This window comes from Trichosurus vulpecula, chromosome 6 (genome assembly GCF_011100635.1).
Source record: "Trichosurus vulpecula isolate mTriVul1 chromosome 6, mTriVul1.pri, whole genome shotgun sequence".
Taxonomy (NCBI): domain Eukaryota; kingdom Metazoa; phylum Chordata; class Mammalia; order Diprotodontia; family Phalangeridae; genus Trichosurus; species Trichosurus vulpecula.
Window position 1 is genome coordinate 161659823 of NC_050578.1, and position 144179 is coordinate 161804001.

At 35.3% G+C, this 144179-nt stretch overlaps 1 protein-coding gene across 1 annotated transcript; it reads left to right on the forward strand.

Annotated features, from left to right (window-relative positions):
- The first annotated feature begins 6535 nt into the window (after nt 1-6535).
- On the forward strand, nt 6536-107322 carry GABRG1 (gamma-aminobutyric acid type A receptor subunit gamma1). Its single transcript, XM_036765050.1, has 10 exons — nt 6536-6672; nt 7633-7764; nt 39083-39231; nt 59744-59811; nt 80492-80712; nt 88640-88722; nt 92569-92706; nt 92959-93111; nt 98766-98977; nt 106958-107322. Exons 1-10 carry the CDS (start codon nt 6536-6538, stop codon nt 107234-107236), a joined length of 1572 nt encoding a protein of 523 aa, XP_036620945.1. The 3' UTR covers nt 107237-107322.
- Nucleotides 107323-144179: the final 36857 nt, after the last annotated feature.

The following is a 144179-nucleotide window of genomic DNA, read 5'->3' on the forward strand; positions in this document are numbered from 1 at the left end:
CTAATCTGTTTACATCTGTACACAGGAAGATGATACTTGTAACTCTTAAAACACTAACATTACAGATAGAAGGAATAAACATAGAGGGTATGGGTATAAGGTGTATTTGAGGGAATGACATAAAAAAGTAAGGGATGAAAAAGAGTACAATGGGTGTAGAAGGAAAGGAGAGGTAGAATGGGGTAAATTATCTGATATGAAGAGGCAAGAAAGATGCATTACAGTGGAGAGAAAGATGGGAGGGGGGAACAATGGTCATTGCTTGAACCTTACTCTCATCAATGTTGGAAATAATATACACAATCAGACGAATATAGAAATCTATCTTACGTGAGAGGGAAGTAGGAGAAGAGGAGATTAAATAAATGTGAGATGGTGGGGACTAACAGAAGGTGGGGCAGATCAGGGGAAGTTGTAGAAAGAAACAAAACTTGAGGGTTGTGGGAAAGGGTGAAAGGAGAGAGAGGAGAAACAGTAAGAAGAATAGGATGGAGAGAAATACATAGGTAGTAATCATAGCTGCAAATGTAAATGGGAGGAATTCTCCAATAAAAAGCAGAGTGGATCAAAAACCAGTATCCTGCAATATGTTGCTTACCAGAAACACACTTGAAATAGAGAGACACATACAGAGAAAAGGAAAACTTGGAACGACTTGTATGAACTGATGCAAAGTGAAATGAGCAGAACCAGGTAAACACAGTACACACTATCAGCAATATCATGTGATGATCAACTATGAATGATTCAGCTTTTCTTAGCCTTGCAATGATCTAAGACAAGTACAAAGGACTCACAAAGGAAAATGCTATCCATATCCCAATAAAGAACTGATGGACTCTGAATGAAGATAGAAGCAATTTTTTACATACTTTATTCTTGTGTTTTGTTTTGTTTTTTTTACATTTACTGTTTCTTCTTCGAAGACCATGATGAATGTGGAAATACATTTTACGTGAAAACGTATGTATGAACTATATCAAATTATCTAACATTTTTAGAAGAGGGAAGGTGAGGGAGGAAGGGAGGAAAATTTTGAACTCAAAATCTTGTAAAAATGAACGATAAAAATGTTCTTGATTTGCAATTGTGGGGAAAATAAAATACTATTTAAGGAAAAAATAATAAAACAGAATATAAAGAATGAAAAAAATAGCAGAGAATGTGAAACATTTTGTAAGAAAAACAACTGACCTGATCAAGAAGAGAAAACATAAGAATAACTGGACTACCCAAAAGCTACAATTAAAAAAAAATCGTGATACAATAATACAAGAAAGAATTAAAGCAAATTGTCTTGAAGTTTTAGAATGAGGGGGAAAGTAGAAATAGAAAAAATCCACCAATCGCCACCCGAAAGAGATCCTCAGAAGAAAACCTACAGGAATATCTGTATCAGTAAGGCAAAATTCATGACCTGGAAGATGACCATGAACATGCCTGTATAGTTTGTAATCCCCAAGTATAAGAGATTCTTTATGTAGAAGGCAGGAGAAGTATAACATGTATTTAGAAACCAGAGGATTATAATGGTAATCAGGGTGGGATTTTTTGCTGTTCTCCTCTTTTGGGAGGCTAAGACTCTCAAATGCCTTTGATGAGTCTGGCCTTTGTTTGAATGGGGCAGGTAAAGTGGGATCTTTTGTCTTGGAATGCTTCTCAGCACCAGGGTGGCTGAGAGTCCTTGATTCCTATATGTGGTGCAGGTGGTTGAGGAACTTTCCCACATACCACACCCTGGTGTTAGTGATTTCCCCACACCCTAAATGCTAAGTTGAGCCTCAAGGCCTCAGGGTCCTGAACAGGGAACAGGGTATATGTACTGGAAGGTTAGCATTTGACTTTTGGGGGTGCACTCAGTGAGTGACAAGACTCTGGGCAAGCCATCGAAAAAGCCCCCCCCCCCACCCCGAACCCTGGCTTTGATAACCCAGACAGATGTTGGTGCTTCTCTGGTAACTATGCATTGCTATGGATAGACTGGTTTGTGTTACTAGCTCTATTTTAATGTATGCTTGTAATTTCTGTTTATGTTTGCCCTGAAGTTCAGGGGGCTGATGTTTTCACCCTGAACTAAGTAAATGATATATGTATGTTTAATTAAGCTGAGATTGTTAACCCGTTAAATTTGTTTTCCTTAGAAAAGCAGATCAAAGAACCTTTATTAGCCGCCTTCCTATGCGCTGGTGCAATTGGTCTTACACAGCCGCAGTAGCTACTAGAAACGTTGTTGTTACAAGGATCAAATTCCAAAACCAATAACCCCAACTTGACAGCAGTAATTGTATTCCAAAACCAGTAAGTTCATCTCAATGTAACAACAAGGAAATTATAACATGGTATTACAGCAAAGAACCAAGTCATCCTGCAACCTTCCCCCTTTCTGGGACCTTCCCATAAACACTCACAAATCCCAACCATCTGCTTGCCTGCATTCTCTCCCCCCTCAGTTCTCTGGTCTCCACTCTCTGCTCTGCACTCTCTCATGCCTCTCTGCAGCATTCTGAATTCTGTAGCTTGCTAGTCTGCAGATCCTCACCTCTGTCATCTTACTTCTCCTGGGGCTGAATTCTAACCTTAATGTTTAAACCTTCTGGGTATATACGCTCTTCTTAGGGCCTGAGGGCCTCACATCCATTCAGCAAAATGGTGTAGGCCTAGGGCTTAGCATTTAGTAAGTAATATAGGCCTGCCTCTACTCCCTTAGGCCCACCTGAGGCCTATTGAATGGGCAGGAAAGATCTTTAATCACTGATTTGCATCACAATATCATAGCCAAATTCTGAAACCTCCATATCTATCTATCTATCTATCTATCTCATTAATGCAACCTCCTTGGGGGTGGGGGAAGAAGAAGGAGAAAAAGATAAAATAAAAAGCACCCAGCAGAGTAAAAAAAAACAAAGAAAGCAAAGAAAAGATGGACAGTTTTGAAAATAATGTGTAGTATTCGTTATATAGATTTTCTCGAAATAGAAATTTGTTGCTTTATATTGAATCCTCTCTTATACTCCGATGTGTATATGGCAATTTTTTCCTTTTCTTGTTTTGTATTTGTTTAAAATAAATTTAAAAACAGACAAAAACAACAACAAAGAGGTAGAAAGTGTTGCAGGATGTAAAATGGATAATTCTGATTACATCAAACTAAAAATGGGCTGCACAAACAAAACCAATACAGCCAAGATTAGAAAGAAAGCAGAAAACTGTGAAAGAAAACATAGCAAATGTATCTGATAAAGGCCTCATTTCTCCAATACATAAAGAACTGAGTCAAATTTATAAGAATATAAGAAATTCCCCAAATGATAAATAGTTAAATGATATGAACAGGCAGTTTTCAGATGAAGAAATCAAAGATATGTATAGTCTTATGAAAAATGCTCTAAATTACTATTGTTAGAGAAATAAAAATTAAAACAATACTGATGTGCCATCTCATACCTATCAGATTGTTTAATATGACAGAAAAGGAAAATGATAAATGTTGGAGAAGATGTGGGAAAATTGGGACACTAATATACCATTGGTGGAGTTGTGAACTGATCCAATCATTCTGGAGAGAAATTTGGAACTATGCACAAAAGGCTATAAAACCTTTGCATACCCTTTGACCCAGAAATATCACTACTAAATCTGTATTCCAAATTGATTCAAGAAAAAAAAAAGGAAAAGGAACTGCATGTACAAAAATATTTATAGCAGCTACTTTTATGTGGTGGAAAAGAATTTGGAAATTGAGGTGATGCTCATCAATTGAAGAATGGCTAAATAATTTGTGGTATATTATTGTGATAGAATACTATTATGCTATAAGAAATGATGATCAGAATGCTTTAAAAAAAACTGGAAAAACTTACATGAACTGAACAAGGAGAAGTGAACAGAACCAGGAGAACATTGTACATAGTGACAGCAATATTGTAAGATGATCAACTGTATGTCTTAGGTATTTATTGATGTAAGAGAATTCTGAAGGACTAATGATGAAAAATGCTATCCACCTCCAGAGAAAGAACTAGTGAAGTATGAATGCAGATTGAAGCATGCTATTTTTTATTTTTATTTTTTTGGTTGTTTTTTTTTTTGTCTGTGTTTTCTTTCACAACATGACTAATGTAAAGATTTGTTTTGCATGACTCAATTACTTGCTTTCTCAATGAGGGGAGGGATGGATAGAGAGAGAAAATCTGGAAATCATTTTTTTTAAATCAAATGTTAAAAATTATTTTATATGTAATTTGGAAAAAAAAACTAAAGTCTCAAAAAAGAAATTAGGATACAGATGATTTCAAAGAGACCTGAAAAGACTTATAAGTAATGCCAATGAAATTACAAATGGCTGCACTCACTTCTTCAGAAGTTTGGTCTTTCAGATATATGGCAATTAAGTTATGATGGTGTAAGGTTGGACTGCTAAATTGTGAGTATGAGATACTGCATGTGAAGAGCAGGCATCATTGGGGTCTTGGAGTGACATATTCTAGGTTGACCTTGGTCAGCATGAGGCCACTGAATTGTCAAAACTCATAATCAGAGATTATAATTGTAACGTGGATAAGCTTAAAACATTATCTACAACATCATTTTGTTAAAGTTTGGTCCTCTCTGGGTGAATCTTCTAACAAATTTTATTGGGTAGATGCTAAAAAAGAAATAATGACATTGCTTAATTCTGATTTAACCCATTTTCAACTCAACAATTCAATTTCACAAATATTATTTATTAAAAACTTACATGTTCAAGATACTGTGTTAGACACTGGCCCAGAAGGAATGTTTCCACTAAGAATGAACATCAGGTAAATAGCTACTTGTGTTGTGGCCAAGAACATTTGGAAAGGTAAAAGCCTAGAGAAGCCAAACATGCACCAAGGCCATGGCTCAAACCTACTGCAAAGCTGTCATCTGAGCCATGCTGAAGATATATTGTCCAAAGCACAACTTGGTGTATTATATGTCAGGGAAAAATATCTAATCGTAGTTGTCAAAATTTTGGCCCTTGTTCTTACTGATGTTGAAGCCTCTGCCATTGTTGTGGCCTGGCCAGAAAAAGGAGACTGAGAAGAGTTGTTTACATGGCAGCAGAAGGCAGTCAGTATCTAGGGAATCAGAGCACTTCACCACTTTATGCAGAGCAGAAGGTGAAGGAGCTTTCTCCTAGCTTCTTCGGCACAGTATGGCCTTCCACCTATATTAAAGGAACAAACCTCTTAGTTTCTCAATTAAGGGAGTACTTTGATTCCCTTAGTGAGAACCAGAAGGGCTCTGGGACCCATGAAAAATATACACTATGGTTAATTATCCTTTAGCAAGTTGATAGATCAAAAGAGAAAGGCAGTCAAGATGTCAAGATCCAACTGGTATTGAAAAATACCATTCCTTTGGTCCCCCAGTGTTGACACTGCCATCACATACTTTTCAGGGAAGTCTTTAGTAACATGATAGTGGGAGGGGATCTGCTTCCCAGAAGTTATGTTTTATGGGAAGACTTGAAGGAAGAGATGTAGTTTAAAAGGTCCAAACAAAAAGGCATTGTGTAAAAGGAAGGGACTATGGAGCAAGAAATTGACATTGTCATCTGAACTATAAATCCAGGGGCAATAGTCTGTGAAGAGGATGAGACATCTTCTTATTGGAAATCTTGCTTCTGATACTTAAAGAGACATATAATTTGTAACCATGGGGATATAAATCCTGCACTTTTTCTTGTTCTCCCATTTTCTTTAAGTCCATATCTTAAAAGACTTAAGAGATGAGTGGTCAAATAATGTCCAAGGAATTAATGATAATAAAATCATGACTCACTGATTATAAGATTATATTCATATTAACATGAAAATACCCTTATCTTGATTTGACAAAACATGCTAGTGAAAACTGGTATGAGTATTTTCTAGTCACAATGCTGCATTTCTACTGAATTGTGTCAGAAAGAACTAATAAGATCAGTACATTAGTTATATGCTTCCGATAAATATCTCAAATATTTGTGCAAAATACATTTTCAATTGCATCAGTCTTTCTCCTTAGCTAACTAATCAGTCTTAATTACCTCAGATCCCTCAGAATCTATTAGAATGAAAATTTATTTTTATTTAAACTCTTTACTACAGATGATGTTTTAACATATCTTACAGAATGGAATAATAAAAGGTAGCAAGAAGAAAGCATATTTTAGAAGACCTGAATTGAATGGAGAATCAATGATCAGGAAAACATACACGCACACACATAGACACAGCAATGCAGCACCAATTATTAAGAGCAAGAATCTGAGACTTGAAATTGGTCAATTTTGGTAGAAGATGTAGATCTGTAACCTAATCACTACACCGACCCCCTTCGTTTGGGGTACTTCCGACGGTGGGAAGGAAACAGTCACCTTATCTCTTCCACACAACCACTGAGACTCCTGACTTCCATAGTCTAGGTGAGCCCAGTTAATTAATGCGATTCAGCCAGGGACAGGGCCAATTCCAGGTGGTTGTGGCATAATTAATGAGACAGCCAGCCAACCCAGCCCCGTGCAGAGATGCTTGGATATGGGGATTTAATAAAAAGCATAGGGGCAGAGAGAACGCCAGTAAACGCGAGCACCAACCACAGTCAGTCTCAACCCATACAGTTGTTCCAGCTGCTGCCACAAGGCTTTCTCGTTCTCATGGCAACGTAGGGCTCGGCTGCAAACAAAACTCAGGCTGTGCTTCTGAAGTTAGCTATCAGCCACCTCAGTTAAAAATGCAAAAGAGAAGAAGCTTGAGGGGTTGAGAGAGAGAGGGCACTATTACTGTTTGTGCGTAGGGAAGCAGACCACGAGCTAAGAGGGTGGGTGGGAGGGACGGGATGAGCAGCGGCGTTTGGCTGCTGTGTTTCAGGGGAAGAGAGAATTTTTACCATTTTAGGGTGTTTTTTTTTTAAACCCTTTCATGCCTGGCGCCTGGTGTCATTGAGATCCTTCTGTGGAGGATGGTGCCTGCAGGTCTTCTTCCTCTATAGGCAGTAGCGTGACAGCTACAAAAGCTAATCAACACAGGCTGCATACCAACCTCCCCAAGGTTCTCTCAGGTGTCCCAGTTATTCATTTGTGCCTGGGGAAGGTTAAGACCGGCTCGGCCTTCCTCTGCCCAGCTAGATCACATGGGTTTCATCCTGAGGAGAAATTCTGAATCCAAGATGAGTTGGGGAAGAAAATCAGTCAGCCGTGAAGTCAAGCTTGGCTGTCTGGGGATGCGGAGCCAGTGTAAGCGTTGAGAAGACGGAGTGGGGGGAGTGTCTCTCTCTCCGGGATAGGGATATTGATCGAACCCCAACCAACTTGGCTCTCTAGCTCTGAACCAGAAGAGGCTTTGTTTTTCTTTTCCTTTAGACCCAATCTATTGCAGACACCCAGACCGGTCTCCCTTTCTAGTAAATGAAGCCCCACCCCTCGGAGCCCCTGATTCGCCCAACACTTTTTAAGCTAATTTATGCCAAGATTTTGCTGATCTTATTGGCCACGCTGCCTCCAGTCCTCTCAAGCATCGGATGCTACCTGTTTGGGGGGCGTTTTTCCGTCCTCACATTCTCCCTTTCTCACCAGGGTACTGCTGAGATAGCAGAATAAGTATTCTGTTTGGAGATTTAAACTAGCCCCCTCAGAACGAGAAGAACAAACTCAATGGATTCTTGGAAAAGTCCTTTTCTTTTTCCTTTATTCCTATGGAGTCATTGCGGCGGGGTGAGGCTGCTGCTCCTGTTGCTGATTCTGCGTTTGGGGACTTGGTGAGTACAAGTGGGAGAAACCTTAGCCTATCCCCCGTTTTTTCATGGCTTTGATTGACCATTCTGGGTTCGGTGATGAGCATTTTATAGGCAAACGTGTTACACGTTTCCATCTTTGGATGTTCTAATTAGATCAGATTTCTTAGGAGTAGTCCATCCCTCAGCCTAATCATTTTACTTTTTAAAGTGCTACCCAATTGTCTTTTAATGTGTCAACAACTACCTTCGAAAGTAAGTATCTGTTGGTATAGTTGCCAAATACACATTGATAATATCAAAATTTCCTTAATGAGTCTTCATTATAAAAAGTTTTTTTTTTTTTTTTTGCAGAGACCTGTTACACATTTATTATTCATTTGAGTACTGCTCTTCTACCTACCTCCTCTCCCTTTCTCTTTTCTCTCCTTTCTGTTATTCTTATAACTTAATCTTACTTGTCTGTGATGAAAGCATTGTAGGGGGTTGTTTAGTCTAGTTTATTTAAACTCCAGGAGGAAAAAACATTTCCTGTTTGGGCAGAAAGCAAGGAACATTTAAGGTTGGCCACTAGTTGTATGTGCCTTATTGAATCAGTTGCAAGGAGAATTTTTCAAATCAATTCATTGAGTACATTTTAAAATTAATTTTATAATAATATGATCATCTTGTAATTAACAAAGTATTTTAATTATTGTCCATGTTGTACTAGAGTGTATAATCAATAAACAGAGGGATAAATACACACATACATATATACATATATACATACATACATAGATACATAAATGCCACTTCCTACTCTTCTTTTCCCATGATGAAAACAGTTGGTCTTTCAGTGAAACTCTCATGTCATTTTGGAAGCACAGTAAAATGAACCGAGATTTCTATTGGATGACTTAAGAAAAAAAATAGCTGTGAATAAAGTGAATGTTTACTGTCAAGATTTTAAAGCTATTTTTATATCATACAATTTTGGCTTTTAATAAGTGTCCATTTTACCCAAGAGTATGACCATTCTGCAGTGGAAAGCATACTTTTACACACTGCACTTTCATTACTGATAAAATGAAATGTTGTTCAATGATTTGGGCATCTTAACAGGACAAATTGTTGTCTTTCAAAACATATACTGCACCTGCAATTCTTTTTCCTCCTAAGAAATCAAATATGTCAAAATGATTTTCTGTCTCTGTGTTTATTAGAGTATTCTGGTCTGAGCTTATTATCTAGATTAAGCATGCTGCTACCTAAACTGAGAAATAATATAGATTAAACATTTTTCAAATAAAAAATCTCATCTCTTAGAGCTCACTTAAAGAAATGTTTGATGAGTTATAGAGATATTTAGGAGGAATTGAAGAGCAATTATACCAGCCCAGGTATTTAACTTTATACTATTCATTAGGTACCAATAATATCGGAAGTATGGAGAAAAATTATCCTTAATGGCTCCTGAAAGAACAATCTGAAAGCTCAGTAGTCCAAAGTATTGGATTTCCTTTCTATGTATTATGCATCATGTCAAGCAAATAAAACTTTTAATTCATAGCAAAGGCAAGATGTATAGTTTATCCTTAAATAAATACCTCTTTTCTGATAAAAATTGTTCTGACTTTGCCATTATTTTTTTTTACTTCCCAGTCTATGCAGTTGAGTCCAATGTCATGCAAGTATTTTAGAGGCAAAGGACTTGATTTGTGAAACACTGAACAAATTAAACTGTTGACTCAGTGGATATGTGCACTTATTTTTCTGGTGAGAAATTTTTAATTAGTTAATTGGAGTTATAAATAAATCTCTAAAGAGAGAACACACTGAGGTTAGGTCTAAACACAGGGAAAGTAGACTGGAGATGTTATTAGTACATTGAGAAAATGTTGACAGTCTTGATATGTAATTCCATCCAAAAAGATACTTATTCCCCCATTACAGTTCTTTTGACCCCAATTTCATGGATAATAGCCTGACTTGTCCACTTCACTTTGCTCAGGCTGATTTAGTCTTGGTGTTCCTTAAATGTTTTCCTTTTCACTGTAGTCAAAATTCTGTGCTGAACATAAATATATGCATGTGGGCACTCCTCCCAACCACCCCCCCACCTTAGTTTTGCTTTGGGGAAACTTTCCCAAAGCATCCTCAAACAGGCCTGTTCATCAAAGTTCTATTCATTGACACTGATTTCACTTTAAAAGGGAACTATTTTTGGATTTAAGGATTAGAAAGCCATTGTTCCCTGAATCTGATAAGAACTATTGCTTCCTTCATTGCTATCCATTAAGAAGATAGAAGAGGAGGACTGTATTGATTTTAATATTGTCGAATTATGAAACATTGCCCTGCTTTTTTCTTCTCTAATAGTTGGAATTAAGATGAATCAACTGTTTTCTGTGTTCTAGTTTCACCATCTATATCAAAGATCTATTATTTCTTGGCAATGACATATTAGTTTGTTTCTCTAAAGTTTAAATTTATCAGTTTTTAATGTGGGTTCAACAACTTTTTGTTAATGCCAGGTCTTTAATATGGGAGGAGCCTTTAGGGAACCTATTGCAGGAGACATTAAAGGAGTTATTTAAAAAAAAATCATGCCCATTTCTAGCAGTCCATAGTAACACTTATTTTGACATTACCCTAGGGTAAGGAAAGGTCCAAAAGGGAGGAGGGAAGGAACTTAAATCTTCATAAAATTGGATGAAAGAAAACTTTGTATCTGTTATCCTAAAGCTAGAATGAAAATATTAAAATATGCTCCTTTATTTTCATGTTTAGTATTGAATAGATTTTATCATCATTATTATTATTGGGAGAGGGGCAGGAATAAATTAATGTTCTCTAGTTGCTGTCAAGTTGAATTGATAAAAACCAAGATCTTTACTTTACTGATGATATTTTATGGGAAAAAATAACCATATGATATTTATTGAATGAACATGTTTCTTTACTCAAGTCTACATGTTTTTATGCTATAACAGAAATAAAATAAATCTCAGAAGAAACTGGATTTGTCTCTTTAGGTTAAGAAGAAACAAATAGAATAGATAACATATACTGATAACTTCCTGTGTGAACAACTGCACATTTAGGTTGATCAAACCAATGGTCATTAACTTGCCTTTCTAGACCTTACCTTCTGAATGACAGTCACTCAAAGTCTATAAAAGGAAATAGGAAAGACCAGCAACAAATAATAATGATGATAAAATTTTGCCAAGCATGAAAGAAAGCTAATGCTTTAACAGACTTTGGAAAAGGAGTGTGGGTAAGAATTTAAACAGCTAGACGTGAGTGTAGGACTGACCAGAGGAGCAAAACATGGAAACAGGGGATAAGGTGGAAAACAAAACTATAACATATATATATATATAATATACAGATATAATATATATATATATATATATATATATATATATATATGAAGAAGTAGGGAAGATAAAAAAAAACATAGTAGTTAATTATTATCATTTAATGTGATAGGCTTAAGATAATAAATGGAAGTTTTTCATATTCACTAGTTACAACTATAGCCAACTGTGTATAAGCAGTTCTAAAAGTAGTATTTGAGACAAAAAAGATAAGTAAAATGTTGTTTTCATAACTACAAATGGTTCTCATTATTTTAAAACATAGTTAAAGTGGTTTTAAGTCTCAGGTAGGATACATGGGAAACACTGATTCTTGAATTTTGAACTATAGATAGAGTACAAGGGATTTGCCTTGGATATTAAGAAAAGCAAGAATATATTAGAATGACAGAGAAGCTGGTAAAAGATAACCCTTTCTGTCTCTCCACTATGCCTCTGTTCTCTAATACAACTTTACCTCACTGAGTCCTCTGGATGAGAGGTAAGCTTTTTTGCTTATGTGATCAAGGCCTGGCCCTCTGTACCATTTCCTGTAGGCTGCCTGCTATTTCTCTTACTCAGATACAGTCCTCCTTTACCCACCTTCCCACCTTCTCCTACTTGTTATCTTTTATCCCATTAGAATATAAGCTCCTTGAGAGTAGGGAAAGTCTTGATTGTTTGTATTTGTGTCTCTAGCGCTTAGCACAATTACTCACAGAATAACTGCTCAGTGGATGTTGTGTTTCTGTCTAGATATCTATTTCTATGTCTGCCTCTAGGATAGGGAAAAGGAATAACTGATTGTGACCCCTCAAAAGAGAGAAGTGAGTTGATTTTAAAAAAAGTACATTTATGGTAGATTTCTCTGATATGATCATTTATAATTGCTGATATTTCTCCATGTGCAATTGCCTATGAATCCTTTCAGTCTTTTTTCTTGCTTTGCTAGAGGCCTGGACCAGGAGTCCTTCCACAACTACTCACTTGGTACAGAGGGGGATAGAGGTCCAAAGAAAACAGATGGATGGGATAATGGGCCAAACGTTAAAGTCTGTAAAGGGGATGTGGGGACAGTTTTTTTTTCAGAGCTAAAAGGAGGGAAAGAAATTCCAAACTCCACAGGAAGATGCCATTATCACAGACTAAGCCAGAGCTGCTGAAAATGTCCCATGCTACATCATAAAAGGGACCTCCTCCATACTGTGCTTCTTGATATAAGAAAAGAATTACTGGCAGGGGCATTGACTTGTGGTGTTGTTATCACTATTAGTGGTAATTGTTGTCTTTCCTATATCTAGGATATGCATATAAGATGCTTTCAGACCAGGATTTAATTTTCTGCCTGAGATAAATGGAATGTCTTAGGCATATGGTCATGTGCTTAAAAACATCAGCTTATCACTCCCAGACCAATACCACTGGACTGATAGGAATATATAAACACATTTTCAAAGAACATGATTAAAACAGTTGTAACAGGGTGCTGGCCATTGGCAGTCTAGCCCTCAAGCCAGTCAGATATGGTATAGACATTAGTTCCTTTTCAGCAGCCAATAATAAGGCGTTTCTACACCATGCAGTGAATGGATAGGAAACAGCATGCTTATTAATGCTCCAAATTATAAATTTACACTTTATACATCATCATGTCCTTCCAGAAACAATATCACAACATCCGTGTTGATTGGTAGCAGGTAGAGATTTCCGCATGTGCTCTGAAGGTTGCCTCCTATTTGTCAATCATTCCTAAAAACCTAATTTGGCAATATTTTATAGGGAAGTGTAAAAATTTTGATTTTTTCTTTACTTTTGAAGTTATGTCTGGCCTAATGTCATGAGATAGTTACCAGAAACCATTGGAAGTCAATTCTTAAAAAGACTGAAACTTTTATAGTTGATTGTATTGTAGGCATGAGGAAAGTAGGCAGAAGCAATGAAGCTTATATTCTTAAAAATAGTCTCAGCAGATTAGCAAAAACAAGCCAAAGAAATCCAGCACTATTAAATATCTCTATATTGTAATACTAAGTATTATAGTTAGACCATTCCTTCTTCTAAGGATATATATGCTTAAACTTGTGGAAACATCTCTATGGAACAGTGTTTTACTCGGTATTCCCCATATCTGGTACTCTCTCCTTTCTCATTCCCATCTCCTAGCTTCCCTGGTTTTCTTCAGGTCTCAGATAAAGTGGCATCTTCTCCATGAAGTTTTTCCTCATTCTCCTTCATCTAGTGCCTTCCCTCTGTTGAACTCAGTTGGTGGAGAAAAGAGAATGAATGTGAGAAATATTGTGGCGGAAAATTCCTCTAGATACGGCAACTGATTGAATGTGTGGGATGAAGAGTTGAGGATGACCCTGAGATTGTATACCTGAGTAACTAGAGGATGGTGGTATTATGATTAAAAATAGTGCTGTTCCAAATCATGGACAGTAAGTAGGGTACAAGGATAGAGAAGAATAAAGATAATGAGATTTCTTTTGAACTGAATTTGACATGTCATTGGGACAAACAATTTAAAATGTGCAATATTTAGTTGATTCATGACAGGAGCTCAGAAGAGAAATAAAGGCTGGATATAGACATCTGGGAGTCATCATTATGGAGATTGTAACCCAGTCCATGATAGCTGGTGAGCTCACTGAGAGACTGTATAGTGATAACAGGACCCAAGGATAGGTCCTGTGGGATATACTCACAATAAGGGTTTGACCATAAGCAAGGAATAAGTAAAGGAGAGTAAATAGTCAGACAGATACCAAGAGAACCCAGAGTATTAGAGTACCCTTGGTGTCAGAAAGATCTTATTTCAAGTCTTACCACCATATGCACAAACTGTGTGACCATGGTCCTTCCCTGTAGGCTATCTAACCTCTCCCAAGCAGTTGTCTTCATGCTCAATATTACAGTGCATTGGGGAAATCACAGGACTATCATCATCATCGAAAAACTACCAATTGTGTTCATGTATTTTGCTTAAGGTCCCCTCTTTTAGCTCTGAGAACTTTCTCCTTGGTCCTGTCTTTTCTTGCTCCCAATCCCAAATAGATAGGGATGTGCTAGTAAAAAATTTCTTCATATAGTCTGGTGGCTTGAGTTAATATCAATGGAAATATATAATAAAGTCCTGCTGTTTCTTGATGCCAAGAAGGATATTATACAGTATGGAACTCAGGCTATGCTATTGTTGGAAAATTCTGTATGAAATTTGTCCTTATTTATCTAAAATCTGCTTATGATTAACTTAGGTAGCACATTAGATAGAGAGCTAGACTTTGATTCAGGAAGCCCCAAGTTTAAATCCTTTATCAGATTCTATCTGTATGACCCTGCTCACATAAGTGTTCTCTGTTTTAGTTTCCTCAACTATAAAATGGGGAGGGGCTTTAAAATTGTAATTTACTTCTATCTACTACTCCTAACTTCGATTTCTGGAGAAAATTAGGCCTGAGACCCAGCCTGCAAATCAATCAATTAATAAAAAAGCACTTATTAAGCATCTACTATGTGTCAGGCACTGTGCTAAGTACCAGGGATCCAAAAAGAGACAGAAGATAGTCTCTATCCTAAAGGAACTAACAATTAAATATCTGTTGATAATTGCACATCTATTCCATGTCTGCTCTTATTAGACAGACACAATCAGTTTTCACAATCGTTACTGTCTCACATTCTTCTTATTTCTATAGCAATTTGCCATTTCCAGAATGCTTTCACATTTAAAGAAATACTCTGCTAAGAACTTAACTCAAAGTAAAATGTTCCTACTTTCCCTTTTTTAGGTGTTATGTTTCTGTTACTGCATCAGATAGTTAGATCCCAATGAGTGTGAACAAAATCCCATGAAGTTGTTGCACTTATTCAAATTTGTACCATTCAGAAGTTATAATTATAAAAAGTATGGTAACTGGATCCAGCTCAATGGAAATACACAATGTGAATTTATTCTCATTAATGGAAACCTCACTAGTAATTGCACCGGCTTCTTTAATGTTTGCAGCATATTGTTATTTCATATTGTACTTAAACCACTAGATCTTTTGTTAAATACTAATAAATAAGCTTTCTATCCTTTCCATACTTGTGCAAGAAATTATATTTATTCCTGTTAAATTTTAGTTTAATAGTTTCACCCTGATGAGATATTTTCAAATCCTGATTTGTCACCCAATCTATTTACTATACTTCCCAGATTTGTATTGTTCAAAAATATAATAAACACCCAAGTTACTGATTAAAATTTTCATTGGATAAAACCAATATAGAGATCTGAGCATTAATCAGTTCATTAATCAAACCACTCTAGGTATAGCTGTTCAACCATCTATAAATCTGCTTAACTGTGCAATCATCTAATCCGTGTTTCTTTACCCATTCCTCAAAGACATTGTGAGAAACTTTTCCTAAATATATTGGGGCAGCCTAGAAATATTTGGCTTATGGTATTCAACTGATATACTAGTCTAAGAATCCTGTGAGGGAAGAAAGGAAATTAGATTATTTTCATATAACTTGCTCTTATTAAATCCATGATGTATCCTAATGATCACTGTTTTCCTTTCTAAATGTTCAGAATTACCTGCTTAATTATCTCTTTTGGAATTTTGCCTGGGAACAATTAATATGATGTTTCTAAAATCAGTTCTCCACTCTGCTTCTAGCTTTAGAAATCGAGACATAATCTCCTCTTTTCCCATCATCATCTTCCTGTTCTCTTCTCCATTATTCCTCTAATGTCATCAGTGGTGTTTTTGCAACTACATTAGCACATTCTTACAATCATGACTAAAGATGTAATTTCCATGACCTTGAGATGTGAATGCATTCAAAGGACTAGGTACTCTTTCCCTATCTCCTCATTTGTTATGAGCTTTAATTTCTGCTTTATAGTTGTGTCACAGACCTTAAAGAGAAATTAAAAGAAAAATAGACCTTTAGATAGTCTGCAGTCACTCTTTCATATTTCTACACAATACCGTCTGCCCCCAATGGGCAAATACCTTTTGAGGTTCTTATTTCCAACATAGATTCAAAAACATCCATTTTTTTATCCTTAGCATTTTTTTCCTTAGCTTCAGTTTCATTCTATTCATTTTGTGTATTCCTGATTGTATTCCTAATATTTGTGTAATCCATTCTATGTGTCCTTGGTTAATGACCTATCAATTCATCTGCTACGTATGTCCTTTAAAAATGTGAAAGCATTAGAAATGAAGGTAAAATAGCTCGAGATAACTTGTCATTTCCTTTCTCATAAAGATCTGTTATAATCTATTGTAAGAACTATATTTTATTTACCCCCATCTCTCTTTGAACATTTTTCATTTTAGAGTATCAGGCATAGGTATTATGTGTAATGTTTTTTTCTATTAAAATGCAAAGCAAAACAATAGAAACCTTCTTTTCAAAATCTAACTTGTGTATCAGATTCTACTCAGTGTTACCTTGGCTATTACAAAATGTCAAACACTCCTCAAAATTACTTTTTCATAAAATTCCTTAGTTCACTACTTCATGGATTCTTGGCTTAGATAAGAATGAATAATCCCTCCACTGATTGGATATATAAACCCAAATAACCAGTGTCACAGCAGAGGTAAATCTCTGCCACAGTGGTGTCTCAGAGGTCTTGACCTGACTCTGTTACATTTAAAATGTTTGTTAATGACTTAGATGAAAAGACAAATGGCATTCTTCTGGAACTTACTGAAGATCGAAAACTGGAAAAGGATAGTTAGCATGTTGTGTGACAGAATCAGGATCCAAAAAGTCTTGAGCAGTTTCCAACATTGGATCACATCTTAAAACATGAAATATAGTAGGGACAAATATACAGTTCTGTACCTGGATTGAAATACAGAATTGGGGAGGTGTGGCTAGGCAATATTTTATTCATTAAGAGTGTGGGGACTTCCTTGGACTATAAAGCTGATATGAGCCAATAATGCAACATAGACGATAGAGGTAGGGAATGCTCTGTGTTTTCACTGAGATTGGGAATTCTCAATGGACAAATCTCTGTATACCAATGCAGATCGGCCCTTTCTCTGAACCTTGAGTATTCAGAGGTTGAAATACCTGCCCAATACGTACCAGAGGAATAACTTAAACAGGTTTTCTCAGTTTCACAGATGGATCTATGTCCATAACACTGAGTCATATAAACTGGAAGGAAAAAATAATGCTACCCTTATCTAGATTGATGGGTATAAAGTCTAGAATAAGTGAGAGAACAGAAAAATATCTAGAGTACTGAGGGGATAATAGGTTTAAAGGAGGGCGACAAGAATAATTAGGAACTGAACACAGAGTGATAGTAGAATCAATTTAAGAAGTTGGTAAAATTTAGTCTGGAGAAGAAAAGACCTGGAGGGATGTGATATTTGTTTTCCTAGAAGTAGCTAGGTGGTACAGAGGAGAGTGATGTGTGACTTCTGAGCAAATCACATAATCACTTTTTGCCTCAGTATCCTCAACTGTAAAATGTGGATAATAACAGGATCTGCCGTGCAGGGTGGTTATGAGGTTCAAAGGAGATAGTATTTGCAAAACATGTAGCACATTGACTGGCACATGAAACTTGTTATATCAATGAATATTCCCTTCCCTCAGCCCTTCCCCTTTTCTAATATCTCAAAAGATTTAATATGGAATGGGGATAAAACTTGTTCCGCTTAGCGTGGGGGCATAACTAGAAGTATATGCTTCTGAGGCAAAATGAAGCTTTAGGAAAGGAAAAAAATCTCAGTGGTTCAAATCCTTCTATGAGAAGTAGCAGACTTATTTTCAACTGACATCTTCTTTTGATAGCATCACCTATTTGTCCCCTATGAGGAAATGTACTCATGTTGGCTAGGTTCTGGAATTCATTTTTTCAATTTGACTTGACTTGGAGAGTAATTATTTACCTCATTAATTGTGAAAATGGGATTCCAATGGAGCTATTGTTTCTTCAATGTGGGCATTACCTCCAATAATTCAGGTTGCAACCCATTCATGCTTTTTCATTCTGGATGACTTTCATCTGTAATCGGCCATAAGTTCATTCTGAGAATACAACAGACCATACCAAAGATAGCAATAGATGCTTGGTAGATCTGTTGCTACACTTGGATATTTACTTTGGAAAAAAAATTAGTATTTTATTTTCCCAAATGACATGTAAAAACAATTTTGAATGTTCATTTTTAAAACTTTGAGTTACAAATTCTCTCCCTTTCTCCCTTCCTTTCTATCCCCATTGAGAAGGCAAGTGATTCCATATAGGATATACATGTGTGGTCATGTAAAACATTATATTAGTCATGTTATGAAAGAAAACATAGACAAAAAAACCTGAAGAAAAAGAAAAGTAAAAAAAAAAAGAAAATAAAAAAATCTATGCTTCATTCTGTATTCAGACACTATCAATTCTTTCTCTGGGGATGGATAGCATTTTTCATCATAAGTTTGGGTATCCACTTTTGATAAGCACCAAATGTTTTAAATATTGTCTTAAAAAGGCATTTTTAAAGATTTTACTGTGAACAGCAACATCTCATTTCTAACTTTAATCATTATTAGTTGTACCTTGGTCTTGATCATGAAAAATGGTGTGGGGTGGAAACACTATAAACAAAGCACAAACTCACTTGCATTGATTGGCCATAAACCATGTGGAATTTTATTGACATCCAAATGGACTATATTTTCAGTTTCAAGATTCTTCTTACAGATTCCTTCTCCAAAATTGCTAAAGGTCACAAACCACATACTTCTGAGAAGTTTAACAATGACATTAAAAACCACAATGAAATAAAAACCTTCATAAAAGGAAAGGTGCTTTTAAAGAGGTTCCAAATTAGTAAAGGCACTTCTAAAGGATATTACTTGATATGTTATCATACATCTATATACATCTATATGTCTATGTACACACACACACACACACACACACACACGCACACACATATGCTTAAATACACTGTTACCTGATATGTCTAGGCCCTATGCTTCAGCTGTCCTACATGAGAGAGTAGAGCAAAGGACAATATGGGAATAAACAGCCTCACTGTGTGTGGGGGTGAAGGGTAAGAGGAAAGGGAGAAACATTGTGACTGTTTTTTAGACAGAAGAAATAGAGTACTAAAGGCATCCGTAAACTATGTCAAAGTCTTATCTATGGCTTGACATTCATTGATATAGAATCAAATGTCAGTCCACAATGAATTCCTCCACCTCTGTTCTGGTGGTGGTGTTGTTTTATTTTTCCTAGTTCCTTGGTAAAAGGTCATTTTGCAAACTACAGCCTCTCTCCCATGAAATAAAAAGGAAAATGACTCTTTTACACTATTGTTTTTAGTATCGGTGTTCCTAACATAGCTTCAACTGAAGTAAAAGTTTCCCTTTCCTGAAAGCACTAAAATGTTGTCCTACTTTGAATTCTGTTTGTAAAGCCCATCTCTTTTTTTTATCTCATATTCTCTTTATTTTTTAGCCCTGTAGATATTTGTTTTTTTTATTAAAAAAATCTAATATCCCATGAAACTAAAAAAGACTACTTTCAAGGCTTTTCTCCAGCTTACCCCTGACTTACTAACATTAGAGCTATTATCTGATAGCAGTGAACTGCAGAGGCCTGGAATCAGTACCAGGAGTCAGGGTTATATTGCCAATATTTCTTACACTTGGATTCTTTTACATGCAGCTTAAGTTTGATCAGGTTCTGTGTATGTCGACCTATAGTGACATGAGTAAAGAGCCTTTTGGGATTTTCTGTGCTCATTTGTATTCCATTTAACTTAAAATGGATGCCACTAGATCATCGAGAGGTGCTACAAAGGAAGAGCCTCAACAGTATTCAATGGGCTTCTAAGTTTTTGACTTTGTGTTGTTTTACAGATATGTCTGTTTTTTTCCACATTTATTTTGCTCTCCACAGCTCCCAAAAGAATTATCCTTTCATCTGCCTGTTATACGTAAAGTCCTCTCTGTCTGTCTCTGTCTCTCTGATCCTGTCTGTTTTTCTATCTGTCTCTGTCTCTGTCTCTCTCTCTCTGTCTCTCTCTCCCTTCCCCTTTCCATCTCCATCTCATCTCCCTCTCTACGTATCGTTCTTCCCTCTCTATCTCCCAGGAATTTTGTCCTTTTCAGTTTAGATGAAGCTATTTTCTAGCTCAGATTTAGGAAATGTATGTTGTCCAGTGGATAGAGCACTGGTCTTGGAGTCAGGAATACCTGAGTTAAAACCCTACTAAAATATGTACTGGTTATATGACCCTGGACCAATAATTTAAGCTTTCTCATCCTAAGTTTCCTCATATAGAAAATGTGAAAGTTGGTCTAAATGGCCTCTAAGATCCCTTCTAGATTTAAATCCATTATCTTTCTTATGTCACTAATGGGGCAGCACTTGTATTTAAAGAATTTTTTTATCATTTTTCATGATGGCAGTGTCAAATTTTGCTTTCCTCCAGTTCTCCTACATGTTGCCTTATTAAAGGATGTACAAGAATATTGACATAGATATTTTAAAAATATATTATTTTTCCAGTTACATGCAAAACTGATTTTAGCATTTAAAAAAATTGAGTTCCAAATTATATCCCTTTCTCCCTACCTCCCCCCCTCATTGAGAAGAAAAGCAATTTGACATAGTTTATACATGTGCAGTCATATAAAACATATTTACATAATAGTCATGTTGTGAAAGAAAACACAGACCAAAAAAAATCTAAGAAGAGTAAATGAAGTTTAAAAAAAACCAGTATGTTTCAATCTGCATTCAGATTCCATCAGTTCTTTCTACAGAGGTGGATAGCACTTTTCAGTATGAGTCCTTTGGGATTGTCTTGGATCCTTGTGTTGCTGAGTATAGTTAAGTCGTTCATACTTGATCACTTTTACGGTATTGCTGTTACTCTATACAATGTTCTCCTGGTTCTGCTCACCTTACTTTGTGTAAGTTCATATAAGTCTTTCCTGGTTATGCTGAAAACATTTTACTCATCATTTCTTATAGCACAGTAGTATTCCATCACAATCATATACCACAATTTGTTCAGCCATTCCCTAGTTGATGAGCATCCCCTTGATTTCCAGTACTTTGTCACCACTAAAAGAGCTGCTATAAATACTTTTGTACACATAGGTCCTTTTCCTTTTATTATCTCTTAAGGATACAGACTTAGTAGAGATATTACTGGATCAAAGTGTATGTACAGTTTTCTAATCCTTCTCCAAATTTCCAAATTTCTCTCCAGAATTGTTATATCAGTTCACAACTCCACCAACAGTGCAGTTTTTCCAATTTTCCCACATCCCCTCCAACATTTGTCAGTTTTCTTTTCTGTCATATAAGCCAATCTGATGGGTATGAGGTGGTACATCACTATTGGTTTAATTTACATTTCTCTAATTAATAGTAATTTAGAGCATTTTTTATTTGACTACAGATAGCTCTGATTTCTTCACCTGAAAACTGCCTGTTTGCCTCCTTTGGCCATTTATCATTTGGGGAATGATTTGTATTCTTATACATTTGACTCAAATCTCTATATATTTGAGGCCTTTATCAGACAAACTTGCTGTAATTTTTCCCCCAGTGTTCTGCTTTCCTTCTAATCTTGGCTGTATTGGTTTTCTTTGTGCAAAACCTTTTTAATTTGATGTAATGAAAATAATCCATTTTACATCCTGTAATGCTCTCTATCTCTTCTTTGGTCTTAAAGTTTTTCCCTTATCCACAGATCTGACAGGTAAACTATTCTATGCTCCCCTCACTTTTGTTCTGCTATACCTTAATAACTCAAATTCCTATAGATTTTTATTGTTTACAACTAATTTATTCCCATAATTCTTTGATGTATTCAGTGCAAATATATTTACTTTCTCTTAGTAGATGAAGGAATTGAGATTCAGAGAGATTATTATTTATATAAATACTTGATGTTATAATATGCTTCCTACTGATGCTTTTGGCATCTTCTTTATCCTTCGATGCCACTCTACCAAAGAGAAAATAATCTCCCTGTAACATTTCCACTTTTAAGAATAAAGAAAATGTTCACCAATCTTAATGCTACTAGCTATAAATGTTTAAATATTTAATAGTATTTTAGATGTGCTAGGAGTCTTATCGATTCACCTTCCCATTAATATTTTAGAATTGTCTCTTCTAATAGTTACTTATCTTCCAAAAACAGCTGAAATAAATTGATCTACTTTAATTATTACTATGATTGAGTCTGCAAAGAGGAAGTTACTATATACTACTCTAAGCACAGAATTGTGAGGAGTAGCCCACAGGAAAGGTTTTAGGACATAAGTGGCTATTATAAGTAAACATCAAAATTTAAACATTCCATTATGTAGGAAGCTGGAACACATTTTGATTCAAATATTTGTAACTTAGAGAAATTCTCTTAGACCAAAATCAGTAAATACTTTTTTTGAGTACCAAACATTCCTTAGATTGCACATTTAAAATAGGGGCTATGTTTATAAGAGTGTTAGGAGGTTGTTTTTTATTTAATATTATGGATCTATAAGTTTTGGGGAGAGTTGATATATCCCAGGGTCACTGTTGTGATTATGTTCCTCTGTTGTACCGATGCAATATTTCCGTGTGGAAAGAGAATAGCAGTGGTGGGATTTAGCCAGTTTGCACTTGTTCAGGACAATTGGCACCTAATTTTAGGTTGAGTTCACAAACCAGTTGTTAGCAGGAGTGAGGGCTGTGCTGGCCATGTCAGCAGTGCTGACAGCACCTCAGCTAGGTTCGTGGAGGACCAATTGTTAATTTATTTGAATCCCACCAATGGATAATAGTGATTATCATAATGAAATTTAAAGACATGTTAAATGATGATAATGAATAAATACACTCAGCCCATTTGTTCAGGATGATTCCTTCAACTGATTCAAAGAACTTCAGTAAATCCATGATGTAATAGATTTACATACCATTTCCACCAGTGCAGACACAACTTATTCATACTTTTTTCATGCTCTTCATTCATGTTCTCCTTCTCTCCTAAATTCATCTTAGAGTATTTATCCAGTATTCAAGAAGCATTCTTTATGTCCTTTACTATTTCGCAGGTATCAGTTCGAGACTTAGAATCTCTGTCTATTGTGCCTTCCTGTCATAACAAGATATCCCACTTCCTTCTCTGACTGTACATTTCCCTGATGATGGATGTCTTTTATGACATTTATTCAAATATTCTTCAGAACTTAAAATAATTCAAGATTGGGAAAGATCCTAAGTAGAAATCTGGTTCAACGTATTGGTCAAAGAAATCCTCTTAAATAGTCATCCGGGTTCTACTTTTGGAGCACTGAAAGAAAGGGAGCCCATCTCCTTTGTAAGCAACTAATTCCAATTTTGAACAGTTTAAATTCTTAGGAATTTTGTTTTCCTTTTCCTGACATCAAATCTACATTTCTTCATTGCAACTTCTACTCCTTAGTCCTGGTTCTTCTGGTTGGGACTCTCAGTCCAGACAGACCAAATCTAATTCTTCTTTTCAGACACTTAAGGCAGCTATCATGTAGAGCGTACATCTTTTATTTTTCAGACTAAATATGTCCAACTCTTTCATGGACTCAAGGCCTTTCACCATCCTGGTTGCCCTCTTTTGTATATAGTCTCCAGATTATCAATGTCCTCCTTAAAACACGATGCCCAGAGCTTCTTGTAATGCTCCAGATGAGTTCTGCTGAGGTCAAAGTGCAATGGAACTTTCTCCTCCCTGTTTTTGGAAGCTCTGACTTCCTTAACATTGTACAAGTTCTAACTAGCTTTCTAAATTTCTGCATGATACTTCTGACTAATATTGATCTTGGTGTCCACTAAAACCTTAAAATTTTTATAGAACAACCATTATCTACCCACACTTCCCATATTTTATAATTGTGACATAGATTTTCCTACTGAAGTGTAAGATTTTACAACTATCCCTATTAACTTTCACTTTATTAGATTCAGCACTGATGCACCACTGTTTAAAAACCCTTTTAGATTCTTACTGTCACTCAATTTATAAGCTATCCTTCCAAGTTTTGTGTTATAACAACTAGGCCTGTATATAAGTTGTTGATTTTAAAAAATGTTCAACAATTCAGGGCCAAGCTCTGGGAATGCTGCACTGGAATACTTTTGAAAAGAATAAAATTGAATACATTAATAGTTACTCTGAGTTCAACCATCCATTCAGTTAGAAGCCCATCTTATTGTTTTATTGTTTAATCAATTATTTTTTCACAAGAATAATATGAAATATTTTATTAAAAAGTTTTGTTCCCACCTAAGTAAACTTTCTTGACATTACCCTTCTACTGGTTTAATAATTTTCTCAGAAAACAAACGAGGTCAATCTGTTCTTCATGTATCTATAATATATCTTTGTAATTACTGCCTCATTTTCTAGATTTTTCTTCACAGCATCAGTTTTTGTTTCAGCCTAGAACTGTCTGAGGAAGTTTGCAGGCTCCATTTTGTTCCTTTTAAAAAATGGGATGTTTGCCCTTTTCCAAACTCTCCATCTTCCATGATCTTTCAAATATCACTTAAAATCTCTCAGTTTTCTCAGGACCAAGAATTTAGCTCCTCTAGGCCAGGTGACTTTAATTCATCTAAGTACTTTCATAATTTATTTGCATATCAGTATCCATAGTCATTAATGTTCTGTTATTTCCAGGGCAAAGGTAATGCTACTTTTTAATGGAAAAAAATAAACAAAAGAATCTGACAGTTCTTTCTTCTTTCTATTGTCACTTATTCTTCTATGAAACCCAGAGAAAGTTCCTACTCTATCTCTGATACTTCTCCTTCTCCCATTATAATTAAAAACAACCCTTTTACTCTCCTTAGCTTCTTTTGCCAAATTCATATCCTTTGGAGCTTTAGCATTCAAGACATTATTTTTACAGGATTTTTTCACAATCCTTTACTTTGGTCCTTGGAATTGCTTCTATGATTTGTGTACACACACACACACACACACACACACACACACACACAGAGGCTTAAGGAAGGATAAGTGACAACAAAAAGAAGATAGACATATTCTCCTTGTCTTGTTTTTTTCCCCAACTATAAAGGAGACTGATTTTGCCCTGTAAATGAAAGAATAAAAATTACTATGGTTGAATATATGTAGATGTATCTACCTACATATAGATATAGGTGTAAATCGCTGATAGATACAAACAATGAACACATATAAAATACATGATCACATAAAGATATATACATGTACATATGTACAATATATGTATATACATACTTTCTTTATGTGTGTATGTGTAACATACATATATATATATAGAGAGAGAGATAGAGATATATGTACCCATGTCTACCTCCATTTCAATTTAAATTCTTTGTTTAGTTTTGTTTGCTTCAACAATACCCTGGCAAATGGTAAAAATCTTGTTTTCCCCCTCACTGATTGTGTTTCCCTTTTTGTCAACAAAATTTCGTTTTTGAATATCTCTCATCACTCCTGGGGTCAGTTCACCTAAATCATTTTACTCTGTTGGATCCTGAACCCCTTGAAATATACTTTCTGAATGACTAGGCACATATCGGGCTACAGGCAGACTTTTCTCCTCTATCACAAACTCAAAGGGTGTAGTCACTTCCCTCAATATTCTTATCATTTCTACTCCTGCACAAGGTTTGTTCCTATTTGTTAGTGAAACTCAAATGACAATATCTGTATCTTTCTTTCACCCTTTGAAGAGTGCAATTATTACTAAGGTGACCCAAGAAGTTGTTAGCTGCTCTGCTTATTGTGGCATGTCCAATAAATATATGGATATTTGAATTCCCCCATCAGTACTATAACATGCCTGAATGCCAGAATTGCTATCTCTTCCTCCAACTCTTTATCTATTTTCTATTTTTTGAAGAATTAGAGCATTAAGCACATAAATTAGACCATGCTGAAGAATAGAGATTAACTGGTCTTTAGCATACTTCAAGGACAAAAACTGTTTCTTTGCCTTTGACCTTTAACCAAATACTCTCTGTTAAATTTCTACCTCTGCCTCCTGGATTTCCTCACATGAGTATTCCTTCTTCACATCTGATGTTATCCCCCTCTTTTGTTTTCTAACCTATCCTTTTGTTTGTTTGAATAAACTATAACCATCCGTTTCCATAGTCCTAGTCATGACTTTTGCCCCATTAAGTCTCAGTGATAATGATGAGGTCAATTTTGCTTCCTTGTATTAGAACCTCTTGCTTAAACTCTGGATATTTGTGTAAAACACTTAAGATTATGGGTTTTACTACTGACTCACTTCTAAGATCATGCTTCCTATGGATTTCTGGTCCTTCATTTGCTATCCTTCCTTCTTTGTGATTGCTCTCTATATATATATAACTTGGGGAATATATTTAGGTAATCTCCCTGCCCCAACCATTTTAGTTTGAAGTCTTTTAAATTAGATAAAGAAAAAAGCAGCTGGAAAATATGACCTTACTAGTCTTCCTTAAGTCAACTATGGAGAGGAATCTGAATTGTAAACCATGATCCAGAGATCCAAATCCCATCCTCAGAATCAAACTTCTTAGGCAAATATTCACTTCCCCAAATGTTCAAATGTTCCAACAATTCCATAGCCGTAGCCACTTCCTCTTTCTGGCATGCATTAATTTCCTGTCTGTTTAACCAGTTTGCCCCTCCTACCAATCCAGAATACCAACTTTACTTAATGTTCTATTTCTCTACTTACCATTTCTTACTTATCTTACTTTGTCATGCCAACTATCTCTTTATATTTCTTGAATCTACCTCTTCATGTTCTACTCCTAATTCTCTTGTTCCTCTATAATTTTCCTTGAATGTCCTTGCTTCTTCCATAATTTAGAAGTAGAATGTGGGCCTGTATCTTAATCTGGAGTTTCTTTTCCAAGTTTTGCTCAATTTCTTCCTTATTTTATCAAGTTTACTCTTCCCACATTCAAATTCTGATCTATTTAACTAGTTCAAAATCCTCCAACTTTCTTAAATGTTTTTCTTTACATTTTTTGTGAAGCTTAAGATCTTATATCTGTTCTCCTGTGTTATTTTTCCATAATATTCTTCCATGAAACCCAAAATACCCTCTTATTAACTATTCCCAACCCTCAACCATCTCAGCATTTATTACTGGGGAAAAATAAACTAAACAAATTGAACCTATTTAAGTATAGCTTCCCAAAAAGTACAATTAAAAATTTGCTGAAAGACTACAAAAGAAAAGTATGAGATCAGGACTTACACAAGTTGGGAAAAGTACTTATGGAGTATGAAAGGAATCAATACTATACAATGGAACATTATTCAATTTGACAACCATGTATTAGGCAAATATTATATGTAAATTGCCATATTAGTTACTGGGGATGCAATAATAATTATAATTGACATTGTAAATAGTACTGTAAGATTTGACTATATATTTATGCATGTGTATATGTGTGTAACACCAGCGCTACTTGCAGCTACTGTGGCTGTGTAAGGCCAATAACACCAGCACACAGGAGGGCTGCTAACGTAGGTTCTTTGATCTGCTTTCCTAAGGAAAGCAACCTTAAAGAGTTTACAATCTCAATTAAATATACATATATCATTCACTTAGTTCAGGGGAAAAAAGTCAGCACCCTGAACTTCAGAGAAAACACAAACAGAAATTACAAGAGAAATTATATAAACAGAGCAAATAACACAAATCAACAGATAGCTTCTAACCTTCTGTCCATAGCAATACATGCACACATAGTTACCAGAGAGAGAAGCACCGACATATGGGTTTTCAAAGCTGGGGTGCTCCTTAATGGCTATCCAGAGTCTCATCTGGCCAAATCCCAGGAGCACTCTTCCAATGAGTGAGGTCTCAAAGCAAAATGCTAGCCTCCAAGTATATGTATACTTCTTCAGGGTCAGAGGGAGTCACAACCATGCCATTCAAACCCATGTGACCTAGGCCTTCCCATGACTTAAGCAGGTCATCAAAGACTCCTGATTCAACTATTCAATCAAAGACTCTTGATTGAAACAGAGGCAAGACTCAAAGGTACTTTGATTGCCTTAGTGCTGAGAAGTACTCCAAAACAAAAGACAACAAAAAGTCACACTTTGCTTGCCATTACAATGTGGACATAAAAGACATAACCCTCATGAGGTCATCAGTCCTCTTCAAGAAAAACAGATGAACCAAACATGTGTGCACATATCATATATATGTGTGTATATATGTGTATATATATATATATATATATATATATATATATATATATATATATATATATATGTGGGTGTGTGTATGTGTAGATACATGTACACAGATGTGTATACAATGTAAAATTTTACTTTGTATATTTGTACACGTGTGTACACATCTACACATATAAAATAAAATATTGCAGAATGATTTATGTCAGCTATAATTATTATACATGTGCACATATTTATATTATATGTATATAACTATAATTATTATACATGTGCATATATGACCACATATACAGGTAAAGTCAAATCTTCCATGTATGTATGTACATATGTGTCTATACACACATATATCTCACCTTATTTAATAAATTAGTGCATAGTTCCTACCCTGAAAGACTTTAAAAAGATTTGACCATGAGTTTATTAACATGGAAATAGGTTAAATAATCCTTCAAGATATTTCCATTTTTATTTTTCTAAGCTACATCTAGAACCATAATTTAGAATTATGTGAGCTTAGAATAAATGCTGCAAGTGAATACTCCAGTGGCTATAAATGGTGACTATCTGCCTCTCTTACAGTCTAGAATAGATCACAAGGGGAGGGATTAACTAAAGAAAAGCATCTGAGGGGCAATGGAACTAGCAATTACTGAACTTAAAATGTTAGCTTTCTCTGAGCTTAATGTGGTTGAACCCTTATACATATGAATGTCCCCTTATGTTTAAGTAGTAAGACCTTCTGGAAACTGGAAGACACAAACAGGAGGATTATATAACATAAAGTACTAGGGCTTCAGTGTAATTTTCAGGTAAACTCAACTGTCTGTTTACACCATTTTCTTATAGGTTAAAAATGTTGTCTGTCCTTACTGTGGGAAAGTGTGTATCATGGAAGCAGCAAATTAATACACCAGCCCCTATGTTCAGACATCTAAATTGGTATGGTTGTAGTGTTGCTTCTCTCTCATGTGACTGTGTCCTTCTGCTAACCTTCTGTAAAAAGAAATAAACAGTAGAAAGATTTGTTTTTCCCTCCTCTTTTTGTGGCAAGGTCTAACAGACATTTTAGCAGGAAAGGATGAGAGGTAAGAGGGTCTGCCTAACTGTTTGTTTTTGTTGTGATGGCCTTGGTGGTTGTATTCAAAATATTGCTCTTTATAAGACTCCTGGTTCATGATATGGAGGGCAAAAACACTATAGATTCATAGATGTGGATCTAGAAAGGATCTTAGTGGTTATATAATTCAAGTCTCCCATTTTAGAGGTAAGAAAAAGAAGGCTCAGAGTGGTCCATCAGTTTGCTTAATGTTACACTGATTGAAAATGGCCACCTTTTGCTGTGGTTGTATGTAGTCGTTGTGGTTTGTCATTTGTTCTCAAATAGGACCATGACATCAGGAAGATGATGCCATGACTTGCAAGTCAATTGGATTTAAGTGAGGGATAGCTGCGCAGGAGTGTGACAGTGGAATCAAGGAGAATGAAGATGAAAAATGATCTGAGGATGTGGCAGGGTCTGATCACAATGGGATTTGTTTACTTCTCTTTTCAGGGTTAAGTGAAAATTGGACATGCTTTAGTATGAGGAGAGAGGATCTGATATTAAAAGACTGAAATTGAAATGACATTCAAATGAACCCAGTGCTGGAGTTAAGAAAGAATTTGAATCCAGGTCTTCTGACTATAGGTCCAAATGACTTTTCATTGTGCATACTATAGAGCCAGGGGTGGGGAAAATTCGGCCTCCAGGCCGCATGTGGCCCTCGAGGTCCTCAAATGCAGCCCTTTGACTGAATCCAAACTTCACAGAACAAATCCCCTTAATAAAAGGTTTTATTCTGTAAAACTTGGACTCAGTCAAAAAGTGTACCCAAGGACCTAGAAGGCCACATGTGGCCTCCAGGCTGTAGATTCCCCACTCCTGTACTACACTGTTATAGAAATCCCTGTTTGTGCCATAAGTGATTTATAAATGAATTTTAATAATTTTACATTAAAATTGATATTTATCTAATTTAATTATTTAGACAATTATTTGATTATTATAGATGAATTTGTTAATTGTTAGAGAAAGTAAAGGTAAACAGCTTATAGTAGCTAATTAGTTAGAGGAATCATGCGTAAATGATTAGCTTTGTAGTCAGGAAGATTTAAGGGATATAGGAGATAGGATTTAAGTCCTATCTCTAACATGTTTTAGCTGTGCTCCATGGGCAAATCTTTTGATCTTTCAATGTGAGTTTTCAATTTTCTCAGCAAACTGTCCATGATTGAAATTACAGATGAGTTACAAATCTATATTAGCAGAAGAGAGTTACCACATTGGGAGGCTCACACACCAATGGAATCACAAGTCTCAAATAAACAAAACAAATGTTACTAGAAAGATAATTATATCATCCTTTTAAGTATCCTATTGGGGAGAAAAAAAGCATATTTTAAAAATAAAAAAAATTGTTTTAAAGAATTCTTACATTAAAAAGAATGAGAGTTTGTCAGTGTAGCTATAACATTAACATTCTTTTGCTTCAGGTTTGATTTTGGCATGAAATGAGGCACTCATAAATCATTGAGGATTGACAAAGGGAACTTAATTTTTCCCTAACACCGTAACAACACACAACAGTAATTCAGAGGCTTTTCTTTTACTAAGCTTCTCTGGGTACAGTCTACCTCATCTCCATATAGGTTATCACAGTATGGTGACATAAGTAGTGCCAGCTACCCCAGAAAGTCTGACAAGCCCAGACTTCATGTGACTGTAATTTTTTATTCCCTCAGATGACTAGGAAGGTGGAGTAAATCAGCTTCCAGAGGCAGATTTTTCTTCTTATAGGTAAAATATTCTAATGTTATGGGTGTGAGGAATGAAGCTACATCCTGGATATTCTGGTACTATAATAGGATTAATAGGACCTCCTTTCAATTTTTTCTTTTTAGCCTCCATTAGAGTGTAAGCTCCTTAAGGGTAGGGATTGTCTTTTTATTAATTGTACCTCCAGGGCTTAGCATACCCTGGCATATAGTTGGTGCTTAATAAATGTTTATTGGATTAGATCAGACTGAAATGAATTCAGATAAAAACAACCTATGTCCTAAAAGTATTTTCATTTTATTTGTTTAGTTAAGTTTAATTTGGCTTGCTTTGGCTTCAAAATGTCTGGGTTCTAGGCATACCGGTAAAAATAAAACTAAATTGCAATGTATGTCTTGTAGTGATTCTTCAGAGTATATCATTGTTTCCAAAGGGTTGTTAGGTCATTTTCTTTTTTTTAATTTTTTTTTTAATTTTTAGTTTACAGCACATGGTTCTACATAATTTTGAGTTCCAGATTTTCTCCCCTCCCTCCCCAAGATGGCATGGAATCTCATATAACTACCATGTATAACTTCACATTGAATTTGTTAGGTCATTTTCAAGCTATAGATACTGCATAGCTGTTTTTTAAAAAGCCAAAGAAAGCTTTTAGTATTGGCTCAAAGGTAATAAAGTATTAGCAGAATTCTTTCATTTGTATGAACCTTGGGGGAGTTCTAATGTCTGAGGAAGAAAAGAAATCTGATTTAATCTGATTTAAAAACATTGCTCGCTATCACCTGACTTGGCATTTGGGTGTGGGCAAAGATAGGAAGATAAATAGCTTTCCTATTTTACACTTATGTGAATGGGGATGAACTGCTAACTTCTTCCAGAAATATTGGAATACACAAACCTATTGATTTGTAGCAAAAATATTTACTTATCACTTTGAGAAGACCAATTGGTAGTATACTACTTTCCAAAGGAGGGGTTCCTAACTTTTTGGGAGGGGGGCAGGGTTAGCGGTCTGATGAAGCCTATAGCCTCCTTCTTAGGATAAGGTTTTTAAATAAATAAAGTAAAATTGATTATATTACAAAAGAAACCAAATATAATAACATAATTATAAAACTTAAAAAATCAAAACTTCGAGGATGTCAGGTTAAAGACCTCTATCCTAGAGTGTTTTTTCCCTCTGTCTCTCATTTCCTTCTACAGCTTATTAATCTAAATTTCCTTGTTTTATGACCCATCCTCAAAGGAGCTTATTAACGAACTTCTTGCTAATATTTGATAAATAACCACATTGTTAATTTCCCTGGAAGGAAGATTTGCATTTAAAAAAGAAAATCTTGAGGCATGATTTCAGCTATTCTGACTGATGAATGGAGAGGTGATAGATATAGTATAAAGATATAGTTACAAAGATAAAGATATTTTGGGGTAAGAAGATCTATTGGCATTCTGCAAATCATAGCAATTAAGCACTTCTTAGCCAAGCAAATTAGAAGGCCATCTCTGACTTTAATTATTGGATGTCAGTTCTGTTTCTGGAGGTATTCTATATACATTGATAATGCAGTCGATGTTATTATGTAAAATATTTATATCTCCACCCGTATATTTTGATAACAGTGAAAATAAATCTCTTATTGACCCAATAGTCAGAGACCTCAATCAGAACTTAAATACGTATTTATATATGGGGATATTATAGGAATTGGATCTTTTATTTCATTAGTCTAGGTGAGGAAATTCTTTCTACCAAGCAGGTAGGCGCCATTTATTTATTTATAAATATAGGTAAATAGATAGATATACATATAGATATATATGTCTAGATAGATAATCTATATATAGATCTACATAGATATAGATATACCTACATATAGATATATATATACTAGCTGTATATGTAGGTACGTATACATACACAGTATATAACATAATATTATCTCTATACAATACACATATGTGTGTGTGTGTGTGTGTGTGTTTGTGTATCTTAAAATGTTAGAGAGTTGTTCAGAGTGTTGAGAGGTTTAGTGACTTGCCCTGGTTCATATAACTGATATGTGTCAGAGATGAGACATATGAATATGAATTTAATTAATATTTAGCTTAGAAATGAATGTGGCACCCCATATAACATAAAGACATTTAAAAAAATCTTTAACAGAAATGAAATAAAGGTGTTACTTAATTAGGTGACTTTTTTTCTTGAATTTAGTCAGTTCTAATATCCCTATCTATCTAAAATCAAAAGCTGACAAATACTCTTCTTTATGTAGAAATTATCAAATTGGAATTCATTCTATCTCATCTCTCATCTTTTTGCTCCAAAAATCAATCCCTCTCTCATTGAATTTTCAATCTCTCTCTCTGTTAGATCCTCATTCCTTTAGTCTACAAACAAGCTCAGATCTCTCCTACCCTGGAAACAAATGATGATTAAAAGAAACAAACAACCCTAGACCCTGCTACCCTCTCAATTTTCTCTCTCCTTACCTCCAGTATGAATGCCTAAAAACAGAAGTAAAATAAACAACACCTCCCCCCACCAAAAAAACAAAAAAAACACCACCTATCTATATTCATTCGTTGACTCCATTTCTTTGGCTTTGATTTACTTTTTAAGCCCTTGCAGTCCAACTTCTAACTTCAACACTCTACTGAAATACCTTTTCAATGTCATGTTTTTTTTTTCATTGAAAAACAGTGGTGTTTGTCCTGTTCTCATTCCTTTTGGCTTCTCTGTAGCATCTAACACTGAGGGATAGTCATTGCTCTCTTTCTTGATTCCTCTTTCCCACTGGATTCCAAGACATTACACTTTCGTGGTTCTTCCTGCTTCTAAATCTGTATTTTTCTAGATCTCTTCCCCTCTACATATGAAGGTTCTCAATGGATATTCTAAGTCTCTTTTCTTTTTTTCTCTACTTTGGTTATCCTATCAACTTCCATGTCTGTCATTATGACTTTTATTCAAATTGCTCCAAAATCTTTCTTTCCACCCGAATCTCTGTCCAGAGTTCTAGGATATATACCTGCCTCTCTCCTGTCTTCTCTGTTTTGGCTAATAAAACCATATGGAGATGTTATCAAGCATTTTAAGTTTGGAACCATCTTTGTCTTTTCTTTGTCCCTCATCTCATAATTCAATTGATTGCAGATATCCTGTTATTCCTACCTCCCTATTGATTTCATATTCAGCCCTTCTTTTCAACTCTCACTATACATATGAAAATGCAGAGACTTATCTCTTCTCTCCTAGACTACTGTAATCATCTCCTAACTGGCCATCCACTCTAATCTATCCCTGTTCCAATCTACCTTTCACACAGTTACTACCTACCATACAGTTCATTACTCATTCCCTTACACAAACACAAAAAAATTATTGCCCAGAGAATGAAAGATCACTTTCTCTCTTTAACAGTGACTATCTTCCAAAGTCTGCCTCTAATTCACCTGCATAGCCATATTTCCCAATATTCTTGGGCAATAGAAATGAGCAATTCTGTATCTCCTGTTCTCATTCTCACACTCCCTGCCGCCAACTCCATCTGTTGAAGTGCCTCCTTTTCTTCATACCTCAGCTTGGATGTCACTTCCTCTATGAAACATTCTTTGACACACTCATTCACACTGAGTGGGAATTATCTGCCCCTCCACAAATTGACCATCATATTTTGTCAGTATCACTCTTTTGTTCTTACCTCGTTGTCTCTTGTATTATAATTGTTTGTGCTATTGGCTCTCTCCAACCCTTGTTCATTGAACAGTAAACTCTGATAACAAGACATGCTCCTTATCTACCTTCATGTTTTCTAATACCCAGTCTAGTACCTTGAACATAGACAGAATTTAAATGCCTATTGAATGTGTGGACCAATGCGTCTGCCTCAATTTATTTGACTAGTAACATTTTCTTCAGTTTAGGTAGCTGTGGAAAATAGTTGAGCATAGCAAAACATCCCAATGAATGCTATAAAATTTACTAAAATGACATCAGTGGAGTATATTTTATAATCTTATGTTTATCTCACTATTTTAAATTAAATTAATCTTTTTTTCAGTTAACAGACATTTTCTCTCCCAACTTTCCCCTCCCCCTGGAAAAAAAAAAGAATAAGGAAAAATAAAACCCTTGTGATAAATATGGAACATCAAGCAAAACAAATTCCCATATTGGCCACATCCAAAAATGCAAGCCATAGTCTTGAACTGGAAACTAAGGAGGTACTAATCAGTTGGGGAATGGCTGAACAAACTGTAGTTTATAAATGTAATGGAATGATTGTGCTGCAAGAAATGACCAAGGTACCAGTTTCAGAGAAACCCAGGAAGTTTTCGTGGACTAATGCAATGAAGTGCTCCGGAGTTCTTAAATTTCTGCTTTTTTAATCATTGTAAATGACATTAACTTGTTGGCCTTAATCAAATTTTCATACCTCCTAAGACCTGATATTAGTTAGTATGACTAGCTTATTAAAAATACAGGTATAGTTTCTATTCCAGGTAGTAAACTGTAATATTGCTAACCTGAGTTGAATATAATTGAGAAATTAAATTTAAAATTGACTTAAAATGTAAATATAGCTTTATTTTTCTACCGAAGACTAGAGTGATATGGTAGATAACTCTGAAATTTATATAGTCTTGGAATCATATTGAGAAAAATTCTGCCCAATAAATCTTTCTAGCCTTTTTTTTTATGGAAGTAGCAGTGATGTTGAATTCTCCCTAGCAGTAAGTACAATCTGAGCTCAAATTTTAAAAGAACATATACAAAAGCTAGAACAAAGCAGAGGTAGGTAACTAAGGATGAATACAAAAGTATGGCATGACCTATACCTGTATTCTTTAATAAACTAGTCATATCAACCAATATCAGGTCTTAGGAGGTATGGAAATTTGATTAAAGCCAAAGAGTTAATGTCATTTACAATGGGTAAACAAGCAGAAGTTCAGAAATTCCAATTAGAGAAAAGCACAGAATGAGCCCATGTTTTCAAAACAAAGTGCAAAGGAACATAAAAAGGGCACATTTTAAAGTATGTGTAGAGCAATATGAAAATTACGGAAGGGGCAGGTCTGCCACTTAAGACCAAAGGGCACTGTTAACAGATAAGAGAAAAAAAAACTGGAGCTTTTTGACTCTTGGTCGGCAGTCTGCTTCTGTCTCCTACGTCAAGTAGAATGATGAGATTTTAAAAGATGGAGCTGAAACATTGATGAGGGAACCAGAGCCCAAGAGAGATAAAGAAATGATTTGAGAACACTTACTCTATTTTGTAATTCATTATTTTCTTTTATTTTTAAAAAAATTTTTAACATTTTTTTGACTTCCAAATTTTCTCCATTCTTTCCTCATCTTCCCCCTTCCTGAAATGGTAAACAATTTAATATGGGTTGTGCATGTGCAATCACGTAAAACGTATTCCCATATCAGTCATGTTATAAAAGAAGAAACAGACCAAAAGAAAAAAACATAAAAAATAAGGAAATTGAAATATAGTACACTTTGATCTGTGTTCAGACTATATCAGCTCTTTCCATGGACGTGGATAGCAATTTTCTTTTGGTTAGGAGTCCTTTGTCATTGTCTCATATCGTTTTATTCCTGAGAATAGGTAAGTCATTCACAGTTGATTATGATACAATATTCTTGTTACTGTGTACAGTGAAAAATACTGACTTTAAATGAATTTGCCATCTGCCCTGTAAAAATTATATGTAACCATGGAACCAATCAAAGAACTTTGAAGAACTATAGACAATGAAAGGATTGAATAGAGGAAGAAGATTTTTCCCTGCTTCTCAGCAATCAAAGTCTGAAAATTATCAACGGTGAACTTGATGTTCTTTTCCTGTCAGATTTGAGGTCAGCATTTTAAGCAGATATTTTGTGACCATTTAGAAAGGTTATCATGCCGTAGAAGACAGAAGCTCAATTGCTGAATTTAATTCAGTTTAATTCAGCTCAATTCAATTGCAATCAATTGCCAGATTAGGGAAATATAGACTAGAATATCTAGGTTTAAGCAAAACATTTGGAAAAGATGAATTAATAATAAACTGTATTGAGGATCATAGCGAATATGTATTTACTCCGTATTTAAATTTTGATTTATAGATCTTACGGGTTAGACTATTTATGCATAGTTGGTCAAAGCATTAAAACCTTGCCCGAGGCAACCAGATATTTCATTCTGAAAAAAACAACAAAAGTTAAAAACCACACCTGACCTCCAAAGCAGGAGAGCCACTGAAGTCTCAGGTCATCTTTGACATCTTTGTCTAATTAGACAGAAAAGTTCCCTGAAAAAAAAATAGCAGTAGGAAGTGTCAATAATTTGGTAGTTTCATTGTTTTGAATTTAACAAGATTATGAGAGAAATAAGTAGGAAATTAGAAGGAAATGTTATAATTTTTTTCAATAAGTGAAAACCAGAACTAAGACATTTTTATAACCTAAATTAGTTATATCTCTCTGTAACATGATGATGATTATTTGACCTAATTTAATTGAAATATTTAATTTCCACATAATTCAGGAAAATAAAACTTTAAAAGATGGCCAAACGAGAGGTGGTACCTGGGGGTACCACCTCCCAACATGCCAAATAGTAGAAATAAGAGTAAAATAGTCATTTCCCTACTTATCAAATGTATAACACTGGGATTTCTCCAGAACACCATTTGTTTGAAATACAAGAACCAAATACAGAGGAACAGGTTGAAAGGAAGTCTGAGGACACCATTAAAAGGCTTCCACAAAGAAACAAGAGCTAGAAACTCGATCCCCAAAGAACAAGCAACAAATCCAGTGTCTTAAATTCTTAATTCTCAAACATTTCAGAAAAGAGCCCCTTTTTCTCTAGATGATAGTTTATTTTGAACATCTGAGAAAAGTCTCTTTTTGTAGGGAAAAAAAAAGGTTTTTAGTCTCCTGTGTAGAAATAAGAAGCTTCAAATCTGTGATAGCAATCTAATTATAAATCTATATTTTCTTTGTGAATGTCTTGTTTAGGGCAATATAATTGACTGGCTTTGATGCCATTTTTGTGACTATAGAACCAGAAGGACATAGTGATGTATGAAAGATGAATAATGGAGCTGGAAAATTTCATCCCTGGAGGAAATTTTAAGTCCAGACACATTTGATTCAGATGGAAAGAAAATTACTTGTAGGCACTTTTTGACCTTTTTCCAATTATATCCATGATTTCCAGATCAACACCTAAACCATCGCCTTTTCTGTAGAAAATTAAAAGTAAGCAGAATGTTTGACTATTTTTATAAGTTAACATTTCTCAGTGTCCTGAAGGCGTGACTGAAAGTCTATTCATGAATTCTGTGTAGTTGGCCAAGTCAGGTAACTTCTCTGAGCCTTGATTTACTCATCTATAAAATAAGTTATGAATCTAGGCCATTACCTAATATTTCTAAGGTCTCTTCCAGCTCTAAGAATTCATTTTTATATCAAATCAAGTTTAAGCAACAGGGATTATTTATAATATTATAGTATATATATCTCTACTTTCCTGTCTACTAGGATAGTTTTTTGCAGTTATTCTTCTGAAATATATATATATATATATGTATATATATATTATATATAATTTCAGGCAATCATATTAAACTTTTTCAGTCATATCTCCTTATTTATCCTCTTCTATATATTCACTTGTTATTAGGTTATTTCAACATCATTTATAAATTTTTCTTCTCATGCCTTATTTTCTCTTTCTTGGGGGTTATTTGTGGCTTATTTTTATGCATTTCACGTTGTGCTTCTGTGTTGGGTTTCACTAACGAATTCTAAATTAAGTGGCCCAAAAAGAAATTGGTTTAGAAGTCAGGAATTCATTTATTACTTGACATAAATTCCCAAGATGATAGAATTAATTTCAGAAATTCTCTATTTTATATAAAATGGTTAGTTCATTTTTCTTATTTTTTTATTTCATTTTTAGTGTGGATAAAGCAGATGATGAAGATGACGAGGATTTAACAGTGAATAAAACTTGGGTATTAGCACCAAAGATACATGAAGGTGATGTCACCCACATCCTGAATTCTTTACTTCAAGGCTATGATAACAAACTTCGGCCTGATATAGGAGGTAAGCTTATTTTATTATCACACCATTTTAATAATTTTAGGGAAAAATGAAAATGTATAAAGTGGTTGTCTTCATGGCTTAAATGGCAATGGCTTAAGTATTCATTATGTAGGTGTACATATACACATATTTGGGTGTGTGTATATATATATATATATATATGCACATACATATATGTGTACATATATATATACACACACCCAAACAATGCTTGCATGTATTCTTATGTAATGCATGCATGTACATATATACACAATGCATGTTTTATATAGAATTTAATTGTAAACTGCCTCTTAGTAATCCAGCAATTATTCTTTTCTGTGAATAACACTGTCATTCTATTAAGTGGAAAGGTATACCACTTAAGGTCAGACAAAATAATTTTCATTTGTTCATTTTCTTGTTCCTTGTCAAATTAAGGCCCCTTGACTTACAGAGTCAGTTACTTCATAATTGTCTAGGGAAATGAGAAAGATTGACTTTGTTAAATTCAGATCATCAGGTTTCTCTAAGAACCCATTTCCAGAAGGAAGATCAGTCTTGTATCTAAAAATCTCAGTAAAAAGACAAGAATTGCCAGCATAGAATGGAGCACATTCTTAGACATGGTTGCTTCTTGTTTTGTATAGCTTAAGTAATTTTCTTAGTTACAAGGAATAGTTCCATGGGGGAGTATTTCTCAGAAATTATTATAATATTTTTAAAAAGAAAATGACATTTTTTTTCAATTTCAGAAATGAACATTCCTTTTACAAATTTTCTTTTATGAAACTGAAACTTTCAGTATTTCAGTGGTGTGTCAAAGCTGGTTTGACTTAATCTAAGGGCTCAAATCCAAATATATAATTAATTTACTCAAGGAAAGAGTGTTATTCTGGCACCTACCAGTTTCAGTGGAATCTCCTGATCCCAGCAGTGGAATCTGTTGAATGGCCTGATATGTGGGAGGGATATTATTTTAATAGTTCGTTGAATTTAATAAAAAAAGGTCATTTTTATGTTATTAGTATTATAGCAAAAAAAACTGATAGAAACAATAACCTTTAATTTTCAAATCTTATTTTTCAGTAGGGATTGACCACTGCTTACTATGGTATAGTTGAAGACCTTATTGTTTTATTTTTTTACATATTGAAAGAAAATCCCCAAAGCTTTCTTGTGGTTCCTCCATTCACTGTGTATATGTATGTGAATGGGTATATACATATATGCGTGTGTATGTGTATGTATAATTAAGATACATTTATCTATATATAATATCATACATAATATTCAATAAATATATAAATAAATATAATACAAATAAATATAATGTTCAATAAATATATATATTATATATAGATATATCTATAGGTTTATATATGTGTGTATGTATATACCCATTGAAAGAGATAGATCTATAGACCTATCATCTGTCTCTGTCATTTTCTCTCTGTCTTTCTCTGTCTCTGTCTCTATTTTTTTGGAAGCAGGGAAGGCAGGGAAATTGTGGTTAAGTGACTTGCCCAAGGTCACACAGCTAGTACATGTGTCAAGTGTCTGAGACCGGATTTGGGTCCTGCTCAGGTCCTCCTGTCTCCAGGGCCAGTGCTCTACTGATTATGCCACCTATCTGCCCTTCTCTCTCTCTCTCTCTCTCTCTCTCTCTCTCTCTCTCTCTCTCTCTCCCTCTCTCTCACATAATATATAAATAATTTATATCTATATACTTGAAGCAGCATGACATATATAGAGAAAGATAAAGAACTGGCCTCAAAGGCAGGACTTGGTTTCAAATCTTCACTCCGGCACATCCTGGCTGTGTTATCTTGGACAAGTCACTTAAGTTATGAATGCTCTAGGTCAGAGGCATAAAACACATGGCCTGTGGGCCACATGTAGCCCAAAACACTCCTGAGTGTATCCCAAACCAGATTAAAATATAATTGGGATATATTTGACAAAATAAAAAAAAACATGATAAAATGGACATCACATTTTAAAACAAAGAAAATATGTGACCACAGGGACCTATATGTATTGATTAGTGGTTCCTGTTCTAACAGTGACACCACTGCTCCAGGTAACTCTTTAAAAGTATAATTTGCAGAGAAGGTACCAACCTACCTTGGTAGAGGGATTTTCCTCACCACAGAGTCCCTATACCAATGAAGTTACATCCCCAGTTGCATGCCCAGTCCCTATCCAATATAATCTATTCTTAACTATATATAAGATTTTAACTATATATAAGATAATGATTTTAAAATTTAAAGTTGGTTTCATATTGTCACATCTTGGCAATTCTGGTTGCTTAAAAGACCCTGATCGGTGACAGCTGGAAGCAACTAGACTTGGGGAATGTCCCTTCTCTTTCTATAGGATTTCTTTCCTAAGCCAGAGATTAATTTTCTCCCCAACCACACAAAAGCCACCTGCATGAAGTTAGACTTCTTTAACCTTGACTTCCTTGTGGATCTTGTTCTTTTTATTCCAACTGTCCACATAGTCTACATATTCTTTGTTCCTAAACTCCCTGGTTTTATTTCCTATTCTTAATCCTTATGGGTCTTCCCCTCTCTAATTTCTGATGAGATTCCTAAAAGGCAAACAGAATTATTAGGAAGAGAGGAGCTTTCATTTAGCGGGGCCTTCCTGACTCGGAGTGAATGTTGATGGTAACTGTTTCTCTTTGGAACAGGAACCCTGAGGGTCTTCCCCTCCCAGTTTGATTTTTTTTTCTTTTTTGCAATTAAAGGGGCCATCCCTTGACTCACTTCTTAAAGAGTCCTCCTATTCACTGAATGGGCATTATCTCACTCTAAGTGAGTACATGAAAAGGCCTTAGCCTAAAAGGGCCAGGGTCTTCCATTACATACTGGGTGCTCTCTAGTCATCCTGGTGAATATCAGGCCACTGGATCCAGATGGCTCTGGAGGAGAAAGTGAGGCTGGTAACCTTGAACAACCCTCCCTCTCTCAAATCAAAGTCAACTGCAAGTCATATCATCATTTCCCTGATGCCACGGTCTTCTTTGAAAACAAAGCACAAGCACAAACACAAACTGTGAGTAGATGGAGTTGTCTGAAAGGCAGGTCAACTTTGATGGCCATAAGCTGCCCACTTAACTTGGGGTTTACTGTATAGATTCCTTCCTTCCTTCCTTCCTCCCTTCCTCCCTCCCTCCCTCTCCCTCTTCCTTCCCCCTTTTCTTCCCTCCCAACTCACCCCATTCCCTTCCTCCCTTCCTCCCTTCCATAAAACCTTAAATCTAGTTCACTCTGAAGATTATAAATGGGTCCCTGCCCAGGCTCCACTTAATGCCTGTATTTTGGGCCCTCCTGGCCCAGAGTGAATATCAGTGGTAATTGTTTCTCTTTGGAACAGCAACCCTGAAGGTCTTCCCCTCCCAGCTTGACTTTTTTTTTCCTTTTTTCTAATTAAAGGACCTGTATGTATTGATTAGTGGTTCCTATTCTAACAGTGACACCGCTGCTCTAGGTAACTCTTTAAAACTATAATTTGCAGAGAAGGTACCAATCTGCATTGGTAGAGAGATTTTCCTCACCACAGAGTCCCTATACCAATGACTCACTTCTTAAAGGGTCCTATTCGCTGTATTACCTCACTATAAGTGAGTACATGAAAAGGCTTTAGCCTAAAAGGGCCAGGGTCCCCCATTGCATACTGGGTCATGTGTGGGTCAGAAACCACTACTCACATTAAAAATAGACAGAGACTGTTCTTGAGAAAAGGCAAAAAGGAGTTCATTGTTTTAGCATTCCACTCAGTCATCTACAGTCATCCTGATGAATATCTGGTCGCTGGACCCAGATGGCTCTGGAGGAGAAAGTGAGGCTGATGACCTTGCACAGCCCTCCGTCACTGAAATCAAAGTCAACAGCAGGTCATATCATCATTTCCCTGATGCCACGGTCCTCTTCGAAAACAAAGGAGAAACACAATTCTTTCTATCCAGGAAAGAATGTATTACAAATAATAATCTTTCAGTGTGAATCTTGGAAGGGGTTGTTGAAATCATTAAGCCAAGTCTTCTACTCAATGCCAGAATCCTATTGATGATATCCCTGACAAATGATCACATTATCTTTACGTGAAAATAGAAAGACAGGAAATTTACTTGATCATAATACAAGCCGTTTCATTTTAAAGGAAGTCAAGCTGTAAAAATGTTCTTCCTCACATTGAGGTAGGTTCATACTCCTTATATATTCCTACCTGTACATTTTAACCTATGTTCTTGTTCATTCTTCCAGTTCCTACTGCCATCAACTTAGCCCAAGTGATTACGTCCTCTCACCTAGACAATTATAGGAACCTCTTAATTATCTTCTCCATCTCTATGTCAACTTCTCACACCCTTAACTGAGTCTGCATACCGTTGTAATATTTATAATGTACAGATATAATCAAACAATTCCTCATTTATTAACTTTCAATTGGGCCCTTATTGCCTAGGGAAGCAATGTGCTATATTGGAAACAGTTGGGAGATCCCTGTGAACTCAGGACGGGGGCATTGGTCCATGGAACCTCTGGTTCCACTTCAGGGTGGCCCTTAAAGAGAAATCTCTTTCTGGGTCATATTGCTCCCAATCAGTTAATTGTTAAAAATTTATCAAAATAGCTAGAAAACATATGGTTAGTGAATATATAGAAAAAGTGGTGATCACAAAGCCAGCATGACTTCAATAATTTCAGGTGATGCTTGACTAATCTTTTGTCTTTTTTCTTAACTGAGAAACTAGTAAAAACATCAGCAAAAAAAACCCTAACCCTTGGGTTATTTGAAAAATATTCTCAGTTTCCATACTAGGAGGGATGGGAAAATCCTTTTGTATCACTGAAAAATCTTTCAGTACTTTACTTACTTCTTTTTTTGCTATATGGATGGACACTAAATCATTGGAGTTGCTAGGGATATCTCTTTCAGTTCATTCAGTTCTTGAGTTATTTCACACTTTCCTGAACTATCCTTTAAGACTATGGCTTTCTCAGATGTAAATAACAGCTAATTATTATTAGAAATCTGAGTACTAAGTTTGGCATATTCTGGAGCCTTTAGACAACCAGTCATCAAACATACAGTGACACTGAGCTAAGATTTCCTCAAATAGTTGACCACTTACTACCCCTTCTTTTTAATCATCCTGTTAATCATTCATCTGAACTACACTTTGGAAAACTAAGTTATCACTTCAAAATCATGCAAAAAGGATATTCATGATCTTCTGGGGATATTTGCTATATATATACATTGGAATTTGAGTCAAGATAATATCAGTATTGACCTTTATGGAAAAGATTGCATTTGCTGGGATATTAAAAGAATTTTTATCATAAAGTAACTTCACCTATAAATTGGTTCTATAGAAGAGACCTTAAGATTCAATATTGCAGCAGCTTCAAAAAGACGTGATGGCTTTCAGGAGCATGAACTCACAAAACCATGGTTGGAAAAGAGTCTAGAAGATATCTAGTAAAATCATTCATCTTATGTATGTCTCCCTTTGACGATGCTATTTATAAGTGGTCAAGCATCTTGACCACTATATCCAGTAATTTACTATATACCATTAATTTAATCATTGTCTGGAAACCTTTTACTTCCTAAAGTTCTTCCAATTTTAGAGTTCAAATTATTGGGAAACTTCTCAACGTAATGTACTCCTACAACTTATACCCATTGATATTATTTATTTATTTTACCACTCAGAATAAGTTTTACTTTTTTCCATGTTTTATAAATTCAAATATTTAAGAAGATTTGATTTTTTTTTACAAGTTTCCTATTATCTAGGCAAGATAAACAATCAAAGTTTCCTCAAATATTCTTGATATGGTGTAGACAATAACCTCCTTGTCACCTGTTTTGCTTTCTGTTGTCTACCTAGAGATTGTTAATATCCCTTTTGAAATATGGAAACCATAGTTAAGCAGAATGTGTCAAATAGGGCCTTCTTGGATTAGAATATAAGTGAATTCTCATATGCCTGTTTTTGTAAATTAGTTTTCAATTATTGAGTCTAAGTTCATAAACATTTATTGTATTTTAAAAAGTCTTTCACTGCCTTGTCATTACTGACTGATGTCACTATGGACTACCTTCTTTTGCACATGAATTCTCTTGCTAAGTCGTTGTAATTATTCTTTTTGATGTAATTAGGTACTTTGCAATTAACTCAATTGCTATAACAATAGAGATCCTGGATCCAAATTCTCTAATCCAATATATTATCTATCCATCCCTTCATTATGCAAATCTGATAAACATGTAATTTATGCCTTCATGTAAAACAGGACAAAACCTAAAGCTTTGAAGCATTTCTTAGAAAGCTTCTTTATAACATGACAGCAGTCCATTGATAATTTGGTCCTGTTTGTGGGTTGGATTGTCCAATCCTTTAAGGGAAATCTTACCATAGTAGTGGTGTAATAGAAAGAATGATTGATTTTGAATGGCAGGATTTTCACGTGAATCCCACTGATACTAAAATATACTTCTTGTATCATGTTGGGCAAGTCACATCACATCTATGTGCATCAGAAAAATGAGAGGGTTGAGTTAAGTGAATTCTTGCGTTGTGTTTGTCCTTTGTTTTCGAAGAGGACTGTGGCATCAGGGAAATGATGATATGACTTGCAATTGACTTTGATTTGAGTGAGGGAGGGCTGCGCAAGGTCACCAGTCTCACTTTCTCCTCCAGAGCCTTTTGGATCCAGTGACTAGATATTCATAAGGATGATTGGAGATGGCCCAGGATGCAATGGGAGACCCTGGCCCTTTTTAGGCTAAGGCCTTTTTATGTATTCACTTAGAGTAAGGTAATGCCCATTCGGTGACTAGGAAGCCTCTTTAAGAAGTGAGTCAAGGGAATGGCCCCTTTAATTAGAAAAAGAAAGGGGAAGACCCTCAGGTTTGCTGTTCAAAAGAGAAACAGTTACCATTGACGTTTACTCTAAGCCAGGAGGGCCCGAAATACAGCCATTAGGAGGTCCAATCTGTGAGCTTCAGAGTGAACTGGGTTTAAGTGCCCTTTCTAGCTCCCAAACTACTGTTCCAGGATTTTTCCAACTTGTCTATAAAGGACTTTGTCAAATAATTTGCTGAAACCTAGCTCTATTTTCGGTATTCTCTGATCTTCAGTCTACTAACCTTGACAAAAATGGGTTGCATTAAGCATAAAAATAATGACTTGTGATAAATTGCACTCACTAAGCAATTATGCATTTTCTGTGTCCACTCAGTGCTAACATACATTAACAAGCTATAGTTTAAAAGCCCATCTAACAAGATGAATTCAAATTTCACTATAATTATCATCACATTGATGCTTGTTTTCCCACCATCTGGAGCAGTAGTGTTTTTTTTTCTCTTTGTAAAAAAATTTTGATTTATCATTTATTCAATATTCCTTTTTTTAATTTTAGTTCCAAATTTGTCCCTCATTCCAGCCTCTCTACCACCTACTGAGAGGGTTAGTAATATGATTCCCATCATATGTGTGAAGTCATGGAAAACATTCCCATATTAGCCATGTTGCAAAAAAAAAACAAAACCCAAGAAAAATAAAAAGTAGAAAGTATTCTTAAATCTGTATGTAGAGTTCATGAGTTTTCTCTTTGGGGGTAACTAGTATTTTTCATCATGAGTCCTTGGGAATTGTCTTGGATCATTGTATTGATTAGAGTAGCTAACTCTTTCACAATTGATCATCATTAAAATATTACTATTACTGTGCACAATGTTCTCTTGGTCCTACTTACGCCACTTTGCATCAGTTCATATACATCTTCCCATGTTTTTTTTTTTTTCTGAAAGCACGCTGCTTTTCATTTCTTAAAGGGCAATAATATTCCATCACAATCATATGCCACATGTTGAGCCATTTCCCAATTGATGGGCATCCCCTCAGTTTCCAATTCTTTGCCACCACAAAAGAGCTGCTATAAATTTTTTGGTATATATTGCTCCTTTTCCCTTGATGTCTTTGGAATACAGACACAGTGGCAGAATTGCTGCATCAAAGAGTATCCACAGCTTTATAGCCTTTTGGGCATAGTTGCGCATTATTCTCCAGAATGGTGGTACCAGTGCACTCCATCAACAATGCATATACATACCTTTTTTCATATATCACTTCCAACATTTGTAATTTATCTATTTTGTCATGTTAACCAATTTGATAGGTGTGAAGTAATATCTCAGTGGTTTTAATTTGCATTTCTTAAAACAATCGTGATTTAGAACATTTTATATGACTTTTGATAGCTTTGATTTCTTTTTTCAAAAACCAGCTGCTCATGTCCTTTGACCAATTATCATTTGGGGAATAACTCATATTTTTCTAAATTTGTTTTAGCTCCCACTATATTTGAGAAGTGAGGCCTTCATCTGAAGCTGGAGTTCTCAGTCTAAGAACTGATTATACACACATACATACACATATATCAGTTGTAATTATATTCTATATATATATGTTATATATGTTGTGTATGTGTATGTATACACACACAAATGTAAAACTGTTTCAATGCAAACATTATTATGAAAAGAGATCCATAGACTTTACCATAGTGCTGAAGAATTCCATTATAGTAAAACAAAAACAAAACTTTTTTTTTAAAAAAGATTGAAATCCATGAACTAGAAGACAGATCACCAAAACCAACATATTAATTTCTATTTTATGCAAATGTACAAACATAATTGTAAGTTATACAAGGAATCTAGGGAGATGACTAGTTCATATGAAAGAAGAGTAAAATTTAGAAATAAAATCTCATTAAATTTCAATTCAAATCATACTATAGAATTTGAAATATTATTTAAGTACATAGTAATATATAGTATAGATCATTTCTTACAGGACAATAATATTCCATCACAATCATATGCCACATGTTCAGAGTTACAAGAGACCTATTTTATATTTTCTCATTATTGACTGGAGAAAACAAAATTACACATACAATAGAATTCCCTTATAATGATGCTCTAAAAAAAATTAGGATAAAATCTACAACTATAGGCTTTCTAAGTTCAAATTGAAAATATGCACCTTAATTTAATCTTTGGTTGGATGGAATAATTTGACTTTCATTATAACAAAATGTATTGTATGTAAATATATATTCATATATGCAAAATATGTCTATATACACATATAATATATACCTACATACACAAAATATACATATAGACTCATGCATATATGTGAAAGCGTAAATGTTATATATAATAGAAAATAGATTACTATATTAATTTTTCTTAGTAATAATGTAATTACAAGCTAGTAATATAACAATTTGTGTATGAAACTATCAAGTTGATTAATTGGACTTCATACTGACTACTCAGAAAATATATACTTTAGGGCTAGTATAACTGGATTAGAATTTGCAATGTCTCAAAATCTATAATTGCAAAATAGATAGCAAACATATCTTCCTTTTAAAAATGAGGTAAACAGTACTTGATATTGCTCAACTATCAAAAATCAAATAATTCTTATTGATTAAAATGTCTTATAATTTTAAATTAATAGTTGTATCTTATTACCTACAGAGAAATTATATTTATCACAATTATATTCCAATAACTAACATATTATTAATTATAAATAATAAAATATCAATTTCATATTAAAATATGTACAAATAACTTGATTTAGTCAAATGTTGTTCTTGGGAAAACTGAGAGATGTTTATAGAGAAATGTGAAATGGCGCAAAAGAGTCGTTACCTTAAAATTGACCCAGCATTTTCCTCCACAAATTCCACATCACTTATTTATTTTTATTTTTAGCAAAGTATGACAAATGGAAAAACTGAGGATTAGAAAAACTAAGCCATTTGCACAAAGACATAATTAATAGTTTATGCTAATTGGTGTTATAATGTAAAAGGAGATGGTCCTTAGAGAAGATGAAACTTTATTTTAAAGATTTGTCCCATTTAATACTTCCCAATGTGTAGGTTGTCATCGTATATTTTAGGCAGAATTGATATGAAAATCAGTAAGTGGACAAATATGAGGAATCTCTTTCCCAAGATTTTTCTTTCATCATCTATCTTGATACCTACAATTCTCTCATAGATTTTAATTTCTTTGTGAATTTAATCTTTTCTAGTATTCTAGTCTCATATAACAATATATATCAAGAAGGATTAACACAGTCTCAGTTTCCTCATTTGTGAAATGATTTTTTAAAATATTAGTACTGCCTACTTCATAGGGTTGTGAAGAAAGTTATTATTATTAAGCTGCTATACAAATATGAAAATCATCACCTTGTATATTGGGGTCCCTTCCCCAGTCCTGTACCATTCCTGAACCCATCATGGTGAATTTGAGAGTTCAGGGAGAGGGAAGAAGACTTACTACCATACCCTGAGTGCATCCTACTGTTTTCTTCCCCCATCACTTCCTTCCCAGCCTGGACTGCACACAAATGTGACCCTAGTGTGGGAAGAACTAACAGAAAAGGGGAGTCCTTACTTAACTAACAAGACATATAAGCTCCTCCTTAGTTCCAGGAGTCAACACTTCCATTCCTTCCAGCAAGACAGAGGACCCTCAGCCTTTCTATTTGCCTTTTAAGGAACTTCATGCTTGACCATCTGCCCTATCTCTACTCCCTCATGCCCCCCTGCATTGTCATCTATTTCAATTTTTCTGTTTCTGTACCTACTGTTTAGCACAGTATTGAGCACAGAGTGAGCACTTAATAAATGCTTTTTCATCCTTCGTTGGTTTTACAATTCAGGTGGGTGGGTGGGAATGAGGACCAGAGAACAGAATTTATTTGAGCATGGTTACACATATAGTTTTAAAGCCAATAATAGAATCCAAGTTTCTTGATTCCTCTTTAACTAGACTATAAGTTCTCCAAGGGACCTATCCTTTTCCCCTAATATGATATTTTCTCTCTTTTTTACACTACATTTCCTGCAAATACTCATATGAATTCTTGAGTATTCAGCACATTTGATGGTTGTTTCTGGGAGATGTTTATATTTTCTAGTAGCAATGAAGGCTTTGATTTAGTAATAAAAAAAATTAAAAATTTAAGAACACCCAGTTTTAGAAAAATTCTTCAAAAGTACAGCAAATAGACAATATGTTATGTGTATGTATGTACATATATCTGTCTATATGCATGCATACACATATATATTCTAGATGTGTATGTATATATGTATATATAGGCATATACAAATATACCTGATGCATTTCAATGCCATAAACATTTATTAAATACTTACTCTCTGCTTGGCACTGTGCTAAACACTGGGTATAGAATTAATAAAAAAAAGGAAGAAAGTCTCTGCCCTCAAGGAGCTTACCATCTAAATATAACAGTGACTACCTTGACCTTTACTGCCTGAAGATCACATATATTACATCTTACCTCTCCCCCAGGGTTTCTGGGTATCCTTAGGGATTTGGGTATATCTCTCATCTCTGCCATTACTTCAATTCCCCACCACTTTTGTTCCCACAATTTTAGTGGTCTAAGTACCCCAGTTACATTTACTACTTAGCAGTCATATTAACTTTTGCAAATATTTACTCCAAAGGTATAGGGAGAACAAACATATAAATATTTTCCCCAATATGTCAGGAGCATTACCCTGAGGGAGGAACTGATTCCTAACTCAAAGATCACCATGGCTCAAGAACCAAGGTTGGCGATTCCACTTCCAGAAAAGTGGACAAGAAAATAAAGCAAAACTCAAATTCTCTTTTTCAGAGCCCCAAGGTCTAAAGGGAAGGGGAAGGGGAAGGGGACCCTATTCCCTTAGTTCACTCATATTATTGCATGGTTCCCAGCTTTCAGATGAACAAGACTTACATATTCAGACAAATCTCTTTGTACACTTTATTATGTGACATTTTGTTTTAATATATTTTATATTAATTTATATTAATATATATAATATATATATATATATTAATAATATATTAATATATTTTATATTAATTTATTGCATTCATTTTATTAAAATTATACAGTTTGCCCCCGAATGGCACCTGAAAGAGAGTGACTGTGCCTCTCTCAGACAGATTTTTTTTTTTAGAAAGAGAGTCTCAATTTTTTTTAGAAAGAGAGAGTCTCAATTTATTATTATTTTTTTTAAATTTTTTTAATTTAAATTTATTTATTTAACATATTTGGTTTTCAGCATTGATTTTCACAACAGTTTGAATTACAAATTTTCTCCCCATTTCTACCCTCCCCTCCACTCCAAGATGGCTTATATTCTGGTTGCCCTGTTCCCCAGTCAGCCCTCCCCTCTATCACCCCCCTCCCCTCTCATCCCCTTTTCCCTTCCTTTCTTGTAGGGCAAGATAAATTTCTACGCCCCATTGCCTGTGTAGATTTAAAGATGTAGCCAGTTCCAACTAGATAGCCAATTGAAAGAGGCTGCTCCCACCCATAATGTAGGGAAAAGCATGTCTTCTTCCAGAAGATGGTCTCTGGCCTCTGTTACATATATGAGACTGCATCTAACTCAGTCTTCTGTGATTTAGTCATGTGTCAAAGTTCCATTTCTATATACACACATGCATACATACAAACACATATTAATATAAACATACACGTAGATATATGATATACAGGTTATATTTTGTCTGTGTGTATACATATGTGTGTATCTATGTGCCTATATACATACATATGTATGTGACTGTATATTTTAAAGGGCTAGGTGGCAAAATGGATAGAAATTAAGGCCTGGAGTCAGGAAACCTGAATTCTAATCGGACTTCAAATACTTACTAGTTGTGTGATACTGAGAAAATAAATTCACTCATTTTGATCCAATAATCTAAGAATACCTACTATGTGCCATGCACTAATCTCTCTTTACCTCAATTTCCTCCACTAACACCTACCTCCCAGAGTCATTGTGAGGATCAAAGTGATCATATTTATAAAACACTAAGTGCAGTGCCTTACTGCTAGCTATTATACACACATATGCATTCCCCTCAACAAAGCAACTCCAAAGAGCCAAAGTGTTTGTCATGCTTTGGCATGTAGTGTCCCTATTGAATGTATTTATTTTTATTATAATAGATAGAATTGATTTAGTTAAAATACTTTCTATTTTTGCACAGAAGGATCTAGGTCAGATGTGATAAATGAAAATTTCATAGAAATGCCTTCTTGAGCCTCCCAAAGAGCTTCATGCCACCTAGTAAGGGTGACTTTTACAGAAAACAAATTTGGCCTTTTGATGTTAAATACTAAAATGCCATTTGGTACTTTGTAAGATCCTTAAAGCTGAAAAATTGGTACACATGAAGGTTATTTCCCTTAAAAAATTTGCAATAAAAAAAGGATTAACTTGGAGATTTATCTTCATTTATTGCTTTTCATGTTTACTTGGTGAACCAACTAAATGTATTTGTACTTGGATCTTTTTAGGTAAACATACACACATACATATAGATATAGGTATATGTGTCTATATCTATATATACTCACACATATATACATATATATATATATATATATATATATATATATATACTATTTAATAAAAGATAGTATTAATGGGGAAGAAATCCTATTTTTTTCAGAAATTAATCAATGAGATTTTTAAAATGATAACTGAAGGATAATAATACAATTATGCTGACACTATTGGAAATATATTGATAATTTTATAATCTTAATAAAATGAATGCAATAAATTTATAGAAATATTTTAAATCTAAATGCCACATAATAATATACACAGAGTTTCAGTATGAATAAAAATGAAAAATAATGCAGATCAGGGAATAGCAGTGTTTATAAAATCAAATCAAGTTGAAAACATAAATATTTGGTCAACCAATAAACTTTTTCCCTCATGACACCAAACACTGAAATCTGACAAAATATTTTTGGCATTGAGTAGATATGACCCAAGTTCCCCCTTTATAGACTTAATTGATATCAAGGAGACACCCTGAACAACAAGTTCATTGTTGAATCTAAAAGACTTCACAAACAGTAATTATTTTTAACAGTTAAAATCTTTCACTAGATCATGATTTCATCTGATGTTTATGTGAGCTAATAAGGAAGACAAAATGTAGGGCAGGAATCAAAAAGGAAGAGTTTTTGGTCTGCTAAATCACCAGGATGGCAGTAGAAATGTAAAGAAGTCTATTGATAAATCTATTCCAAAAGTAAAGGTAGTATTGGTTGGATTATACTTTTCATAACTAGAGGTAGGAATAGGAAAGGGGTAGTCATGCATTGGTGGAGTGCAGAAGATATCTGAAGTGAAGATAAAGATTCAAGGTCTTATAAAATATATATCCAAGTGGATGAGCTCCTCCCAGGCCTGGTTTCTGATCACAAATGGAGAATGGAAAAATAGAAGCAACAGCCATTGTGGAGGCAGGGTGGGAAATGGCCAAGGTAAAGTTGAGGACTCATTCTTATGAAACATATAATCTAACAATTTGGTCCCTCTTCATTATAATGTCTCATTTGGAGAGGGAAGCACTATTTTTTAATGTTTCAGCAGTTTTGTATGCCATCTATGTGGGTACTCTTTTCAGGGGTGCATATCACAACTCATACATGACCTCACCGCATAACCTTTGTCCATAGGCGTCCACAAATTCAGCATAGCTAAGGGAGTCCATCATAAAAACCAAGAACTTTCATCTAGGTTTATTAAAATTACATGTATAAAAATGAAAAACTCTGGATTTCCATTAGTTATCCCTCATTCTTGGCAAATGACTAGTTCAGCTTTTCTGGCAATTTTAGATATCTAATGATATACTTTTTGTGACTTTTCTCCTGCAAATCTTGATTGGCACTATGTTATAGCTTACTTACATCTACCACAAGTATCTCCACTGCCCTTTGGATAATTGAATTCAATTCAATAAATATTTAGTAAGCACCAACTATGTGCCTAAGTGTCGGAGCTACAAATCAGAAAAAGAAAGACAATATATGCCCTCAAAGTTCTTATAAATTGATGGGGGAAGAAAATACACAAAAAAATTCTGAAAAAGTGTAGGAGGGCATACCAGAGCATTGGGCATGATATTTATGGAGTCAAAAGCAAGCATACCTACTGATGGCAAATGGAGAATTACCTGGAAAGTACTGAACCCTCAGTAAAGGAAAGCTTTGGGAAGAATTTATTTTTCTACTCTCCTCTACTCTACTCTGAGGGGAGGAGCAAATGAGGGCATTGAGAAAGTATTGGATATGAAAAGCAAAGTCAATCTTCATGATGATGAGATTTGAGAAGATAAACTTATACTGGGGAAGGCATGATGGAGTTGAAACCAAGCAAAGCCACTGATAGAAAAGAGAGATTAACCACTTAACTGCTAGTTAGTGACATATAACCTTTGTTTCACTGTGAAGGTTGGGGTCATTAAAAGCATTTTACCCCGAAGATAATTCAGAATACGCCTTCCTTTTTCTTTTCTATTCGGGCCCAACATAGCATAACAGTTTAGGGCCCTTCCCAAGATAATTCAAAGTCTGGACAATAGATATGTTTCCTCTACTTTTCTTTAGAATTTTTTTTCCCTGTGAGGATAATTGAGCCAAATTTTTTAATAATGTGGATATCAATTACGAGACTCTGCAAAATTATTTTGCTTATTAAAATCATTGCAATATTATCCACCAACAATAGCATATGAAGGACCTTGCCATTATGAATAGGAAACCCCTCTTCCATACAGACACAGAACTATACATTCTCCATGATGCTATCAAGCTCTGTTTGAGAGTCAATATTGCCCTCTTTTATATCTTACTTGGTATTTATAATCAGTCATCCAATAAAGTTGTCTCATATTTTTTCAAGCAATTTGTAATCATTTTGATAGATGCATAGGAAATAATGAGGAGGTCGCTTTAAGTCAACTCAGTGAATCAAATACTTTTTTATAGCCCCAAATCAAAAATCACAGTCTTATATTTTCATGGCTATTCGTTTCTTTTTTTTAACATTTAAGTTTATTTGTTTTTAGTTTTTGACATACATTTCCACAAGATTTTGAGTTCCAAATTTTCTCCCTGTTTCTCCCCTTCCCTGCACCCCAAGATAGCATGCATTCTGATTATCCCTTACCTTAGTCTTCCCTCCTTTCTTTCACACCCGCCCTCCCCCTTTCCCCTTCCTCCTTACCTTCTTGTAGGGCAAGATAAATTTCTATATCCCATTGCTGTCTATCTTATTTTTCAGTTGCATGTAAAAACAATTTTTAACATTTGTTTTTAAAACATTGAGTTCCAAATTCTCTCCCTTCTTCCTTCCCCACCAACCCTCATTGGGAGGGCAACCAATCCAATATAGGTTATACATGTGTCATTGTGTGAAACACTTCCATTATAGTCATGTTGTAAAAGACTAACTTTATTTCCTTCCATCCTATCCTGCCCCCCCCCCATTTATTCTGTGTTCCCCTTTGACCCTGTCCCTTTTGAAAAGTGTTTGCTTCTGACTATTCCCTTCCCCAATGTGCTGTCCCTTCTATCATCTTTCTCCCTCCTGTCCCCTTCCCCCCTACTTTCCTGTAGGGTAATATACCCAATTGAGAGTGTATGTTATTCTCTCCCAGAGCCAAATCTGATGAGAGTAAGGTTCACTCATTCCCTTTCACCCTCCTTCTCTTCCATTATAATACCTTTTTCTTGCCTCTTTTATGTGAGATAATGCACCCATTCTATCTTGCTCTTTCTCCTTGTCCCAATATATTCCTCTCTCACCCCTTAATTTTATTTTTTAGATATCATCCCTTCATATTCAACTCACCCTGTGCCCTCTGCCTACATATATATGTGTATATACATATATATATACATACATACATGTGTGCATGTATATATATATGTGTGTGTGTGTATGTATATGTATATTCACATATGTACATATTCCCTTTGACTTACGTAATACAGAAAAAGGTCTCATGAGCTACAAATATCATCTTTCCGTGTAGGAATGTAAACAGTTCAACTTTAATAACTCACTTATGATTTCCTTTCCTGTTTACCTTTTCATGCTTCTCTTGATTTTTATATTTGAAAGTCAAATTTTCTATTGAGCCCTGGTCTTTTCACCAAGAATGTTTGAAAGTCCTCTATTTCATTGAATATCCATATTTCCCCTGAAGTATTATACTCAATTTTGCTGTGTAGGTAATTCTTGGTTTTAATCCTAGCTCCTTTGACCTCTGGAATATCATATTCCAAGCCCTTTGATCCCTTAAAGAAGAAGCTGCTTGATCCTGTGTTATCCTGATTGTGTTTCCACAATAATCTAATTGTTTCTTTGTGGCTGCTTACAGTATTTTCTTCTTGACCTGGAAACACTGGAATTTGGTTACAATATTCCTAGGAGTTTTCCTTTTGGGATCTTTTTCAAGAGTCAATTGGTGGATTCTTTCAATTTCCATTTTGCCCTCTGGTTATAGAATATCACAGCAGTTTTCCTTGATAATTTCTTGAAAGATGATGTCTAGACTCTTTTTTTGATAATGGCTTTCATGTAGTCCAAGTGAGTATTTTCCAAGTGAATGGTTTTTCCAATGAGATACTTCACACTGTCTTCTATTTTTTTCATTCTTTTGGTTCTGTTTTATAATTTCTTGATTTCTCATAAAGTCATTAGCTTCCATTTGCTCCAGTCTAATTTTTAAGGAACTATTTTCTTCAGTGAGTTTTTGGACCTCCTTTTCCATTTGGCCAATTCTGCTTTTTAAGGTGTTCTTCTCCTCATTGGCTTTTTGGAGCTCTTTTGCCATTTGGGTTAGTCCATTTTTTAAGGTGCTATTTACTTCTCTATTTTTTGGGTCTCCTTTAGAAAGTTGTTGACTCATTTTTCATGATTTTCTTGCATCACTCTCATTTCTTTTCTCAATTTTTCCTCTACCTCTCTTAGTTGATTTTCAAAATCTTTTTTGAGCTCTTCCATGGCCTATGACCAATTCTTATTTTTCTTTGAGGCTTTTGATGTAGGATCTTTGACTTTACTTTCTTTTTCTGGTTGTATGTTTTGATCTTCTTTGTCACCAAAGTAAAGATCCTATAGTCTGAGTTTTTTATGCTGTCTGCTCATTTTTCCAGTCAATTACTTGACTTCTGAGCTCTTTGTCAAGTTATGACTCTGTGTCCACAGTGAAGAGTGTTCTGTCTCAAGCGTCAGGGGTTTTGAGCAGCTATTTTAAAAGATATTTCTAGGCACCTAAAATTTTCAGTTCCTCTGAGGTGGTATGATTGAAGGAGAGGTGCAATCCTTCTCCTGGCCTGTGCTGTGGTCTGTGAGTGACCCCAACCACTCTTTTCTGCCTTGAAAGTGTGAGGAGGACTCCTTCTCTGCAGCCACCACAAGCCCTGCCACACAGTGCTCCTCATCACCCCAGGATCGCTACCCAGGACTGTGACCCATATCCAAACAGTACAAAGCAAGAAAATCTTGCCTCAGTGCCAGCAAAGAGATCCTTGCAATCCTGCTCTCGTCAGCCCCTTGATCCCCCCATTGTCTGTGGCCTTGGAGCTCTGGAAGCAGCCACCACCACTGTTGCCCCAGGGTTGGGGCTGGAATGTGCTTTTCTCTCACCCAGGCCCTACGGAGTTTTCCCACTGACTTGCTAACTTGTCTTTGGTGTTTGTGGGTTGAGAAGCCTGAAAACCACCAAAGCTGCCAGGGTTTGAGTGTTCTGAGGCCAGCTCCAGCCCCATCTGTTCTGACTTGGGCTACATTGGACTGCACTCCACTCTCAGCCCTGTACAATAGACCCTTCCTGTGCATCTTCCAGGTTTTCTTGTACTGGAGACTTGTTTTGCTCTATCATTTTGTAGATTCTGTAGTTCCAGAATTTGTTTAGAGGTATTTTCACTGGTATTTGTGGGGTTTTGGGGGAAAGCTTAAGCAAGTCCCTTCTTCTCCGCCATCATGGCTCAACCCATGGCTATTAGTTTTTATGCCTTTTAGTCAAATGTATGATTGTAAAGATGATGTCTGTTATAACAATAATCTGAAAAAGCATTCCATCCAGTATTTTAATCAACGATGTCTTCAACATATATATATATACATATACATATATATATATACATATACATATATATATATATATATATATATATATATATATATATATATATATATATAGTTTTTAGATTGTGGAGAGCTTCTTGGATCCTAATTCCTTGCACAAAGATCATAACTCATTTGGTTTGGAAGAAATGAAATTGGGAGTTGTCTGAAGCAAATGGAAGTTCTTTGTGCAAGGTCATATAGCGAATGATTTTCCAATGTAGGGTTTGAAATGAACTCTTCCTAACTCTTGTCCCTACACTCTGCCTCTGCCCTTCTCCTTCTGAAACTGTAGATAATTCTCATTTAAAAAAAAAAAAACAGTGTTGGGAAAGTAAGCATATTGGTCAATAAGTGTGAGTATTGCCAGTCACTTTTTTTCTAGTAACAATAAATTATGAGGTTTTTGAAGTTGTTTGTTTCCTTTCCCAGGTCTCAAGTATCTTTCCCTTTTTAAGCTGCCTTTAGGGGAAAATGATTCCTCAATTTCATTACAATGTTGTTACCTCTAGTCCACATCTGTTCTCTGTAGGTCAGCTGTCAAGTACATTTGAGATTTCCATCTTGTCTTCTTTTGTGTCATTTTTACTTCCTCAATAAAAACACCTAGGATTGCAACATTGAGACCAAATGCTCTGTGTATGCTGTAATCCATGGAGAAAATTATTTATTATAATATTATTTCACAGATTATTTTTTATTTCAAAATAATGAACAATTGAAGAAAACAAAAATGTTTTAGTCTGAAAATTGAAAAGCTTAATAGAATATCAACACTATTAAATTATTATAAGGCTTTAATGCAGAAAAAAATACTTTCTCATGGGGCCAGAACTTGGACAAGTTAGTTAAAGATTTCAGCTGCACGGAAGACAGAAATTTCTAATGGTGGTCTAGCATTAAGATGGGCTGACCAGAAGCAAAGAAATCCCTGTCACTGGTAGCATTCAAGCAGAGCCTAGACTATCTGGTCAGGAAGATTGTAATAAGGGTTTCTACATTAAGTAGGTATTAGATTAAGTCATCTCAAAGGTCTCTTTCAACTGTATTGCTATATGAATGTGATCCATCCAATAATTGCATTGCTTAAAATATTTTAATTTTGATTTTTAATTTTGCTCTTTCCTTCTCTCTCAAATTTTCTCCCTTCCAATCTTTCACTTTTCTCCTTGCTTCCTTCCATTTCTTCCATTCTTTCCTTTCCTTTCCCTTACCAAGTTGTGTAAGTTTGTAATTTTATACTGTTGAACTGACAGTAAGTTGAAAGTTGACATATGATTCCTGAACTACAGCTTATTTCCATGGTCTACATACCTAATTTTAATTATATAATTGTGTAATTAAATATTATGTCATTATTTTGAATTTTGTCTTTATGCTCTACACAGCTGTTCATATCTGTGACTATTTTTGGTGCTATTATTTTTCAGTGAGACCCACAATAATTGAAACTGATGTTTATGTTAACAGCATTGGACCTGTTGATCCAATCAATATGGTAAGTCCTAAATTAATATCAAGTGAGAAATAGCTTTCAGTGAAAGCATTCTTGAAAGAAGATCCTAAAGTAATATACTGTTAATTAAATGATGTCTTGCCTTGGGGTGTTATAATTAATTTGCAAGGAAAACAACTAAGTAAAGTTCTTTTTACAGATGTTTTCAATCCTTCAATTATATAAGAAAAGTGGAACATTGCTGTACTATTTTGGGTGAACATCCTTTTTTAAAAATATATTTTATTTTTCCCCAATTACATGTTAAACAATTTTAACATTTTTTTAAGTTTTGAGTTTCAAATTCTATCCCTTTGTCACTGTCTTTCCTGACCTCTCTTTGGATGGTAAGCAATCTGATATAGTTATATATGTGCAGTCATGTAAAACATCTCCATGTTAGTCATTTAGTACACAAAGACAAACAAAAAATGAAAAAAAAGGAAAGAAAGAAAGTGAAAAATATTATGTTTCAGTCTGTATTCCTTAAGTAAGCATTCATAGCTAGAAGGAGCCTGAGTGATTATTTAGAGCAGAGGTGGGGAACCTGTGGCCTTGAGGCCACATGCAGCCTTCTAGGTTCTCAAGTGCAGCCCTTTGATGGAATCCAGACTTCTCAGAACAATTTTGTCCAACTTAACCATCTTCCTGGTGACATCATGGAGGCCCAAAGAAGTTAGGAGACTTGCTAAAGATTACAAAGGTAGCAAGTAAGGAATGTAGAACATGATGTCAGGGCTTCTTCCAAACAAGAGTCTCTTTCCACAAAAAAGTGATATGTGTGTGTGTGTTGTTTTGTTCATGCATGTATTTTTTTCAGAAACAAAAACAATTTGCTAAATATTCAAGAGCAAAGAAAATGTATAATATACAATCAGCTGTCATTCAAGCTACTAGAGACAGAAGAATGCTGAATGCTGGTAATATAGCTCTAACATGGAAGGGAGAGGAAATCCCCACTAACTGGGATGTGTGTGTGTGTGTGTGTGTGTGTGTGTGTGTGTGTGTATGCCTAAAATGAAAGATAAGACCAAGTAATTGGCATCTTAGTGATCCAGAGTAACGATACTATTTTCAATTATATTTTATGGCTATTACATTCCAGATTGCTCCCAAGCAAAATTTTGAAAGGAGACAAAGTTAGTCTTCAGTATCCCTATTTTTTGTGTCTGTAATCATTTAAATTATCTGGGCTTCATTTTCTTTAATCTATTATAATGAAGGAGGAGGAACTGATGACCTCTATATTTCCTTCTATTTCTAATCTAATACTCTTTTATACTTGCTTCTCATTCTTCTTCCCCTGTCCCTGTCTTGGACTGGGTACCTCCTGCTTTTTATTAAATTGTTTCAATATATTTACATACTAGTGTGATGGTGACAATGTGATATTCATCAAGGTGAAATTTTCCTTAAAAATGAAAATGAGGGGACCACTGAAAGAGGCTATCATTAAATGAAAGGAAGTAAGGTTTAATAGGGGGCTGTGTGTCATTTGAGTCCATTTCATATTAAGGTGTCACTGAGGTAGAGAGATGGCCCCAGCTTCCCTCAAACCTTCGTAAAGCATTTTGCAAACCATGCAAATGTTCTTATTATTACACACTATTTTCATTAATAGTAGTCCTACTATTATGATAATAGTAGTCATCTATTACACTCTGTAAATGATTATATACTCTGCATGTTCATAAGACTGGTTCAGGGTCCACTCAACGATATATCTTTCCTTGATTGGCTCCCTATTTCTTACAAAGTAATAATCAACTCTTTTCCCTGGCCCACTTGTTTCTACATCCACAGCATCTCTTGTATATGTCCTCTACCCTCCTATAAGTCACCATCTAGTTTAGGCACTCATAACCTCCTACTTGGACTACTGAAATAGCCTTCTAATTGGTCTCCCTGCTTTGAGTACTCTCCACTATAATCCTCCACTCAGCTGCCAAAGTGATTTTTCTGAAGTTTAGTTCTGACTGTCACCTTCTAACCCCAACCAAAAACTCAGTGTTGCCTTATTGCCTCCATGATCGAATAAAAAAGTTCTCTGTAACCTGACATCATCTGGGTTTTCCAGTCTTTTTATACTTTACTCCCCTCCATACACTCTATAATCTATATACACTGGCCTAGATGCTAGTCCTTGAGCATCTCATCTCCCATGTCTATGTCTTGGTATTAACTGTCTCCCCAGCCTAAAATTCCCTCCCTACTCACTTATGTCTCTTAGCTTCCCTGGCTTCTTTCACTCCACCTTTCTTGACTCCCCCACAAACTCTTTACAGTTGATTTGTGCTTTGTCTTATCCGTTTACCTTCCATCTATTCTATGTATTTCTTGTATATATTTCAAACTACTTAATATGCTTATAAACAACTGCAGTAGAGCCCTCTGTGGTGTACTCTCCTTCCTATAAGATCTTTGAGGGCAAGGGGATAGATCTCAACTAAACTTTATATCTCACCTTTGATCTGAATATGGTAGGGAGGCAATTATGAATGTTTTTATTTGTGATTTTAATTAGCTGAAAAAGGTAAGGCTGGCATATCCTTTTTCCTTTATATTATTTAAGCTAGTTCTTGAATTTCTGCAGCATTGTTATGATGAGAACTAAGGGAGTGAAAACTACGTGTGTGTGTGTGTGTGTGTGTGTGTGTGTGTGTAGGGGGGAGAATGCAACTGAAATATTGAATTGTCAATCCTGAGGTTTTTGAAATGCTTTTTAGATTCGGTTAACACCATTGCAGATCAAATGAGATTTTGTAGCTGTCTAGTCAGGTTACATGCAGTTGGGGGAGAGACAGTAGGATCTAGTGGAAAGAATCCTTGCCTAAGAGGCAACAAGCCTGGGTCTTAGGCCTGGCTCTGACACTAAATGATGGTGTGACTGTGGCAAAAGTTATATAACCTCTTGGTAGTTCTGTTTTCTCATCTGTAAAGTAGATTGGCTGGGATAAATGAAATCTAAAGTAAATTCTGTCTCTAGCTCATCACCCTATGATGCCCTTCACCTATTTCATAGGTTTCTTCTGAGAATATGTTGAGCGAGTATATGGGAAACTATTTTAAAATATATACCATGGAAAGGTCTTGTTCTTCCTATTAGGAAAATAATGTGTCTAAAGCATATACTTTCATTCATCTCTTTTAATTTTCCAATAATATCTTTATTAATATTAATTAACAGAAGCTGATCTTTATTATTCAATTTTAGTTCATAATCTACTCCACTAAACTTTCTTCAATTTAAATAGTACATCTTCTGCTTTAAGCTTTTGTTTCTCAGTAATTGTAATAACATACTAGATTTATAGACTACTGTATACTTTTAAACCTGTTACATGCATTAGCCAATGAATAATATGTTTCTTTAATACTAAAAAGACAGTTGATTTTTTAAAGAAAAAAAAGATTTATAATCCTAATAGGATGTTGGGAGGAGTAAATATAGATCACCTTTGTGTTTTAAGCTTTGCAAAACACTCATAACCCCGTGAAGTAATATAGATATTACTATTCCCATTTGAAAGAAGAGGAAACTGCGGCTGAGAGAGATTAAGTGGCTGTCACAGGGATAATATGTGTCTGGGAGAGAATTTGAACCTAAGTCCCTCAATTCCAAGCTCAGCATCCTATCCACTATATTACATTGCCTTACATGTGACTTTCAGGAAGCTTCCAAACTTACCTGCCAGATGAAAAATTCAGCCTATTTGAATTTCTTTCCCTCCAGGCGAATTTCTACTTGTTCTTCAAATTCTACACCTATCATTGATCAAAGATAATTTTGAAAAAATCTAATTAATTAAAAGGTAATTAAAGATAAACAGTAAAATTAAAGTGCAGCATAGAAATGGCCTCAACATTTTACAGATATTTTTAAATGCCCCCTAAAGTAAGGAACCAAAAAGCACAGAAGATCATGTAACCATTGGGTTTTGATAAAATAAGAATTTAATTTCAGTAATATGAAAGTTTGCTGAGACCCAACATTAGAGTCAGTGATTAACCAAATTCTCAAATACCTGAAGCTATTTTGAAGCTGGAGGCTTCTTTCTGCCTTTCTATGTTATTGTCTAATTGCCATTAGGAGGTTTACCAAAGATTATAAAAGTTGATATGTCTACTCAAGAGATTCTAAAATAATTGGCTTAACTATTTCTCAAGGAAAAAGACAATTTAGCTAATTACAGAAACAGTGGGATATAATTATCTGAGTCTTGTCTCAGATACTAACTGGGTAATCCTGGGCAAATCACTTACCCTCTCTCAGCCTCAGTTTCTTTATCAAATAGTAACAACCATAGCTATAGCTTTTGAAAGACAGGATTGTTGGAGGGAGAATCAAATGAGATGATGTATGTAAAATTTGTTCCCAGCCTTAATGTTTCCCAACAAATATTTTGTAATAGGATAGGCATAATTTGGGGCAGCATATCTTTGGATGGCCAATATGCATAATATGTGCAACATGTTACATATACCAATATTCTTGTGAAATAGTAGATATCTTTCCTACAGAAGGAATCCTTTCTGGGCAGATAACTCATGTTCAGGCTTGTAAATAACTTTCATTCCTCACACAGATGCTCTTTTCTTGTGTGACTTCAATCTGGTTCAAAGTATGGGTCAATAATACCAGGTGATGGTATAATTCGATCAGCCTGAAAATATGGGTTATGGAAGTCATCTGAAATCAGCCCTTCCAGGGGAGGCAGAACAACATAAACTTGGATTTGTAGTGGTAGAATTTTCAGTGCACTGGCATTTATTTATTTGTTGTTGTTTTCATTTCACTTTTATTTGCACTCTAATGTCATATTTACTCCAGTGCCATAAGCTTTCTTTTCTTCAGGGATATCTTTTTCTTTTGAGTAAGCTCCTCTTCTGGTTTAGGAACAATTTGTTCCTTTTCACTACGTACCATCTCGATATGGTAAGAACTCATGTATGCGTTGATTGGACCATGAGCCCTGTAAGTACGCCATGGCATGTTGGGAGCCTTGTTAACCTGGATATATGCTCAATGACAAGGGAATCCACAGCCATACACTTCAGTTCTGCATTACTCTCTGCATTGTTAAACATATGCAGCCAGACTCCACCATTATATCGACGGAAGGGAACACACTGTTTCTTCAGTGTCACATCTTTCAAATACTTGGTAGCTTTTCAGATAGCTTGGGCTGTTTCACGGGTATTCTTAAAGTGGCCCCAGAGATTTGAACCCCTTGACTTGCAAGATTTTCTGGGATTCTCTGGATAAAGAGAGTACCTCACCGTTTAAATTGATTATCCAGGATGGCTCAAGGGAAGAGAAAGAGCTAAGGCTTTCTGGAGACTTGAGGAAAACTCAGCTATCTCGCGAGAGGTCTAGTTCCCGGGAGAAGAGGGCTAGAGGCGGGGGTGGGGGGGGGCCAAGAGGAGAAGGGGAAAGAGGGTAGGAGAGCGGCATTTGCATTTAATATGGCTCTTCAAGGCTTACAAAAAAGTAGATAATCTTAGTCCTGGACAAAAGATTCCAGTATTGCAAACAGGATGATATAACAGAGAATGGAGGTTCATTCTTAAAAACAGAGGAAGATATAAGATAAATAGATAGATAGATAGATAGATAGATAGATAGATAGATAGATAGATGGATGGATAGATGGATAGATAGAGCGATAGACAGACAGATAGGTAGGTGGATAGATAGATAGATAGATAGATAGATAGATGGGTTGATAGATGGATAGATATTTTCATGGATAGATAGAGCGATAGACAGATAGGTAGGTGGATAGATAGATAGGTGGATAGATGGATAGATGGGTGGATAGATGGATAGATGTTTGCATAGATATGTAGGTAGATGGATGGACAGAGAGATAGAGGTGTGGATAGATGGATAGGTGTTTGCATGAATAGATAGATGGATAGACAGACAGATATTATTAAGTGCTTACTCTGTGTTAGGCAGATGTTAAGCTTTAAGGATACAAATACAAGCTAGCCTGCCTTCAAGGAGCTTACATGCTAATGTGAAAGACCTCATATAAAGAGGGTCTTGAAAAGGGGGGAAAGGATCTACACTCTGGGATATAGTATGGAAATGGGCAGAAGTGTCATGGAGGGCTGATTCTTGGAAAAAAATGAGGTCAACAGGAAGGAGATAAGGATGACGGTGAGGTTGAAGCAGCATGAGTGAGGAGGTGATGGGTAAGTGGTATAGAAGTCATATCTTTGGTTTGTTGTTGTTCAGTCACATCTGACTCTTCATGACCCCATTTAGGGTTTCCTTGGCAAAGACACTGGAATAGGCCATATTGGTCTCCAAATCATTTTACAGATAAGATAACTGAGGAAAACAAACAGCTTAGGTGATTTGACCAGGGTCACAGAGCAAGTGTCTGAGGTTGAACCCAGGTCTTTTTGACTTCTATGCACTGTACCATTTAGTTGCCCCACTTTTGGTCCAATTGTGTGTGATGCGATTTAATATAATCTTCTGTGGAAATGATAGTTGACCATCTAATCTATTTTATTTTTTATATGATAACGTTCATTAGTATGAAAGTTTATCACTAAGGAGATATTAACTAGTTCTCTTTGATAAAAACAGAAAATAAACCATTTTATTTAATTAATGTGAAGTAATTTGGTAAATATGTTGTTGCTTTATGGTTATCCAGAAAGTAAAAAACAAAAACAAAAAATATTTTTCCTTTGATTACTTATTTCCTTAAATGATACAGAAGTTTTCTCTTAATATTTTTGTCATTTAGTGTTATAGTATGCAGGGCAGCCCTCACAAGTCAGGTACTCCTATCTATGTAATGGTGTTTAGAGGGTCCCTGGGCAGGATATATACCTCCAAACATCTTTGTCTAAAATGCCACAATTTGAGCTTTGTTCCTTGGAGGTTCAATGCCTGACTCTCTCTCATCCCTCTCCCCCTATTCAATCTATTCCCAACTGCTATGGATTCTACTTTCTCAGTATCTCTCCTATATAGTCTCTTATCTCTTCTGGTACTGGCACACCTTTGTGCAGTCCCTTATCACCTCAGCTGTATTGCTTTTGTTATTGCAAAAGCATTCTGGTTGGCCTTCCTATCTCAAGTCTCTCCCTATTCCAGTCTATTCTCAGTCATGTATTAAAATAATCTTGCCTTATTGAAGGTCTGACTATAACATTCCCCTATTCGACAAACTCTAGTAGTTCCTTATTATGTTTAGGATCAAATATAAATTCCTCTGTTTGACTTTTAAAGCCCTTCATAACTTGGTCCCTTTCTACATTTGCAATCTTCTTATACCTTAGTCCCTACCTCTCCACCCCCACATACTTTAAGATGCAGTGACTCCAGTCTCCTGACTGTTTCTCACATGCCATCTCTCAACTCCATGTTTTTTTTTTTCATCAGCTATACTGCTTTTCTCTCCTTATCTCTAACTCCTGGCTTCCTTGGCTTCTGCCAAGTCTGAGTTATAATCCTCCTTTCTACCAGAAGTCTTTATGGATTCCCCTTGATATCATTGGCATACCTTCGAGTTTATCTCCAATTTGTTCTCTCTCTCTCTCTCTCTCTCTCTCTCTCTCTCTCTCTCTCTCTCTCTCTCTTTCTCTCTCTCTCTCTCTCTCTCTCTCTCTCTCTCTCTCTCTCTCTCTTTCTTTCTCTCCCTCTCTCCTTCTCCCCCCTCTCTCCCCCTCTCTCCTGTCTCTCTGTATACATACATACATATATACATACATATATATATACACACACACACACACACATACATACATATACATGTGATCTTGTTTGTACAAGATTATTTTCGTTGTGAACTCTTTGTGGGCAATACTGCTTTTGCCTTTCTTTATATCCCCAGCACTTAGCACTTTAAAGGATTTTTATACTTCACTCTCTGTTTTGGAGCTTAAAGATCTTTTGTTTCTCTCCAGTGTTCTATCAAAATGTCGATATGTTGGGGGAAGAGAGAAGGAAAACAATTAACACCTTAGATTCTCTTATTATTATTATTATTATCATTATTATTTAACATTTCTAGCATTTCTACTGTGGGCTTTGCAAATATCTAATATCTATAAATACGTCATCTAAAACGTACTGAGAGGTTTAGGGACTTCTGGAGGCTTTGACAGCTAGTGGACTTCTGAGACCAGATTTGAACTCCGATTTCCCTGAATGTGGCCCCAGTGCTCTATCCACTGTGTCACCTAGCTGCCTCTAATGAGATGAATAGATCGATTGAGTGATAGGCAAATAAGTAGGCAGATAGATGATAGACAGACAGATAGAAGGATAAAGCACTCTTAAGTGTTTGCTATATGCCAGGCTGTAGTAGTAGTTCATCTAAAAAAAAAAAGCTCTGTGGGTACTAGCAGACTGGAAGCTCATTATGATTTAACCATGTGATAGGGTGGCCAAAAAAGCAAATATAAAAGTAGTTACAATTAAGTAACAGCGTAGTGTCCAATGTTAGGAAGCCAATGGTCCCACTGTATACTTGGTCCTGGACAAACATTATCTAGAATATTGTGGCCAGTTCTAGGACCCGTATCTTCAGGAAATGATTTGCAAGGTTAAAGAGTGCCCAGGGGAAGAAAACCAGGATGGTTTAGGGTCTTCAAGATCATGTACCATGAGAATAGGATGAAAGAACTAGGAATGGTCATCCTGGAGAAGAGAAGACTCAGAGGAATCCATGGTAGCTATCTTCCATGTTTTGAAATATGGCTTATAAAAAAGCAATTATATTGCTTAGCATTATCCTAGCTGGGAGATAAGGGGCAGTGAGTACCAGTTTCAAAGAGGCAAATTTGCACTTGATTTAAAAAGCAGATGAACGTTTAAATAAGGAGAGCAATGTCAAAGTAGAACAGTATCCCTCATGAGTGATTGGATTCCCTCATCACAAGAAGTCTTTAGCAAAAAGCTGGACAACTTCTTGTTAGATATCTTGTGGAGGGATTTTTGTTCAAGTATGGGTTGGAGTAGATGAATTGTGAGGTCCCTTTCAACTTGGGAAGCCTTGACTTCTGTGTTTCTCTGTGATTGGATGACAACTAAAGGAGAAAAAATTGTGTGCCTAGAGGCATGAAGGTGGGTATATAGACAATGGGGTTGGGGAAATGAAGACAAAATTTGCCTACTTTGTACTCTTTTTCCTAATGACTGACCCTGTTCCTACATATAGCATTAAAAATAAATTCACTCCCTGGTCAGTGATACTATAACACCATTCCCCTGCATAAAACATTTAAAACTTTGCCACATGAAAATTTAAAGAAGTGTCAAATAAGATTGGTGTTCTAGTAAAAAAGTAATGCATGAAAGTATACATTTTCAAGGCCCCTTATGCTCTTATTTATAATACTTACTGCTTAAAGCCACTCAGTTCTGTATTAAACTTGTAAGTTTTTATAGATTGACTAATTGCTTTGAATGCAGTGTTCCCACTTCCTTCATGGTGGATTTAAATTGGTAACTTTTCTTTGGCAATTAAATCAATTTGGGAGATGAAGCCATTTTTGAATGAGGAATAAATAAATTTGATATTGGTAATAATTTTCAAACAATTGTAATAATGCAAATCATGTAGCAATCCTGGGAATTTTTCACGCAGGAAAAAAAAAACATAGCAAGAGCTGTGGTTGTGGATTTAGAAGTCAACTTAGTCATGTAAAAATGTGATATGAACACTCCCCAAAGGAATGCATATGTTACCCTTCTAATAGCTCAGTGAAAGCATTTTATGATTGAAAACATCTTAATTTTCTGCATGAGGAAGATGGATAGTGGTGTATTTTCCCACAGGATTTTAATAACATAAATAAATACAAACATCAGACCATGCAATGTAGGAGTCTACTGCCAAATTTATTTTTTTTGCAGATATAGGGCTTTATCATGCTTCAGCAGGCAGTCTAATTGAGCCAGCAAGGATTGTACTTTGAATATGATGTCACAGTTACTCAGAACTAGCTGGACAAGCTTCTTTTGAAACACAAATTCTACAATGTGGCAATTTAGCTATATTAAGACAAATTATGAAATTATGAAGGTCACATCCAGAGATATAAAATACTGAGTGCTTGGTGGTTCACATGGGCTCTACTGTCTTTGACTGCAAACTTCTTATGTTGAGTACAGAAACTTCCTTAGTAAATAAATAGGATTATTATGATGTGACATGTCTTTGCACTTTGGTTTCATATATTTGCATGAAATGCAAATTTATATGGGTAACATTTATATGGGTAACTTGCATCTATATGGGTAATATTCCAAAGTACTATGCATGTTGAAAAGGCATGATGAAAAATGTCAGCTTTGTAAAGATTGTTTCCTTAAGAAAGTATAGTATAGTGATGCCTCTAAATGTTGAGAAAGAAATATGATCTGAGTCTATATTTCTGGGTATCTTGCTACCAACTAATTATGACTTTTCAGACTCTATGATAAATGCCAAAGTAGTGGGCTCAGTTTGCAATCTTCATTCCCCTAGCCAAAGCATAGTTTTGTTGTAATTTTTTTGTATGTATGTTACCGATTCATCAAGATACCCATTTAAACATTTTTTTGTTTTGTTGTGTTGTATTATGTTTTGGTCCAGAAGTGTAATTCTGCAGAAGTAGCCAATTTAGATGCACAACTATTCTGTAGTTTTGAGATTGACCTGAACCATTCAGTGTTGCAAGTAGAGGGCGCTCTGACCAGGGACTGATCTTTTATAGTAGTCAGAACATAGGGCATGGGAATGTCACTCCAGAGCTTACTTAGACCTACCTCTTTTGCTGATATTTCAACCAACCACAAAGAGAGCTATAAAGTAAGCCAAGCATCCTCTACCTGTCACTCACTGTTAAAGTATCTGGTCATTCTCTGCCTTCCATCAGCTTCTTTATCAGTGGTGTGGCTTTCTTAGCTCTATGGGTTGGCATTTCCACAAATAAAATCAATGGCTAAAGCTCTTATTTCAGACTGTCTTTGTGACATTTTTAAAATGTTCAAGAGGCATAGTTTCTGGGTAATTTAATTATTTTGTTAATAAAGCCAGCAGTTTATTAATAAAAGGATGGTCATTTGGCCATCTCTCTTAGGCCAAAGGCAGTCATGGTGGAGGACTCACAATTTATATACCCTTCAAAGCAGTAGGTGGTCCATCAAACAGCAATCAAATTTAATTGGTTGATATGACAGGAGGTGGGCTAAAATGAAGGGCTTTATCTCTTGGATAAAGAAAGTATCTCTATACCTGATCAGCCATAGCTTTCATCTATCAGTTCAAAGAACTTATACCCCACCCAAGTCTGAGCAGAACACAATAGGTTCTACTGGCATGGAGCCTTTAATGAGACTGAGGAGGGCTAATACAATCTCATTATCAGTAATGTCCTTCTGAAGAAAAAGACTGAACTTTTAAAGGACTTTAGAAGAAGAGGAGACCTCTGAATCTCCCTGAAAATTGTTGGTTATTAATAACCATTTCTCATACCCATTTGCCCTCTTGCATCCATTCATCCTTAAGTTCAATTGCAAAGACAAAGCAAAATAGATGTAGAACTGGAAGGGACCACAAAAACTTGAAGAAAATGAATTCCAGGTAGGTTTAGTGATTTGTCAGAGGTCACATAGATGGTGAACATCAGAAATGGGATTTGGATGCAGGTCCTCCAGCTCCAGGGTCTGGGCTCTTCTACTGTTATACTCTGCTGATCATAAGTCTTTCCCTGGAATAGTAGAAATTAATCTAACTAGGTTGACAGTATAGGCATTATGCATTTCCAGTAGATAAGTTCAATTCTCTGCATTAGATCCTCAGAGTGGTTGGGTACTGTGATTGGATCCTGGACCTCCTAGGAGGGAGAAGGCAAGAATTCATGCTGGGTTCTGTTTTTTGTTTGTTCTGTTTTCCTTTGATCTGTTCTATTTTATTTGGTTTTTCACTTAAACAGAGATACCATTCTAGATCAGCTTATCTATTCCTTTGGAGACTCAGAATAATGCTAAGCATTAAGCATATTTTCAACTACACATGATATCAGTCCTGCTTCCCTTATATCTAGTACACTTATTTTCATTTATTCCACCTTGTAACAACAGTGTTACTAGCGGCTGCCGTGGAGGTGTAAGACCAACAACACCAGCACCCAGGAGGGCTGCTAGCACATGTTCTTTGATCTGCTTTTCTAAGGAAAGCAACTTTAAAGGGTTTACAATCTCACTTTAATCAAACATACATATATCATTCACTTAATTCAGGGGGAAAAGCTAGCACACTGAACTTCAGAGCAAATACAAACAAAAATTACAAACAAAGAAAATATGAACAGAGCAAATAACACAAATCAACAGACAGACTTCTAGCTGTCTGACCAAAGCTATACATACATAGTTACCAGAGAGAGAGAGAAGCACCAACATCTGGGTTTTCAAGCCAGGGGGCTCCTTAACAGCCCTAGAGTCTCCACGCCAACACTCTTCCAATAAGCGAGCCCCAAACAAAATGCTAACCTCAGAGTATATATACACTTCTTCAGGGTCAGAGAGCTTCACACCTCCCTTGACCTAATTAGCAAAAGGGTGTGGACCTTCCTACAAACAAAGACAAGACTCACTCAAAGGCACTTGATTGAGTTTGTTTGAGATTGATGCCTTGGTGCTGAGAAGCACTCCAAAAGAAAAAAAAAAACAGTAAAAAGTCCCACATTGCTTGCCTTTACACCCCTTTACCACCTGGTAAAATAAAATACCTGACACCGAGGTCCTTTCTTGAACTGAACTATAAAGGAGTAAAGCTCTACTGCAAAGAATGCAATTCAGATGAGCCGGCCATATTGTTCAAATGTCTAAGCTACATTTGCCTAAAAGACTATTATGAAGAATTCCCACAGGGCAAGCACTCACATGGAGGTCAGAAGAAGCAATATAAGCATACTCTAAAGGTATCTCTGAAGAACTTTGATATTAATTGTGAGACATGAGAGACACTGGCACAAGACCATCCAGCATGGCATGGCTGTTTCTAAGAAAGAAGTAGCTATGCTTTATGAGCAAAGCAGAATTGCAGTAGCTCAAAAGAAATGTGAGAAGCACAAATTTAGAGACAACTCCACTCCAAATGTTCATGTGGACTATTTGTGCCCAACCTGAGCCTTCTGAGCTCTTATTGGTCTGAGCAACCACAGTTGGACATACTGTACACCTTGACCCCAACATAGTGATGTCATTTTCAACCTCTTTAATTACGAAGAACAACAACAAATGCTGCACAAGACAAAGCAATTTCCCACCTATCCCCCAAAGGAGAAAGTTCCAGATTATCATCTTCCAGCAAGAAGAAAGGCATCAACTACTGAAAATAATGACATTTTTGCCAATACCATTCCCTACATTCGAAAGCCTTCCTTTTTTTTTTAAACACTTCTCCTTCCCTCTAGGCCTTTTCTGTTAACACATAGCTTGACATGCTCTTGTGCTACTAGCCCCCAGAAGTCTTTGTAGATGAGGCAGAGATGCTGAATTTGCAACTATCAACAAGGCACGTTAGAAATTTCTTTGCTGCTCTGATTTTCACAAAGAGAGAGCTTTGGTCCAATGGAGCACTACATTATCTTTCTGTCTACTAGTCTTTAACATTCTTTCACCACAATATCAGTATTCACAAAATTCATACTTCTTTTTCTTATACTGACCTCCACATCTATAATAAATCACTTTTACTTACCCCCTATTTTTGCCTGTTGATGTCTTTCTTAACTTAGATACCATTTTCTCCCATGGAACTTATTCTGTTCCTCTAAGGAGGACATAATCTCTTCCTATTCCTTTTCCCTTCTCCATCATTCATAATGTTTTGTACTTATAGTTAACTTGTATTTTTAATCTTATGCTGTTATCGAAGCCTCAATATTATCATAACTCTTAAGACTATAAACTCCTCTAGGGCAGATACTATGTCTTTTTTTCTTTTAGTACCTGGTACAGAGAAGGCCCTTCAGAAATATTTATTGAATTGGATTGGGCATAATTTTGACATGGACTTCAAAAAAAATTTCAAGGCATAAATTTCTTCCTGTGTGATTTAACAAAAGATTAAAAAATAGGGAATCACAATGTACCCATATTCTATTTTGCAAAACAAAGTAAAGTACATAATATAAAATAAGTTTAAGAAGAATTAGCAATAGAATATAAGTAAATAGAAGTTTTGTTATGCAAATATTTTCAGTTGTTATTATTGTAGCTGTTGTGCAATTTATGTTAGTACACATTTAATATACACCTACTGTATGCCAAGCACGCTACTAAGCACTGTGGAACAAACAAACTTAGTTGGTTTCCTAGAGGCAGCTAGGTGACGTAGTGGAGAAATTGTTGGGCCGGAAGCCAGGAAGACCTGGGTTCATATTTGATCAAAGACACCCTCTATTTTTACGACCTGGGCAAGTCACTACGTCAGCTTCAATGTCCTCAACTATAACATGGAAGATAACAATAGCGTCTCCTTCCTGTCATAGTTGTGAAAAGCAAATGAGATAATGTTTACAAAGCACATACAAAAGTGCCAGGCACGTGGTAGGTGCTTAAGGAAAACTTGTTTCCTTCTTTCCTTCCTGTTTTGTCTAGAAAAATTCACGCCCAAAACTAATGTATTACACAAGGGGTTGCAGGATAAAAGAAAACTGCTAATAGAAGTAATACATTTATGTCTTTCAGCACAGGCTAGAGACCTAAAGATAAAACAGTTTCCTTACATTGATATGTCAGATGGTTGAGTGCATAAAAGACTCAATATCTAGAATGGCATCCTGTAATGGTAAGCAGGTTGGACTTTTTGCCTTTGTTTTTTTTTTTTTTGTTTGGGAGTGCTCAAGCACTAGGCCAGTCAAATACCTTTGATGAGTCCTGGCTTTCAAATGTAATAGCAAGCAAGTGGGACTTTTTGTTGTCTTTTGTTTGAGTGCTTCTCAGCACTCCAGTGCCTTTGATTGAGTCTTGCCTTTGTTTCAATCTTTTATTGAATGGGTCCTCTTTGATGACCTGCTTAAGTCACAAGAAAGCCTAGGTTACATGGATTTGAGTCGAATGGTTGTGATGCCCTCTGATCCTGAGGAAGCATATATATACTCGGAGGTTAGCGTTTTGTTTTGGGGGGCACACTCATTGGAAGAGTGTTGGTGTGGAGACTCTGGGTAGCCATCAAGGAGCACCACCCCCCCAGCTTTGAAAACCCAGATGTTGATCCTTCTCTGTCTGGTAACTGTATGTATTGGTATAGTTAGATGGTTAGAAGCCTGCCTACCGATTTGTGTTTATTTGCTCTGTTTATATAATGTATGCTTGTAATTTCTGTTTATATACTCTCTGAAGTTCAGGGTGCTGGTGTTTTCATCTGCACTAAGTGAATGATATATTTGTTTTTGTGTGTGTGTGTATATATGCATATATATATATATATATATATATATATATATATATGTATATATATATACATACACACATATAAATATATATGTATATATGTGTGTGTATACATATACATATATATACGTGTGTGTATGTTTATATATATATATATATATATATATATATATATATATATATATATATATGTTTAACTGATGTAAGATTGTTAACCCGTTAAAATTGCTTTCCTTAGAAAAACAAAGCAAAGAACCTGTGCTAGTAGCCATCCTGTGTGCTGGTGTCATTGGCCTTACATAGCCACAGTAGCAGCAAGTAGGATTGCTGTTACAGGTCCACATTGAGTTTATCCCCAAGCTGAGAAAAGCATGAGGTATTTTTTTTTTTTTTGCATAAAGCTTAAGTTAATAGGTATTTGGGAAAGAGAGAGACAGGTAGTTGAGGTTTCCTGATTTTACAGGAGTTAGAGTTCCCAGAAGCAAATTCCATATACTTAGGAGATCACTATCTGCCAACGGGGCAGCTTTAGTGTAGTAGGAAGAGCCCTGAATTTATAATCCGAAGACCAAGGTTGGAATCCTAGATTACCACTTACTAGCTGTGTGAGAGCAGGGAAGACACATAACCTTTCTGGTCATCATTTTCCTCACTAACAAAAGTTTTTGTGAGGATTAAATGAATTCATGCATAAAATAGCACTTTCTAAAAAAGTATATAAATATTAGCTTATATGATTATTATTAATGGTTTAATAATATTTATTATTATTGTTATCATTGTCTTCATTATCATTCCTGTGCTCTGGATACTGGTGAGGGATATATGTCACAACCACATTTTATCAGTGTTAATGAAGATGGAATCTTCTGAGGAATAAGCTGAGGAAGAGTGATACAATCCATCCTGTATGACCTTTTCCTCCCAGAAAAGTAATTTCTATCTCCTGAATGATAAACAGAATATTGTATACATTGAGTATAACCAGCTAGATATTACTGGAATATAAAGTTGATAGTAAATTATCTTTGGGGAAAATAATGAAGGAATTCTGTTAATACCAGAATCGGTGAGCGAAGGAGGTAGGTGGCTGGGGGAGAGGTGTGTGAAGGTGGGGGGAGATAGTGCAGAATATTTCTTAAAAAGTAGATCTCTGTAATAGGTAAAGTAAATGATAATGGCACAAGTGGGATTGCTTCTTGCTTCATCAGCTTCAGATGAAGAAATCCTTAATGTACATTTGAATTGAATTACATAAAGGCTAAAGAAAATCATTCTATTTTGTTATCACAAGAGGTGGTCTCTTAGTAGATGCAACACATTTATGTGTACTGTTCTGATTACTGAGAGAATTTCTTGTGCCTTATAAAATGTTGACATCTGAATGTGATAACTTTTTTATTCATGAAAAGTCTCAATGTCATGCTTATCAACATAACTGCTCCACTGGCTTGTGCATTTTAATTTAAAAATGTATTCTTTCCACAACTTTCTGTAGCCCAGTTACAAATCAGTGTTATTTGGAAAAAATGATTTTAATCCAATATTGAGATTTTGGCAAGGGACAAATAGTAGGTCTGGGATGAGACTGTAGGAAACTGAATATTGATTTGGCTAGATAATAATAATAATAATTCAATCAGATTAGATACTTGATAGGTTCTTTGTTTTATGCCTCTCGTGTGTGTGTGTGTGTCTGTGTGTGCGCGCACGCATGTGTATGTAAAAGAATAAAAAGTAGACTTGAGCTTTCATTAGTATAGTGAACTTTCAGATAAAGAAAATACCTCTACTGAGTCAGGTTGGCTTGGCACCTTCTCTACAACTTCTAGTCTTAGGAGTTGCTTAGAGCCTCCAGAGCTTAAGCGATTTTATCAGGTTTACAAAACCAGTGTTCGTATGGCCGTAGATGGAACACAGGTCATCCTCATTCCAACAATATTGCTTCTCATACATGTGGGTATTATTTGTATGTGAATCATTTCTCTGCTATACACACTTAGATAAGAATAGAGAGGTGGCTTTGGAAGCTCCCTAAACAAACAAACATACTAGATTGGGTTAAAATAAAGTTGGGTAAATGCTTTAACATCTTAGAGCCCTAGGCCTGTGCAAATCAAAGAGTACTCATTTAGGTAGGAAAGGGCTTTAATCCTGGCTTTGTCATATGTCCTCTAGATGACCTTGGATAATTCACTTTACTTTCCTGGGCCTCCTTTTCCTCCTTCATGAAATTGTAGGGGTTAGATAGAACTAAGCCCTCCCCACTCCCAACCCTGCTTCTAGCTCTAAACCTCTAACCCTATAATCCCACGCAGATAGTGCTAAATGAGGTATAAAAGAGAAGGAAAGAATCAGGAAACACTTAACTGGAGAAGGTGGCATTTAAGCTAGACTTTAAAGAATGAGTAAGAATTCATTAAGGAAAACTGGGGAATTCAGATATGTAAGGTACTGGAAAGGGCATGAGCCAGGCACAGATGTATGAAAGTGGAGGGCCTGATTAGGGGATAGGGAGTAGTCCAATTTACTCGAGGAGTCATTTTGTGGTTGTCTTTTGGAACATTCTTTTTCCAGTATCATCATCAAAAAATGCTTATTAGTTAATCTGAAAGGAATTGGATTGATCTAAAACATACAATATGTAAATTAGGCAATTATGCGACCGTATCCATGATTCACTATAGAGCAAAACTGCTAAACAGGCCATAGGTGGCCCAAAACACTCCTAGATGTGGCCCAAACCAGACTAACGTGTAATTCCTTTCTGATTTTAATGTGTTGATAAATTAATTTTTTGAAAGAGAAATATGTAGGCATGTGTCATTTTCTAAGTCAATATGCAGCCTGCTGGGATCATTATGCATGGTTATGTGACCCTCATTTCTATTTGAATTTGACAGCCCTCCTATGGAGTATATTTTTCTAAAGACTTCAACACTTATGTCTATTAGAAATAATATCATAGAATACTATCTCAGCGTTGTAAGTGACCCCCAGGGATTGACAAATCAAAATCAAACTTCAACATATCATTCAGATTTTAGTTAAAGGGCTCCAATGTGGGAAAACTTACTAAATCTTAAGGCATCCTGTTAATGCCAGTATAGCTACTTTCAGCAACAATAACAGAACATAAGATGTCACTTTTCCTATGTTGCCTTTACTTAATTCTTTGAAGACTTAGGAGTCTCCTTGAGGTACTTTAAGGAATATTATACTTCAGCATTTAAAGAATCCATGTTTTTCATAGTGGGGAGTTTCTTTCCACTGATTCTAAGTACAGCTCTTCTGTATCTTGGTAGGTTTTACAAGTTGCCTTGAGTGTATGTTGTGGGGAGGGGTAGAGATCACCCTTCAGTGAACCTGATAATAAGTGTCCTGAGATGAGAGATCTCTAGCCCATCACCAGGCCTCCACTCCAAGCTTTTCTAGTTTCACAGAACCTACCAAAGCTGGAAATTTCTTGCATAGCTGTTATGAATACAGAGCCACTGCCATGCCTTGATAAAGCATCCAAGTAGGAATTCAGTGAAGGAAGTATGAACATAGAGTATAAAGATATTATTACTATGTTAATAAATTGGGCCCAATAAAGAAGATAACTTAATATTTTCTTCTATTACATTTGAAATTGAACAAACTGGCCTCCTTAATTCAATGAACCATTAAATAGGGAATAGTAATTTGAGTTCAAAGAATACGGCCTATTTGTAGAAATAGTCTTTCTGTGTCCAAGGCCTCTTAAAATGTACTGAATGCTGTTTAAAATCATACAGATTCATCATGGTTAAATGTTTTTCTTTCCATTGTGATTATAATTATTCCTTAGAGGAGGCTTGGAGACATAGTGAAGGTAGTGCAGAGTTTGGAGTCTGGAGCATAGGATTAAAATCTCACCTCCAAACCATACTAGTTCTATGGTGCTTGACAGGTAACTTGAACTCTCTGTACCTCATGTAATTAGCTAGGACATATTTATTATATCATAAACAAATTGTTTGCATTAATATAGAGAATTTCCACACTGGAAATTCCTAACAATGAAAAAATAACAGATTCTTCATATTTAGCATATAATTATACCTACTTTTATCTTACTAAATAATCCTTCCATGGAGGGGATCTTTCTGGCTTGTATAGAATACATTGCATATGTTCAACACACACACACACACACACACACACACACACATATATATATATATGTATATATACATTATACATATGTGCATATATACATACACATACATGCATAGACACATATGTACAGTGCTTCTTAAACTTTTTTTACTTGCAACCTCTTCAGCACTTCTTAAATTGTAGGTCACGACCAAGAGAGCTGAGAGAGAGAGAAAGAGAGAGAGAGAGGGAGAGAGAGAGAAAGAGAGATTGAGAAAGAGAGGAAAGATTTGTAAGTGTTGAGTACCTTTACTTGAAGCAAACATAATAGCAAGTGGTAATGGAGAATTAGATTCAATATTGAATATTTTATCAGATAACATACATGTTAACTGCTGCTAAAATTGACACAAAATCTGAACATCAATTTAAACATGATTGACTAAGTGAGAATCAAGGATTTTATCCCTGGACTCATCATTCAGCTTTTGTTTTTTTCATGAAAAGCATTTATTTGGAAATGCATATCATTAATTTGGAAAAAGTGAAAGAATAATATTGGTCATTTACCACAATAGATACTGTTATTTGTATGAACTTTGAGATACTATGATGGAAAGGAAAAATGTTTTGCTTTAATTTATAAACTTGTAAGCACGTATTAAGAGACTACCATATGGAACATATGGCAATAAACTAAGAGTTCTTAACCTGGGCCCACTGTGGTTTTTGTTTGTTTCTTTCTGTTGTTGTTTTAATGTTGATGACTACTTCAATATAATTCTTTTTCTTTGTAATTTTATGGATTGCATATTCTGTATTTAAACTATTGCTCCTAGGAGTTCATAGGTTTTACCAGATTTTCAAAAGGGTCCATGACTCAAAAAATGGTTAAGAACCCTAGGCCCATGGCAAGTCAGAAAGATCTAATAAACTTCAGTCAATAATTAGTCAATGAATATTGATTAAGTGCCTACTATGTGCCAGGCATTGTGCTAAGCATTAAGGTATTTGCCCTTATGGCATTAGCTTACAAGTTGGCAGAAGCGCTTGACATCCATACAAATTAAAGAAATGCTAGATATGGCCATCAAATACAAAAAAAATCCTAATATGCCCTTCTATTTCTGGTTTTCTTTTCAGGAATATACAATAGATATCATTTTTGCCCAGACTTGGTTTGATAGCCGCTTAAGATTTAATAGCACAATGAAAGTCTTGATGCTTAATAGCAACATGGTTGGGAAAATTTGGATACCTGATACTTTCTTCCGAAACTCAAGAAAATCAGATGCTCATTGGATAACAACTCCTAACCGACTGCTTCGAATATGGAGTGATGGAAGAGTTCTCTATACCTTAAGGTAATATTTTTGTTGTTGTTAATTTTAACTAGAAAAAAATATTTCTTAGTCCCTTTATCCATAGTAATGTTCTACAATCCATTAAACATTTTTTCCTTTCTTTTTAAATGGCAAATGCAGAAATGGCATTTCTATACACCAAGTTTATAGACAAGTTTCTATACATAGAAGTTTCACAAAAGAAAGGGATTACAGAATGTTTTAAAATGCATTCATGTTGCAAGAATGGTTAGGAGTTATTGAGTAAATCATCTCTACAAATGATGGCCAGAAAGCAAGTTGTAGTGCAGATAGAGTCCACATTGTTTCCCAAGCTTCCTCTTAAACAATATGTTGTTTCTGTTGTTCTGTCGTTTTGGTCGTGTCTCTCTTCATGACCCCATTTGTTTTTGTTTTGGGGGTTTTTTTTAGAAAATATACCGTAGTGTTTTGTTATTTCCTTTTCCAGTTCATTTTACACATGAGGAACTGAGGCAAACAGAGTTAAGTTACTTGCCCAAGGTCACGCAACTAGTAAGTGTCTGAATCCAGATTTCAACTGAGGAAGATTCTTCCTGACTCTAGGCCCTTCGCTCTATGTACTTCACCACCTAGCTGCCCAAACAATATGTAGGTTTGCCTTTGGGAAAAAAATACCAACAGGAACAAGAACAAACAACAAAACCACACAACCTTCCCCATTGTGACACCTTGCCAAAACTTACCCTTCTGATCAGCTTGCTATCAAAAATATCTCTTCCCTTTCATCCAAAGTCCCCATCAAAACGCAGCTGTCCTATATGCCATTTCCTCAGGCCCCTTTCTCTTCTAGCTAAATTGACAAATTAATTCATGCTCCTATAAGGTATAATGAGACTTCTTTATAGAATGAAAGTTGTAAGTGATACAAAGAAAAATGGGAAAATCCATGGCAGAAGTAAAAGGACTGTCGAACTTTATCCATCATGACTTTCTCTAAGAACTGTCATAAAGGAATGATGAATGATCCAAAAGGTGATTAATCATTTAGTAAGTGTGAGTGGGAATTAATAGATGGACAACGTCCACTCTCCAGTTTTTAGTGCTTCCCCTGGCCCTGTATATTTCAAAGGATTGTTATCCAATAGATTATTTTACATCTTCTTGATATGTCTTGTATTATGTTTAATCTGTGTTCACATTGTGTTCACCACATCCAGTAGAATGTACATCATTTAAGAAGAGGCACTATTCTTTTTTTTCCTCTTTTTTTAGTTCTATTTCTTCTTTCTCATGGTTCATTCTATTTTTATAATTCTCCTTTACAATTCGACTATTGTATAAATAAGTTTAATGTGAAAGAATATGTAGAACCTATATCAGATTACATGCCATCTTGGAGGGGGAGGGGAGAGGAGAGGGAGGTGGAGAAAATTTGGAACTCAAAACCTTGCGAAACTGAGTGTTGTAAACTAAAAATAAATTTAAAAAAGAAAATTATATAAGCAGCTAATGACTACAGTATCAATTATCACATAAAACAGGGATGTGCTTCCTCTTTTTAAAATGTATCTGTTCAACGCAAGGACCTAAATTCCAAAGGACTTATGATGGAAAATGCCATCTAAATCCAGAGAAAAAACTATGGAGGCAGAATGCAGAGTGAAGTGGACTCTTTCCTCTTTTGTTTTGTTTTGTTTTCTTTCTCATAGTTTCTCCCACTCATAATAATTCTTCTATGCAACATGACTAATGTGAAAATGTGCTTAATAGGGATGTATATGTAGAGCCCATATTGCATTGCATGCCATCTGGGGGAGGAGGGGAGAAGGAGGAGGAGAAAATTTAAAACTTATAGAAATTAATGTTGAAAATTGAAATAGATATTTAAAAATAAATTAAATAACTGTAAACAATAAAAAAGAAAAAAAGAAGAGGCACTATTTTATTTTTGTCTTTTTTGCATATGATACCTAGTACAGGGTCTTTCACATAGTAAGTGCTTAATAAACAATTATTGGATAGAATAATATCTACAGTGGTAGACAGGAGGAGCCGCACCAGGGAGATCACCAGTTCACTGTAGAATTAAAGTAATGGGTCAATGTACCATCCTCCGTAGATAGCATACTTGTTTTTTTAATAGGGGCTTATTAGTGTTCAAGGAAAAGCATTAATTCATGGTGAGAATCTCAGACTGTAAAGGGAGGCATTTAGGGAAAGGAGCATCTCTCCAGAGAATCTTGATAATACATAGGTGCCAGCCTGTTCTTCCTAAAGTCAAACCTGCAAAGACACAGCTGTTTTGGTTATTTAGTGCGGGAAGTATAATTACTGATTGAAGATATCAAAATAATTTATAGTCATATGAAAATGCTCTAAATCATTATTCATTTAAAATGAAATTTGAAACAATCTTGAGATATTTTACATCTACCAGATTAGCTAAAATGATTGAAGGGGAAAGTGACAGATGTTGGAGGGGATGTGGAAAAATTGGAATACTAATCATTGTCATTGTTGGTGGAACTCTGAACTGATCCAACCATTGTGGAGAGCAATCTGGTATTATGCCCAAACAGTATCTACTTTTAAAATTTCAGCCTCTAACCTCCCTCCCCATCATTATTGTATTTGGAAAGTAATTTGCCTTCTTTAACTTAACCCTAAGGTGTTTTAAAAAAAATCATTCATCGTCTCTTCTAACACATTGAAGTATCACATCTCTAGCTTTCCGTTCAATATGAAACCTCTTTTAAAAAGGTACTTTAACTCCAATGCCTATACAACTCTTTTAACTTTTTGCATTCAAGATCCTGATCCTATCATCCTAATTAATTTGATTTCTTAAATGACACCCTACCTAATCACCAAATTGAATGGATTTTTTTGAATCTTCATTCTCATTGATATTTCTCCATTTTTTACATGGATGAGTACTTCCTTCTCCAGGTTATTTTCTTCTCCCTTGGCTTCAGACACACTACTGACTCCTTATTTCAGTTCCATCTTTAATTTCTCTGTTTCTTTCCCTGGTTACTCTTTTGTCTCTTAACCCCTTAATATGTGTGTGTAGGGTGGGGAGGGAGCTCTCTTGTTTTATTTATGCATTCATTCATTCATTCATTCATTTATCAATCTTTTTTTATTTACTTATTGGCTCTTTTATTTAACCTTTGTCCTTCCATGGCAATGATACTCTCCCAGTTTCAACTACTGCTTCTATTAAGATGACTTTCATTTATATATTTCCAGTTCTGACCATTATTTTTTTTCCTCCTGGGCCTAACCTTGTAGCTCTTATCAATCAAAAGACATTTGCTCCTAAAATTGTCATCATTACAATTTTGAAGTGTCTGAAACCAAGCTTATTATCTTTATTTCTACAACTTGCTACTCCTTTTGACTTTACTATGTTTATGGTACTGCCATTCACCCTGTTCCACACATTCATAATATTGGTTTTATGTAATCAGTTACCAAATCCTGACAACTCCCTCTGTAACCCTTCCATCAGGCCCCTCCTGCCTACTCTCACTGCCATTGTCCCTGGACTATTTCAATAGCCTTCAGCAGGTCTTCTGACTCCACTCTTCTTCACATCCCCCAATTTATCCTTCATATTGCTTCCAAAATAATATTTTTTTTGCATGGGATGTATCAGTTTGTTCCTCTGCCTCCAACTCTTTGGTGGCTCCCTCTTTTAAGTAAAGACTATTTGATTTTCATTAAGATTCTTTATCAAAGTCCCACAATTTGGATCTACTTCATCATCTATCTTCATCTTCATTATCCATGTACATTTACTTTGTGTTTCAGCAAACTTGAACATCTCTTCTCCATAACTGCAACACCTACATCCCTGGCTAGCTACCACCCACAGTCCATGCTCATCAACTTATATGCTTTTGTTCATACATACTCTATATGTTGAATGTTTCTCCTACCACAGCTGTTGAATATCCACCTTTCAACTTCTAATCAAACAGTACTTCTTCTGTGAATACTTTCCTACCTTTTCTGATTAAACCTCACATAGTACCTTGTGTTTTTTATCTCTGTAATATACTTAAAAAGTAAACCTCCCTGTACTTGAGTTTCCTTCTCTCTAAAATGGAATTGAAATAAATTAACTGTGAAGTTCCTTTCTACTCTTCATCTATGATCCTATGAAATATCCTGCATTATGGTTTCCTAGAAACCAAGAGGGAAGGGACTATGTCTTATCTCCCTCAGTATCTAAGACATTTCCCCCTCTCACACAAATACACACAATAGCTGTTTAATAAATGTTGAATGGATGAATGCATGATGACTTTTGATGTGCCCTATAACTTTACTCCTCCCCAAGCTTACTGCTGACTAGGTCTATAAATTTCTTCTTTTAGAATCTCTCTCCCCATATTCGCTGCATCCACTGAGCACAACTCCCAGGACAAGACAGGGCTAATCATAGATTCCCCAGGTGTCATTGAAGACTTTCTATCCTCTTGCTTTTGTTGCTTCCCCTAAAGCTCTCTAAACACACACGCACACACACACACACACGCACGCACGCATGCACGCACATGCACACACACGTGCATACGTGTGTGTATGTCTGCATCTATGTATCTGTTTAATTACAAGCTGTAAGTCAAAGAGATTTTTTAACAACTTACTCCTACTCTGTGGTGAAATTCTGGAGCCTTAGAAACAGCCCATTTCTAGAGGTGTGTCTATATAAATAATCTTTCCTCAATGTGAATCCTATACTTTCCCCCAACAGCATTTTACACAGTTTTTATGAATGGATAGGAGAAGAGAAGGATGAAGTATGCCATTTAAGGCTTATGTTTGCAGACCATGTCTTTTTCTAGGGACTTACTAAAGCCAGCAGAACCCATGCTTCAGCATTAAATGATTTTTTAAAACTACTTTTGAGGTCCTTCCTAGCCTTACAATTTTCTCATTTTATAAAAACATGCCATCAAAAGGTGTATCTAATATGTGTAGATTGATATCCCATGATGAGAACGCATTTTTGCTTTGTTTTCTTTAAATTTAAAACTTGTCTTTCTGGGATCTCCCTCATTTCTGTCTACCTCCTCCAAGAATGCCCTCTTCACACTCTGTAGAAAACCCTTTGCCCTTCAGGGTCTCTTTGATCCATATGTCTGAGTGAAAAACCATCAAAGTACTTGAAAAAAACACAATGAAAATGATCCAATGATGAATTTCAGATCAACACCTGAGGAAATTTGTTCAATGGGCCTTTACAATCAATTAACAAAAGCCTTAAATGTGGCAGTATTTTTTTTAAATCAAAATAAATTACCACATTTTGAATATTTTGGTTTGAGCTAAAATATGGTTAAATGTATGCTGGGAAGTAATTCATCATAGGTATCTAAAAATTTTGCTTTACGTTTAATTGAACTATCTTCCAAATTTACATTTTAAAAAACACCATCCATAAGTTGGATTAAAAGAAATTCTATTAAAAGGGACACCAGTTATTCCTGGATACATTTTCTCCTCCACCATTACTAGATATAAGTGGCTGATAATTATCAGCTGCTAAAACTTTTTTTTTTGCAGTGCTTAATTTGTGAAATATATTAAATCTTAAGTGTCAAAATAATGTTGCTAGTATCTATGTTATCAACTATCTAAAAGCTTGCATTGAACACAAGAGCCGATTTGAAATCTGTTTTTCCTAAGACCTATTTAATCTTTCCAAAAATCATAACATCTCTTCTAAGATACTTTATGCCTATTTGCACCTCAGCTTGTTATAGAATGTGACTTCAAGCTGATGCTAGTGATTTAAATTTCTTGTCTTCTGCTCTAACCAGTGGAGATGATAGTAGCATGGAACTCTATTTATTTTAATTGAAACTTGGTGCTGTTATTATGTCCCCAGGATAGAGTAAGATAAGCAATGGTTCCAAAATGCATAAGATCTAAGGAGACAGGGAAATAAGCTACCTACTAAAGCTAACTAGATATTCCATTAGGATTATTGGCTGATTCACAAACATACTGATGACCTGGAGGCTTTTTGTTTTTTCAGAACACAGGTTCTAACCTCTTCCAGTTTTAGTTATGTGAATTCTGACAGAGGGTACAGAAGGAAATCCAATTGCCTACTGACAATCCACCAAGTTCTTTGGATGTTTGAATACCTGCCAATTGCAACTTCCTACTTTTTTGTCTGCCCAACTCCAGTCATCCATTCCCAGAAGCAACTGTGTTTAGATAAGTGATATTATAAATGCTTTTGACCTATGTAGCAATTCATTTCTTAGAAAATAATATACTTTCATATTTAATATCTCCAATACCTATAATAATCACCTCAAAGTTTGTCATGGGAGCCAAATAAAAAGATTTGATACTTTCATAGATCTATAATTATTTACAAAATGGGAATGCATCTTTGACTGTTCAACCTTTCTGACTCTTATCTGTATCTTTTCAAATACTCTCAGCCATCTACCTTAGGACCTTCTCTGTTCTTTGACATTGTGTAGATACTAATGGAGAATGAAAATTGTCTGTCAGTTGGCCTATATATCTCACCACCACCATACTCCCCTCCCCCACCCAGGCATATGACTCTCTGGTGTCATTCTTTGCACTTTTGTGAAGTTTTTTTTTGTTGGTAATATGCAATAGCCTTCTCATACTCATCATGTGCCTCTCTATTCTCCTTTGGGTTAATGGAAACCTTAAATTTATGTATGTAAAAACACTTTAAAAATCACAAAGAATTGTAAGGATGTTGAATTATCATCATCATCATTTTCATCATCACCACCACCACCACCACTACCATCAGTCTTCCTTTTCCTTCTCCCTCATCTCTACGTATCACTGTTGTTATTGTTCAGTCATGTCCAACTCTTTATAAGCCCATTTGGGGTTTCCTTGGCAAACCTACTGATGTGGCTTGCTATTTCCTTCTCCAGGTGGCTTTACAGATGAGGAAACTGAAGAGAACAGGGTGAAGTGACTTGCCTAGATTCAAACAGCTAGTAGGGCTACCAGGCCAGATTTGAACTCAGAACGATCAGTCTTCCTACTTCAGGACCAGCACTCTATCCACTGTGCCACCTAGTTGCCCCTACATCATCATCCACCATACCAATTTCAGATGACTACTTCCTTGAGATGTTAAGATGGAGAACATTCATCACCATATTAGAGCTAGAAAAACTGAGACACAAAATCCTGGCCTTCTGGATATACAACCCCATCCATTCTCCATTAGATATTCACCCACTTAATAAACTCTCTTAGGTAGAAGCTAGTACCTAAAATATGAAAATGCAGTGCTACAAAAAGACTGTTTTCTTTATCTCATGAGTGCAAGGAAATAGCGGGTAGCATTCACTCTCTCATCTATAAAATAAGAGTTTTGTATTCGATATCTCCAAGGTACCTTGCTAGCTATGAAATTCTATGATTACGTGATTTTAAGCATTGTGACTAAGTTGTCCAAAAACAGAAGTAAATACAGATGTGGTTCAAAGATGCAAATTGCCTAAATTCATTGTCTTGGATCCCCAACAATTGGGAACAAACACTTTGTCCCTACTAGGTATTTCCTTCGAAATAATGCCTCACTAAAACCTAGGTTTTAAAATTTCTTTTAAAAGTACAGGAATTTTACCTAGAAAACATATTGGTAATAGAAATCTCATTTTCCTACAAAGTCTGGCCCTACAGTGGAATGTGAACAACATTGTACTATTGTCATTTCTGGAAGTTTTCTTCTTGTTTTTATTATAATTTGCCACATGCAAAAATTGTTGAACTTGTTGATAATGTTTGCATTCTGAAAATTTGGTGTTATTTTATTGTATCTAGCTGCCTGTTCAGTGTTCATTTTAGTGTAAAAAGATTACATCTCATAAATATCCCCATGTATCATAATGCTTAAATGTTGTTTGTTACTTACTAGATCTTTGTTTCTTTGAATTAGGTTAACAATTAATGCTGAATGCTATCTTCAGCTACATAACTTCCCTATGGATGAACATTCCTGCCCACTGGAGTTTTCCAGCTGTAGGTGGTAAAATACTTCATAATTTTATCTAATTTTAAATTCTGAGATTGTTCGTTTAATGATTGCAAAGGAGAAAATGATGGTCTTTGATTTCCATAAATGCATGTTGGGTTTACCTACTATAGATTGGACTATATAAAATGCATTCCCTACTTAGTCTTCTCCTTTTAACATTAAAAAAATGACACATGACTTTAAAGCTAAATTGGACATCTCAGTCATCATACTTTGTAAACATTAAAATTATTCAAGCAGCCACTATTTATACTGACACAGTTGAACAATGTTGCAGAGCTTGTCATGTGAGATCTCAATAATATAAATAGGTATGAATGTCAAATCCATGGTCAGATTTTCTTACAGAGTTTTTAGAAAACTTTATTAGAGTTGTTTGCACTTTGCAGAAGCAAGATTTGACTCTATTGCTAAGATTTGCTTAATTAAATACAGTTCAACAGCCACTTTTAAGACCGTTTATGTGAAACTCATTGTACTACGGTTGATTATGTAGATGCAGACTTGGATCTCAAAGAGTTTACATTCTAATGGATGATATCAATCCGTTTGCTAATTCTCATTTGATATAGGAAGGGAGAATGTTTTTGAATAGAAACTGGGTGAGTTAGAGTAGCCAAGATTAAAAAAAAATGGGAGGTTTTGGTTATTGTTGTTGATAAGAAAGAATGAGAAAAAAAGAGAGCTTAAAATGAAATAAGATAGATATCAGTTTTTAAAAAATTATACATACCTTTGCATTTAACTCACGTAGGAGTCTACAAATTCCTTGAAGGTTGATATTGTGTTGATTTTGATCATTTTATCACACTATATATAGTGATTACCTAATAACATTTTTTACTTAAATTCACTGAGAACTACTGTAAAAATGTAGAATAATTATTTAGTATATTTCTAATTAGGAACTCAGTATACATGTGCATTTACTATTTTATTTATAATTATTTTAATATAAAGATTTTATTTTTTTGGCAACTTACTACTAATCAGGAATTCTTTACCCAAAAAAAACCCCCAACATAAAATTACATGAAAAAGTTCATTCTTTGTTCTCTATGCAATGGTTTAAGACAGGCCCTTTGACTGAATCAAAACTTCATAGAACAAATGCCCTTAATACTTGAGGCCACAGGTTCCCCACCCCTGGTCTAAGAGCTGTTTTCATTTTCAATGTGATTCTATTTTTTTTTAATAAAGCAAATTTCAGGATCTGTTTTTATTGCCAAATGTTCATGGTTATGGCTGTCCAACCTATATTAAGTTCCAGCACATTTATCACTAAGTAAAATTTTAGTTTATAGAGATGTTCAGGAAAGAAACTATGCCAAAATGGTAAAACAGTTATATTTCAAGCAAGGTTATGAGAAACCTACTCTATGAAAAGCACTAATACAAATGTGTGTGTATGTGTGTGTGTGTGTGTGTGTGTGTGTGTGTGTGTGTGAGAGAGAGAGAGAGAGAGAGAGAGACAGACAGACAGACAGACAGCAGACAGACAGACAGACAGACAGACAGATGGAGAAGGGAAGGGAAGAAGGAGGCGAAGGGAAGGGAAGGGAAAGGAAGGGAAAGGAAGGGAAGGGAAGGGAAAGGGAAAGGGAAAAGGAAAGGGGAAGGGGAAGGAGAGAGGGAAAGGGGAAGGGGACAGGGAGAGTGGGGGGGGAGAGAGAGAGAGAGAGAGAGAGAGAAAGAGAGAGAGGGAGGGAGGGAGGGAAGGAGGGAGGGAGGGAAGAGAAGAGAAGAGAAACTAACCTTCTTTTAAGAAGGTTCTCATCCTGTAAGGGTAATGGTATATATACATGTTTGATTATATTACAAAATCAGATAAGATAATCCTATGAAATAAAATCTAGGGGGATCTAGGTAGGTTTTGGGGAGAAGGTAGATATTTTCTTGGGTCTTAAAGGAAGGAAAGGTTTCAATAGGTGCATATTTGAAAGGGGGTAAATGTTGGAGAAAGGTGATAAAGAGAATACCAAAAGCAAAGGCATAGATCTATGCCTTTATATAGAAATAAAGCAAAGGTATGAAAGTACCTTTTAGAGAAGGTACCTAATACCATCTCATCGAGTAGGCAATTCACAAAACTGTATTAAATATGACACTATTTAGTGGTCTTGAATAAATCATGAAACTGTGCTGACTGGATCCACTAAAAATCTGTGTCACAAAACCTCAGGTGGACCCTCACTGAGACAAGGAGATCCTTTTATGTCCCCCTTCAATCAGTTCACTGTCACACTTATAATGTAATCCTTTCCATCCCTCCTCAAACCTCTCATAGGATCATTTCTCCCACCCTTTCAGCTGTGACTCCTGCTTTGTGTTTCACCAAAATAAAAAAATGAGGCAATTTATTGAGAACTCACTGTAGTCTCCTCTTTATCTCATAGCACACAAATGTCTTCCCCTGCTATCTTCTTCTTCACTCTTGTCTCACATGAAGAGGATGTTCTTCTCCTTACCAAGAAGACTCATTCTACATGCACCCTTGATCTCATTCCATTCCATCTTCTACGGCTGGGCTGTCCAAAACGCAGCCTGTGGGAGGATGCGGCCCGTCTACAAGCATAGAAATTTACATAAATGCTTTAGTAAAAGAAGCCCACCTACCGCAGAGCTCCCACTGAAATGGCAAATCAAAATATATTGGCTATTGTTTCAATAAAAACCTAAGGTTGGACACCCTGTACAGCATATTGCCTCCTCCATCACCTTCACTCTTTCACTAATCTTATCTCTCCCTGACTAATTGCTACATTTCTTACTATCTAAAAACAAACTCATGACTCCCCCATCCTAGGCAGCTAGGTGTGGCAGTGGGCTTGGAATGGGGAAGACTTGACCTCTAATCCACCTTCAAACATTTGTGAACTGTGTGACCCTAGTCAAGTCACCTAACCTCTCAAGTTCAGCTTGCTTGTCTGTTAAATGAGCATAATAGTAACACTTACCTCACAAGTTTGCTGTGAGGATCAAATGAATTAACATGGAAAACCACTTTGCAAATTCTAAAGCATTATATAAATTCTATCATTATTATTATTATTACCATCTCTAAAGGGTAATACTTACTTGATATGACCATTTCCATGAGCTATCCAACCGAAGTGTTTGAGGAATGTTCAGTAGTCCATATTGGCTTTTAAAGGATTGAGCATGTGAACAAGAGTATTAGGAGACAAGTCTACCCAAATCAGTCGACACCCATTTGTGAAGGTCATAAATACTGATTTAATAGGTTAGAAATTTATTGATTAGGCAGTAGAGAGTCCTTTCAGAGGGTTTTTCTTCCTCCTGCTCCCAGGATTTTATCATTAGATTTGAATATTAGGAATGAGAATGGACTAGATGTGGGGAGAATAGAAGCAGCAAGATTCCTAAAGAGGTATTAAAATAGTTCAGGTGAAAAATTAATATGGGTTTATTCTTAGGGTGCTGTTATTGGAAAGAGGGAGAAGATGGGATAGATGTCACGTTAGGACTGACAGAATATGTTTACTAACTGAATGTGAGAAGAGATTTAAATATGACGTTGATGATGCTTCATGTCTGAGATTTAAAGGTTTGATGTGACTCCAGCATCAGGAACCTCTTCGGGTGTTACTTTCTGGTCTAAAGCACATTGAAGAAAAAAGGGAAAAGTCAAAAGTTAGAAAAATAGTATGGGTGGAGGAGAGGGAAAAATATGGGGGAGAATAGGAAGGAAAGAGGTGGAGAGAAGAGAAAAATAGGTGACATTTGCTGATTTTGGTTGTTCTCTTTTTCCACAAAGATATGGGCTGCTGAGGAATTTTGATCACATATGTTCCTATGATTTTTTTCAGATGGGTACCCTAGAAATGAAATAGAATATAAATGGAAGAAAACCTCTGTCGAAGTAGCAGATCCCAAATATTGGAGATTGTACCAGTTTGCATTTGTAGGGTTACGGAACTCAACAGAGATCTCGCATACACTATCTGGTAAGAAAAACAGCAATGATAACAACAAAACAGGGCATTAGTCATACTTTTAAAAATGTGGCTATCTTTGGATTGTTTCCATATAGATCTGTATCTTTATGCATATTTTAATTCTATAAATGAGTGCTTCTTTGGGGGATAGATCATAGAGGGGATTCTTGTGCAGGAATAGGTATCCTTTGAGGTCCCTTTCAACTCTGACTTTCCGTGATACTGTGACTATAATATGCCTTTATCACCCTTTTATTTTAGGTGATTATATCATCATGACAATCTTTTTTGATTTGAGTAGACGTATGGGATACTTTACCATTCAGACATATATCCCATGTATATTAACAGTCGTCCTTTCCTGGGTCTCATTCTGGATTAACAAAGATGCAGTTCCTGCAAGGACATCATTAGGTATGAAATATTAAAATATGCTTGCTGCAATATGTATTTTTATAAGTGTACCACCAAATGTATTATAGCCTGTACCACTAAGACCTAAATCAATAGCGTCTCATAGGATCCCTTCAAAGTACTGTGATTAAAAGAGACCAAGAAAAAAAAGAGATTACAGAGTGATCAAATTTTGAACCAATTCATACTTATCTGTGCAAATGAGGACATAGGAAAATGGAACCAAGAGAAGGTTAGGTAAATGAAATTCTCCCATCCCTAAACCTCATTTTATTTAATAAATTCTGTCATTTCCCCTACTACGCCTTTTACCAGTTACAAGGAGTAAAATCGACTGCCTATTATTGTCTCTGTTTGCTTTTGGTGGTTGTTGTAATGAGAAGCAAAGGGTCCAAGAGGCAGGGAACTGAAGTAAGAATGATGAGAAGCCAGGAAGTGAGTAATCTACAAATTGAGCAACAGCTGAGGAGACATTGAATGTGCCTGGACAGTAATAATAATGAATAATGTGAATTGTTATTCACAATTGGTATGTTTGCTTTTTGCCATTTTTTATGTATTGGCACTTTTTCTTTTACAAGACAGCCATTTCCCAATAAACACACATCTCCCCCACAAAGTACCTTCTCCTGAAAGTTTATCCCAAACCATGCACTTAGTGTGATTTTAACTGATAACATATGTCACTTTGCAGTTTTGTATTTTACTGATCCTTAACAGAAAGAATGTATTTTTAACATTGATAACATTAAAACATCGTCTGTTGAATTAAGTCCATCCTATTTCTTTTCAGAGGTTGTTTATTTATAACGTTTCAGTCATTGCTAATTTGTTTTATTAACTTTTTATCATTTTAAACAATTCTTCTCATGTTCTCTGAATTCTTCCTAGTAATAGCACAAGGAAATCCTTGTATATTCATGTATCACACTTTCTTCAAAAATATCACAATCACTGGGCAAGGATTTTGATTCCATCTTTTTGTGATCATAAAAATTCTAGTTATGTAGATGTTTGTGTATAGGGGGTCTTCTCTTGCTTTAGATAAATTTATTTTGCTGTGTATTTTGAAGACATTATAATAACATTCAGCCACTTTGAAAATGAACCAATTATTTTAAAGTCAGGTAAAACTACCTCCATTTCTACAATTCATTTACAAAGATAGCTTATTGTTCAATTGGTTCACTCCAATTAAAAGTATAGCTCTCTGACTACTGATACTTATTTCATGAAAAAATATAAAAAGCTAAGGGCAGAATTTCTATTTTTAATCACAAAGTGCCCCTTCATGTGGTTGCCTGAGATGGCTGGTGAAAATCTCCTTTTAATAATGTATAGTAAAATATAAATCACTTGGAATCATCAATATTAAAGCTTAAGACAGCTAACTATGCAGCTGGCAAAGAAATTGCCTTGGGAGTCTGACAAATATGTAAATGTTCGTTAATAGACTATATTCATAACTACTTTTACTCAGTTTTCTATGATTATCACTTTAATATGAAATCCATTTATGTTTCTAATATACATACCATTTTACATTCTTCTGTGTATTATTGGGTTTGCAATTATTAAAAAAAAACTTGCCTCCATGATTCTATGGCTTTTAAATGGTATTTGATAAATTATTGGTTTTCTTGGGTTATTAAATGAGAGGCTATAGTGAACAGAGCATAGGAACTGGGAGTTAGGATGAACTGGGTTCAAATCCCACTTCTAACCGATTATATAGTAGCTTCGTGACCATGTTTAGGCAAGTCATTTAGCCCTGCCGAGCCTGGGCTTTGTCATATGTAAAATGGGGAAAACAATGACTGTTCTGTGGTTCGAATGAGATAATACTTCCAAGGTATTACTTTATTAACCTTAAAGCACTACATGAATGCACTTTTGGGCTGGAATAGATATGGTCTTTGGAGCCACATCAGAGCCTCTGGAGCTCTTCCCGGTAGATGAGTTTGAAGATAAACAACTCTCCTACATTCATGGCAAATTCAATGTTATTTGTCAATTGTTCTTTGAAAACTGGTCCATGAGGTGCAGCTAGATGGCTCAGTGAGTAGAGCATTGGCCCTAGAGTCAGGAGGACCCGAGTTCAAATTCTGCCTCAGTCACTTACTAGCTGTGTGATCGTGGGCAAGTTACTTAGCCATGGTTACCTCCAAAGAAAAGAAATAAAAATGAAGAGATAGGATCAATACCTATTCCTATCTTTGCCCTAGATCTGGAAGGAACCCTAAAGAGAGATGTTGATAGGAAGAGAGAGGAAGGCTAACAGGATTAGAAAAAGAAAAGAATTAAGTGTGCTTATGGAATTTTCATAGCAAGTGTCATTTCAGTCATTTGCTTCCTGAAGTCTCAATTGCTTTCAAGTTATCCCTAGGACTGAAGGAACAACCTGGACCTGGAATGTCTCTGTCTCTCATCTCTCATTTCTCTGTGCCTCTCTCTCTCTGTCTCTTTCTAAATAGATATAGATTTAAATAAAGATATATACACACAGAGATAGATAGATAGGTAGATAGATAGATAGGATAGATAGATTGCAATGTTTATGACAGAGAGTGTGAACTACTCGAGAACAGAGACTTCTGAGTTTTATTTCTTTTGGCTTTATATCCCCAGGGCTTAGTATAGTGCCTGAAACATAGTAAGCACTTAATAAAAGCTTGTCAACTGATGGCAATAACTTTCTTCATCCACCATGCCTTATATCATCCCCTGTTTTTCTGTTAGTTTTTAAAAGTTGCTGTTTATTTTAAAGGGGCCTAAAAAACTCTATTTTCATTATGAACATGTTTGCATATTACTTTCTGGGAAAAAAAAATTTAGGTTATGCCTATCATTAAGTTTACATGATGCCATATGTCAGTGCATTATGAAATAGAAAATATGAATTATGTAAGCATCATATGATTGCAAGTATTTAATATTTTGAAATATTTAAACACAAATGTGATTTATCAAAGACTTTGCATTCAAAATTTAGGCTGTAGAAATATCCGCCTGGCAGAAAATCTTCAGAAAATGTGGACATGGTTGTACTATCCACTGGAGAATTGAGAGTGAAAAAATCAAAGGTTGAAATCTAAGGCTTTCAACAAGAGACAATATAATATGGTAGATATTGAGGTGGCAGCTGATCTGGACATAATTTTGAGGCCCACTATATTCATTGTCTTACCCTGAGCAAATTGTATAACTGCTTAGTATCCCAGGCCAGGCTATAAAAACATTACTGACTTTGTATCTCCTGCATCAAGTACAGGGCCTCAAAAATTGGAACTTTATAATAAATACTTGTTGAAATAAATGAAAGTGAAGATTCATCATTCCCAACCTCGATCTATGGATACGGGTTTTATGAAGGTGAAATTTTATTTTGCTAACTGAATATATTGTCATTTAAATAATAATGAAGATACTCCTTACCTAAGAAAGACCTGGGTTCAAATCCTGCCTCTGACAGATATTTAGCAATTCAGTTAAACTTCCAGTGCCCCCAAACAACTCTCCAAAACAATATCTTGAGAAAAAATTGCTAATCTTTATTGGTAAATGGAATTTATTCATTGAGCGTTCTATACACAAATGAAATCGCAGGTCCAAAGAAAACACAACTAAATAAAAATCACAGTATTTTTCATTTCTTTAATAGCTGTAAGTTACAAATGTTCTACCATCCAAATCAGAACAAATACTGCCTTATTGTTTTCAATTTATTTTTTTATTTTTAGTTTATAGCACTCAGTTCTACAAGTTTTTGAATTCCAAGTTTTCTCCCCTTCTCTCGACTCGCCCCTCCCCACCCCAAGACGGCATGCATTCTCATATAGATTTTACATATACCTTCACATTAAATTTATTTTCACAATAGTCAAGTTGTAAAGGACAATTATAAACAATGGAATGGATCGTGAGAATATTTTATGGCTTTGAAATACAGAGAGAGTTTAATTAGAGTGTGGTTGATATAAGGGAAAAGACCCAAGCAATCTGCCTATGACTATCCTGGGTGAATATGAAAAGGAAAGAAGGAGATGGTGTACATTTTAAAGCATTTAAACCTTTGATATAAAAACTTTTTTTCTTCTAGAGGATGATGGAAAGTACTACATAATAATTGAGACTTAACATTTTGTTATGAGTGGTATCAAAGGGAGATTTGTATATGTGTCCTAATTTTTGAAAATATGAAACTATAATTAAATAGATGTCTCTACTCCTGCCATTATATATTCATCTTTGGTCAAATTGTAAAGATTTATCATATGCATTACTTGTTTTATAATAAACACCTCAGTGTTAGCAATATTATGTCATAATTATTCACTCTACCTTTTATTTTTTAAATTAGCTTTGTTTTTTTATTAAGTGTGAAAAGGTCATGTCAGATCATGGAGATACAGAGTGGCATAATGGTGAGAATGTTTAGAATACTGGCATTCACATTAGAAAGACCTGGGTTCAAGTCTTGATTCTGACATTCACAAGTAACTGTAGGCTAGTCACCTAACTCTTCTTTAGTTATCAAATTAGCTGCTAGTGATGTCTGATTGATTCACTTTTTCTTATGAGGCTGTTATAAGTAGATCCCATGATACTGTGTATTCAACTCTGTTATAATCCATTAATATAATAATAATAATATATCAAATATTAATATATAATAATATATATTATACACACATGTGCTAGTTATGTGACTAGGCAAGTCATTTAACATCTTTGACCCCAAACAACTCACTAAGACTAAAGTTACAAATAATTTGCATCTGTGGAGGAAGTTTTCAGGCTTAAAATACCTTTGTGATCATGATCAGAAATGAAATTATATATGTGTGTGTATGTATATATGTGTGTGCATATATACACACATGTGTGTATACATATATGTATGTATATACATGCATAGCTACATATACATATGCATATAGGGGAATGGAGAAGCATGTATTAAGTATCTGTTATATGTCAGGCACTGTGCTAAGTGCCTTACAAATATTATCTCATTTGATCCTCACAACAACCCTGGGAGGTAGGTACTATTATCCTCATTTTACAGTTGAGGAAATTAAGATTAAGTGCGGTGCCCAGAGTCACACAGCTGCATATGATGTTCCACAGTCTTTGGATGCTCCAGGTTGTTCTGACTGACAACTATTTGCTATGCACTATGCTACATTACTTTCCAAAAATCAATCAATGAAAGTACATTCTAATTTTTCCAAAGCTTTTGTGATATTGACTATCATCTAATAAGTAGTATGAACTATTTAAAATATTGATAGTAACATAAAATTGGAACCTACAATCATATTTATCAATAAATACTCTCAAAATGATTAAAATAATAGTGATTTATTATATTATATATTAATTTTTCTTATTTTAAAAGAAGCTTTTGCCATATTAAAGTAAGACTGATAATGTGGCATAAACTCTTTTAAAGGCTTTAGATTACCACTACAAAATTGGGACATTATAATTATGATCAACCATAATTATTCCCCTCAAAAAGCATTATAATCAGAGTAATTTTATTGAATTGTTTATTTATTTACCCCTAGAAGATGTCTGTTATATGAAAAAATAGTAGTCCATAAAACCACCTGATAGCTATCCTTCTCTTCCTATTTGTCTCAATGTAGGTATAACCACAGTGCTGACAATGACAACACTGAGTACCATTGCTAGGAAATCCCTCCCGAAGGTTTCCTATGTGACAGCTATGGATCTCTTTGTTTCTGTTTGCTTCATTTTTGTTTTTGCGGCCTTGATGGAATATGGAACCCTGCATTATTTCACTAGCAACAAAAAGGGGAAGAAGCCTAAAGACAGGAAGTCCAAACACAGGTCCAGGGTACGTTGAAGCTTACATTTCTGTCACTTCCATCTACCTACAGATATAGTGTTGGGAAGCAAATGTATGTTATTTTGTTTATAATAAAGTGTTTGAGGCATGGAGTATGATAGAGGGTAAGTGAAAAAGAAAGGAGATTAAAAATGCCAGCAAGCACTCCTCCAATGGAAAAGTCACCTGCAAGACCTTTGGAAGACTATTCCATATGTGCACAGATTTCTTCCTTTAGCTGAGCTCATTTGAAGTTCTGAACCTTTTTTGTGTTAAGATTTCCTCTCTTACATTTTACCTTTATTATGGGATTCCGGGTTCTAACCGAACTCGATGCACTCCACTGAAATGATTTTTCTAAAGAAATGTGCTCTTAAGAGGTGTGATGCTGATTATTTTTCATTGCAAAAAAGCTAGAATTATATTTGTCCCATCCCCACCTTTTATCCCTTTCCTACACATATATTTTCTTTTGTTTGGCATGAAATCAGGAAGTTGAAGTGGATAATATAATATTTCAGTCAATAGATATTAACACAATTCACCACTTTTGGTGAACCTGGGAAAGGTAGTCATCTACTTTTTCTCCCAGACTTTTTTCAGATAATAAAGTACGTGAAAATGGTGTATAGGAAAAATGGTACAGGGTTCCCCTTGCTTCAAGAAACAAAGAGGGATGAAACCCCAGATCATCATCCTCTTCCCCTTGAAAATATTTCTTTTTCAGTTTTTTTTTTCCTCACCTCATTTTGCCTTCTTACTCTTTCACTTTTCACTTTCATTCACTTCTGGGATATTGTGCAATTCACTTAAGTGAGAAATCATTTACATGAGTCTCAGTGCTAGAAGTCTGATTGCTTGGTCTACTTTCATGGGCACACAGATATACCCAGTTGTCTGACTAGTTCCTTTGGGAATCAACAAGATCTTCCCACTGAAAATAGGAGATAGATCCCAAGAGAGAATGAGCCCATTATCAGTCATGCAGCCATGCAAATTTGCATTTCAGAATTAGCATCTGACTCTGCCTTTACTGGAGATTGTTTTAGTTTATCTCTCATACAAACCAAAGTCAATAAATGAAACAGCCCCTTAGAGAGCATTCAAAGCAGATAGACCATTCCCAACTATGTTTAAATGGAGAGAAAGCAACTTTTCCACACTTCTGTTTTAACTCAAGCTAAACATCCCCTTCAGTGTCAAGTTTCTCCATATGTTTATCAGTAGCCACATTGAATTTCTCTTTTAAACACTGGCATCTAACATGGTTCTCCTTAATGGAAAGTTTTATCTGATATTTCTTGAGGTTACATTTGGAGGAACTTAAAAATTGGAAAGCATATCCTAAAGAGGCAACATCCGTCAGTGATATTTATCTCATGTGATTGGAAAAAAGCACATAAACCAACCCTAAGACATGTTATCAAAAAGTCACAAACGAGGGTCAATATGTAGAAGAGAGAGGGAACTCGATGTAGTGATAGAGACCCAGTCTGAGAGTGTGTAAGATGTTTTAACACCACATGTGACATAGACTAGCTATGTGACCTCGGGGAAATTGCTTAATATCTCAGTGCCCCCAGGCAACTCTCTAAGACTATAAATTGCCATACAGGAGCTTCTTTCTGTTGGTATAGGGAATTTCCCCATTAGGAAATGGGGGGAAATTTAATGAAGAAGGGAGAGTTTGATATAGGGTGAAAGGTGAACTCTGGAAAACCTGGATTCCATTTCTGCCAGTGATACTTATTGGTTGTAGGACCATGCACAGATAATCTATCCTTCTGGAGCCTGTGAAAACTCCAAAAATTAGTTATGAAGTTATAAGGGGGTTCTCAGTAGCAGTGCTAGAGGGTGGCTTTAGATCCCCAATATATGAAGATGGTAAGATTTAAGAGTTAAAGGAATACAATTTCAGTTATATTATTTTATTGTGAGGCTACTGTGACCTTTGCAGCACTCTATTGCAAATGTTAATAAATTAGTGGCTGAAACCATGACTTTGTAATTACATATTGTGCTCTTATTGAGGATTTAAAAAAAAAAGGATTTCCTTTAGAACCTGCTAAAAACTGAGCCCCAAGAAGCTAAATAAAGAGTTCAAAGCCATTTTCTTTTCTTCTTAGTTTGGTTCTGCTGCCTTGCCAATTCTTTTAACTCTAGATGGCATGCTGAGTGAAAAACTGGGATCAGTGATCAAATCTTATTCTCCCCCATGGCTCAATGTTGAGCCATATGGTCTTGTTAATCAGGTGGATTGTATCACATTTTCATGGTTTATAGACAGCTGTGCATACTGCTGTCTACACACCATATACTTGAAGCCCTTATGGAATCTCTGTCTCCTTTCTGTTGCAGACTAAGCAACCAAACAGTAATCTCAGTGCCAAAAAAATCTGCCTGTTATCTGGCCATCACATCTGTTTATTCTGTTCTGTCTTAGACATTTTCCCCTGAAAATATAAGCATTTAGAAGTTTAAATTTCAGATGTTTATGTATGTATGTATATATGACATATACATACATGCATACATACACACATACACATATACATATGTGTGTGTACACAGAGACAGATATATGGCTAGATAGATAGGTAGTGATAGATAAATATCCTTTTTGCTCATTTCTTCATTGCAGTCCTAGGGCCTGGGGCCACAGCTGCTGGGTCAGAGTAGCTGAAAGATCAGGGCATCTTCCTTGAAGCACAGAGAAAACACATTCTATAACAGTTAAACAATAACTGTGGAAAAATCTCAACCCTCTAGTCCTTGGATTCTTTGCTTAAGGGACATTCAAACCTTCAAAATAATTAAGTTACAGTTGCGGTGAGACCTGACAAGATAATTTTTTTTCAACCTATCAGTTTCTTAGAGTGTAGGAAAAGAATTGTTCATTTACATTAATTCTTTTGAGCAACACTCATATTATTGTAGTGTCATTTCCAATGGTCCCTATTTTTATTGCTAAATGGTTGGGTCTTTTTTTAAAGAAAATCTATTTAAATTAAGTAAAACATGTTACACCTAAATAGAAAGATATCTGTATGGTGCAGCCAAAAGCTACTGGGAAACAACAGCAGTTATTTATCCATAGGATTTCTTTAACTGGGAGTCTCACCTAAAATCACCAGGTAAGCTAGTCAAAATTTTTTGTTATTCCATATCCATATAATATCCACTATTGAGTTCTTAATCCAGCAAAGACCCAAAGAAGATGGTTAATAATAATCGAGGGGACCAGAAAGCCATTATAGAAGAGGTAGCATTTGAGTTTAACTTTAATTGAAAAGTAGGAATTTTACAGGAAAATCAAGGAGACTGTAGAGAACAATACAATAAAGGTGTAGAGACAGGAAAAGACAGGCAAAGTTAACAGTGTAATTAATACCATAGTTTGGGTGATGCATAGAGTATATGGAAGGGTACAACATGGAATAAGGCCAGAAAGGCAAAACAATGGCAAATTGTGGAGACCTATAAGTAGTTAAATTTTACTTGGTAGGCAGCCAATAAACTATCACTGAAGATTTGTAGATGGGGCCATGCTGAATTATCAGGATTATGAATAATGAAGACTTTTCTGGAAGAAATTAAAATGATAATTCAAATCATAGTTCTAAACATAAAAAGAGGAAATTATTTAAAGATTCTAACACAGAGGGTAATAAGGGTCCATGTTAGTGTGGTGGCAGTAGGAATGTTGAGGAAAGGATGAATAGGAGAGATGTTATATCAGTGGAATTGATAAAATGTGATTCCCCAATTATGAGAAGTGATTTAAGAAGAAAAGGAGAGAGAAGAATCAGAGATAAAACCAAGGTTTTGAACATAGGAGATTAAATAAAGTTATGCAATTCAGAGAATTAGTTAAAAGTGGGAGTAAGTGAAGAGGTAAATAAAGTGAGCTATGTTTTGAATATATTGATTTTGAGGTTATATGGAACACCAGGTGGAGATGTCTTGTTGGGATTTTGGAGGGAAGAATTCATACTTCAGAAAAGAAAGCAAGGAATGAGATTTTGACTTGGAAATCATCTTCTTGGAAGGAGTGAGTAATTTTAGTAACTTGTCTAGGACTCAGTTTCCTGAACTCTAGAATGAAGAGGCTGGGCTAGGTGAAGATCTCTTCCATTTATAAGTCTCTAATCCTGGGAGCCTAGGATTCAATGAGATTTTTTTTTCTGTTCTAAAATTTAATATGTTATTTTCCCCAATTACATTTAAAGACATTTTTAAAGATTCATTTAAAATGTTTTCTGAGTTCCAAATCTCTCCCCCTTCCTATTTTATTGAGAAAGCAATTAATTAGATATAGGTCATGCATGTGCAGTCATGCAAAATATATTTCCATGTTACTCGTGTTGTGAAAGAAAACACAGACCAAAACCCAGGAAAAACTAAAAAAAAGAACAAGTATGCTTCAGTCTTCATTCAGAATCACTCAGTTCTTTCTCTGGAGGTGGATAGCATTTTTCATCATAAGTCTTTCAGAATTTTCTTGAATCATTGCATGGCTGAGGATAGCTAAGTTATTTGCAGTTGACCATCATACAGTATTGCTATTTCTGTATATGATATTCTCCAGGTTCTGCTCATTTCACTTTGCAACAGTTCATGTAAGTCTTTCCAGGTTTTTCTGAGAGCATCCTGCTCATTATTTCTTAGAGCACAATAGTATTCCATCACAATCATATACCACAACTTGTTCAGTCATTCCCCAGTTGATGGATATTCCATCAATTTCCAGTTCTTTGCTAAAACTAAAAGAGCTGCTTTACATATTTTGTACATATAGAACATTTTCCTTCTGTTTTTTTAAATCTCTTTTGGAATACAGACCCAGTAGTGGTAGTACTGCGTCAAAGGGTATGCATAGTTTTATAGCCCTTTGGGCATAGTTCCAGATTGCTCTACAGGATGGTTAGATCAGTTTACAATTCCACTAATAGTGCATTAGTGTCTCAATTTTCCCACATTCCCTCCAACATTTGTCATTTTCCTTTTCTGTCATATTAGCCAATCTGACAGGTGTGGACTGGTAGCTGAGAGTTGCTCTAAAATGCATTTCTCTCATCAATAGTGATTTAAAGCATTTTTTCATACAACTGTAGAGAGCTTTGATTACTTCATCTGAAAACTGTCTGTTCACATTCCTTGACCACTTATCACTTGGGGAATGGCTCTTATTTCTATAAATTTGACTCAGTTCTCTATATGTTTGAGAAATAAGGTCTTTATCAGATGAAACTGCCGTAATTTTTATACAATTATAATTACTATTTTTTCCTTCCTATTTTCCCCTGTTTATCCTACTCTCTCTCCTTTCACCCTGTCCATTCTCAAAAGTGTTTTGCTTCTCACTTTTACCCAGCTCAATCTGCCCTCCATTTTATAAACCCTGCTCCCTTCTCTTATCTCCTACCCCTCCTACTTTCCTGTATTGTAAGAAAGATTTCTATAACCAACTGAGTGTGTATATTATTCCCTCTTTGAGCCAATTCTGATGAGAATGAGGTCCATACACTTCCCTACCACCCACAAATTCAATGAGATTTAATACAAGAGTCTAAAAGGAAAGATTAATGGGCCATGGATAGGATAGGAGAAGACCTACCTTAGGAGTATAGAAGGAGAACAAGGTAGTAGCAAAAGAGAAAGCGGAGGAATTATTAGAAAAGTAGAAGAATATGATATCTTTGGATCTATTGTCAGGGACAGCTAACAACATGGAAATATAGAGAATTCAAGGAGAATGAGGACTGAGAAACGGCCACTGGATTTGGTGATTAGTTCAGCAAAAGTGTATTTTGAGATAGCAGTTTTGAATGATAGGATAAAATCAGGTTTCAACAGGTTAACCAGAATATGGATGACAAGGAAGTGTAGCACTGAGTACAGATGAATTCTTCCAAAATTGTAACCATGAATGCTAGGAGGAAGATGAGATAGAATTTGGACTAGAAAGAAAGGTATTTTTTTGACTGAGTAAAACTTGAAGGTATTTGTAGGCAGATGAAAGTGAACCAGTGATGACAGTAATTGAGGGGACTGATGTACTCATCAAAGTCATTTGTCCTGTGGAATGCTTCCCTGAAGAGTCTTTTGTGCCTAGCCATATGGCCATTACCAAAACCTTGTGACACAAAGTCATCACAGCCATATCTTCTTAACCTTCTCTGTGTCAAGATCACTTAAATGTATATTTTTGAGGGTACTTTCAGAAACTCTCATCTCTCTTAGGGAGACAACTCTCAGAAATGGGTTGAGGGTCACAGAGAGTGGCTGAAACACAGTTATATTCATTTCAGGGAGATGAACACCATCAGGAACAGAATTTTCAGGCGTGTTAAAAGGGTTGTGAATGGCATTTGGCAAATCTCCCAGAAAAGAATATGTGACAGTAGTCAAAGCTTACTTGAACAGCTATGAAGGGTCAGGGGACTAACTGTAAAATATGTTAAAGTGACCATTTTGTAACACTATGGTTGGGGAATCTAGGCCTGTTCCATAAGTTAGGTAGTGACCACTAATTATTTTTTTTAGTGGATAATTAGATAACACTTGGGATTTGATTTTTATTTCAGCTTCAAAGAGCCATTTGTGAGCGTTATAAGTTCCCTGGTGCTTTCAGAGACTCTTATCTAGCCATAAGAGTTGTCATTATCAGTAAAGAAAGCTAACTGAAAGCCTAGATTCCATCCCATTCCACAGTATTGAAGAATTCACATCAAACTCTCTCTCTCTCTCTCTCTCTCTCTCTCTCTCTCTCTCTCTCTCTCTCTCCCTCTCTCTCTCTCTCTCTCTCTCTGCATCATTATTAGCTGTGACTATGCTTAAGTGAGTTTTTAAAATGCATTTCTCTTGGTTGCAGCTGAGACAAGAAGACTTCTACTGGGCACATTTCTCTGGTTAATCCTTCACTGGTTTCCAGGATACAAATCAATATATCCCCAACCCTCTATTCCATTGCTGGAGTGACAGCTAGTTGGTTAATTTGGTAAATAGATATAGTCATGTGTATATTTGTTCAAATAAGCAGGGTTATTTGAACACATACATTCTATTTCCCCTTTTTAAGCTATTCAGTATATATGTTGGCCATGTAAAATGTATTTCATAATTATCATGTTATATCATTATAAAAGGTATACCTCTTCTATGTAGGTACTTTGTAAAAATTTGCTGCAAAAAATTATAACTGTTAGGAGCAATCATAGAATGAGAGCTCTCACTTATAACACTTGCAAAACACTTTATATGTGGCCCTCCACCTCAGGTTTCTATACTTTTGCATTGTTCGTGCCCTATACCTGTTATTCACCCTTTCTTCACTTCTGCCTCATATAACCTCTTACTGTCTTCAAGAATATGTTCAAGGACCACTTTCAACCAGATGCTTTCCTAATCCTTAAAACTATTGGTGCCCTCCCTCACTAACTACCTTTTATTTAGTTACTTCATCTATGTCATATTTATTCTGTGTACATTCTATATAAAATTTTACGTGTGCACGTTGTCTTTCCTCATATAATAAAAACTCCTTAAGAGAAGAGATTGTTACATCTTTTGTCTTCATACCTTTAGAACTTGGTAGAGTGTCTGACACAGAGGTTCTTAAATGCTTATGGATTGGTTGATTATTAATTTGAGCTTTACAGAAACCCTGGGAAACACCTACTATTTTTTAGGCACCATTTCTAATGTGATTAGAGCTCTAAAACTAGAAAAGACCTTGGATTGTGTCTTTTTTTCCCATTAAATTATATGGATTCCAGAAGTAAATTGTGAAAAAAAAAGAAAAATGGCCATGGACATGGACAAATATAGAAATATGCACATTCTCATTATGGAATTAGTTTCCTTTTTTGAGTTTTGAATGGACAGGAAATAAGATAATATTTATAAACCTTAAAACACTGCACAAGTGTCAACTATTATTGTTTTTATTAATTCAACGAGAAAAATCCAATATGTCCTTTTATTCAGAAATCACCCGCAGTTGCAGTCCGCCCTGGATCTACATTGATTCCAATGAACAGCATTTCTCATCCGCAACAACGAGATGATGATTATGGATATCAGTGCTTGGAAGGCAAAGACTGTGCCAGCTTTTTCTGCTGTTTTGAAGACTGCCGGACAGGATCTTGGAGGGAAGGAAGAATACACATCCGTGTTGCCAAAATTGACTCATATTCCCGTATATTTTTCCCAACAGCTTTTGCTCTATTTAATCTTGTTTATTGGATTGGCTACCTTTACTTGTAAATTCCCATTGCTCCCAAATATTGACAAAGCCACACTAAACATAGATATCATTCAATGTAACTCAGTAACATGAAATTTATTTTTTTACCAATGCAAAAAAAAGAAAGAAAAGAAAACAGTGGTTACTTTGAATATTCCATCACTATATTTCTGAGGCTTCTAGAGTTGTAGCATTTAGACCAAAGTTAATTAAGCACATATAAATTACAGCTGATGACACTGTTAGCCCTTACTAACAAGAATATCAAGATACTATTTATTTATACCTACACTCGCTTAATCTTAATTTTTAAAATTAATTTACTTTCTAAAAACACAATTTCAAACATGTAAGCACTCTCTTGTGTCTGATGTTATGCTGAAATGTATTCCCAATGTTTGTCTAGAGAATCAAATTCTAAAAAAGGAAAATGCTCATTTTTTACCCTAACCAATTTTTTTTCAGATTGGAGGAGTTACTGTCCTAAACTTATTGAATATATATATAGCAAATCTTAATTTTTTTAGTTTAGTTTTTTATTTAGTTTTTTTTAGGTTTTTTTCTCTCACATTTACCCCCTTCACTGAAAGAAAAAAAATAATAATCCTTGTAACATAGTCAAACATAAAAAATTATGTGGATTTTTTGGGGGGTGGAGAGAGATACCATAAAAATTTGGTTTCATATTTTCTTTGAACATCATATATGTAGATGCTGTTTTTTTAAAGGCTTTAAGAAAACAAAACAAAATAAGATAGATTAATTATATTTTTATCATGGCCTGGAGGTAGATCTAGATTCTTAAAGCCTAAGCCAGCTGAGATTGATCTCTGGCAGGTCTTACGTGGCTCTAACCTGGAAGAGTTTTGGGTACAGACCTGGTGACACACTATTCTCTGAGCACCAGCCTAACAAAGTTTAGAAAGGCCTATAATCACTGCATCGGTTTACTTACTTATGATTGTAATATATATACACATACATGTATATATACATGCATACATACATATATGTTTAAGTATATACATGTATGTGTATATATGTATATATAAGTTACAAATTAGATAATGTGTGTATAGTGCTTTTGTAAATTGTGAAACACTCTGTGTCTGCTGTTGTTGCAATTGAGGAAAAGGTTGATTTTTCATTCAGTAAATATTATGTAATGGAATCAAACTCTTAATAAAGAGAACACAGGCCACTGATGGGCCAATTACTAACCTTCTAAAGAATGATACAGAATTATATCTTTGCCTTTGTATCACAGAGCATGATACCCTTCTGACCTGAATACTGTCATATTATGCCTTTGGTGATTTGGGTATCTGGAATAAATTCACTGGAGGATTTTTTTTACAAGCAAGTTGAAAGTGTATGTGTTTAAAACCATAATGTCTTGCAAAAAAAATGAAGATGTGAACATATAAATATTGAAATCAGCTAACAGTGGAAATAAATGTAAAAAGGTAACAAATATCTTTATTTTATATAAACTTTATGTTGAGTTTTGCTCAAAATTAAGGAGTAGTGTATCTAACTTGTCAACTGTATCTATTTGTTCATCTATTTCCTTGATTCTCAAAAGATGTCTATAATATTCTGGGTGATGATTAAAATGTCTTTTATTTGTATAGGTCATTTAGCTCATTAAAAATAAGAAAAACAACCTTATATGTGCAGTATTATATTGTCACAATCCTGCGTGGCAGAAAAGGCACATATTATGATCCTCATTTAATAAATAAGGAAACCAAGCCACAGAGGGGTTGAGTGAATTGCCACCAATTACTTATGGAATTGATGGCTGAATTATTACTGGAGTCTACTTCTCATCTCCATACGCCAGTTATAATGACATAAAGAGATCTTGAATATTAGAATCCTCAAGGACTCCTTGTTGAACTCAGGCCACTGAGATTTTGGAAGTACTATGCTCAGTATCAAGCGTTTTAATTGTGCTTTAATCTCTGCTTAATCCTAATCTTTCCAATATATAACTTAAGGGGAAAATATTAGAATGATTGAGTGAATCCAATAATACCACAACCTTATCTAGCATTTTTGGTGGCTCTAGGCAGGAGAATTTAGGGTCAGAAAAAATTTTGTGGAAGGAAGTGGCAGAATTTTTCATTTATATATTCCACAAATATTTCCTGTGATGTTCAAGCAATCGTCACTAGTACATAAACTTTACTGATTGCACATAGTTGAGTTTTGTTTTTTCTTTTTACTACTTTTAAAGTCTGCATGGATGATGGTTTGTTATACGATGTCACAAGCTTGAACGATGTTTATGTTGACTAGGCCAGTGTGATTTTGATGTCTTATAGCTTTGGGGACCATTATCTTAATTTCTATTGTAGAACGCCCTGCAGGAACTGGATGTTATTGGAAGTGATATCATTAAGTAGAAGGGCTGTTCTGGATTTCTGAGGTCACTGATTTCCCAATACAATAGTATCATTATTCCTTAAATCTTCAAAGAAAGAGTTCATAAAAGGGTGAATCCTGAAAACTACTCAAACGGTTTTATGAAGTATATTTATTATTTTTTAATTTTTTAAAAGAATTGATGCTCAAGGAAACATTCTACTCATGGATTAAAAGCAAAGGTCTAGGGATTTATAGTTTACAAAATAAATTTTTGGTAGCATTTGCCTTCTTCTACAAGCAGGAACACAGTTATTTTTAAATGTTTAGTCCCTAAAAATAGTCTGAAATATTTACTCCTTAAAATCATTCCATTTCTCTCTTTGTATCCCCAACATCCAGTACAGTGCATGGTATATAGCTAATGTTTAACAAATGTTTGTTGATATGAGAAAAAAGTAACATGGGGCCCATGGGTTTTCACTACTGCCCAATGCTGGTCAGGTGACAAGGAATATATTTCCTATTTATTAGCATCATTTGTAACCACCACCATCATGGAATTGAGTTGGAACAGACTACAGAGGCCATCTAGACCCAGCCCATAATTTTACAAAAGAGGAATGAAGACCCAGAAAGATTCAATGATTTCTCAAGATCACACAGGTTATAAGTAGCCGAGATAGAATTTGGGCCAAGGTCCTATAGGTCAAAATCCAGAGCTCATTCCTCTATATCTCTCTTGTCACCAAAATGACCTTACTTATCAATACATACCTCAATGTTTAATAGAATAGGTAGCCAATTAGGATGTATGAAACTGGAAAGTTAATATCTTAGGTGACTCCCTAAGGGTATAAGATGTAGGGTTGATAGTAGTAGTATGACTAGAATGGTGCTGACCCTTTTTCCTAATTTATTTCTGAATTTACCAAATGAGACAATATAGGTAGAATGCTTTACAAACATTAAAGAAATTTACAAATGGTAGATATTATTATTGCTGTTATCATTATCCCCATAAATATCATTCCTTTGTAATAAGATACAAGTTCAGAAAGATCCTATTAAAATCCAAATATTTCACTTTGAAGGGTAACATCTCCATTAACAGTCTTTAACAATATGACATCTATTTATTTATTTATTTATATTCTCATAAGAATAAGATTATTTGGTTTAGTATCCTCATTTTTTAAATGAGAAAACTAAGGTACAGAGAGGTGGAAATCTTGCCCAAATTCATCTGGATATTATAGAGTAGAGCTGGCATTCAAATCCAGGTTCTTATACATAAGTATAGCGATACCACATGGCTGTGTTAAATAAAACATTTTTTTAAAAAGTTATTTCAAATAATTTTTAAAAATATTATTTCCTTGTTTTCTTGCCAAAATCCCTCTTAGGAGATATCTGGTTGAAAAGAAAGGAATTGTGTTTGAAACATCTTTTTCCCTAATCAGAATGAAAACTAATAATATTGTTAGTATTTTAGTATTTTCAATTTTTTTTTTCTTGGAGAGAGCGTGAACCTGTGTTCACTGGTATGATGAACTATGGGTAGGGAAACTCCCTCAATAGGTGAATATTAGAAATACATGTACCATGGATAGTCTTTGAATGATACCTATGACACTATGACTTTAAGTGAAATGACTTGGATTTGTTATTGACAGGGCTTGAATCTATTTCTTCCCTGACACTAAGATAGGCCTTCTGTCCAATACACTATTATGACTCATGTAAACATATAATCACTAACCCACTAAATTTGAGAAGTGATAAGGTTTTGAAGGAAAACTTATAGTGGTTTGGTTTGGTTACATATCAAATGGCATGGCTGGTATTGCTTTATGAATCTCATATTTTTAAAAAGGATTCTGCTTCTCTCATCCCATTGAAATATTGTGAAAATGAAAATAGAGTTCTGAGAAGATTCAGTGGGAAAATATTTTAAGACTCTCCAGATCAAACTAAAAGTGTGATAAATACATAATCTAAAGTGACTAGGAGCAAAATAAAATAAAATTGCAACAAAATTGAGTAGATTCAATTTTCAAAGAGATAGCATTTATTTAATGTAGAAATTTGTTAATTGTGATGCAATTTAAGTGAAAGATCCAAACCAAAGTGTATATAGTCCCACATTGCATCACAGGAAATAAGCATAAAATACATAGTAATATAGTGGATCAAAACTGTTTGCAGATTTATTTTAAGTAAGTAGAAAGCTTTTGAAAGACTTATTTTCAAATAAATCATAGACCAGTGTCAGAAAGACAAAGATAATATTTCTATCAATCTCTAAAATAATTTGAAATAGGAAAATTACCCTCCAAATCTTCTACAATGCATAATATACTTATTACTTGGTTGAGGCAACAGAATTCACTGACATGTATACATATATAAATCTTAAAAAATACCTGCAGCATATCATAGAGTTGACCTGAAATAAAAACTGGTACAAATTTGGTGCTTAATGTGTTAAAAAAAATAATGAATAGACTAGGTATCACATAATTTTCACAATTGTTTAAGCATAATTTCATCTTCAAATTGAGGAAGACTTTTCTATCATGATCTAAGCAGCCTAAGTCTATAAAAAGCTATCTTTGAAACTTGAATCGATTTTTCTTCTATATATAAATTTCCCTTTAGTAAGCTTTCAGACTCTTTCCATTAACATTAGTATTCTGCTCAGAGTACTGTATAGAAAGGGTCTAATAAAAACGTAGTGTTCTTGATGGAATGACCCAAATTTTCTTTTCTATGTTTTTATAACTTCTTTATTCAAAGATAAATTTGCTTCATATCAGGCCAAATGAAAGCCCCTAGGAAACAAATGATGTTAAGCTGCTCTTTTCCCATTCTTCACTTCCAAAGAACCAATTTGACATTTTGTTGACTGCTATCAGAACAATTCCAGCTTTATTGAAGAGCCATAAAAAACAATTACCAAGTCATTAACATGGCCTAAAAGTCTCTTCTTAAAAAAAGCTCCCAAATAACTTTCTTTGTATTACCAAAACAAAATAAAACATGATCTTGGCTCTGCATTTTTTTAACCTTTCCTTGGCTGGATATTCAATTCAGCTCAATAAATATGGAATACCTACAGTGTTTCAAACAAAGTGGGAGGATGGTATCCTGTATCTAAATCCAGCTTCTATGTCAGGAAGATCAAGGGTCAATACCCCCTCTACCAACTACTAGCTGCTTTATCTTGCCAAATCATTTAATCTCCTAATGCCCCCAGGGGATTCCCTATAAGTCGGAGAGTAGATACTAATGTAGTTAATAGTTATAGTATCCCATACCAATAAAATCACAGGTTCAATTTTTTTATTCCATAAATTAACCCATTTATTGATGGACTATGGGCTACAGATATTTGATAAGAAGATTTTAGTGTTTTTTTTGATTCCTTCAGCCTTCTGATGACAAATTTGGCTGTGAATGCAGAGGTAGTATTGTAGGTCCATGTGCCACCAGCTGCTGTTTTCATACAGGATCCACAACGTCAGATACCCACAGCTCGTCTCTTCATTTTGGTCTTGCCACAAAAGGAACAGGTATACTTGACATGCTGGCTAATTTCATTTTTATTCACCATTTTTCTGAGGGATACACCATAATGTGTTCCATATTTACCAACAATTCCTACCTTGTTGGTACATTTAGCCATCTTACCAGTTGTAGGCTGGTTCAAATATTTTTAAGTGTGTGAGAAACTGTGCTAGCCACTGAGCATACAGAAATAAAGCAGCCCTTGCCCTCAAGGAGCTTACGTTCTATTAGAGAAAAAGCAAAATGTACACAGATTAAACCCTACAACTCTAGGCAATAGAAAGGGTGCTGACTTGTGTAGGCCTTATTTGAGTATTCCCTGGAGCAGAGAATCCACAGGTCTTACACGGGGCCTGAGATTTGAATAGAACAGGAATTCTCTTCACCAAGGCTAATAGTCTTAGAGAGAAGCCAAAGGTACTGAGATGTTAAGTGACTTAGTTAAGTCCCTGCAGCCAGTGTATGTGAGTGGCAGGAACTGAACCCAAGTCTTTTCAGCTGCATTTAAAAACAAAATACATACAATGCCACTGTGGAGAGGGAGTAATTTGGAGAAACAGTCAAGGTCCCCTGTGGGATGTAGTGCTGGAGTTAAACCTTGCAAGGAGCTACAGATTCCAAGAGGGGGCAGCATTCTAAGTATAGGGGACAATCTATGCAAAAGCATGGAAAAAGGAGTTGTAATATTATAAGGAAGGAATCATCAAGAAGGCCAGTTCGACTGGAAAATAGGGCATATAGATTGGACAAGGGGAGTGATGTAAAATAAAACTGGCAAATTCAGCAGGGTCCAGATTATAAAGGATTTTAAGGAGCAAAAAGAGGAGATTGGCTGAAACTGCCAATGAATGGGTAAAGACAAATGGGGGCACTAAAATAAGTTGTAATGAAAGGTCTGAATTACCTACTTAAATATTATGTACAGTCTTGTAGGATTTCTCCTGGAAGAAATAGTTTTCTAAGATGTTCAAACGAAAAATAAATTTAAAAAATGAGTCAAATGTTTTTCTAATCCATTTTTGGAGTTTCAGTAAAAATAAAATTTAATAGACTTTTATTTCAATCATATTCATTCCTGGTGGCTATTAGCTACATTTGGGCATTGGGCCAGGGAAAGAAAATGTTCTGAAATGAAATCAGGCTCAGAAGTCCTTTCCAGCTGTGCATCCATTTTCCATTTTTTTTTACAAATGTGTACTTATATCCAACTGTTCCTCACTAAGCCAGGTACTCCTCAAAAGGGAAAAGCCCTGAGTTCCAAGGTGAGAAATCCAGGGAAACTGCTGGACATAGGAAAGTAGGGAGAGAAATCTGTCTTTTGATAAATATGCTTGTACTCACATGGTAGAAATTTTCTCAGTATGGGGATAATTATATTGTCTTAATTCCATACAAGAAATACTTGAGTCTATATAAAGTGAAAAGAAGGCCCGAGAGGGGTGGTGTAGAGTGAGATGTAATAGAAAGAGCAAGGCACAAAATACTATATATGAAAACAAAATTGAAAGACACCAGAGCTAAAATCAATGCAGTGACTATTTCGGGCTTCAGTGAACTGTTGTTGAAACATGCCTCCCTCCACTGGGCAGGGAAGTGGGAAACTCTAGGGGTGGACGAGGCTTACGAACTTCAGCATATTGATTTGTTTTTCTTCGCTGTAGCTGGCAGTAAAAGAGGGAACTGAGGGGAATGGAAAATATTAGGAAATGACAGCAACGTGAAAACAAAAGGCATCAATCAAACACCAATTAATTTCTTTTAAAAAGAGAACATCAGACTACTTAGAGTCAGAAGAGTCCTGACAGGCTTGAAACTTAATGAGACCTTAAACAAAGCAGCATGGAGTAGTGGGCAACCTGCTAGAATTGAAGTCAAGAAGATCTGGGCTAAAATCTGGCTTCAGATGCAGGCTAGCTGTGTGACCCCAGGCAGGTTATTTATCCTCTCTCTACTTTAGTTTCCTCGTCTGTAAAATGAGAAGGGTTGATTCAATGGCCCCTAAGATCTCTTCTAGCTCTAATGTAGGATCCTATTAGCCACTTGACCTCTATGAGAATCAGTTTCCTTATCTATAAAATGGGGGTAAGAACATTTGTACAACCTACCTCATGAGGTTGTAAAAAAATGTTATAATGCTTTAAGTATCAGGTAATAATTGAATTGTAAATTTCTAAATATTTAGTAATATGAGGTGGTTAGTTGTGAGCTAAGCAGAGCAAGGGACAAGTTACATTTATTTCTTGAGGCTGTCAAATCATCCTGAATGGAAACAGTTTTACATGAATTTCACATGATATCAATATATTTGATATAAATTGTCTGACTAAAGTCATTTCTAACCAAATGTTGTTTGCAATTGTTGTCTATAGCTACTTAGTACAGTGAAACTTTGTAGATTGTGAGTGTAATAGTTTTTGACTCTCAAGTAAATTCCTTCTGATTCATCACTTTCTTGGGGAACTTTTTAAAAGGTAAAATCCAGAAACTATAATCTTCCATGAGTGCTTTTAGCCCTGGAAATATCACACTCTGTAACTTGATGCAGCATAAGAGGTAACTTCTTAAGTGTTTTCCATGAGAATGTGCATGCAAATACCTACTTTTGCATTCTAAGGTATACAGATGACCTTGAGAGAGCAGACTTATTTTGCAATTACAAGCTAATCATGGAACTACCTAAAGAAACAGCTAATATTTAGTCCTGGAAATTGGGGCTTGGATGTTCTCCCTTAGACTTTTAGGGTCACCAAAATATTTACCCAGTTTTAGGGAATTTAATTGGGTTCTACTACCTTAAAACAGTTTAGAAAAACTTTAGTGAGATGACTCTTCTACATCACTAGGGAGGACCACATAGTATGAACCTATGCCGATTGAAGAACTCAGTCAATAAGTATTTATCAAATGTCTACGTGCTACTACAGGAATATGTAATATAAGTATCAATAGATAGCAGTAAAGCTCCAAAATATGTCTTTAAAAATGAAAACCTTCTTTTTGGAAATAACGGTAGTGTGGTGTGTTTCTTTCTGGAAGATTAATATATTTGTCTTTGGGAAATATTTGTTCCCATGCTTTCCCAAACTTTAACACCAATCTGCAATATTAATACTTTTAATATTCAGTAATGTACCTCCTCAAGTCTAGATAGCATTCAGAATTGGAAGAAATGTCCTTAATAGCTCGTACCCATACTAATACACCCTTCTTCAAAAACTAACAAATCTTAGCTCCCTTCAAAAGGAGATGCGCTTGGAAAATGGACTATTAGGCCCCATGCCAGACTCCATAGCATTATATGAATTTTAAATAGCGCAAATGTTTTGATCAATGTTTTCATTAGATCAAGCATCCAGCCCCTTACTGTGCTATTGTTGTACACCTTCCTATTTCTGAGGGTCCAATAATACATCAGACATTAGTCACATTGAGACAAAAGACAGAAAGATGATAGAATGCAGAAATGCTCTTACAACCCCATTAATTTCAATTCGATGCAACAAATCCTTCATGTTTAGCTACTATGTTTTGGGCTTTAGGCTAAGTTCTAGGGGAGAGTCCGGGATCAAATAGGGTAGAGCCTTTGTTCTTATTTAGGGTGAGATAATTTGAGGATCTTTTCTTGTGTTTGGAGTAAAAGGTAAAGTGTAAAATACTGTGTCATCCTGTCTCATCTTCAATTAACTTTGCTAGTCTGTGTATGAATTTATGAAAACTGACTTCTGTTTAACAGTGTCTGTTAATGAATATTCAGATGTTGGTTTTATATTATTTGGAAGGAAAATTAATGCTGTTTTAATTGACCTTCTAACAGACATTAAAAAAAGCTTCCATGTTGTTTGTCATTTTGAACAATTAAAAAAAACCTTTTGTTTTTGTGAGTATTTGAATTGCAAACTTTAATAATCAAAATGCACATACTGAAATGTGGTAGTAAAGCACATGAGTAATATGAGAAGTGAATTAAATATTTATTCAAATAAAACTACTCTGAAAACACTGCTTAGGTGGTCATATTATGAAAAGCTGTGTATTCTTTCCTTTTTTTTTGCAAAGCGACATAAAGTAATTTTGTAACTACCAGGAAAACAAATGCTATGTCAAGTGAAAATCATTAAAAATAACTTTACCTCTTACACTGATTGCCTTCCTGTCACTTAAAGCATCTTGTGTCAATTTCCCTATTAAGAGCAATGCTATCTTCCTAGTGTCTTAACACACTTTATCTATTTTAAGTGCTATTGAAATAATTACGGAGAAACATGTGTTTTCCTTATAGAGATACTTACAATATTGAAATAATACATTTCTTTGGGAAAGGTCGATTTGAGAGAAATTGATCTGAGGTTTAAGGGGAAGACTATGATTGCACTATTATACCCCAAACACATTCATCAAGGTCTTTTTATTAAAAGTTAAAATAGAAAAAAGAGATAAATATTTGTCTGTGTTGCCATTTCAGTTGGCGTGTTCAGGCTATTTTCAAGACTCAATCCCTTCTCTAGTGTTTGATGAGGTCTCATAAGTGATTTTTCTAGTATTGTATTTGGCTCATGTACATTCACTCATTGCCCATCAAGCAAAAAGGACAATGGAATGAAATGGTGATCACAAAAAGCATGTCTTCCCTGAAAGAAAGATATGTCTCTCTTCTTATTGATTAAAACAACGTGCCTTATGAATAGCTAAGAGAGTCTAGCATTCAGTGGGAAAGGGTGATTTTGATGGGTGTCATGTGGAGCTTGGAAGGAGTGTTTGCTTTACTTTTAGCAACCATGCTGAGCATTATCTATAAGGGGAATACACTCAGATTCAAGGCAGTGATAAGGAATTTACTTGTGAAAAAATACATTCAGGACAATACCTTTTTGGATCACAGATGTGACGTTCTATTTCATTTTGTATCATCTGGTCCATTCAAAAGACATTATTATGTCCCATTATGTGGAAAGCACTGGAGTAGGAGATGGAGATACGTATCCAAAAAATACGATAGTCCCTGCCTTCAAGGAGATTACCTTTCAATAACATCCAGAGATTTATAGGAGGAAGAATTGAATTAAGGGTAAACCAGATTACTCAAATTGTGATGCTAGTGGTTTGGGTAGTATCGGGAAGGGTTCAATATTCTTTAAGGGAAATGTAAAACTGCTGAGAGGATATGTATGCTATTATTGTGAAACATCTACTTCAAGTGGTGGATGGCACGGATTCCATCATTTGAGAAACAGACTACATAGAATAGTTCCAGCCTTCCAAGTGTCATCAAATCTAAGCTATTTCTATTTGCAAAGGATTCTCAGGCTTTAGAGCAAAATCAACAAGTGTTGGATAAATGAAGAACACTGCTTCAGGCATTATGGGATGAGATCAGAGAATTTAAAAGAAGTATTCTTTTTTTTCATTTTTAGTAAACATTTTATTTACTGACCAACACAGTAGTTCTAAAACCATAGCTCCTGGAAGAACCACTTGTTTTTGCCTGTGTTGTACCTTTCCTCAAACTTGACCTTGGCCTCCCTCTTTGCCTTACGTTTTAGGGCAGGGTCACAGAACACATCCTTGTTAACAACTGTTTTGTCCAAAGGGATATCCACAGAGTATCTAGTGGGTGTGAGGTGGTTGTAGTTATAAACTTTCATGAAGGACTTGATTTTTGATCTCTCAGCAATCTTCTTTTCGCCCATTGCTGCAGTCACTTTTCGAGGGTAACGGTCAATACCTGCCACCAAGGAATCTCTGTAGGGTCTTTCAACATGAGGCAGGTCACCCCTCAGGACCTATTCTTGAAACTAAATATGCCATGTTCTTTAATCTTTTGAATACATATTCTGTCTCATGTTGCTCATAATTTAATTGGGGGCTAAATTATAAAATACAGAAATGCCCATAAAATGGAATTTTACAGGATTAGTGTCTAGGAGACATGCAACCTAAGAATTAAATATTTGAAAGAAGTAGAAGCATGATTCAGAGCCAACCATAGTGCTAACCTCTGACTCAGGTATTTGTCCATTTTGTTCATCAATCTTCCTTGCTTCACAAACTTTACCAGGAAGTCCAGAATTTGTGCCCTAGACTCTTTGCTGTTAGTAAGAACTCTAGCTATCCTGACCATTCCCCTAGCTAAAGTCTTCCCAAGAACAAACTCTTACTATTTTTGTCTACTTGACTAGACTTTATCTGAATTCATGTCGTTCTCCAGCCCCCATCTGGACCTCTAACCAAATGTTCTGATCCACATTGCAATGTTTTATACTTTAACACTTCATTCCTAAAATTAGTGCATTAGCAAAGACTTTTCTCTAGTGAGGTACTTCCAAAGTCTTATTGAAGGAACCTAGGAGGATATATCATTGAAGATCTTCAAGCTGCTGATAGGAATTGGAAACATCTGGAGAAGCTATTGAGCTCTCATGCCATGGAAGATCTCTGCAGAGGAAAAAGCAATCAAAACTCATTATTATAGACATAAGTCAATAGATTCAGAAAGGTGACAACTCTTCCCCATGGTTCAAGAGGTACTTAGTCATAGATATAGGGTTATAATATTGGTCCTACATTCTATCAGTCGATTCCTCTTGTCTCCAACATCATAGGATATGTCCAAATCTATCTAAAGAAAAGGAAGAAAGCTCCAAAATATTTTCCTGTGAAGGTCAAATCAACAAAATATTTCAACACAGATATATCCAAAAGTATATTGAATAGCTTTTCCATCCTGTATGATTTAGGTAACTTATTTAGCCCCCATGATTCTTAGTTTCTTCTTTAAGAAGATGAGTATTGGATAAGAAACCCTCTAATACAGGAGGTTTTACACTTTTGTGTATGTGTGTGTGTGTGTGTGTGTGTGTGTGTGTGTGTGTGTGTTGGAACCCTTTGGCTGTCTAGTGAAGCCTATGAACATGATGTCAAAATAAAGGTTTTTTAGGGGCAACTAGGTGGCACAGTCAGTAGAGCACTGGCCCTGGAGTCAGGAGGACCGGAGTTCAAACCTGGCCTCAGACACTTGACACACTTACTAGCTGTGTGACCTTGGGCAAGTCACTTAACCCCAATTGCCTTGCCAAACAAAACAAGTAACAAAATAAAGGTTTTTTAAATGAATAAAAATATGTAGAATTACAAAGAAACTAATTTTATGTTAATAATTTTACAGGGAAAATAATTGAACAGTTATCCAAATATTAAAAGAGAAGCCCAATGTTATGGATTCCAAGCTAATAACTCCTTCTCTAGCTTCTGATGATTATAACTTTATGATCATTTGAACACTTTAATAAAATTAAGCAAAACATTCATCCAAAACAAGTTTTACTCTAACCATCCTGGATGATCCCACAGTGTTATATCATTCTAATAAAGTAGCAAAGAATATTTTGTTGGTGAGAAAATAGCAAAACATCCATCACTTTCTGAGCAGAAGTAAAAGGAAAGTTTAACAGTGCATATGTAATTGTGGGTAAAATAGTATGTTACAGAGTAGGAAACTTTGAGTGTAAAAGCAGAGATTCTAGACATCAATAAATGCTTGACTGTCTTCTATGTAGCCAGTACCAGACTCAGCATTACTAAAAATAGTCTAATCATGTCTTGAAAGGACTCTGAACATTTAGCAAGATGCTTGTCTAAACTGTGGTTAGAAATTGTTTAATGGAAAGATTGACTTGTCAATGGTTCATTTCCAATTATACTCTTTGAACAAATTGTGTATGGTCATGCGTATTGCATTTACCCTTGTGGATCAGCTGTAAGAGGAAGTAATAATAATCATATATATGTATGTATATATATATATATATATATATATATATATATATATATTTGGCATTTCTTTGCTCTTCAGGGTTTGCAAAGAACTTTACACACATAACTTAATTTGTTCCTTACAATAATCCTGCGAGGAAGGTGCTAGTATTATTCACATTTAATGTATGTATAACCAGAAGCTCAGAATGGAAAGGTCAATCTTTCCCAGAGTCTCACAGTAAGTGTGTAAGGCAGAATTTGAACCCAGATATGTTTATCTATGGGAATTTTGCTACCCAGTCTGCATGGTTCATCTCACTCAGGAAGTTGGCAGTGGCACTGAAATTTTGGATGCACAAGAGAGTGTCAGTCAGGAATTGGTGTGTTCAGCGAATCTCATGTGTGTTCTTTCCTTGCTTTATGTGAGCAGAGTAGGCATATGGAAGGTAGGGCATTCTAGGAATTACTGGATAAATAGCAAGTCATTGAGAACTAGCATGCCTTAGGGTAAGAAGAGCATGGACCAAGTTGATTATGGAGTTAGAACTGAAAGGAAGCTTGGTGACCATCTAGTTCAACCCTCTCATTTCAGAGATGAAGAAATCAAGATCCAGAGAGGCTTAGTGTTCGTTCTGGTTATCCAAAAATTCCAGGATCAAAAGTCAGTCTAGTCTCTTCCTAGACTGACACATTCTTATTACTTAGCATTGACAATAACCACAACCAATAGTAGAGTATATGGTATGAATCAATGGTGCATACACTTAAGAGGAGGGAATTCCACAGACTCCTAGAATTATTTCATCATTTACCGTTATCACAACATTGCATCATGACAGAGCAGAGAGCATTTTGGCCTTAGAGTCAAGGAACTTTGGAAACCCCTATTAGTTTCAGTTTCCTCATTAGCCAATTAAACAATGATATTTTCCCTATCCATTTCAAAAAGTTGTTGTTAGGAAAGTACTATGTGCATTTGAGTAATTATATATATTTGAAAGCCAAATACAGGAAAGCTTTTACCCCGTAGCAGAGGGATATCCACACTTAACCCTATTTGTCTCAGTTCTTCATCTGTAAAATGAGCTGGAGAAGGAAATGGCAAACCACTCCAGTATCTTTGCCAAGAAAACCCCAAATGGGGTCATGAAAAGTCAGACATGACAGAAACAAAACAACAAAAAACATCAACCAATTCAATTCTATAAATTGAATACTTTTTTGACAGCTTAAATAAATATCATGAAATAGTATAGGAGGCAAGCTGGTATTACAGAATGACTAGGAGAGTCAAAGATACATTGAATCTCATAGAATTTTTTTTCATAACTCCTGGAGTTAAAAGAAACTTAACTAACATTAATCTAGGTGTTCTTAACAAGGGGACCATGAACTTTTAAGTGTTTTGATAACTGCATTTCAATGTAATTATACCATTATGAGTTTGAATCCATCTATAGGCTTTTCCAGATTCTGAAGGTGTTAAACACACACACACACACACACACACACATACACACTCACACACACACACACACACACATTAAGATCTTCTTATCTAGTCCAATTTGTTATGTGATTCAGAATCAGCTCTACTAAAGGGCTGGGAGATAATATTTCTGGGATTCTTTGATTTTGAAGTTCTTTGAACTTAATCCTTACACCAAAAGATATACACCTTACACCAAACAATTGGTCAGTCATTTGCTTTTCCCTATTTTGCTGAGACTTCAAAGAATCTTGAAATCTCAAGGAGCAGAGACAGCATGTAAGGTTCCAACCCTGGTCCATTGATTGGTTTATTGAGCCATGGTGATTCCTACTGTGCCTCATCACAGGAATTTCTGATGTTTTGTAGGTTGAGAAATGAGAAGCATTACAGTTTGCTGAGCTTTTCAGAAAGATATATATTCCCTGGTGCTCTTTAAAGCATCCACAGCTGAACTGTGACCTCTTTTCCTCAGTATATCAAGAGCAGAATTAATAGAAGTGATGACTCTGGGAATAGTATATCTCATAAACTAAACATTGGATGTGATCGTACAACTGACTAAGTGACTCTCGGGGACAGTGTCAGCCTCTTTGAGGGAAGTATGAACTGTCTTAGGTCACTTGAGTAGCAATGATTTACTAAGTGATGTGCCCTCACAGAAAGTAGCTGAGTTGTTAACTCAGGATTAGAAACCAGGATGATTAAGTATTAATTAATCAACAAACATTTGTTAAACCCCTTTGGTATGCCAGGTGCTGGATACACACATAAGACGAGAGCATACGTGCCCCAAAGGGGTTTATATTTTACTAGGGAATTAAAAGTATACAGAGAAGTAAACACTGGAGATACACACTGTAATTTAGTGGGTGTGGGGGAGGTGGGAGTGGTCCCTAAAGAGTTGCTGATTCAAGAAAGGCCTCTCAAAGGATTTGACATGAGCTGAGTCTTGAAGAGAGCTAGTAATTCTAAGAGGTCCATGTGAGAAGTGAGTATGTCAGACATGGGAAAAAGCCTGTGAAAATGCATGGAGAAGAGATAGATAACAATCTATAGGGAATGTATAGGGAACAGCAAGTAGTCCCACTTTGGCTGGAGGGGAGAATTTGTATTGGGGAATGATGTGTACTCATCCTGGAGTGATAGGCTGAAACCAGACTGTGAAAAGTTTTCAAATCCCAAAACAGAGGAGTTTTTATTGTATCCTAAAGGAAATGGGAAGCCACTGCATCATTTTGAACAGAAGAAGCTTTATGCAGGATGAGACCCCTGAATTAGACCTTAAAGAAAAACAGAGATTAACTGCTTATAGCTGATGGAGTTTGAGCTGGAAGGAATTTGGAAGATATTGGAGATATCCTCCTCACACTACAGATGAGGAACAACAACAGAAAAAAATAAAAATAAAATAATAAGAATAATAAGAAATATATTCATATAGAACATTAAGGCTTTCAAAATGTTTTACATAGATAATCACCTTTGAGTTGTGGAATATGAAGCAGAGAGGCATTATGCAACTTGTCTACATCATACAAACAGTGAATGTCTGAGGCATGTCTTTGATTCAGGTCTTCCTTACTCAGGCCCAGATCAATGTCTGCTACATGAACTATTGACTTTAAAAGGTAGAGATAAAGGTAGGAAAGCCCAATTTAGGATGGAGTCAATACACAATGCAGTTTTGTCTAAAATGTAGAAGGTATGAAAAAGTAAAATGAAATATGTTTAAAACAGTAGAAAAAGGCTAGATTGTGGAGAGCCTTGGATACCAGTGCCAGGGTGTTATATTTTATTCCATGGGCGATTTGGAAGTATTGAAGTTTTTTTTTTTTTTTTTAGTAGAGGAATGGCATGGCCAGTGCAGGGCATGTGGGTAGATACTTCTACAAGTTATCAAGAAAGTCACTAACTATCTTCTCACAAACACCAGATTCTATGTTGATAAGTAAATATTTTCACTGTTGTTTAGATTCAATTCAAAATGACAATTTTGGCTATCAGTGGAAAAAATTATGCTTCTCATCATCTTACCCCTCTAAATAGCCATATTTCCTTTAGGCTACGTGTATTTTCTCAATTATCAAACCTGTGAAGCTGATAACCCCAAATTCATTGTTGACTTTTCTTTTAACACTTAAACCCAATCATTTCCAAGTTCTGCCAAACCTCCTTAAACACACACCCACACACACACACACACACACACACACACAAAATGGTCATGTCTATCCCCTTCTCTTTCTGGACATGATGCCCTATTTCAGGTCTTTATCATTTCTTATTTTAGCTATTGCTTACTGATTGGTCTTCCTTTTTCTAGTATCTTCCATTTCCAATTCACCTGTCATACAGTTGCCAAAATAATCTTCCAAAATCAACTCATATGCTCAAAATCTTTTACCAGCTTGCTATTCTTCTAAAAATAACAAATAAATGCCCACATCTTCAAATTCAAGGTTTTCCAGAAACTGGCTTCAATCCACCTCTTAAGAATTATATTACATTCCTATATTTCACATACACAGTACTGAACTGGACTTCTAATTCTTTATGGAAGTTCTCTTCCATATCTTTAGTCCATTCTTCATCTCTGTCAGAATCACCATCTTCTTTTAAAACTCAATTAAGTTGCTTCATTACTATATATCCTTTCTTAATTTAGGAGTCCCTCATTAGTGTACTCTCCTGTCCAATACATGCTGTGGTCATATTATAGCCTGTCCCCAAATACATTGAGCGGAAGAACTTTGTGGGTGGGACCCTACTTATTTTTGCCTTTGTATCCCCAATATTAGTAGAGTACCCTGTTCCCAATAAGAACTGAATAACTGTTTGTCATTTGAATACTATAATAGCATGAAAAGAATCATAGATTCCTCAAGTGCTATACAAGATCCATTCACTTTACTAACATGAAGCAAACATACTTTCTAAATGTTCTATGTACTATGATAATTCATAAAAGGATTTCATCAGAAAGTACATTTAAGGGGTGGAGCCAAGATGGTAGAGTATAGTCAGCAGCTCAGCTGAACCTCCCCTAATTTCCCTCAAAACAACTTTAAAATAAAGCCTCAAACCTAATTATGGAGTAGCAAGTCAACAAAAGGTCAGGGTGAGACATTTTCCCAGCCTAAGACTATTTAGAAGGTCAGCAGGAGAGGTCCATAACCACAGTGTAATAATAGCCAGCTAGAAGCCAAGTGGCATTACCAGATATGGAGCATTAGAGACAGCTGTGGCAGTGGTAACAACTGCAGCATCTTCAGGAACTCCCAGTCCAGAGATAGTAAGGAAGCACAGCAAGTAGTAAGAAAGAAATTACAAGGGACCCTTTGCCAACACTAGCTGCAGCTGTCACTGATTGGCAATTCTATTGCCCATACACAGTTTTAGGAATGAAGTACAAGGAAGAAAGGAGCATGTGTAGTGTGTCACAAAGGAACAAGGGCCCTGGTCATAGTTCCAAGGTAGAGCTTGTAAGCATTGTGATTGTAGGAGAGCCAGGGTATTGGTCAGAATTCCAAGTCCAAGAGGACCACTAGTATTTGTGGCTGAAGGGGATCCAGAGCCCTTCCTGGGTAAAGAACATAGTATAGACCAGGAGAGCAGTGTCCCCACCTCTTACCATATCACACCACCTTGGAAGCACTGAAAATTTGTAGACTCCCAGAACCAGATCTGAAAACAGCAGCAGGAAAAGCCTGAAACTTGGGTCAGTATGTCTCCACCCTCACATGAAAAGAGCCCACTTTATCATAAAGTTCAAAATCAATACATAGGCTGGAAAAATGAACAAACAAAAAAAATCATAAAAAAGCTACCATAGTGGCGTGGAAGACCAAGACACAAACTTAGAATAAACAGTGTGGAAACAGCCACAAACAAAATGTAAGAAAAAATTGTGAATTGGGCATAAGCCTAAGAAGAATTCCTGAAAGAGTTAAAAAAAGACATAAGAGTGGTGGAGGAAAAATGCTAAAAGAAACAAGAGTGATCTGAGAAAATTATGAAAAAAAGAATTAACAGCTCGGTAAAAGAAACACAAAAATGCTGAAGAAATTAATACTTTAAGAAACAGAATTGGCCCAATGTTAAAAGAGGTATAAAACTTCACTGAAAAAAAAATTCTTAAAAAGTAGTATTAGACAAATGGAAAAAGAAGTACAAAACCTTATTTAAGAAAATAATTCTTTGGAAATCTAAATAAGGCAAGTGAAAGTTAATGATTCTATGACAAATCAAGAAAATAAAACAAAGCCAAAAATAAAAAAATAGAAGAAAATGTAAACTATCTCATTGGAAAAACAACTGGCAATGAATTGGAGATGTAGGAGATGCTCATCAATTGGGGAATGGCTTAACAAGTTGGCATATGATTGTGATGGAGCAGTATTATGTTATAAGAAATTTTAAGTTGGGGTGGTTTCAGAATTTAAAAAAAAACAAACATGGCAAGACCCATATGACCTGATGCAAAGTTAAGTGAGAAGAACTAGGAGATCATTGTGCACAGTAACAACATTGTTGTGATGATGATCAACTGGGCAAGACTCCACTACTCTGTGCAACACAATGACCCAAAACAATTCCAAAGTATTCATGATGAAAAAAAAATTCTGTCTACCACCAGAGAAAGAACTTATAAACTCTGAATACAAATTGAAATATAATTTTCACACTCTTTCTTGCTTAATTTTTATCATATAACTAATATAGAAACTTGATTTTCATGTTTTCACAGGTAAAATTGATACTATTTTGCTTGTCTTCCCAGTGGGTGAGGGAGGTACATGAGGGAAAAGACAATTTGGAAATCAAATTAAAAATACAAGAATGTTAATAAATTAATAATATTTTTGAAAAAGAAAAAAATTACAAAATGCATGCAGAAATTCTGATCCATTAGTATCTCCATGTTATTTAATAGGCTGGAATTTTGTCTCAGTCATGCCCCTTTGAAAGATGCAAGTACCCTCTTGGGGACATATGGCTAAGGCTTAAGATCATCACCTCCAGATGACACTATTTTCATTATGAACTATGGACCAGACTGAATATTTCATGTGAAATAGAAAAGAGATATACGTAAGATAATCTGAGGTCTATAGAAACTTAAATTTCATTATAAAAATATACTCATGAAGGAATACTAAATTCATTTCAAATGAGATCTAAAGCAACCGAAAAGATATATTTGTATCAATTAAACAGACTTTTATTAAGAATTCATTCTGTCCAAAGTAATTTGTTAGATCCTGAAAATGAAATATTCCTTGCCCACAAGGAACTTACATTGTACATTGAATACAGTCAGCAAACATTTCCTTCATGGTTTAAATTACATTCGGAATTTGGCCAAGCATCTCCCCAGTAGTGTAGCAGAGTGCAAAGTACTATGAAATTAATTTTACAATACAAATTTCTCTTTTCTCTTCTCCTAAAATTCAGTCAGTTATTAAAGTGAAGTGAAAATAAAAAGGCAGTCTTTTAAATATAGGGACTATTGCTCTCAAAGTTTCTTTCCATAGATAACAAAAAGGCAGAGTATTTTATCCCAAGAAGAAGGCATAGATATATAGGATAGATATATAGGTAACTATATAAGTATGCCATCAGTTGCAAAATCCTGTAATTTATATCTCCACAACATCTCTCTGTAAGGACCATTTTCTACTCTCCAACCCCAATTAATCAAGCTATCAATAGACTAAACAAGGATTTAAGGGATTTTCCTACACCATTACTGTGTATAAACAAGCCCTTAATTGACCTGAAATGCTCATAAAAATTTTGCCCAATGAAAGAAATGCAGTTGATGCTACAGAGAAAACACCTGCAATATACTGAGGTGTTCAGATCCTAGCTCAGGGGTGAGGTGCCTGTGGCCTCGAGACCACATGTAACCTTCTAGGTCCACAAGCACAGCCCTTTGACTCAGTCCAAAGTGAAGTTTGGAATGAATTCAAACTGAAAGCCACACTTGAGGACCTGGAGGACCTCATGTGGCCTTGAAGCTACAGGTTCCCTACCTCTGTGACCTAGTCTTGGATGGCACCTAAAAATAAATCTAAAAATAATTTAGTTTAACATTGTTCATTTAAATAAGAGAGAATTGTATGCTAGCTTCAAATATTGAACATTGGACCTGGAGGACAACAAGAGAGAGGAGTCAATCCTGAGGGAAAGTTTTACGGTCCATCCCACCCCACAACTCATTTTCCAGTTGGAGAGACTGTACATGTAGCAGACAATATATCTGACGAGAAGAGAGAGACACGTCAAAGAGAAACTTCGAAGAACACAAACGCAAATACATATAGAAGGACAGCAAAGAACAACAGGAAGAAGAGGCTTCACGAAGTGTGACCACATCATTGCTGTGGACTCTAGAAATGCTTCATCCTCATGACCAAAACAGAGATATTCCTAAAAGGAAATTCATGAGGACTTCACAAAAGGAGAAAAGTTAACTCATCATTATGTACCTCTCCTTTCTCTCTGTCTCAGAAAGTTGCAGTTAGGAACATGATTAAATTTCAAACCCCTTACAGCATTATCTATCTAAATAGAGACTCCTAAATATAAAAGGAGAGGTTTCTACAGCTATAGCACATACAGATTCTCTCTCTCTCTCTCTCTCTCTCTCTCTCTCTCTCTCTCTCTCTCTCTCTCTCTCTCTCTCAATATTGGGAATCCTCAGTTGGAAATGTACATAACAATTTGGATAAGGAAACCAACTCTAACTTACGGTCACATAGATTTGAGATGTTAAATGACTTCTCTATGCTGACAAAGCTATGTCGAATGTTAGATTTGAATAGAGGTCTTTCTGACTTCAATATCACCTTTCTATCTACTATATTGACCTTCTATTCATGTATGTTTACATAAACAAAGAAAAGGAGAGGTAGAGAGACCCCACAAAGGACATGATTGATAGGGATTATAGTCTATGGATGTTAATCATCACATTTTTCAGTATCAATAACTAAATCCACCTTGAATACTTTTTTGGAGGCAATCAAGGTTAAGTGGCTTGCCCAAGGTCACACAGCTAGTAAGTGTCTAAGACCAGATTTGAACCAAATTTCCTTTAAAAAATAATACCTTTCCCACTTCATCTACCTAGAATGAGAATAGAATTAATTTTGTTGATAAATGTTTTAATTTTGTTATTCTAGAAAATGACAAGAAGTCTTTTATTGAACTGAATGCCCTGGCCTACTTTATAATATCATTTCCTATCCTCTTATGTAATAGGGTTGAGGAAAGAGTAGAGAGAAATGTGCTTGTTTCATAAAGAAAAAGAAGATAATTTAGGAAACAAGCAGCATTAATTGCACCATTCACTTATTAAGGTTTCTTAATTTGTGACTACCTGGAGGTGATGTAGGGTCTGAAATCATTCAGCTATTTTCCCGAAAGAATATATGTACAGCTTTAAAGAAACTTTAACATTTCCCAACACAATGAAAACAAATACAAATGTAGTATCATTGCATTTTCAAAGTTCATTAAAAACAGATATGAACTGGAGCCGAGATGCCCTCAGGATCACTGGGAATAGCAATCAACAATTGGACAGCATTGAACAACTGTAGAAATAACTATTAACAATAGATTTGAAATTACCTTGAAGACTGCAGACTTTCAAGAGAAAGACATTTGCCCAAAAAAGTGGGAGGGAGGTGGTGAAAATTACTAAATCAAATGTGAGTTGCAGGGAAAAATAGTGCAAAAGTTTGTCTCTTGTTCTCTTCTTTCAATACTGTTTAAATGCATTTGCATCTAAGGTTGATTTCTTCTGTGTTGACTCTTACTCATCATATCTCAGAAACAAAATATGTAACTCCTCCTGGATTTTTAGCTTTTATGTTTTTCCCTTCTATTATTTCTCTTCATTTAATTTTTAATTGTTTTTGATTCAAATTTTCTCACTCCCTACTGTCCCTCCCTCAGCTATTGAGAAAACAAGAAATAAGATACTTATACATGTGAAGTCTTGCAAAATAAGTTTCCACATTAGTCATGTTGCAAAAAAATCAAGAAAGAGAAAGAACTGAAAGAAAATATACTTCATCTGCACTCAGAGTTCATAAGTTCTCTCTATTTATTGGTGGATGGCATTTTTCATCATGAGTCCTTAGGAGTTGTGGATCATTATATTTAATCACAGTAGCTAAGTCTTTCACAGTTGTCATAACTACATCGCTGTTATTGTATAAAATGTTCTAGTTTTGGTTACTTCACATGCATCGGTTTCACATAAGCCTTTCCAGATTTTTTCTGAAACCATCCCATTCAACATTTCTTACAGCCCAATAGTATTCCATCTCAACTTGTTCAGCCATTCTGCAATTGATTCCCTCAGTTTCCAGTTATTTGCTACCACAAAAAGAGTTTCTTTAAATAATTTTGTACACATTGCTCCTTTTCCTTTGATCTCTTTGGGGTGCAGACCTAGTAGCAGTATTGCTGAGTCAAAGGCTATACATAGTTTTATAGCCTTTTGGGCAGAGTTCCAAAATGTTCTTCAGTATGGCTAGAACAGTTAACAGCACCAATAGTGTATGAGTGTCCCTGGTTTTCTATATTTTTCTATTCTATTCTATTCTATTCTATTCTATTCTATTCTATGTCTATTCATGTCTATTCTGTTCACGTCACATCACATCACAGTCATGTTATGTTACATTATATTACATTATGTTATATCATATTATATATATATTATATATCTCTCTATTATTTGCCATTTTCCTTTTCGGTCATGTTGTTAGCCAATCCGATGGGCATCAGGTGGTCCCTCAGAGTTATTCTAAATTGCATTTCTCTAAGTATTAGTGATTTAGAGCATTTTTATATGACTATTAATAGCTTTGATTTCTTCTTATGGAAACTGCCTGTTAATATCCTCTGATCATTTATCACTTTGGGAATGGTTCTTATATTTTTTAATTTGTCATATATATTTATATAATATGCATATTATACATATATATAAAACCTTCCTTAGAAAATACTGTAAAAATGGTAATTCAAGAAAATTTAGCTATTTCAAAAGCAATGTCTTCCAAGACTTGTATTTCTTTCTGTTGGTCACTTATTTTCATTTACATGACTGGATTTAGAAGCCTATGAATATTTCCCTTTTATGAATATCAAATCTCACAAATTCCGACGTGAATAGTTACATGTAAGAAACTGGTGGTTCTTGAAAGTTATTCCTGCAAAGAAGATCCTGTCCATTTAGAAAGGTCGAGCATGTGATCTATGTCATAGACAGTCTGAAATCCAAGAATTGTAAGAGCTGAGTTTTGAGAGACTCATCACTGAAGAATTGTCAGCAGGTTATAATGGTTTGGGGTTTTTTGGTTGTTAAAAAGAATTCATTAGACCATCTGCAAAGTTTGGACGGAATATCTACATGGATGAAATCATAGATCCATAAACTATTGTTGCATGTTTTAATAACTTGAAAGCTTTAATACCATAGGACATTATTTGAAGTGATTTTTAATAAAAAAAAAACCTTCACTTGATTCTACAATCCCCACTCACTGTCACCTTGTATATCCTCTCTCCCCTGCTCAGATAAATTACTTCCAAAGCTGTCTAGATTAGGTTTCCCACCTCCTGACTTGCCACTCTTCTAAACCTTTTACAAATTCAACATGCAACTGAAATTATTCTCTCCACTTACCACTATTGACTTAATTGATAAATGTAAGTCTTTTCTCAGTCATCATCCTTTTTAATCTGCAGTAATTAATACCATTGATGACCTCTTGTATATTCCTTCTTCTCTAGGTTTTCATGAAACTGTTCCGCCTTGATCCTCCTTCTACCTGTTTGAACATTCCTCCTATCCTCTTTGATGCATCTCCAGGTCATAAACTGTCAGTGTCTCCCAAGTCTTTTTCCTGGGACCTAATGTCTTCTTGATCTACAATATCTCACTTGATCATCTCATGAGTTCTAATGAATTCATTTGTTATCTCTATACTAATGATTGTAAATCTATGATTCTAGCTCTAATCTCTCTCCAGAGCTCTAGCCCTACATCACCAACTGACTCTAACTTTGTGAAATGCAAGTCATATGGAGTTTACAAATTCAATGTGTTCAAACAAAAAGCCACCTTTTCCCCTAAACCTATTCCTCTGTCAACTATTTTATTACTATCATGAACACCGTGCTTCCCACCAGCTAGATTTGTAACCTTACTGTGATCTTTGACTTGTCCCTCTTGCTCAATCAATATATCCAATCGGTTAACAAACCTTGTAATTTTTACCTTCAAAATATCTACCATGTTTGCTCTTTCTTGCAACTCACATAACACCGCACTTCAAGAATCAATCACCTGGACAATGTCCTTCTATTCACTTTGCAATATCCTTCTAATTGGTTTTCTAGCCTCAAAGGCTGTCTCAATTACAAGCCTTCCTCCAAACAGTCTGCCTGTGTCATTTCCCTACTCAAAAAGCTGCAGCGGCTCTCTATTACAGAATCAGATACAAATTATTTTATTCAATATTTAAAGTTCTTCACAACCTAGTTTCCTAACTTTTATTTACGCTGAATGCTTTACTTCATAAAAGCTCTAGACATCACTTTGTCTTCAAGAGGCACCAAGTGAGTAAAAGTAAATTGGATTGTGTTTGATTCAATATTACCTTTGGCCAGTGGTGGATAATATGGCATATACATGTGTGCATGTGCACATGCACACACACACACACAAACACACACACACACACACCCCTCTTTCTCTTCTGGAATATATATTCCCCTCCTCAATCTATCCCTCCAATATTTCCACTGAAGGTAGGAAAAACCATGGTGCAGGATTCATTATTTTTCTATTGAACCTTCCCATGCAAATCATGAATAGAGATTTTCCTTTAACATCTTACTCTGTCTCCCAATTAGTCCAAATGAAACAAAGAATATCCTTTCTCTCAATAATAGTGGGGCCCTTACTCTTATTGCAGCAGAAAACTCTGAACATTTGAGCAACTTAAGATCCATGAAGGGTTACATTAGAAACCATTCCTCTTTTTCATCATTCATGCTTCCAGTACTATATTAATGTAAAGGAAATTATCCTCTTTTAAAACACATCACAAATTCAACACTTCAATTTTAGAAAATATAGATGAAATAATACTTATATATTTTTTTCCAAAGCTACATCCTGAATATCTAGTGCCATATAAATTTTTCAACATTGGCTAAGTTGTTAAATATTTTATATTATAGGTACAAAGCAATGATCATAGTTTGAAATAAATATATTGAGGGGGCAGAGCCAAGAAGGCAGCTGGAAAGCCAGGACTCACTTAAGCTCTCCCCCAAATCCTTCCAAACACCTGTGACAAATGGCTCTGAAAAATTCTAGAACTGCAGAACCCACGAAATAGCAGAGGGAAGCAGGTCTCCATCTGAGGACAGCCTGGATGGTCGCTGGGAATGGTTTATTGCACAGTGCTGGGAGCAGTGCAGCCTACCCATGGGCTGAGACAGGAGCAACAAGACCTGGAGTCGGGTGGAGCAGGCCTGAGGGCCATGAATCATTGTGCTGTGGCATTTACCAGACTTCTAAACTCACAAACACCAAAGACCACTGAGAAGGTTAGTGGGAAATCTGTTAAACTGGGGTGAGAGCAGTCTGGCCCCAGCCCTGGGGGGTGGCAGAGGTGGCTTAGCAGTGCAAGTGGCAGCAACAGCAGCAGGAAGCTCCCGAGGCTGCTTCCAGCATCAGCTCCTTCCTGGCTCATGTGGTGGGAGGAATGAAGTAGTGGATCAGAGTGGGAGTGCAATGAGTGCTTTGCTGGCACAGAGGCAGGTTCTCTTTCTTTGCCCTGCTGAGATCTGGGCAACGGTCCTAGTTGGCAGTCCTTGGAGGAGGAGGAGCGCTGCTGTGACAGAGATTGCGGTGACAGTGGAGTAGAAGTAGCTCTGAAAACAGCACTGCAGCCCCTAAAGCTTGGGACAAAGTATTCTCTACTCTGCAAACAGTCATACCCTGACAAAAAGCTCAAGCTCAAGTAGTTGGCTGGGAACATGAATAGGAAGCAAAAAAGGACATAGACTATTGAATCTTTTTTTGTGACAAGGAAGATCGAAACATACAGCTAGAAGATGTCAGCAAAGTCAAAGAGCCTAAATCAAAAGCCTTCAAGAAAAATATGAATTGGTCTCAGGCCATGGAAGAGCTCAAAAGGATTTGGAAAAGCAAGTAAGAGAAGTAAAGGAAAAATTGGGAAAAGAAAGGAGAGTGATGTGAGAAAACCAAGAAAAACAAGTCAACGACTGCTAAAGGAGACCCAAAAAATACTGAAGAAAACAACACCTTAAAAACAGACTAACCCAAATGTCAAAAGAGCTCCAAAAAGCCAATGAGGAGAAGAATGCCTTGAAAGGCAGAATTAGCCAAATGGAAAAGGAGGTCCAAAAGATCACTGAAGAAAATACCACCTTAAAAATTAGATGGGAGCAAATGGAAGCTATTGACTTCATGAGAAATTAACAAATTATAAAAAAGAACCAAAGGAATGAAAAAATGGAAGACAATGTGAAATACCTCATTGGAAAAACCACTGCCCTGGAAAATAGATCCAGAAGAGATAATTTAAAAAGTATTGGACTACCTGAAAGCCATGATCAAAAAAAGAGCCTAGACATCATCTTTCAAGAAATTATCAAGGAAAACTGCCCTGATATTCTAGAAACAGAGGTTAAAATAAAAATTGAAAGAATCCACTGATTGCCTCTTGAAAAAGATCCCAAAAAGAAAACTCCTAGGAATACTATTGCCAATTTCCAGAGTTCCCAGGTCAAGGAGGAAATACTGCAAGCAGCCAGAAAGAAACATTTTGAGTATTGTGGAAACACAATCAGGATAACACAAGATCTTGCAGCTTCCACATTAAGGGATCGAAGGTGTTAGAATATGATATTCCAGAGGTCAAAGGAGCTAGGATTAAAACCAAGAATCACCTACCCAGAAAAACTGAGTATAATGCTCCAAGGCAAAATATGGATTTTCAATAAAATAGAGGACTTTCAAGCTTTCTCAGTGAAAAGATCAGAGCTTGTCTTGACTTTCAAATACAAGACTCAAGAGAAGCATGAAAAGGCAAACAAAAAAGAGAAATCATAAGGGACTTACTAAAGTTGAACTGTTTTGTTTACATTCCTACATGGAAAAATGATGTGTGTAATTCATTAGACCTTTCTCAGTATTAGGGTAGTTGAAGGGAATATACATACACATACATACATACATATACATACATACATACATATACATACATATACATATACATATACACATATATATACACATATACATACAGAGGGCACAGAGTGAGTTGAATATGAAGGAATGATATCTAAAAAAATAAAATAAAATTAAGAGGTGAGAGAGGAATATATTGAGAGAGGGAAAAAGGGAGAATAAAAGTAGCAAGAAAAAGTAGTTCTGTTCAAAGAGAAGAGGGGTCAGGTGAGGGGGCAGGTGACTGAATCTTGCTCTCAGTGGATTTGACTTGAGGAGAGAATAGCATACAAACTCAATTAAGGATCTTTTCCCACAGGAAAGTAGGGGAAAGGGGATAAAAAGGGGGGTGATAGAAGGGAGGGCAGATAAAGGGAGGAGGTATTCAAAAGCAAACACTTTTGAAAAGTGACAGGGTCAAGGGAGAAAATTGAAAAAGGGGGACAGGATAGAATGGATGGAAATATAGTTAGTCTTTCACAACATGATTATTGTGAAAGTGTTTTGCATAATGATACGTGTGTGGCCTATGTTGAATTGCTTGCCTTCATTGGGAGGGTGGGTGGGAAAGGAAGGGGGGAGATAATTTGGAAATCAAAGTTTTAAAAGTAGATGCTCAAAAAAAGGTGTTTTGCGTGTAACTGGGAAATAAGATATATAGGGAACGGGGCATAGAAATCTATCCTTTCCTAAATGAAAGTAAGGGGAAAGGGGATTTGAAGGCGGGGGAGTGGAGTGACAGAAGGGAGGGCTGACTGGGGAGCAGGACAATCAGAATATATGCCTTCTTGAAGCGGGGCAGAGGGTAGAAATGGGAAAAAATTTATAAGTCAAAATCTTGTGGAAATCATTATTTAAAACTAAAATATTAAATAATGCCATATGAAAAGGATAAAAAGAGAAAGAAATCTATTGAAACTCCAATGATATCACTAATTCCAGTTGTATAGCATCCTTTCAATGGAGTCAAAACATTTTCCATTTCCATTCTGAAAAGGAATATTATTTTCAATTCATAAGAAATACAAAATACAAAAGTATTCACTTATTCTCACTTTAAAGACGTCTCTATTTTAAACAATCTTTTCAATTGTTAGATTATGTACGTTTATATAAAGAATCCTCAAGTTACTTTCAATCTCACATCACTTCTTCAATTAAACAAAATGTAGGATATATAGGAAAAAAGTCTTATGCTATGGACGGATCAAAAGAAAATTCTCAAAATTATTTCACTTTATTTTTAATTTATTCATGAAAGTCATTTTTATAAATAGCCTGTATTAATGAAACTATTGGGTAGTTATAAAAAGAAAGAAGAATTTGATCTTTATGCACTCACCTAAAAGATCAGTAGAATTTGTCCTTTTGTCTTGTTTAATTTTGGTATAACACCTCTTCCAATTTATAGACAATTTCTTAGATTGATCCTTATTTGCAAAGACAAATGATTCCTAGCTGAAAAAAAATGAGAATAATTATCCTATTTGAAAATATATAATTTTAAAACCCTTTACTCATTTTAAATAAAAATCTGTTTAAGTTATAAAATGTTGTAATAAACAATCTATCTATCTAATACACACACACAACACACATATATATACACATATATATGTACGTATATATGTATATGTATACATATACATCCATATATATACACATATCCATCCATCCATCCATATATATATATATATTTATGTGTATATATATATACACACACACACACGCACATGCACACACACACGCACACACATGCACACACACACACACAGACATACATAAGCAGGTCCAGAGAAAATGTCTAATGGCAATGACTCTTCTTCCAAACTCCAATTTAAATAATTATGCTACTTGGAAATGAAAGCTCTTTTAAAATATTTCATAACTCAATAACCCCTTAATTGATAAATCTAATGACCTCTCATACTTCTACCCTTTCTGAAAGTTCTGATACTTTTGATTACCCTATGCTCCAGCACAGACTCTCCTTATTTTTATGGCCTTTTTGTCCCGGCTGTCCTTATAAATATATTTCTCAGTATTCTTTGCTGGATTGTTATCCATATATTCCTTTCTGTAAACCATTGATAGTCCCCAAAGCTCTATTCTATGTATTCCTTTCCCTCCACTCTTTAATTAGGCCATCTTAACAACTCCCATGGTTTTAATGATCATCTTTATGGATAAGACTCCCAGGTCCATACAGGTTTACCTTCTTCTGGAGCTCCAGTTCTATATTGTAAATGACTATTTAACATTTCAACATATCCACTATAAAAATCACTGTATATTCCTTGTTAAGCCGGACATTTCTTTATTTAAGTGTATCATTTAACCTAATTTATGAACCCCAACTCCTCTTCAATTCTTTCATTTTCCTGACCCCTCCACTACTTATCAGTTGCCAAGTCTTGCTGATTTTATTTCCACAAAATATCCCATTTATATGCTTTTCTCCTCTCACGTGGCAGCCAATTATGTTCACATCTTCATCACCCCTCATCTGAACCATTGCAACAGCCTCAGGTGAAATCCATGTTTCAGGTCTTCTCTTCTGCAATCCATTCTCCACATAGCTGTGAAAAAAAAACTAACCATATGACTTCCTTAATCAAGCAACGTCACTAGCTTCCCAATGACTAGCATAAAACAAAACCTCCTTCACAATCTATTTTACTTTACTTCTCTTTATTTCCTTTATGTTCCAATCAAACTGGCCTACAATTAATTTTGTGTATCTTAGCACCTCACCTCTTTATTCTTTGACATTTCACAGGCTTTATCTTATTCCTGGAAGCACTCTTTTCTTCTCCTCTGCCTCTTAGAATCTCTGGATTCCCTAAAGGTTAAACACATGCCCAACTCCACAAAAAGCCTTCACTGATCCCATCAATTTTCAACTATCTGTCCTTCCATGAAAGATCAATTATGTACCTATAGGTTTGTATTTTTAAGCTTCACAGGAGAATATAAGTTCCTTGAAATCAGAGATCATTCTTGGCATCCTGTACATAGTGGGCACTAAATGCATGCTGCCTTGAATTAAATTTGATTAGAATTTTTATTTTTCCTCAATTCAGATAAGGAACTCCTAGATTTATTCCAAATCAGTGGTTTGTTTGACCACTTATGCTCCCTCTTTCAAATAATAATATTGATATTGATGATGCTTATAATATTCAAATAATGCTTTATGATTCACTTGAACTGAGCCTTTATTAATGGTCTTATGTAAGACACTGTCTTGAAAGTGTGCATACAAAGGCAAAAGGCAAAAATAAACATCCTCTGCTCTTGAGGAAATGTCATATTTAAACAGATAATTTGGGATGGGAGAAGACATTTACAGGGGCTTTCCACAATTTCTAAAGAGTGAATGGTGGCTGAACAGCCCAGCTCTCAAACAACATATTCAGTAAGTTTAAAATAAACAAACACACACAAGACTATAGTAAATGTCTTTTTACAAACCAAATTCACATAATGGGATATCCAGAAAACTACAAATATAAGGGAGACTGTTCAAAAGCTTGGGCCTGTGAATACAGGATAAGGAAGCTTTCCAGAGTGTGGACCAGCAAGGTACTAGGGAAATTTTGAGCCTAAAGCTGTGTCACTTTCATGCCAGAAAAAAGTCAGGAGCCTACAAACATCAGAGCTCAAGAGCAGAGATCACACTTCATCCTGGATCACACAGCTCATGCAATGAAAGTTCGCAGTTGACTGATTTGAGCCACCCCTGGGGCATTTGATGATGACAAAGAAAGCAATGGCAAGAACCCAGATAAGAAAGTTTAGAATGAGACAAAGTCTCACTCCTTTCAGAAGTAGCCAGAGCTTACATGAGCTTTCAATTCAGGAAATGCATGAAAGATACCAATATTAAATATTTTAAATATAGGGATACCCCCATAAAATAAATAAAGAAGAAGAGAATGAGTCAAAAAGAGCCAGAAACAAATTCTCAAAAAATACCTCAGCTTCAAGGTTTGAAGAATTCCTGGAAGAAATAAAAATGGTTTTACAAAGATGATATTATAAAGAAAATGAGAGCTCTAGAAGAATGGGAAGGATTAGTAGCATAGTAAAGGTAATAATGGTAAACCCTATCCATGTAATAGATTCTTTGAAAAGTAGCATCAACTAAGCACAAACCAAAGGCTCTATGAGGCAAAAAGGAAATGCTAGAATAAAATCAGGATAGAACATTAGCAACTAAAGGAACAAGTAAAGGATACGTATAGGATCTGATGCTTGAATTAAACCTTGAAGGAAGTGAAAGATTCAAAGAGGTAAGTAAGGACAGTGCATCCCAGCAATGAGGGGGTAGGAGTAGGTAGAAAAGTATGCAAAGGCATAGAGAGTTAGGCAACATAAGTATTATCTCCATTTTAAGTCAAGGAAACAAACTTAGAAACTAGAGTCCCTTGCCCAAAGCCACACAGCCAGTAAGGGTTGTGTCCTCGACTCATAAAATGTTCTCTGATCCTAAGCAGAGTGACTTTTCATAAGGCAAGTTTCACAATATTGATAGTGATCATGAATATGCCTGTATAGTTTGGAATCACAAAGTATTAGAGACTATAAAGAAAGCAGAAGAAGTAAAATACTTATTCAGACCCCAGAGGATCAAATCCCCAAACCAATAATTCCAATTAGGCATAGTAGCAATTGTATCCCCAAACCAGTAAGTCCACTTCAATGTAACAGCAGGGAGCCTAGCCATCCTGCAACCTTCGCCTCTGCTAGGGCCTTCCCGTAAACACTCACTCACGAATCCTAACTGCCTGCTTGCCTGTGTCCTCTCCTCCCACAGTTTTCAGAGTCCTTGCAGTTCTCTCTTTCTCTCTCTCTCTCTCCCTCCCTCCCTCTCCCTCTCTCCATCTCTCAGTCTCTCCTTCTCCTTAGGCTGAGTTTTGATTCTGAATTCTGACCTTAATGGCTACCCTCTGGGTATATATGCCCTTTTTTGGGCCAGAGGGCTTTACACCAATCAGCAAAAGAGTATGGGTCTGGGGCCTCATACCTAATCAAGCTTCCCTTAACCAGCTCCACCTGAGACCTATTAAGTGGACAGGGAAGATCTTTAATCATATTAACACCACAGCATACTATATTTCCAAGTATTGCAAACAGAATGTTTTCATTTGTCCCTGCAATGTCTATATCTTTCTTTTTTACTCTGCTATCCTTTGTAAAAGAAGGAAACATTTGTGGCCCAAAATCATAGTCATCAGCTCTAATGCTTCTTGGCATTTCTAGAACACAATGAATTGAACTTTGTAGACTAAGATACACATAAAGAGAAAGATATATCACATAAGTTTATATGTATAGATTGTATATAGATTGTATAGGGACTATATAGATTGTAGCCAAGTATTTTTACACTATTCTGTTTACTAATGCCTTGTCCATGTTCTCCTCACATAAGATATTTCTTCAAAGTAATGACAGTCTGAAAGTCACATCACATTGTATTAGTTTGCATTATGACTATTAAAATTGGGTAGCTGTCAAGGAAGATTAGACGCTTTTAAATAGAAGGGAGAAAATGTGGAGATATCTGTTCAATGTTTGAGGGGGTCTGTTTAGATGATGATAGAGGAGACTTTGAAGTATTAAAGAAAAAGCATACTTCTCCAGAGAAGTAATAGACACGTTTCGCTGTCTCTTGGTCAAGTTCCGAACTACTTGAAAAGAAAGTAGAATTGAAACATTTATAAGAAAATGAACAAAAGAGCTTGGAAGGAAGTTCGGGAGGAAGCACAGACAAAAGGGCCAAATTTGAAAGTTACCTGTTGAATGTATTATATTTTTAAAACTAGTTTTTGCATAATATTTTAAATATTTTGAATACAATCATTTTTCTCTATTCTACTTTGTATACTGAGGTGTTTTTCTTCTGCAGTAAAGATTTACATTTTTTTGAGTGGGTGACAAGGAAGGCAGAAATACTCAGTTTTTATTTTGCTTCTGTTTTCTTTTCCAAGGAGAATGAGCTTTGAGCTGGGTAATATGGAATAAAAATATTAACTGGAAATTGGAACTCAAGATAAGAAAATAAAAAATTATAGAACACCTTGTTTGCCTGACTTGTGACCCATTTTTTAAAATGAGAGTTCAAGTTTGCAAATTACAAGTCAACGATCTTAAATTCTATTCTTGTTAAATTCTAGAGCAAAGTATTAAAGTGTTTTCTGAACATTTAGAAAAAGAAGCATTAATCATTAAAATGCTGATTGCATAGCTTTATCAATGTGACCCTTTTAAAAAGTTATTAGCGCTTGTTGGCTACATAACTGGTTCTCAAGTCATGAGACTCAGTAAGGAAAGGCAATTATTTCAAGTAGTCCATTAGCTCATATATATACATTAACTATCTCATTAAATGAGCCATTATTATAAATAAACAAACATTTCTCCTGTAGACATAATTAATTATGTGATACACACATTTTTCAAATACATGTAGCTATGATTAAAATAACATAAATTCCTTTAAAATATTCCTAACTAATATCAAGTATATACATATATATGCATACTTTTAGTACAGCTACATTATGCAAATGGCTATAATTGTTTTTAAGCTTTTATCTGAAAAGATTGGGAACCATTGGGGTAGGTTATATTAGAGTTAGGTCAATTTGAAACTGGTTGAATGGCAAGGCCCACAAAGTATTCAACATGGGATTGATTTTGCTGTCATCTTAGAGAGAAATTTCTATTAGATCTTCCATAAAATGCTTCTGTTAAAATCAATGAATAGTATGAATACATAGAAGTTCAAAGATGAAATAATTCTGAGACAAATAGCGGATATATTGCCTAACAGTCATATACCAATATAATGACAAAAGTTTTGGGATGATAAAATCTCATGGGATGAAATTTAAAAAGGATAAATACACAGAAAAATTCTACATTTGAGCATAAGAAAAAATCAACTTCACAAGTAAAGAGGGAGGCATGGCCAGACAATAAATTATCTGGAAATACTTGGGTTATTCATGGCTTTCAATCTTAATGTCAGTCAATAATGGGATATGCTACAGGTTGAGAAGCATATTTCCAGAGTAAAAGAGGTGATAGTTGTACTATTCTCAGTCCTAGAAAGAAAACATCTTAGTGATGTTTAAAGGAATTTTAAAAAGCTGGGTTCTGGTCTAGAAAAGGGTGACAAGAAAAATATTGGTGCTGTAGAGTGTGCCACATATACACATTGTTTAATACTAAGCTTGGAGCATAAATGACTTGGGGGAACTCAAGAAGGAAGTCCTTTAAGTATTTGAAGAGTTATCATGTAAAAGAGGGATTAGATTTTTTTGACTTATACCCAAAAGGCAAAACTAAGAAGAATGAATGGAAATGTCAGAGAGGAATTAATGAGATCAATTTTTAAAATGTTCTTAGAAATTAGAACTGCATAATAATTAATTAGGTTGATTAGTAGTTAATGGAGTTCTCCTTTCTTAAAGCAATGCCTAGATGACTAGTTATCAAAGATATAGAGGAGAGAATTTATATTTGGGACTAATATATATCTATATATATTTGTATATGTATACATGTGTATATATCTATATCTATAGATATGTATCTATAGGTATAATACAGCTATATGTATACATATAGATATACACATAGATCCATCAGTAATATCTGAATGAAGACATATGACAAAAACAATAAATAGTGTTTACCAAAATGTTGCCAAAAAAGAGTTTCTCTATTACTATGTCAACTGATCATCAAATAAGGGGAGTGGTTTATGATATTGGGTTTGAAAGAGGAACACCAAAATTTTCAGGGTTAGCAAGCAAAGAGTTAGCAAAAGGAATGATGTGAATGAAAAGTCTTACTAAAATAGAGATTAAAAAGAACTGTAGCACAGGATATGTAAGAAGAGTGGACAAGAAAAATAATTAGTTTTTCTTTACTTTAATGTCATGTTTAATGTCATCTGGAATGTCCTGAAGTTAGATTCAGAGTAAATGGAAAAAGCATATATGGTATATCAGAATGTATCACACAATAGGAAAAGAGTTAATCAATAGAAAGACAAGAAGCATCAGAATAGAAACATAGAGCCAATTAAAATAATCTGTCAAAAATAGTACTGGCATTTCTAACTCAGAAAAGAAAAATAGAAAACTATGGAAGTTCAAAGCAATGTAGAAAAAAGTAGATTCCCAAACTCGAATTCAAATAACAGTACATTGTTGCAAACTGTTTTTCTGTCGTGTTGTTCTGATTTTTTATTAATTTATTGTATAGTCCAAAATCTCCTTTGCAGTGTAAATTTGCACTTCATAAGAAATACCCCAAAGATTTTCTGGCTTGGGATTCATACTATAGATACATAATTGAGAGAGAGAGAGAGAGAGAGAGAGAGAGAGAGAGAGAGAGAGAGAGAGAGGGAGGGAGAGAGAGAGAGAGAGAGAGAGAGAGAGAGAGAGAGAGAGAGAGAGAGAGAGAGAGA

Bases quoted from the DNA above. Each gene is read 5' to 3' on its own strand.
- GABRG1 (XM_036765050.1), top strand. From the start codon at position 6,536: ATGCTTGGATATGGGGATTTAATAAAAAGCATAGGGGCAGAGAGAACG. The intron at 80,713-88,639 runs GTAATATTTTTG...TCTTTGAATTAG, and splicing joins AGAGTTCTCTATACCTTAAG to GTTAACAATTAATGCTGAAT. The intron at 93,112-98,765 runs GTATGAAATATT...GTCTCAATGTAG, and splicing joins TCCTGCAAGGACATCATTAG to GTATAACCACAGTGCTGACA.